The 138,861-nt window shown below is 47.1% G+C and overlaps 15 protein-coding genes across 19 annotated transcripts; 10 read left to right on the top strand and 5 right to left on the bottom strand.

Annotated features, from left to right (window-relative positions):
• Positions 1-16,167: 16,167 nt before the first annotated feature.
• Positions 16,168-17,272, bottom strand: LOC112885314 (beta-amylase 8-like). Its single transcript, XM_025950959.1, has 3 exons — positions 17,182-17,272; positions 16,716-16,919; positions 16,168-16,341 (listed from the first exon to the last, which is right to left on the bottom strand). The coding sequence occupies exons 1-3, from the start codon at positions 17,236-17,238 to the stop codon at positions 16,168-16,170; spliced, it is 435 nt and encodes a 144-aa protein (XP_025806744.1). The 5' UTR covers positions 17,239-17,272.
• Positions 17,273-30,184: 12,912 nt separating this feature from the next.
• LOC112886793 (1-deoxy-D-xylulose-5-phosphate synthase 1, chloroplastic) lies at positions 30,185-34,854 on the bottom strand. Its single transcript, XM_025952790.1, has 8 exons — positions 34,348-34,854; positions 33,927-34,229; positions 33,329-33,751; positions 31,884-32,157; positions 31,459-31,766; positions 31,065-31,346; positions 30,679-30,963; positions 30,185-30,556 (listed from the first exon to the last, which is right to left on the bottom strand). Exons 1-8 carry the CDS (start codon positions 34,468-34,470, stop codon positions 30,395-30,397), a joined length of 2,160 nt encoding a protein of 719 aa, XP_025808575.1. The 5' UTR covers positions 34,471-34,854; the 3' UTR covers positions 30,185-30,394.
• A 7,524-nt stretch (positions 34,855-42,378) lies between these two features.
• LOC112886055 lies at positions 42,379-45,932 on the bottom strand. The gene is made up of 2 exons (XM_025951808.1): positions 45,685-45,932; positions 42,379-44,519 (listed from the first exon to the last, which is right to left on the bottom strand). Exon 2 carries the CDS (start codon positions 44,489-44,491, stop codon positions 42,635-42,637), a length of 1,857 nt encoding a protein of 618 aa, XP_025807593.1. The 5' UTR covers positions 44,492-44,519; positions 45,685-45,932; the 3' UTR covers positions 42,379-42,634.
• A 1,221-nt stretch (positions 45,933-47,153) lies between these two features.
• LOC112887388 lies at positions 47,154-48,656 on the top strand. The gene is made up of 2 exons (XM_025953546.1): positions 47,154-48,321; positions 48,446-48,656. The coding sequence occupies exons 1-2, from the start codon at positions 47,361-47,363 to the stop codon at positions 48,490-48,492; spliced, it is 1,008 nt and encodes a 335-aa protein (XP_025809331.1). The 5' UTR covers positions 47,154-47,360; the 3' UTR covers positions 48,493-48,656.
• Positions 48,657-49,811: 1,155 nt separating this feature from the next.
• Positions 49,812-56,570, top strand: LOC112886291. 5 transcript variants are annotated; one of them, XM_025952152.1, is made up of 12 exons: positions 49,812-49,964; positions 52,100-52,279; positions 52,446-52,556; positions 52,674-53,006; positions 53,089-53,262; positions 53,332-53,619; positions 53,798-53,920; positions 54,465-54,662; positions 54,767-55,002; positions 55,154-55,358; positions 55,474-55,779; positions 56,103-56,570. In XM_025952152.1, exons 1-12 carry the CDS (start codon positions 49,833-49,835, stop codon positions 56,418-56,420), a joined length of 2,604 nt encoding a protein of 867 aa, XP_025807937.1. In that variant the 5' UTR covers positions 49,812-49,832; the 3' UTR covers positions 56,421-56,570. The 5 variants fall into 5 exon arrangements, with proteins under 5 accessions (XP_025807937.1, XP_025807935.1, XP_025807934.1 ...); XM_025952150.1 differs by lacking the exon at positions 49,812-49,964 and adding an exon at positions 51,410-51,665; XM_025952149.1 differs by lacking the exon at positions 49,812-49,964 and adding an exon at positions 51,410-51,662 and having other exon boundaries at positions 53,089-53,619.
• Positions 56,571-58,242: 1,672 nt separating this feature from the next.
• Positions 58,243-63,657, top strand: LOC112885978. Its single transcript, XM_025951700.1, has 8 exons — positions 58,243-58,484; positions 58,815-59,028; positions 59,587-60,398; positions 61,312-61,485; positions 61,581-61,697; positions 62,123-62,302; positions 62,616-62,662; positions 63,048-63,657. Exons 1-8 carry the CDS (start codon positions 58,434-58,436, stop codon positions 63,385-63,387), a joined length of 1,935 nt encoding a protein of 644 aa, XP_025807485.1. The 5' UTR covers positions 58,243-58,433; the 3' UTR covers positions 63,388-63,657.
• A 1,812-nt stretch (positions 63,658-65,469) lies between these two features.
• LOC112887479 (cysteine proteinase inhibitor 3-like) lies at positions 65,470-68,197 on the top strand. The gene is made up of 4 exons (XM_025953656.1): positions 65,470-65,770; positions 66,318-66,549; positions 66,657-66,760; positions 67,900-68,197. Exons 1-3 carry the CDS (start codon positions 65,585-65,587, stop codon positions 66,758-66,760), a joined length of 522 nt encoding a protein of 173 aa, XP_025809441.1. The 5' UTR covers positions 65,470-65,584; the 3' UTR covers positions 67,900-68,197.
• Positions 68,198-70,923: 2,726 nt separating this feature from the next.
• LOC112886834 (65-kDa microtubule-associated protein 5) lies at positions 70,924-76,368 on the top strand. The gene is made up of 11 exons (XM_025952838.1): positions 70,924-71,106; positions 71,727-71,930; positions 72,025-72,279; positions 72,359-72,574; positions 73,387-73,542; positions 73,640-73,799; positions 74,538-74,689; positions 74,804-74,891; positions 75,429-75,502; positions 75,585-75,659; positions 75,912-76,368. Exons 1-11 carry the CDS (start codon positions 71,038-71,040, stop codon positions 76,188-76,190), a joined length of 1,728 nt encoding a protein of 575 aa, XP_025808623.1. The 5' UTR covers positions 70,924-71,037; the 3' UTR covers positions 76,191-76,368.
• An 8,745-nt stretch (positions 76,369-85,113) lies between these two features.
• On the bottom strand, positions 85,114-88,149 carry LOC112886520 (WAT1-related protein At5g07050-like). Its single transcript, XM_025952440.1, has 6 exons — positions 86,671-88,149; positions 86,413-86,529; positions 86,026-86,281; positions 85,764-85,922; positions 85,518-85,669; positions 85,114-85,401 (listed from the first exon to the last, which is right to left on the bottom strand). The coding sequence occupies exons 1-6, from the start codon at positions 86,943-86,945 to the stop codon at positions 85,143-85,145; spliced, it is 1,218 nt and encodes a 405-aa protein (XP_025808225.1). The 5' UTR covers positions 86,946-88,149; the 3' UTR covers positions 85,114-85,142.
• Positions 88,150-104,641: 16,492 nt separating this feature from the next.
• On the top strand, positions 104,642-106,197 carry LOC112886580 (pentatricopeptide repeat-containing protein At4g14170-like). The gene has a single exon (XM_025952528.1). The coding sequence runs from the start codon at positions 104,757-104,759 to the stop codon at positions 105,969-105,971; it is 1,215 nt and encodes a 404-aa protein (XP_025808313.1). The 5' UTR covers positions 104,642-104,756; the 3' UTR covers positions 105,972-106,197.
• Positions 106,198-109,540: 3,343 nt separating this feature from the next.
• On the top strand, positions 109,541-111,081 carry LOC112886488 (probable carboxylesterase 15). The gene has a single exon (XM_025952398.1). It carries the CDS (start codon positions 109,808-109,810, stop codon positions 110,882-110,884), a length of 1,077 nt encoding a protein of 358 aa, XP_025808183.1. The 5' UTR covers positions 109,541-109,807; the 3' UTR covers positions 110,885-111,081.
• Positions 111,082-113,673: 2,592 nt separating this feature from the next.
• Positions 113,674-115,068, top strand: LOC112884098 (probable carboxylesterase 15). The gene has a single exon (XM_025949425.1). The coding sequence runs from the start codon at positions 113,694-113,696 to the stop codon at positions 114,873-114,875; it is 1,182 nt and encodes a 393-aa protein (XP_025805210.1). The 5' UTR covers positions 113,674-113,693; the 3' UTR covers positions 114,876-115,068.
• A 3,228-nt stretch (positions 115,069-118,296) lies between these two features.
• Positions 118,297-120,933, top strand: LOC112884064 (protein NRT1/ PTR FAMILY 3.1-like). Its single transcript, XM_025949379.1, has 3 exons — positions 118,297-118,588; positions 118,695-119,529; positions 119,817-120,933. The coding sequence occupies exons 1-3, from the start codon at positions 118,492-118,494 to the stop codon at positions 120,721-120,723; spliced, it is 1,839 nt and encodes a 612-aa protein (XP_025805164.1). The 5' UTR covers positions 118,297-118,491; the 3' UTR covers positions 120,724-120,933.
• Positions 120,934-129,544: 8,611 nt separating this feature from the next.
• LOC112887724 (protein NRT1/ PTR FAMILY 3.1-like) lies at positions 129,545-132,601 on the bottom strand. The gene is made up of 3 exons (XM_025953981.1): positions 132,347-132,601; positions 131,066-131,867; positions 129,545-130,685 (listed from the first exon to the last, which is right to left on the bottom strand). Exons 1-3 carry the CDS (start codon positions 132,444-132,446, stop codon positions 129,776-129,778), a joined length of 1,812 nt encoding a protein of 603 aa, XP_025809766.1. The 5' UTR covers positions 132,447-132,601; the 3' UTR covers positions 129,545-129,775.
• Positions 132,602-136,659: 4,058 nt separating this feature from the next.
• On the top strand, positions 136,660-138,463 carry LOC112887643. Its single transcript, XM_025953878.1, has 2 exons — positions 136,660-137,061; positions 137,152-138,463. The coding sequence occupies exons 1-2, from the start codon at positions 137,043-137,045 to the stop codon at positions 138,171-138,173; spliced, it is 1,041 nt and encodes a 346-aa protein (XP_025809663.1). The 5' UTR covers positions 136,660-137,042; the 3' UTR covers positions 138,174-138,463.
• Positions 138,464-138,861: the final 398 nt, after the last annotated feature.

The following is a 138,861-nucleotide window of genomic DNA, read 5'->3' as shown; positions in this document are numbered from 1 at the left end:
AGATGGGAAATATTTGGTATATTTCCACGTACTAATTGCATAGGAGAGACAACGTGATAGGCAGTTGGTCGCAATTGAATTAAGTCTGCAGCGTGTAAGACTGCATGACCCCAACATGAAGTTGAAAGGTTGCAATTTTGTAATAAGGGTCTTGCAATGAGTTTAATTCTCTTAATAAGAGATTCTGCTAAACCATTTTGTGTATGGACATATGGGACAGAGTGCTGAACTTGAATTCCTAAAGCCATACAATAATCGTTGAAAGCCTTTGAGGAAAATTCAGCGGCATTGTCCATTCGAATTGATTGTATTTGATGTTCAGGATTTTGTGCTCTAAGTATAATGACTTGAGTAATGATCTTTGCAAAAGTATGGTTATGTGTGGATAAAAGACACACATGAGACCATCTAGTAGATGCATCTATTAGAACCATGAAGTACCTGAAAGGTCCAGAAGTAGGTTGTATGGGGCCACATATGTCGCCTTGAATACGTTCAAGGAATTTGAGTGGCTCATTTTGAATTTTAACGTATGAAGGACGTAAAATTAATTTCCGTGCAGCACATGAAGTGCATATAAAATCTAATGATTTGGGAAGTTTAGCAGTATTTAACTCATGACCATTTGAATTGCTGATAATTTTTCTCATCATCCCTACACCGGGATGACCAAGGCGGTCATGCCAAGTTTTGAATGTGTCAACATTCTGAAAAATTACCTTGTATGCAACATGTGGTACGGGTTTAATATATGTGTAGTACAATCCGGACGGAAAAGAAGAAATTTGTTCAACAATTTGTTTGCCATATCCGTTATCTTTAGTAATGAGGAGGAATTCCTCATTATTGTCATCACCGGTTTCAATATGAAAACCATTTTGACTGATATCTCTATAACTTAGTAGCGTACGCTTTGAATCGGGATACAAAAGTGCATCCTCAATCGTAATATGGGTACCCATAGGGAGTACGATAGTGGCACGACCAGTGCCAACTATCGTTGCATCGCGTCCAGCGATTGTCAAAACATTTCCCTGTTTCTTTGTAAGAGTTTGGAAATATTTTGTTTCCCTAAGTATAGAATTTGTGGTTCCACTATCCACAAGGCATAATTCCTCGTCCATCGGATTGACTCCCGTAGAATATCTATATATAAATGAAGAATTTAATATGAAATCCTTTGATGATATATAGAATACACACCTTTATTGAATATCAAATGTATACAATACATTTATTTTATATCCAACCTATGAAAGTGATGACCTTATTTATTTACAACACTTTAAGATATAAATTGTGCTAAATATTACAAATACTAGTAAATAGGACATAAAGACTTTGGAATCTTTTGGAGATTGGGAGCCTATTCGAGGTCTCCAAATATGTCGTTGGAAGCGTATTCCACGATCATATTCTCTGTAGCAAGATCCTCGCCTCCTGGTATGGGGTTGCTGCTTGGTTCCTCGGGAACTTGTTGCGAACAACTAGCTTCTTCCCTGGTGGTGTCAGGTCGATAGTTGAAGTGAGCTTCATACTTCTGTCCTTGAGTAGCACGTCCACGACCCACGGACTTTAAGTAAAGATCAACAAGATGACTCGGTGTACGACATTTCTTTGTAATATGGCTGTAACAACCGCACTTTTGGCAGACAGGTTTGTCACTCCTGTGTTTGGAAATGTTCTTACCCTTGTTGGAAACATAATTTTGGAATTTCTTGTTGCTTTTGCGGTTTTTCTTACCTTTCTTGGAAATTTCTTGATGATGGTTCTTAGAAGATCCATTGTTAGATTTGGGTTTATTCTTAGAATAAGCATGTACTTCAGGCAATGGAGCTGACCCAACAGGGCGTTGATGATTATTCCAAACCATAAGTTCAGAATGTTTTTCGGCCTCAAGTAATGTATGTATAAGATCAGAATAAACCTGAAAATTCCTTTCACGGTATTGTTGTTGAAGAATCCTTTCAGAGGGAAGCATAGTGGATAGAGTTTTTTCTATCTTATCCGCATCTGAAGGTTCCTTCTCACAGAATTGCAACTTTGAGCAAATCCGATGAACAGCATGATTATAATCACTTACAGTTTTAAAGTCCTGTAAGCGAAGTTGGGTCCACTCATAATTTTCCGCAGGCAATAAGAGTGCCTTTTGTTGTTCATAGCGTTGCTTAAGAGACTTCCATAGATTTCGTGGATTTTCTTCCAATAAATATTCAGCCTTAAGATCAGGATGAATATGGCTCCTAATGATATATAGTGCCGTGTATACATGTTGATCATCAAGTGGTGCAACATCCTCTTGGAGTGGTAACACTGCTTGATAAAGTCCTCGGGATGCAAGACTAACTTTTATGTCCACAGCCCATGTTGGATAGTTGTGACCGTCTAGAGCTAGTAATTCAAACTCTTTGACAGCCATTGATCCTACACGAGTCAAACCATCGAAACATTTTAAGTTATTAAAATGTTGTGGTGTGTTGTAAGTTTGGGATGCAAAATAAAACAAGATATTAATGGTGTAAAATCTCACATGCATAATAAGAAAATGGAGGTAGTCACCGTAAAGGTGTAGACCTCAAAATGGACATAGTCTGTTGTTAACAGTAGATGCCAAATTGTTTATGCGAATTGTATAAACACGTCTAAAGGTAGTCATCAAGAGTGATGTAGACCTTAGCTAATTTGCAAACGAATTGGATACGCACTTTGAGGATAATCACTAAGTGTTTACTTAGTGTAGATCCCACAGTAGCAATTATAGTGCTACCTTGTGTATGGCCAATAGGAATGCAAATTAATGGTAGTTATTTTTTTTAGAAAAATGTAGACCAAATGTTCTAAGTGTTAATGTTGGGTACGCACTTTGAGGATTGGCACTAAGTATTTACTTAGTGTAAATCCTGCAGTAGCAATTGTGGTGCTACCTTGTGGAGTGGCCAACAAAACGATTATAGAACATGCGTGTTATACAATTGATTAATGAGAAAAATACACATAACTTGTTGCATCCATTATTTAAGCGCCTAGTGCTTTGAAATTGGAAAAGCGTAAAATTAAGGGTCTTAATTAAAATGATCGATTGCAAAATAAATAAATTAATAAATAAATATGCAAGATCATGGTCGCTAGGGATATTATCTATTGGATTTGTCATACATACCGGGACAAATACTTTGAATAATATCACAAATGGATATTTTACAATGATAAATTATCATAGGTACAAATACATTTAAAGTTAGCGACTAAACATAAGAGTAATATTTTACAGCACATAATTACTGTAGACTAACAGAGTCTTATGCGAATTATTGCTGAAATTAAATCAACTAAATAATAAATATAATAGGCCAGCCAGCCATGGGGATTGGAAAATGAATCCACGTTCATTAGCTTGGCCCATCAAGCGTGCACAGGACGAACAGCAGGAAGGGAGGTCCGAGCGTAGGCCATTGGGCCATCTTCACGGCCTATTAGAGGCATCTCTGGCAGGCAGCAGGGTTGCAACCCTACTCCACGCCACTGGACACCAGGAAACAGCCGCCGCCACTTGACCACCCCACCGCCGCTCACCACTATGCTGCCGCTGCGCTGGCGTGATTTAGTTGGAGGAGGACTCCCCCTCGTCGGGAGAGTAGAAGCCGTTGCTGTAGGCTCCCATGTTCAGCACCTCCGCGCTTGGGAGGTTGAGAACCGCCGGGTTCCAGGATCCCCTGTGGATGCCGGGGCGCCGGTCCACCGCTGCCACTTTGCGGCCAAGGAGGCGCCGGAGTGTCGGAGGGGTGGTCGCGGTGCCTTCCTCTAGGAGGGCCTGCGCCATCATTCGAGCAGCAGCCGCCGCGCGTGTACCAGGTGGAGGCGCTAAGGGGCCGATGCCTGGGGCGGCCACCATCTCGGCGTCCTCAGTCTTCACCGGCTGAGGAAAGGGCAGCGTCGCTGCCGGCGGATGAGCTGAGGGACCGGCCCTGTCGAGGAAGAAGTACGGGGAGATACCCGTCCTTGCCGCAGTGTTGAATGGGTCACGGATGCCAAGGCCGGGCACCACATCATCCTCTTCTTCTTCCTTCACGGCGTAAAGTGCGGGAGCGGCCTGGGTGGCAAGGAGCCATGGATCGAGCGTGTGCGGGATAGGCGTGAACTCCTTGCAGAAGTCACACCAGAAGCGCGGTGGTGGCGGAGGCAGTGCCGGCGACATTGGCTCCATGGGGACGGCAACCACTTCATCAACGGGCGGCGCCGGTGCTTCAACAATTGGGGGCGCCGGGGCTTCGACCGCTTGTGGCGCAACATTGCTTGGGCCAGCACCGTCCACGCCTCGGCGAGGAGACGGGGGCTGGCTCTGCAGACGCGGTGCGAGCGGAGAAGCCTGGCGGCCGTGACGAATTGGGCTCCAGCGGCGTCCTCGACGAGCATCCTGTCGGAGATTGCGAACAGCAGAAGCAAAGATGCGGCCACATCCACTTTCATTTACGGTGCTGCGGCGAACACGAGGCCCAAGGCGCCCGAAGACGGTGCGGCGCTGTCCATGGTGACGGATGGGGCGATGGCGCATTCCTCCGACGCGGCGAAGTGCAAAGAACAGTTGACGAACAACATGCGAAGGCAGATTGATGTTGATTCGCGTCATGGTTCTTACCGTGGGGTTCAGAGGCATGTGCCTCTACGTTGTTCTTGCGTCTTGTTCAGAAGAGCAAAGTGCTGATAACGTGTTAAGAGTGAATGCAAATGAACAAAGGTTTGGGAACAACCGTTGAATGATTTCATTGATCTTTGAATATATATATACAGGGAGAACCGGGAGGACGCGTCCCTTCACCAAAAGACGCGACCGTACACTGGAGAGTTGCGTCCGTACACGGAGGGACGCATCCCTACACCAACGGACACACCGTTGGGTTTACAAGGTTAACTGCTAATCAGTTATTGGTCTAATCTAATGGCTAGGATTAGCCCTAACCTATGATGAGATTATCTCTAATCATCTGATTTCTAACAGAGATGAAGGGAAACTGCCGGCTCCCACGTGCTGCCAGCGCGCAAGTGGTGCTACTTGCTCTATTGTAAAATATGGGTTGTTTTAATTTTTTAAAATTTATAAATTTTACTATGCATCTATACATATACTATATTTAAGTATATAGCAAATACTATAAATCTAAAAAAATAAAATAATATTTTAAAATGGAGGGTGCGCACGTATTTTAAGCTAATCTTAGCAAAGGCGTATAATTCGTATAGTTGGAAAGGATTCCTCTAACTTCTCTGCTACTAAAAAGAGGCTAAATAAGACCTTTTTTTTTCATCTTTCATCCGTCGTCCGCCCCCGCCCGTCATACGTCACTTTAGTTCAACGTCCTCCGTCTGATTGAATCATATGTCGCATCCCTGATTCCCGGCACCCGCAGCCCCTCCGATCCGCTCCGCCCCCGCAGCACGCCACAGCCCCCTCCTCCACCGCCCGTTCTGCCGCCTCTCCCGAAGACCCGGAGCCGAGATCCATGGCGGGGGCCTGCCTTCAGTCGCTTCCTGCGGCGCCCTTCTATCAATGCGCCCCATCTCTAGCCACCTTCAGCTCCTTGCGTCCATCCTTTCTTCTCGGTGACGATGGCGGCGCGCGTGTTGCCGGATAGCACGAGCAGCGGCGCCACAGGGGCACCGACGACGCCCTCAACGACGGAGGCGGCGGCGCGGGCCGCGGCATGATGCTCCATGTTGTCGGCGGCGGCGACGACGAGGCGGCCCCCGAGAGCCGGCTCCGGCGGTGGAACAGCGACGAGGAGTCCTCCATCAAAGAACCCACCTGATAGGCTCCCCGTCTTGCTGAAATCTCGCAATCCAAATGAATTCCTCGCCGATTTGCTTCCCTCACTCGCGGTTCTTGGCGGAAATAAAAAAAAGGTTGCATCTTGTTTGCTTGCTCTGCTTCGGATGCTTGTGGGGAGGGAGCAGAGGACGACCAATAATAGTGGTATGATTGAGAGAGCTTCTGCTGCTCCCGCCACCAATGCTTCCCCTTGCGCCGCGCCGCGTCCGCTGACGGCTGCGGCTGCGGAGGCTGCACCACCGCCGCCGCGTCCTCCCCGGCCGACGTCTCCAATGTGTTGAGCTGCGGCGTGTCCGCGGCCGCCACGCCCGGGAGGTCGACCTTGGCCAGCTCTAGGATGGCATTGTCGTCGCCGGTGAGGCCGGAGCCGGAGCCCATCTGAGCGCCGCCCGCGCCACTGCTCCCCAGCTTGTTGATGGCCGCCAGTTCGCTGAACAGCTTGTAGTTACCACCTCCCGCGGACGCGGCGGCGGCCGCGACCGCCGAGGCCGACAAGAAGAGCCTTGAGAAGGGCGAGCCGTGGGCTGCCTGGATTCGTGCGGCGACTGAGTCGGCCCCGGCGCCCACGCCGCCGCATGAGGAGGAGGAGGACGGCCCGGCGCGCTACATCCCCGTCAAGGTCTACTTCCTCTCCACCAGGTAAGAACACCGGCACGCCGCATCACGCCTACGCGCTCCTTAGGTGTTTGATGTTTTATCTGCAAGGAAACTTTCTGTGCAGCCGTGCTATTTGGATGGTTGCACGAGCCCGATCGGCGCAGGGAACTTAAATGTTGGGGTTTCATTTGATTTTTCCTCCTATCCGTGGCATCATTGATCTGAAGAGCATGCAAGCGGAACACATGAGTGATACTGTACCTCCATCAACCGGTACGCTCAACTATATTGCACTTTGGTACTCTGAATTCCCGCCTGAGATTATGGATAGTGATTGCAGCTTAGTATCACTTTGTTGGAGGGCCTGGTGAAATCTCGAATTAACTAATCTCAGGCACAATTGGTCAACCGTTAGATATGCTGTTGTGACATTGGCCTATTATGCAGAAATTGATTTCCTTGTGATTTTGGTTGATACTTATGCAGGAGATTGGAGTGAAGAAAACAGATTTTGCTATCGCTATGTGGTCGTTTTCCAATATGGTTCTGCTGTGCTTTTTAACATTGCTGATCATGAAGCTGAATATTATCTTGATATAATTAGAAAACATGCTTCAGGATGGCTTCCAGAGATGAGAAAAGATGGTATGTCCATGTAATTCGCTTCCTTTTCATATATGTATGCTTCCTTTCGATTGTTTGGTTGTAGGAAGTTGCTAAAGTATAATTTGCCACTCAGCAGGTGTTTTTCTTAACGCTTCAAAAATGCATAGTGTGGATTCATGGAGCTAAATTGGGACTGGTATGACGTGATCTGGGTTGTTCAGGGAAAAGAAAGATGGAGATGAGCAAGAGAAGGAAGGCCAGGGTTGTCTGTTAATGGTTAGTAGACCAGCGATTGCTTATCCTGACTGTGTGCTTATCCTGAGGCTCATTCTGCTAATCTAGCTCATTCATCATCTTAAACCATTTAGCCTACTTATATAAGTAATAAGTTTGCTTTGGAGTTTCTATTTTCTACTATTTGTAATGGGGGGGGGTGCGCAGGTGGATATTGTGAGTTTGTGACGGTGACACAAGAGCGTAATTTGATCTAGGAAAATTGTATTTTTTTTCTTCTGCTTTTATTAGCTGCTGGCTGTTGTTTGATTAGTTACTTGGTGAGGATGCAAGCACAATGTTATTCTAGCAATTACATGATTATTTTGCAGACAACAGTATGCTATATTGTTTCTAATGCTTAGTTTTGATGTTGGTTGCAGAAAAAATGTTTACCACAGGGTTATAACGGCTGTCAGTTCCAAAGAGTAGTCAAAACTTTCATGATTCAGGGTGTTGACTTCTTGAAGGTTTGTCTCATTCACCAAGCAACCAGTATGAGCTTTTCTTTTTATATTTGTTCTGGCATTTCTTCCTTGACCCTGATAAGTGCTAGCAAGCAGTGTTCCTTTTCTTTTGTTATTCTTGTGCCTGAAAATTGAACATGGCATTTAATCTGGCTGACATGACACGTCCAGAAGAAAACCATAATGGACCATCAAGAGCAGCTCATGTATTTCTTCAACATGGAATTGTGGATGCATTACCTTAGGCAGCCTCTGGCTCACTCACAAAGCACCTGCACTTGGATGGCTTCTTGCACTCAGTTAAGTTTGGCAGTACCCTGCTATAGCCACCAACAAGGAGTCTATCTTTTCAATTATTGTTGTCTCTGAACATGGATAATTTAATAGCTATGTCATGCCTTGGTGTGATACTCACCACCTATAATTGCTCTATCAGGTTATGCAAATAGACCATCAAAGAGACGATCCTGGTTACTGGGGCCATGGATTATGTTGCTGGAATGGCGAACTGCATTCACAACTTTTGATATCATAGATGAAGAGCCAACCTTCAACAAAGAGTTTACATCTTCTGTTGCTACCTCAAGGTAGTAGGCCACTGACTGTCGAACTAAACATATTGGATAGACACGCTTTTGGCAGTATAATGTGATATTCTTTTGCTATAAAAATAGTACCGGGAGCTAGGACACAATGTTTAACATCTTGGATTCCTTTTCCATTTTCTTTAACATGAAGAGAAAATTTATTTGTTAATATTGAAGGAGCCATATTATTGTTTTTGCTCTAACTATGCATCATTTCTAGAATCTAAATGTTTAAGCAGTTGAGAATTCCAGTCTTCAGGTTAGTTGGATGGCAAATGTGATATGCTGATGGTGAGACTGACATATGGTGAGAGGATGCATGCGAAAGGAGGATGATGACATTGCGTGCTCCTCTATTGCATTGAAGATTTTATATACCAACCCGTAGCAACATTAGCTATGCTTCCTGAAACGTAATTTACATTGTCTATTGAATTAAAATGCTATTAATTTATAATTTGTATTGCCCGTAGCAACGCACGGGCACGAATCTAGTGAATCCCTTTACATTTAGATCACCGTGGCGTGGACGTAGGCCCATGTGTTAGTGAGCACGGCTAAAGTCAAGGAAGCTCCGTCCTGTATAGTTGGTTGGGATGTCTCCTCCGACCACCCCTCACTTCTATGTTTTTTAAGCAGACTAGTTCGTTGGGTTTATGTGGGCCGAATTCTACTTGCACCTCTTCTTTTTTAACGTGTCCTGACGTTTTTGTTTATATTTATTTATTTGGTCGAGTTAGGTACATCATCCTAATAGTATGTTTAATTAGGCTAGCTTTTCTCCTCCTTTTATGATCTGTTCTGTATAATATTTTTGTTTAGTCCATTCCTACTTTTTATCCGCTAATATAATCTTTGAGGATTTATACCACATGTATAGAATCGAGACAAAAAGAAGTGACAAGATACATGCGAGTATAACAATCAGACTACTTATAGGAATGCACGGCCAACCGTTTGAACCAAAGACTTCCCCTGACTTGGTGCCCATTGAGGCGTGGGTCCGAATAGGCAATGGCTCCGACTGGACCGGTCCAGGTCGAAAGATGGCCTAGGGCCCGTTTAGATGCAGGCCAAATTCCAACTCTATCTAACATTTGGAAGTTGCAATCTAAACGGCCCGTTGGTGCAAATATTTTGGCCCAGCCCAATGATTGGTAGGCCTGCGCGCTCGACCGATAAGCCCCTCGCGACCGCGCCCCTCAGTCCCCGGCCGTATCCTCTCGCAGCACTCGCAAACCCTAGCGTCGCTTCCCCCCGCTCGCTCTCCCCCGGGCGCCTCTCGCTTCCCCCGCCGCCGTCCTCTCCGCCGCCGTCCTCTCCGCCGGCTCGCTTCCCCCGCCGCCGTCCTCTCCCCCGGCTCGCTTCCCCCGCCGCCGTCCTCCTCGCCGCCGCCTCGTCCGTCCAGATCTATCGTCCTTGACCCGCCGTCCTCTCCGCCGCCGCCTCGTCCGTCCAGATCCATCTCCGCCGGCTCGCTTCCCCCGCCGCCGTCCTCTCCCCGGCTCGCTTCCCCCGCCGCCGTCCTTTCCCCCGGCTCGCTTCCCCCGCCGCCGTCCTCTCCCCCGGCTCGCTTCCCCCGCCGCCGTCCTTTCCCCCGGCTCGCTTCCCCCGCCGCCGTCCTCTCCCCCCGACTCGCTTCCCCCGCCGCCGTCCTCTCCCCCCGGCTCGCTTCCCCCGCCGCCGTCCTCTCCGCCGCCGCCTCGTCCGTCCAGATCTGCCGTCCCTGACCCCCTCGGTGGCGATGGAAGGGTACCCCCATGACCACACCCAACATGACGACATCGACGCCGCCGGTTTCGGTAACTACTCCGGCTACCCCAACGACGACAGCTTCGTCAACATCTCCTCCGCTGACGAGACAAGAGACTTCTTGTCGCAGCCGGCGGCATACACGCCGATGCTCGGCGTTCCGTCGTCCAGCCCACCCTCTGCTAGCCAGCTGAGGGTGGATTCGCTCGACCTCAACGCCAGCCAATCCTGGGCAGGCATGGAGGCTTACCAGCGCATCTTGCAGACCGGAGCTGAAGAAGGCGGCAGTGGCAGTATGGAGGCGCACTCGGGGCGCGTGCCCTCACGCAGCGGCAGGGGTTCCCTGGGCCTGCGTCCCCCTCGCGCCGGTGGAGTTGGTGGTGCCGGCCGCGTCCCTCATCGTCAGCGTGGATCCACATCCGGCGACGGTGGCTCTTCCAGGGGCCGTGGCGCACGTCGCCGGCTCGAACAGGCCGCCCCCGACGACAGCATGCCTCCTCCCCAAGTGCCGGTATGGAATTACAGATGCAGTCATCTCAATTAGATGCAATTTTAATTAGATGCTTGCAGTGTTCACATACCTACAATTAGATGGTGCACTCTACAATCACAGGCTTGATTTTGTCACTGGTGATCGATTTATGGTCAAAGCATCGGCTCAGTGTCCCCTGGCCACGGCCACAATTTTAAGGACAGTACATGATAGGAAACGAATCATAATTTGTTTTTGCAGTATGTCTGTAATTCTCATATTCCATATGAAGGCTATAGATTTTTCATATTCCATATGAAGCTAGTATGAGGCATGACTACACCTCTGCATAGGAAACCAATGAAACTGAATTGGAGGAGGCACATAGGGAATCATCTCTTGACAGTGACTTATCTTTTTTTTTCTAACTTGAGGAGCATCACTGCTTTTGTCCCCCCCCCTTTGAACTGATTAGATCTCTGCGCCATTGGAAATGCCTAGGCTTCAAGCCTTAGAACTGAAAAGTTGGAGCCTCTGCCTCTGAATTTTTACTGTACAAGCAGCTGTAAGCTGCATCTAGGCACAAACCCTTAGACACTGTGAGATGCTTGTATTACACAATTAGGTGATTCTCTTCTCTTTTTTTCATACAAATAGCCACTATATTCATGGAAGCACACGACACAGTAACAAACAAACATAGGAAGTTGCAACTAGGACCAAGGATACTACTGCCTATTTGTGTCATTCCCTTATTTTGACCTTTGTCTTTCAAGTTCTCTTGGCAAAGTGTTATGGCATCTTTGTTCTGTAAAGAGTTGCATTTGATATAATTGGAATTCTGTAACGAGTATAATAATTCTGTTTATGTGCCACTGAGGTTGTTCAATATTTCAGAACAAGCTTGACAGGGCTCAATGGAGTGATTACCACACTCAGGTCTTTTGTCAGCTGTATTGTGACCAGATTGACTTGGGCTACTGCAACAGAGGTCAGATGTCTAAGTGGGGTTGGCGAAATCTCACAGAGGAATACTTCAAACGGACAAAGCTGGTACATGACAACGTAACCTTTGGCAACAAGCTCCGAGCACTGAAGAAGGAATGGAGAGCCATACGTGATCTCCAGATCAAGGAAACCGGATTGGGCCGTTCCTCTGATGGTTCTGTCAATGCTTCCGAACAATGGTGGCAAGAGAACAGCCAGGTGCACCATCTTCGGATGTGAACAGAACTCCTAAATTAGCTTTGCAAGTGTTGTGTCTATAACTCTATTCGTTTGCTTTTGTTGCAGGACCAGCAGAAGGAGCTGAAGCATGGCCTGCCTGCCTACCTCCTAGAAATGGACAAGATGTTCCAAGGGTGTGTGTCACAGGAGAAACTTCATATGTTCCTGGCCGCCGCAAAGGCCCACAGACCATTAGCAGTGACGAAGATGAAGTTGGCGGCGACAGCACACCACAGAGCACTCCACGCACTAGTGGCAGCAAGAGGAGCTCCAGCAGCCTTAGCACTCGCAGCACCGGCAGCAGCCCAATCAAGAAGTCCAGGAGCCCAGCAGTGCGTGCAATGCAGTCCAACATGAGGGAGCTCAACGTCATTCTGGAGAACAGGACTGCATCACAGAACCAGATTTGGGCGGAGAGGCAGAAAAGAGAGGAACAACTTGAGGAACAGAGGAGAGACAGGAGGAAGCGAGTGAGGGAGATGGCTAGGCAGCTGGGGATAGCTGCAGATAGCCGCCTTTGGGTTGGAGTTCTCAAGTTAGTCCGTTCTGATGAGGACATGGAGTCTTTTGAGGAAGCAGATGAAGAAGGAAGAAAATGCATCCTTGCACACCTTTCTGGGGTCGGCAACTAGAACCTCTAATCCATGCATGCACCTGTGTGTGGTTGTGTGTGTGTTGAACTCTGTGATGTTCTTAACTTTATTGTGTACGCTTGTATTGTGCTACTTTGATGTGTTGTGCTACTTTATTGTGCTGTTGCTTGTTGATGAATATTTAAGTTATGTGGGTCCCTGTATGTGCGCTGTGTGCATGTGACAGTAGGTTACATAAGGGAAGGTTCTGCTGCATCATTCGTTTTCTATATGTGATTGTGTACTGATTAGAGCTTTTTCTCTTTGTTTCATGTGTGCAGGAAGCTGACGAAGCATCAGCAAAGGTGGATGCTGATGCTCGTAGGAAGCAGCAGTGGGAGGAGGACTTTTTTGGCATGCTGGCAGAGGAGGATGGGGAGGACATTGCACTGATATATGGTATGTACTCTCAGTATGCCCTCCATTTGGACAAGTTCTACAATAGGGCAGAACATAGAGTGCCCAAGATGAGTGGGTTGGAGTGGGTAGAAGACAAACTAGCCAATAAAACCTCATGCTACAGCTTATTTAGAATGAGTAATACTATGTTCTATAGTTTGCATACTCTGTTAGCAAATGAGTATGGCCTGAAGGACACTGCAAAATCGACCTCTATTGAGGCTTTAGGGATGTTCCTCTGGATTGTAGGAGCTCCACAATTAGCTAGGCAAGCTGAGGACAGATTTGAGAGATCACTAGGCACAGTACACGCAATGTTCTATAGAGTGTTGGAGTGTGTGCTTAAGCTTGCGGACGATATCATTAGACCTCGGGACCCACAATTCAGCACGCCGCATCCTAGGGTGCTTAACCCAAGGTTCAACCCTGAATTCAAGGACTGCATAGGAGCTATAGATGGCAGCCACATGCCTTGTGTAGTGCCAGCTGATAAATTTGTACAGCACTTATGTCGCAAGGGCGTGACGACACAGAATGTCATGGCTGTTTGTGACTTTGACATGTTCTTCACATTTGTCCTTGCGGGATGGCCGGGATCTGTTCATGACATGAGAGTGTTTGATGATGCCATGACTACGTACAAGGATCAATTTCCTCACCCACCTGAAGGTAGAGTCTTAGGTGCTACTACATTTGGCATTTCTAATTCAAGTACTTAACACTTACAGGTACTTGCTGCTGTAGGGAAGTTCTATCTGGTGGACTCCGGGTACCCCAACCGTCCAGGTTACCTGGCTCCATACAAGGGAACCATGTACCATATTCAAGACTTCCAAAACGTCGCAGAACCACGAGGTAAAAAGGAGACTTTCAATTATGCCCATTCATCTCTTAGAAATGTCATTGAAAGGGCATTTGGTGTACTGAAAATGAAGTGGCGCATATTGATGCTAATCCCTAGCTATCCTCCCGCAACGCAAACGAAGATTATTGTTGCTTGTATGGCTTTGCATAATTTCATAAGATTGAGTGGGCTGGACGATAATGACTTTGGGCTGGTAGATCAACATGTGCATTATGTGCCGCCAGACGCCTCTATTGAGCAGACCGAAGCTGTTGATGCCCCAGATTTTGAAGATGTTGCACAGATGAATGCATTTCATGATTATATTGCTGACCACCTGTACAATAGAGCCTGAGGACTTGTACTTGCATTACTTTCCAGAGGAACTTGTAATAATCTAGCTTGCGCCGGCCTGTAGGACTTGTACTTTAGATTTTTTTGTTCACAGACTATAATAATGCTACATCTTTCGGATATTTGTTGGTTGTATCATATTTTTGCACAGAAGTTGCATGCGGTTTGAGCTATGGTACAGTTTTATTAACTTGTAATACTGTCTGTTCAGAGGATTAGGAAAAAATCTTTGCTACTGAGTACTGTTGCATTTGATTAGGAAATATGCAAATGGAAGCAATGTGTGCAGCTGCATCCTTTCCTTTCCATTGTGGACATAGGGGCATTCTGGTCTTTCTTAGGCTAATTCAAAGAGTTGGAATTTTGTGTTGCAAAGTTGGAATTCCAACTTTTTCTAACCCTGTGTTGTACTTGCAAGTTGGGTTAGAAAAAGTTGGAATCTAAACAAGGCCCTACGCAAGGAATCACGCTCCCAAGTAAATCCGATCTTGCTGGAAGCCTACCTAAACGGAGCGTCACGGGGCGACCAAGTCCGTCCTTGGTCGAGAATGGGCCTGTGTAAAGGGACAACAAGGACTCCGCCGAACTCAAGACCATTAAGGTCGGGGATCGAGGTCGTGTGCACGCATCTGGCCACCCAGGTCTTGTTTAGATCACTTCAAAGTTCCAACTTTTTACACTCTCTCTCCATCACATCAATTTTGGGACACATGCATGGAGCAGTAAATGTATGTAAAAAAATAACTAATTGCACAGTTTAATTGTACATCACGAGACGAATCTTTTAAGCCTAGTTAGAACATGATTAGATAAAATTTGTCAAATACAAACGAAAACGCTACAGTAGCAAAAAATTTCAAAAGTTATACAAATTTGCGATCTAAACAGGCCCCCAGCCGCCGGGAGCCCGGGAACGATTTTTCAAACACCGTACCACTAGCAGGCCTGCGCTCCTCCGAGCAGGCAAAGGGATGTGACGTGCCATGGCCTAGCCCTGCACTAGGGATAGGTATGAGCCGAGGTGTCGTAGCACATGCCCGCTCGTTATCTCAAAACACGAAACTTGGGTTCAAACCTGGCAAAACTATTGGGCCATGTTGCCTCGTTTGCTCGGCCGTCCGATCTAGAATCTAGCGACTAGATCGTGTAAGAACTGAAGGGTCGCCGCCGGCCTCGCGATCGTGCGATTCAGCGACGCTTCCGCTTCAGCTTCCAGACTACTCCCGGTTACCTATGGCTCAAGCGTATATAACCTGCAGAGGCCTCCAAACACAACACGATCTGCACAAATCCCTTCAGCCCAAGCGAGATTATCAATCCCTCTACAGCCACGCCTCTCCCTGAGGTATCTTCCTGGATCATCGACATTGCCTGAGAGTGACACAAACTATCCTCGTTCCCAGCAAACCTAGAGACAGATCAACCCGGCCACATCGTTCTGCCCTATCTGTTTTTATCGTTGGCTCCAAGGTACAGATTCTTCCCCTCCTATACAACATCCCCCATCTTTTTCAACCTTCCTGATGGCACAAAAGGCTAGCCCTTATATGATCCTCTTCATAAAAGGTCAACTCCGCATATAAACAGATTGTATCTTCCAATAATTTTGTTCCCTTACGGTCATGCAAGCTAAATGCAGGTCAATTAAATTTAGAATGGGACAAGATAATTGCTTGTAGACTTTGTTACATGCTACTTCTTCAGGTCCAAGCATCTGGACTTCATTCTGCTTGTAGGATAATAAACTAAATGTCCTTTCGATAGAAGCATAGTTCTATTCCAGTTACATTCTATTGGCTACCTCTCCTGCATCTCTCTTAAAAACTGATGTGGTGTTAGAATCAATGCTATACCACTACAGGAAAATAGGGCAAATACCGACGAAAATAGGCCGACGAAATAAAGTCGACGAAAATAGGAGCTTTTTCGTCGGCTGCCGACGAAAATAATCATATTTTCGTCGGCCAATTTGGCCGACGAATATATGGACGTATTTTCGTCGGCCTAGGTGGCCGACGAAAAAAATATCGCTATTTTCGTCGGCTTTAATGGCCGACGAAAATAAATGGGTCCTGCTTAAAAAAAAACAGCTGCATGTATTCTCATTCTCAATCCTACTGCTCTCTAAAATAATCAGATACATTCTTTGTCAATCCCCCAGGAAAGGCATTCTGTGTTTCTTCTCCCTTCGCAATCCGTGAAAAATATATCCTGGTTCTCTTTTGCAATTTCCATGATCCAGTTTGGGAGAGAGATTAACACATCACCAGATCCAGTCTCTCCAGATCCATGAAATGACAACACAACCTAAAGATGTTTGTCAAAGAACACTCATTAGCCAATGTAAACAGGTCTCCAAAAAGGAGAAGTGGGAAAGTTTACAGAACTTTCTTTTGGAAGGATGTAAAGTATTTTGCTGCATTCGATGGTTGATAGAAAATACATCATATAAACTAGAGGTCCATTCCTTTTATGTCATAGACATTAGAAGTCTATGAATCAAAGCCCCTTAAGTTTCTATAATTTGTTTAGAATTTGTCCTCCTATAGGAGTTGGGACATCAAGCACAGACTGAAATAATACAACTAATCATCTTTAACATATTGTGTCCAGAATTCCATATCAATGCCTTATAAATCAGTACTAATAATGCACGGTAAATTTAGACAGGAATTCCTAACCTGAACTTTCAGCTTGAACTCTTTAATTATACCAAAAAGGTCCCTGTACCCAGACCACTCATATTTGCGAGGAATCCAGGCTTCCACGATCCCACACCAACAGTAAACAATGACCCCATCCACGTTCAAAGACTTCAGATGCCTTAGTTCAGTACGTACACCCTCTGGGTCTACCAATTGACAGTGGCTATTGATAATGCCCATCTGCAGGAAACAGTAAAAGCAAGAACTTGGTGCTGGGTCACAACTCTGGAAGTATTGAGAACATTCTGACAGAAATAATCCTGATGCTAGCTTCTCAGTTCTCATGATTTATTTTAAAAGCATATAAGCTTAACAAGGATGGAATTACGTATAACATGTCAAATAAAGGCAAGATTGCTTAAAGATAGATAATAAATGAACAAATTGACACCACCAGGTTATCATATCAGACAGCAAATCAAGAAGTTTGCTGGGAACTTACAGGCAGAGAAGCATAAACTGGTATATATGGAGTTTTTGTGTAATCACCTGCCAACATTGCCGATGATCTCAGTAACTGCTAGAGATTCAACACTCAGAGAAACATTGTCAGTCTAGCATAGTCTCTAAAAATGGTAAGGTACTACTGAAATCGTCAACGACGAGACTAGAACACTATTGCAAGCTGGAACTAATGGCCATGGCAGTGGTTGATAAATGAAAGGAACACATAGACCACAAGTCATTACAAAGAACAATACAATAGGCCCTGAGTTCCTATCAGCAGGATGAAGTGCAGAATTATGTTATCAATTTATGTCAAATCAAACATTGTTTCCTTGAGAGATGTACATGAGCTTGCTTGAGCAACACAAAAGAGAGGTAGAGCATGATGGGCATATTGCAGTAATAACAAGTATTTTGTGGCAGCATATCAGCATAATGGGCTTATTCCAACACAAGATGAAGCTCACCTGACGAGGTCCGCATCGAAGGCCGAGGCGGCGGCGGGCGTGCCCCAGTGCTCGGCGGCGACGCGGGTGAGGCGGTCCCGCTGGATGTCGAGGAGCGTGATGGAGGCGCCGCCGGTGGATGCGGGGACCTTGTCGGGCGCCGCGGTCGTGGCGGGGGCGGCGTCCGCGGGGAGAGGGTACTCCGCCGCGCGGGGGTGCCAGAACTCGTAGACGCTGGTGCCAAAGACCTTCGGCATGGCTGAGGCAGCTCCCGGGGCTCACGAGGTTTAAGGTTTGGGCGGGATTCGCGGGGTTTAGGGTTCGGGTGCGGCCGTGGGAGCGGGAGTGGGACGCGGCGGCGGGGGGGGGGGGGGGGGGGAGGGGGGCGCGGGGCGGCGGCGGGCCCGGGGGCGGCGGCAGGGGGGCGCGCGCCAGAGGCGGCAGCGGCCGTGCGGGGGCGAGGCGGCGGCGGGGGCGGCGGCGGGGGGCCGCGAGGGGCGGCGGCGGGGGGGCGAGGGGGGGCCGCGCGGGCGCGAGGCGGCGGCGGCAGGGGCCGAGGGGCGGCCGCGCGGGCGCGAGGCGGCGGCGGCGGGGGCCGCGGGTCGGCCGCGAGGGGCGGGGGGGGCGCCCGAGGCGGCGGCGGCGGCGGCGGCGGGGGCCGCGGGTCGGCCGCGCGGGGCGCCGGGGGCGGGGGCGGGGGGCTCAGGCGCGGGGGAGAGAACACGCAGGTGTGGGCCGGGCCTTGCGATCGAACGGCGCTTTTAGGGTTTTCTATTTTCGTCGGTCCAGTTGGCCGACGAAAATACATGTATTTTCGTCGGCCTAGGACTGGCCGACGAAAATAGTACTTTTATTTCGTCGGTCAGGGTCTAGCCGACGAAAATATGGACCATTTTTCGTTGGCCTTTGACTGGCCGACGAAAATAAGTTCTAATTTCGTCGGTCTGTGTTGGCCGATGAAATAAACTATTTATTTTCGTCGGCTTGATTTTAGCCGACGAAATTACATCTTGCCGATGAAATTGAGCTGTTTTGGTGTAGTGTACCAGCTACATTATGAAACGGCAAAGAGTTTAATATTAACTTGAGATATCAGTAATGTATGGCTATACACTTGCACATAAAAGAACTGGACATGGGAATTGGTCCTTGTCTTAAGCTTATTATGCAATCATTTTTAAATTGAGCACATAGAACCACAGATACGGAAAAAAGTAAAAGTAACTGTACTTGACCTTGTCTTAAGTAAATTTTCTTAAAAGATATGGTCTTAAGTAAATTTGTTATCTTCCAACACTAATTTTTCTTATCCAGAACTGGTGTATCAACAGTTCTAGATATTGACAACACAATGCTTGCATCTCAAAACACAAAACCCGGGCTCAAATTGAGCAAAACTATTGGGTCATTGTATATCTGAAACTAGCAACATTTAAGAACTGAGCTGTTTTTTCTTTGACCTTGGAATAAATTATATTGGTTTGGTCTCCATGCACCTAGTACTTCTAGGCTGAAACTTGCATGCAAAGAAAGAGATAGAGAGAAAGAGAGGTAAAAAAGCAACAGAATATAATTAGTGAATGAGCTCATGCTCGAAATTCTCGAAGTACTGATTTAAAGGCTCATGCTCCATTATTTACTGCATAATTAAAGACTTTGAATGACTTGGTGACTGCAATCCTAACCATTTGTTTTGAAATTGATTCTATTACTGCATCCAGAGCATAGCTGTTGCTATTCTCCAATGCAAAGAGCCTATATTTGTACAATGCAATTTGTATATAATTACTGAATTTCATTCCGTGAAATTAGACTCACATGTCACTGATACATTGTTTTTTTTTTGCAGTTCCCAAATATCAAATATCAACAAGTTCACCAGACACAAAGGGAAAAAAGAAAAATAAACATAATAACTCAATTCCTTTTTAATACTTATATCAAGTACATACATCTAGTATTCAAATTCAGACTTCATCTGAAACTGTTGTATCAACAGTTCTAGAAAATGACAGCACAATGCTGCATTATATTTCTGAAACTGGGAATATTTAAGAACTGAGCTGTCTTTTCTATGTGCTTGGAAGATATTTACGTTCCACATGCCCTTTCTGAAATGATAAAGTTAATTTTGAATGACTTGGTGACTGCAGTCCTAAACCATTGACTAAACATATGTTATGATTCAATCTGTTGGTGCATCCATCAACGTTATTATTCAGTCTCCTATATGTTATTTCACTCTACATACATATTAACTGAACATCCACAAAATTTTGTAAAAAAAGAACATATTCAGTACCGTTACAAATCACTTGCATAGTTGTTGCTACTCTTCAATGCTCAAGGCCTATATTTGGAGAATGCAATTTTTATATAATTACTGGATTTCATACCATCTTGCAAAACTGCGTGATTAGGGAACAGTTCTTTCTCGACACTTCCTAGCAAACCAAATTCTAATATTACCATTACCATCGCCACATATGTATCTGGCCCTACGGTATTCACACTGGCTTAGCAAAGGCCCTAAGCGCGGCAACGCCGCGCGTTGATTCTAGTTGCTATCTGAAAGGTGGCCAGTTCAGACATGGTCAAGTGAACCTGGTCAAAGACTAGGCAACAAGGAGGTAGACCCTAGGAGGGAGACGGGTAGCTAGGGCCCCATTAAATCTTTTCCTCCTGCTCCTCTCCCTTTTGCATTGTCTCATATCCCCCTTTGAATGTATAAAAAGGAAGGCAGGACTCTCTTTCTAGTTCTCTCACAACCCTAGATGCCCAAGCGCATAGTTTAGTAGCTTTCATCTTCAACCTCTTGCTTCACCCTTGTTAGTAACCCCTACTGCGAACTTTGAGCACTTGAGTTTGGTAACACGAACCGGAACACCATCTGACGTAGGGCGACCTTGCTCGAACTAGTTTAAATTCTAAGTCTTCGAGTGCTAAGCCATATGAGCAAACAGTAACGCAATTTTATTAATCGGCACTATGAAACGTCGACATATAATATTTCTCTGATATTCTATGATATTGGTTGCATATCCATAATATTTTGTTTTAGGCGTATAAATTTTTCCTTAATTATGTATGATTTTTTCACCTCTTGGTTGTACATCCATTGTATTTTGTTTCAGGTCCATGAATATTTGTTCCACGAGTACCCATGATTTGTTCAATTTATATAACTTTTTTCTCTACTAACTGAAGCTATCACATATTTTTTTCTAGGTGCATGAATTTTGTTTGTAAAATACTTATTATTTGTTCCAGGGATACAATTATTTTTTCAATTCTTATACAAGTTATATTTTTCATGTCCAAACTATGATTGACTCAAGTCACAAGTCACATAATTTTTCACAAAATATACGCAAAGTGCGGTGCGTATGATTTGAACTCGGAACCTCTTACCTCGCGTGTATCTTCTTTGCGATCTCACCTGCATAGTGGATTTGATTGTAAGAGAGATGATTTCCTTTCAAATTCACCCGTGGAGTACCCTTCAGGTGGTAACACCAACCGGTACTAAAGCCTATATGACCTTCCATCCACCACAAACGTACCGGTGGAAATTGAACCTGGTACTAAATTAAAGCTCGTATTAGTATCGGATCCAATTCTCACCGGTATATTTGTGGTGGATGAAAGATATTTCCTCTAGTAGTGGTGAGCTTATCGACATGAATCGAAGAACTTGGGAGAGGAGCACATGACTTTGGTGTTATCTGTAGAAGTTGGTGAATACACTATAGATGATATGTAAAAAATGATTGAAAAAATATTGTTAATAACTTTGATACAAGTAGTTTTAGATGTCATGTGAGGTATGTGATCAATTATTCTGCATGTCATGCATTTGGTATCTATGATAGTTGTATGTTATGTGTTTATTGTGATTATTCTACCTATGATGAAAGACTATCCGGGGAATATGTTATGGTGTATGTGTACACAGTCAGGTTGCAACAAGCAACGAATACATGGTGCAATACCATTTGTACAACCGATTGTGCCACAACCCAACTATTCGCATTGGCACAACCCAACTATTCGCATTGGTACCCTCTTTTTTTCTAAAACAACCGACTATACAAAAGCTTCTGTATAGTAAGATCTTGTTAGGAACAGATTGTACACAGATGCTTAGGCTTTTCTAGCATATTCAAGGTTAAGCTTGAAATGAATAGATGGTCTGAAGTGACACAATTCGTTTTCATCTCTGCTATTTACTGTTTTCTAATTCATTTTGGCTCTAATGTTCTAGACCATGTGAACACATTGGTTGACAACTAGTTGCAAGCTAAGGAAAATCTATTTTTCTAAAATTGAGTAGGGCATCTCCCTGTTTAAGAAAAAAAGATAAAAGCAATCTTAATTTCCATAACACAAACTTCAATCACAACAAACAATTATTCCACGTCTAATCCATCATAAGAGTAGATGGAATTTGGAACTTATTAAAGTGCACACAACTATTCTTGGTGTTGTCAATAGATACATATATAATTAGAGGATGTGCCCATTAAGGCTAGACACAATGGTGGGACTTTGCTCTCATGGAGCCAACGAACCAAGGGTTGGTTGGAAAGGGCCCAGGAATAGCATGAGAACGAGAATATGTGTGACGAACTCCCCACCAGTGCTTAGATGCTTATAGTGGAAATCACCTCCGCAACGAACCGCAGTGTAGTAAAGAAACTCTGACCACACCGCTGCGATGAGGTCCCAGCGGACAGTTCCATCGTTGATGCTGATGAGCTCCTGGGCCACCTCACGTGCGCGAGGCAGCACGGGAGTATAAAGAGCTTCCTCAACGCTGATCTGTTGGAGTTTCTGCAACGGGTCGTCAGCAGGACTATCTTTGCCAGCAGATGGTTCTTCTTCATCCTTTGGCGTCTGGACCTCGGAGTCTTGGATTTCCTCTTTCTTATCCGCTTCAAAAATCACTTTGATAGCTTCCTTCTCACCAAAATTAGTAACCTGTTCACGACGATGCAACAATATGTCTCTAATCTCGAGATGAAACCTGTCATGTATAAGCTGGGAGTTGCTTGTAAGCATGACGTGACACTTGAAGATAAGGTACATGACATAATTTGACAGTTCTCTGCTCATCTCCTTTCGCTTCGTCACAGCGGAACTAGTGCCGCAGTTGTCTTCCAGGTGGTAGCACATATCTGTTGCGACGTGCCAAATGAGCACGCTTGTTGGGAAATCGACGCTGCTCCTGGTGCTCCTGTATAGTGCGGAATCTGGATGATCTTGATGGCGCTTTTGAAGGGCTAGCTGGCCGCGGGAGCTGGTACAGTTCCATTCTTTTGCTATTCCGAAGCATAACAGATTGTCAAGGATGAACTCCTTGTGATCCTCAGTGATGGGTATGCGAGTTATATCAAGAAAGCGGTCACCCAATAAGCGACTACCGATCCATCGCCGTATGGATGCCATGCGTGCAGAACGGCGAGTATCTTGTGCGACATACCTCTTGATCATGCTGTATTGCGCTAGCTCTTCGCACCATTGCTTTCGGGTCAATGTTGATGAAATGTAGTTGGCTACGAGCAATATCCTGGTTGGAAGATTATTGAATCTCATCACGTAGGAAAAGATGAAGATGGTGGCGGAGGACACATCTAGGACTATCGCTCCTAGGAGCAATACGTAGGTCACGGTGATGTCAGTTGTGCTGGTATGGAGCCGGTCCCCCTTTTCGGCGGCCATGAAGAGCACCAGGGCTACCGGGGTTGAAACATAATGGAACAGTGGGTATAACAGGAGGAGGATGCCTTGACAACTCTTTAGAGTCCAATAGATGTATGGGCGTGTAGGAGTAGGCCATCTGAATATACGAGAGGCTCTCCTATAATTGTTGCAGAGCAATTCTCGAAGTGGGTGTTTGGTGTAGAGGTATTGGTAGCAGTATACCAGACGTGCTCCCACGTACTCATAGGCCTTGCAGCGGTTTGGGTTGGACTTGAACTTCTGATGGAGGAGGTCTGGTAGATGGTCTGCAGCTAAGATGCAATCAACCTCATTGAGGGGGACATCCACTGACGAGATGTCAACGGGAGTGGCAAGCCTGTTTGTACCTCGGTACACCTTGCGGCCAGCTCCTATGTTACCTGTCAACATCACATCTAGTATTTGGCTCATGTCTCCCTTGGGATCGACCGTCACCGGATAGCAGACGTCACCAATAAACTGTCTGCCATGCACCATCTCTAGCGTCCCAAGGCTCATCGACAGGCTATGCAGGGTGCTCGACCTCAGCCTGGCGGGGTTCGCAAAGTAAAGGCACCAGGTGCGCTCGGCGTACTTGAAGAACCCGGAGAGGAACATGATCACCATGGCAGCCCTGAGCCGGCGGTCCGGCCAAGATGCCTTGGCCACGACGTACCCGGCGACAGCTACCTGGGTGACCACATTCAGCAGGTGGCGTGTCCACAGCTCGTTGTCCTGCTTGGAGAAAGCGGTTATGGTGTCCTGCCCGCCTAGGTGGACGAGCACGAATGGTGCCCAGAAGTACATGAGCTGGTGCCGTGGCGTGCTCGCGTGGACCGCGAGGTGGCCAAGCACGAAGATGGCCACAACATCGGCGGTCATGTAGGCCAGCCACAGGACGGTGCGCAGGACGTGCGATGTGTTGCGCCTCCGCATGCCCGCTGCGAGGAAGAGGACAACTTGCAGGAAGAGGCTTATGAGTATCAGGCAGTGGATCTCCCACGCGTTCCAGAGCTCTTCGACAGCAGGCGCCAAGCTGATGAGTTCACCATGTAAGCACATGCATATATAAGATCTCCAAGCATGCATGTAACACAAATTAAATCTACACAGGTGTCCAGTATGAACTTATGGTACATGCTCAAAGTGTAACAAATTTTCATTATGAGTTCACAAATGTCAATTGGAAGCCCCTCGACTCCCAAGCTAAAAAAAGTGGCAGCAGGACCTCACCCACCTTTGTTTTATAGTGGACTGGTGTGATATAAAAATTTGAATGCAATATAATTCTAGTTGGAAGAAATACGTACTATTATGGAATAGGCACAGTGTAATGCCGTTTGTTAAAAAATTATAAGAAATGTTATACACTAGCATACGCTCGAGTTCCCCTTCATCCATGAAACACTTGTCTATGCTTCTTTTTTGAGTAAAATGTACGGGATCCGTAAACTAGTTGATCCGTTCTGTTTAGGTCCATAAACTTTGAAAGTGCACTTTTAGGTACACCATCTATTTAAGTGGTCACCAGCGGTCCAAAACGCCTCTAACCCCGCTGACCATCTACGTGGACCGCCACATCGGATCTAACGTGGACTGGCCCTGTTGTGACGACTGGGTAATATTTGCAGACACTGATGCACTTGATTCGTGAGCCATGGCATGGATCTGGGGTCAAAGGCCAAGCGCAGAGGGTGGGAAGAAGAGAGGATGGGAAAACTCGGGAGAACAGAGCAAGGAAGAACTCGGAATCGTTGACTTAAGTCGCGATAAAAGAATGAAGCCAGACCAAAATACTGTAGCAGTCAAGGGTTTATTTACAATTTTGTTGGCTCAGCTAGAAGCTCACGCAACAGGGCCAGTCCATGTTGGATCCGACATGGCGGTCCAAGTAGACGGTCAGCGGGGATCAGAGGTGTTTTGGACCGCTGGTGACTCACTTAAATAGATCGTAAATCTAAAAATGCACTTTCCAAGATCTAAATAGAACAGGTCAACTACAGGTCAACTAGATTATGGACCCCAGTGCATTTTACTTTTTTTTTAAGCAACAATGTCTATGGTGGCCATGTGGTAAAGGTCTTAGAAGGTTTCTAAGTCAGACTTAAAAATGGAAGGACTAAGGCTCTATTTGGATCCTCCAGCTAATAGTTAGCTAGCTAATGGATTAGCTAATGCTGTTTCAGCTAATTGAAATAGTATTATCTCATTAACAGATTGAACCCAGCTAATCCCAGCTAAAAATATCACAAGACCATATTACCCCAAACCCTTCTATTGAATTGCATAATACAGGGTAGCATGGTCTATTCATGTAGCATGGTCTATTCATGTTAACAATTAGCAATTAGTTGGTGGATCCAAACATATCTAGCTAATGACTAGTTAGCTAATCTTTAGCTAGCTAAAGGAGACTTGTAAGAAATATGGCCCCATTAGATCATAATTGTGATTTTGATGATTGTGTGACAACAGCTAATCTTTAGCTAGCTAAAGGAGACTTGTAAGAAATATGCCCCATTAGATCATAATTGTGATTTTGATAATTGTGTGACAACAGCTAATCTTTAGCTAGCTAAACGAGTTTGTGAGCATTTGTAGGATTTTCAGGTCCCATGGATGAAGTCAATCAATATACAAGATGGTCCAAACCGCAGTCAAGATGCTCAAGTTGTAGTGAAAATGTAGAGATTTGAGGTGTCTAATTGACCGTGGCGATGATTTAGACAAGATGCAGCAGGAAATAGGCGACCGGTTTAACCGACGCCCCTAGTTTTGAATCGATCGGTGCATTAGTAGTTCAATTGGTGATCAAGTGTAGAAAACTAAGTAGCACTGGTTGAACCGACGCTATAAGGGAGGCATCGGTGCAATGAGGAGAAGGCATGGCGATTGCCAGAGGCACCGATTGAACTGATACCCTTGAGTCAAGTGTCGGTGCATTGGTAGTTTACTGATGCAAAAGCATTTGGAGGGTCTTCAGCACCGGTTGAACCGACGGTGCGTAGGTGCATGCGTTGGGTGCAATGACGCAAGCAAAAGCAGACTTGACAGACAGGAGAGCAACGGCTAGTATGCAAGTTCAGAGTGACCGGTTAAGCCGACGGCTGTGACTGATTTAACCGACGATTTAGGCTTTTTGGCAGAAAAGCAAGCAACAATTAGAAGTAGATCTCTAGCCTATATAATACCTCACCTCGGGTTATTTGATGTTGCTGGAGTTCGTGAGAAGCTATAAAAACTGTGCTGAAGTTCTTCGAGCCAATCAAAGAGTTCATTGATCAAATCCTTAGGTTTAGCACAAGCTTCGTGAGGTGTAGTGCTAGGCTAGCTCTAGAGAGAGTGTGAGAGCAAGGTGGTGTGACCTTGTGATGGTTCTTGAGTGAACCTCAAGCTTGTATCTCGGTGTGCCGGTCCTTTGGAGTCTTGGTGGCTCGCCAGCAAGTTATCGACCCTCCCGCTTGGTGTGGAGCGGCGATGAAGGCTTTATGCGGGGTATGAGGAGACCCCTTTCTTCGTGGGAAGCTCCATAGTGAAGGCAGCATCAAGATGACCGAGAGATTTGGTGTGAGCCTCAGTGGCCAGGCCTTTGTGGCAAGTCAAGAAGAGTTCCGGAAAAAATTTGGTGACCAAGAAGCAATACTCTTTGTGAGTGCTTCAACAACGTGGACTAGGGGTGGCCTAGTGTCTACCGATACCACGGGATAAATTTTCGTATCGAGAGTTTGCCTCCCCTCATCCCCTTCATTTAAACTTCCGCATTTCATACTTGCAACTTGTGTGCCTTTATATTCTTAGTGTAGTATCTTGTTAGAATTGGCTATATGTTGCAAAACTTATTTTGGGATGAGGATTTCACACTAGATGAACCTTAGTTGCATATCTAGATAGCATATTCTAAATTATATTTTGTGCAAACTAGTTTGAGCTATAGGTTAAGATTTTAGAATTGCCTAATTTACCCCCTCCCCCTCTTAGGCTACGAGCACCGATTCCTTACAAGATTATTTATTATCAATTAGCTAGCTAATCATTAATTGGGGAGGATCCAAACATGATCTAAAAATTTATATATTTATGAGCTAAAAATAGGCTGGCTCCGCTCAAAATTAAAAATAGGCTAACTGAATCGCATTGTGAAAAGACATTAGAGGCATGTCATATCTATTCACATGATTATGTACCATTAAACCAATATACTTCTCGTACTAATTAAATATATAGAAGGAAATTGATTGAGCGCATGTCAATTAATTAATGGACCTGGCTAGAGGGAGAGGGCTCTCCCGATAACCATATGACGAGAGCCCTCTGTCCCCATCGGTTCCTAGGTTGCATGTGAGCACATACATATCAATTTCAATCTAAAAAGTTTAATAATTCTATAACCATACCACCAAACAAAATTCAATTATGCTACTATGTTCATTTTAACAAGAGTTTCAAACAAGATCTCACTTGAGTATGTTTTGATTAAAGTGGTGAAGTTATTTTTCAAACACAAAACTTACTTCCTCTACTATACTAATTAGTCACAAGCTAATTCATATTATGTATATTATTGACAAATTACTTCCTGTCACGAGCCACAAAGTTAGTTTTCGTATGTACTACAATATTATTTTTTCTTAACTTTCACCACAAATTACTTTTCTTAATAAAGGCATGGATGAAAAAATGTTACTTTCTATAACATTAGTGCACTACATAGTTACTTTTTTCATAACATGGAGTACAAAATTACTTTCTTAACGACTGTAAATTTAGCTTTACGGTAAATATGACAACCTTTTCTTTTTTGGAAATATGGTGGGATCATAGTTCTATTTTAAGAAAGTTTGAGGGCTCTCCTTTAAGACTAAATGGAGAGGCCTCTCCATTAATTATAAAAAAAATGAAGATGTACCAAAAAAGTAATACGGCAACTCAGCAGCCTCGTAATATGCTGTAGTATATATGCATAAACAAGACGGAATGAAGCAAAGCTATCCACTTGTTACCTTTGTTTTTCCATCAAAATGCCCCTCCCAGCTTCCCCTCCTTTCATCTTTATTGGCCTCATTTCAGTTAGTGGGATACGCAAGCACAACACATACGGCGCTGTAGCTCGTAGTGCAGTCCTATTTATGCTCGTGACGGAGTAGTGCATACATCTCAAGTAGTGGATCGATGCGTTGCTTCGATAGAGAGAAAGAGTTCACGCATGAAGGCATGTAAAAGCTCTTGCTTGGATAGAGAGCAAGCCGGAGAGACGCAAGTAGCTAGCACTGCAGATCTCACTTCTGGTTTGTTTGATTCTCTAGCTTGCCCGTCGTTGCATCATGAGCAACAATTTTTAATAAAAAGTTTTAAAAATTTGAGAGGGGCACGACGATCCGTTTCCCCAACATCTGGATTAGCACATGCAAATCGAACAGCTTACTGCTCTTGCAAAGTTACGGGCAAAATCAAGCATCAGAGATGTCTGTTGGATATAATTAATACGCATTGCTTGATGCATGTGCAGATCCCCAGAGGCCAGCACATGTGTACATGCACTCCGATTTAATTTGAAGGAACGGATCGCGAATTGTTACTTTATGCTTCATTCATTGGCTGCTCGTCCTTGCGCGCAAGTGCAGGCAGCAAAGGCCGCAACGGGCATCGCCAGTTACGTACTTGCAAACTCAGAGAGAGAATCTGATCTTCTTCTTCTTCTTCTTTTTCTTTCTTGACGGAGAAGGTATTCCTAGGTGAGCACTGGCAGCAAAGGCAATGAACACAGACAACAAAGCTAGATCTAGGACCACAGTATGCAGCAGATGCCATGCTCTGAAGATCAGGAAAGAATGTTAACCTATGCCTAACGCCTGCATGGGGCCAAAATGGATTGGGTGTACAATTATTTGCATCCGCGGTTTTAATGATCTGAATATGAAATGAGAAGTACGGGAAAGTAAAAGTAGATAGATACAAGGATTAGAAAACAAGATGGCGAAGTTAAAAAAGGTGCTCCGGGGCCTTCGCATCCCTCATCATGGAGGAGCTTGACGACCCTGATGGAAACTGGAGTAAATCGAGGCTAGCTCTTACAGAAAGTCTATGAGAACTGTCCACCATTGACCAGTTTGGCTTAACCAGAACTACTGATGTTATTAGTTTGGTTAAGCCGGTTTAGCTTGATTAATCTAGGTTGTTCCTGAGACAGAGGGTGGCGAGTGTCCTATTCTACCGATGATACCAATTGTTCCTTCGATTTCTCACTCCTTCCACGAATTCCTTAGATTTTTCATTCCTCTGGTTGATTTCTCAATCCTTCCATTTTAAAAATATAAAATACAGTGGATGGTGTGGTATCAAGATGGATACACAACATCCGGGTTCTACAGTATCTCCAGCAACTTCGCAATGAATCTTTCCCAATAACCATCTAAAATGGGATATCTCAATGATTCTTTTATGATTATTGGGAGAGTTGATTTTGCAGTTCCCCAATAATCTCATCACAAGCCAACTACCGTACTGAGAGAGTTTCAACTCTCCTATTTAGGGAGAGTTGGGATGGATTATTGGTTTGTTCTAATAATTATTGAAAAAAGGAAAAGATAAAGGGAATGCACCCCATATGGTAGTTGGGCTGGGGAATAAGGATCCGCCGGAGATGCTGCAACCCCACCCCCAACACACACAAAAAGAAATGGCTGTTTTTCGGATGCTCGTTCAGAAGCATTGGCAATGTGTTTTGTGGTTATTTTAGTAATTATGTTAGCCGTACGTAGTGCTAAAAAAGCTGCTCATCTTTTGGCTAGGGAGACAGAGTGCGAATGTTGTGGATGCTGTAAACGTTGAGTGTTTGTGTTAATGAATGAGCCGGCCTTCATCTTAAAAAAAATCATTGTCGCAAGAACATACCTGTACTTTAATATATCAGAATAAACAGTAAAAACTGTCATCGTTGACTCGTTCCCCGCGGCGTTTTCATCCAAAGCAGACTAATCTCCCTGCTGACATCTAACACCCAAATGTACAAAGCATCTCTATAGGCCGGAATCGCCGCAAATCCTATGCGTTCGGCACTGCCATGATGGCCAGGGCCTCCCTGTTCTGCCCCAGCACGTTGAACACCGTCGCGGCGATGTGCGACGGCGTCAGCCCGGCCTCGGCCAGCTGATCGGCCGGCGACCCGTGGTCGATGTACCTGTCCGGAAGCACCAGCGGCCGCCACTGCACAAACACGAAGGCAAATTCATCGTCGTCGGTCAGCCAATTTGTTTCTGAATTTTGCAATGGAAAAACTTGATGAGGCATCTTGTATTCTTGTCCGTTTTAAAAGGTCTGCAACTTGCCTTGAGTTTGCCGTCCAGAAGGCCGTCCAGGGCCATGAACTGGGCGACGTGCGAGCCGAACCCTCCGATGGAGCCTTCCTCCACGGTGATGAGCACCTCGTGGGACTTGGCGAGGCTCCTGATCAGGGCGTGGTCCAGCGGCTTGCAGAACCTGGCGTCGGCGACGGTCACCTTGAGGCCGTGGCGCTCCACCAGGCCCGCCGCGGCCAGGCAGTACTGCACCGCCGACCCGTACCCCAGCAGCGCCACCCGGTCGCCCTCACGCAGGATCCTGCCCTTGCCGACCTGCGAATTGATCGCGTCGCGCATCGATCGGATCAGTAAAAGGGGGCCATGGTTTCCTTTTCCCCCGATTGCAATCAGCAGGAGAGGCCATGGAGGTTTACCTCGAGAGGAGTGCCTTTGTAGTTGGGCGGCAACGGGACACCAATGCCGTTGCCTCTCGGGTACCGGAAGCAGGAGGGGCGGTCGTCGATGGCCGCGGCGGTGGCGACCATGTGGCAGAGCTCGGCCTCGTCGGACGGGGCCATGACGACCATGTTGGGCAGGCACGCCATGTACGTGACGTCGAACGCGCCGCAGTGGGTCGGCCCGTCCGCGCCGACCAGCCCGGCCCTGTCCATTGCGAACCTCACCGGGAGCTTCTGGAGGTCGACGTCGTGCACCACCTGCGCCGCCACATCGCCGGCCGGCAGCGGCGTCAGTGTCACAGTGACCGCACACGCAGAAGAAGAAATAAATAAACGATGCGAAGAACGGGGCACCGCCGCCGGCGCGCACCTGGTCGTAGCCGCGCTGCAGGAAGGACGAGTAGATGGCGCAGAACGGCTTGAGGCCCTCGCAGGCGAGGCCGGCCGCGAACGTGACGGCGTGCTGCTCGGCGATCCCGACGTCGAAGCAGCGGTTGGGGAAGCGGCGGAGGAAGTAGTTAAGCCCCGTGCCGCCGCCCATGGCGGCGTGGATGGCGACGATCTTGCTGTCCTGCTCGGCCTCGGCGATGAGCGCCTCGGCGAAGTAGTTGGTGTAGGACAGCGTCTTGGCCGGCGACTTGAACTGCTTCCCCGTCGCCGGGTCGAACTTGGCGACGCCTGGATGCGCGTGCATCGAACAACAGCAAAATCACACACAGTTCCGGCAATGCACGATCTGCTAGCCAGTAGGAAGCAAGCTTGAAGCAAACGAACGCCGGCGCGGTCGTCACTCACCGTGATACTTGTCGGCGGCGCGCTCGGCGTAGGGGTAGCCGCGCCCCTTCTCGGTGATGACGTGGATGAGGACGGGGCCGGTGGTCTTGGTGCTCTTGACGTCGTTGAGGATGGAGACGAGGTCGTCGATGTTGTGGCCGTCGACGGGGCCGATGTAGTAGAGGCCGAGCTCCTCGAAGAGCGTGGAGCCGGGGCCGCTGATCATGCCGCGGGCGTACTCGTCCACCTTCGCCGCCAGCTCGTGCACCGACCCGCCGATCTGCTTGGTCACGCCCTGAAACACGAACGAAATGGCTGGTCAAAGTCACTCAGAGAGCTGAAGACCTGGGCCGCCGTTTTCCTTTGTATTTACCACAATCTTTCTAGGCCCAACAACAATGGGCCTGTTACAGCATAGCCCGTGAAATTTCTAAGACCAATCCCAAGAAAAAAAATCATTTTTACCTCCCTGAACTTTATGATAAATCCGCGTTTCCTCTCTAAACAATAAAACCGTCCGTGTGAACTTCTCGAACTCGCGATACCATACATATGACCTCCTTGGCTAAAATTTTAGCCTGTTTGGATCAAAGGATTTTCAAACAGACCCATTGTGAGTAGGCCAAAATATGGCATACCAAATTTATTTGCCAGAATGCGGGTAAGAATAGCAATTGGGTGGGTGCAAAAATGTGATAGTCAAAATTTTAGCTATCAATTAGTTTGATACCAAAATATAAATACCACAAGAGGAGGTTGGCACAAACAGTCAAAATATGGGCAAGCTGAACCTTGCCGATTTGCCAATAAATTTAAGCATGCTAATTTTTTAGAGCTCAACCAAATGAATGTCAAACTCTACGAACTTGCCCATATTTTGTAGAGCACATTTTTAAACCCAACCAACTTAACTCAAAATTTGAGTATTCTGAGCCGAGGATAAACTATGGGACTATTGCTGGAGTCTTAAAGGTTCAGAACCAGCAGGACTCTATCTATGAGGTTGGACTAAAAAAACGCATCAACTTGTTGAGATCCATCCATCCATCCTCGAGCAGCTTTTGTTTATGCAGACTGCCTATAGTGGGCACTACTCGAAGCTACAGATTGTTGCATCCTCGCCATCTCCGGTGGACACATCCATCCCGTGCATGGCGCCCAGAAGAAGATCGCAGCGCGCCACGCTGCAGCTGACGCGGCTTATTTTGGCACGTCTAGCGCAAGCGTCCAGAAGATGTACGCAATACTGACACGTCTGCTGTCGACCTGCCTAATGACAAGCTTCCTACCATTTCCCAAGCGAGTTTTTAAAATTTGAAAAAAAACAAAGAGTTTATCTTTTTTTTGAAAGACAAAAAAAAAGGTTTTATCCTTTCAGACGTCGATTGCCGGGAGACTTGGGATCCCAGCCTTGTTTAATGCGCGCGGGGGCTGCCACGTTGGAGGCTCAGTTTGTGGGGGCGTACCTTGGCCACCTCCCGGAGCTCCCTGAGCGGGCGGCTGGACTGCAGCTTGCTGAGGGCGCTGCTGAGCGCGCCGACGGGCGGCACGGGCCCGTCGAGCGTGGCCGTGGGCAGGGAGACCTGCTTGTTGTCGTTGAGGATGACGATCATGTCGGAGTCGAGGTAGCCGGCGTTGTTCATGGCCTCGTACGCCTGCCCCGCCGTCATGGCGCCGTCGCCGATCACCGCCACCACGTTGTTCTTGCCGCCCTTGAGGTCCCGCCCCACCGCCATGCCCAGCGCCGCCGAGATGGTGGTGGAGCTGTGGCCCGTGCCGAAGCAGTCGTACTCGCTCTCGGCGCGCTTCGTGAACCCCGCCAGCCCGTTGGTCTGCCGCATCGTCGGCATCTTGTCGCGCCGCCCCGTCAGGATCTTGTGCGGGTACGACTGCAATGCATGCACCCCACATTAATAAACAAATTAATTAAGATTAAACCCCCGGATATAGTTAGATGCATTAGATGGCCCGGCCGCGAGCTGCCTGCCCCCGGCACGCCCACATGGAGCGCACGTTGCGGGCCGGAGCGAGCCGTGCCATGGCCCATGGCGCCATGGCGCGTACCTGGTGGCCGACGTCCCAGAGGATGCGGTCCTGCGGCGCGTTGAAGACGTAGTGCAGCGCGACGGTGAGCTCCACGACGCCGAGGCTGGACCCGAGGTGGCCGCCGGTCTTGGAGACGTGGAAGATGACGTCGGAGCGGAGCTCGTCGGCGAGCTGCCGCAGCTCCTTCGCCGACAGGTTCTTCATGTGCACCGGGTAGTTGATGGTGTCCAGCAGCGGCGTCGGCGGCCGCTGCGAGTAGTACTCCGCCTCGCGCTCGCGCTCCGACAGCGACGCTGACACGCACGTCGACCTCCGCCGAGCCTGCACGCACGCGCGCACCACTGTTAACCATCGAATTTAAACAGCAGCTGAGCTGCAGCACGCAATTAACAAGCCAGTAACAATTAAGCTTGCGCAGAGCAGAGCAGAGGATGCTCACCTTCACAGTAGGCCTGGCCTGAAGCTGCTTGTGGACATGGAGCTCCGCCGCCGGAGCGAAATGGGAGTCCTGAGCCGGCACGCCGAGGAATCCTCTCGGAACAGAGAACGTCGACAGCGCCATTGCTCCCCCTCCTCCTCCTCCTCCTCCTGCTGCTGCTCAAGATCGCAGCAGCTTCTCCCAATGGCGGCGAACCAAGTGCTCGATTTCCTCAAGAACCGACCCAAAACGCTAGTGCCGAGCTTGAGCTGCAAGCTAACGGTGGCAGCAGCAGTGTGCGGAGTAGCGAAAGGACGGCGGGGGATTCGGTCGGGGAGTGGCCGGAGGGGGAGAGTGAGGAGACAGCGCGGGGAGGAGGTTCGTCCTATAGTAGTAGTAGTGCGCTGCGGCCGGCGGGAGAGGTGATGGGGTGATGCGGCGGGATGGAGATAGGGGAGGGGAGGGCGGCGAGTGTGACTGTGTGGGTGACCACGGAGGTGGGGAAGGCCATGGCCGGGCGCGTGTGGCTGGAATTCATTCGCCTGTGCCCCAAGTGCTCGCTTTTTCCCCCTCCTCCGCGCCGTGCCCCGGCGCGCATCGAGCCACCGGCGGGAGCGAGAGCAACGGGCGCCCTACCAATCTCGCACCCCATTGGGCCAGCTCGACGGAGTATCACGAGAGGATAACGTGGGATATGATAAAATCGTAGAAATAGCAAATTAGGCCCCTGCTTGGACGGGAGGGAGGAACGTAGGAGGCGCATTCCTGTGAAGCCGCCTTCTATCCCATCGTTTGGACGGGATGGGAGGAATCAGCCAGGAAGTGTCCAGATCAAATCAAAGGAGAAAAAACATGTGTACTTTTGGACGAAACGAAACATCCATCGATAGCTCTTGCAAGATTTTTTTTTGTATTTTTTAGCCTATTGCAATTTGCGAGATTTTTCTTTTTTCAGTAACCACCTTGGCAATGGCATCACGGTGTTACAGTACTCTGCGTAGGCCACTGCCAGCGTTGCCGGAGCTATCTCTTCCATGCCGCGCACGGCGCACCACGTCACGCCCGCCGGCCAGACTGCTCCACCTCGCCCCGCCGGCCGCTGCTAGAGCAGGACGCCAAGACCGCATCTCGCCCCTAGCAGCTAGCTAGCAGGCGGATGCCCAGCTGGAGGGCACCTACCGCGTAAGCTCGCTGTACGTGGCCGCAGCTCAACCCAGGATGTGGAGGAACGAAGGCGACGTGGACTACAAGGATTTGGGAAGATAGAAACAAGTTTGGCGTATCGATCGGTGGTCAGATGCACTCGTGAACTCGGAGGTTTCTTGGGTTGAACACCGAAACAGAAGGTGAAAAGTTTCAGATGAGACCAAACCGTAGAGAAAAGATTTGAGCATTTGTTCACTAGCGCGTCGGTCATCAAATTTATATTTGGTCCATAACTGCTTTTCTTCTGATATGTTAGTGCCTTTTGAAAGGAAAATAAAATGATTAATCACTTGAGTCTATTACTAATTTGTGTATCCGTACACTATCCGTCTTGGAGTATTCATGTGTTCTAAACACTCGCCATCACGCGATTGGCGTATCTCCGACGGTTAGATCTCTTATAGTGTAATTTGTCCATCCGAAGTTGAGTTCTGCATATGTTGTCTATTCAAAATTTATCCCCCACTCGAGAAAAATGATACAATTTGCTAAAACACATTGATCACCTACAAAATTGTAAAGAAGGACCACATGTTGTTTTGTAGTAAAAGGAAGGCCCACGATTGTTTTCCCCTTTTTAATTTTTGTCTTCACTGGACCCAAATATTCCAAATACAACAAAAACACCCCTATTGGAAATCACCATCGTCGGGGTGCTCTGGTGGACTGCTTGTCCAACGTTACATTCTTTGACATCTCCAGCACGATTAATGATGACGACTACATCATCTGCCTATTTACAACACTACGGATGCTATAGTATCCTCTACTATGTCCATCTCACCACCACTGCCCATCTCTGCTTCCATCAATGCGCAACCCACGTGTTACATGTTCTTCATCCTCTTGTTTCTTTTAGGTTTTATACATATACATCAAGGTGCGTACCTATTTGTAAACTCCATTGTAATGCCGGCTCCTACTGCCACATGGCATTCTTCCACGACTCTAATGATGATGCCAAGTGCCATGGATGCCATCACCTTCATCTCCATGGCTCCATCTTTACAGCAGCATGCCCTGCTCTACGGCATCCACCTCGCTAACATTGTTGGAAATCCAACACAGCACAAAAATCACATCTTTCTCTTTTGTACCATGATGTTACCATGTTGCGTTGCAGGCTTGTAGCCTCCACTACGCTATCTTGTACCCTCACCTCCGTTGCCAGCTAGGGTCTTTCAACTCAGGAGTCTGTTTGCTTACACTAAATCAACAAAAATAATTTTCCAGCATTTTTATTTGTGACGATCTATATTTTTATTAGAATTCCTATCATGAATAAAGTTAACATTAAGTCATACTACTCAAACAACATTAAGGGAGACAAGCGTTAAAAATTCATAGATGAATTTAAGGCCCGCAGCTGATTAAACTTGTTTATATTTTCTCTCTCTAATGCGTTCATATTCTAAAGTTGTACTCATATAGAAACTTTCTTATCTTTGTCCAGTTATGGTGGTACCTTATATACCAAATATTCTCCACCCTTGTGTTGGTGTGTGTTTGAATGAAGCCTTAGCTTGAGCTACATGTTTGTCATAAAAATAGATATGATCATAGCTTCTTGCATAGATGTACATTAGGTGTGAATGGTGATAAGTGACAAACATGTATATCTTGAGTTAGTTTTTCTACAGTAGCAATGGGAAAAGTGAGTATTTTGAGGCATACTCCCTCCGTCCCATGAAGAGTGCAATCCTGCGTTTGAAAAAGATCTCATAAAGTGCAATCCTAGGAATTGGATCTCAACTACCTGCCTAATTAAGTGGTCAGATTTGATTTGCATGCCAAAACTAACTGTATGTGGCCTACAAATGAGGGTGCGAGTCTTTCTACACCACCGTTAAACCGTCTGAAAAAGGCTACAATTGCACTCTTTATAGGACGGAGGGAGTATATATGTAGAAGTACTTTAGGATTTCCTATAATGACAGATGTAGTATTTAGATGCGTGTTTAAAGATACTTTAGATTATTTTTAATAATAATTGGGTGGATAATTTGGATGCAAATTTTGAGGTTTATTCTAGATTATTTTTCATAATGATAGGTGGCGTTACTTTATTTTATTTTTAATAATGATGGAGATGGGTAATTTAGATGCAAATTTTAGGGGTTGCTTTAGATTATTTCAGAGGGTTGCTTTAGGGGGGGTTAGTTTATGGTTCGTTTTCATAAAGGCAGATGTGTGTAATTTAAATATAGATTTAGGGGTATTTTAGAGTGTTTTATTAAAGACAAAGTGTATTTTTTTCCTGAAATATAATAGATCCCATAGCTATTGTTGCTAATGACGACTACAGATGCTTGAACGTTTTATGATTATGAAGATTTTAGGATTGTCGTCATTTCTAGTGTGTCTCATCAATATTAATAAATAATATAGGAACATGAACATTTCACTTATAATAGAAAATGAAACAATTTAAAATGTTGAACTTGTGCATCCTTCAGAACATAGAAAGTTGAATTCATAGGAACAGAAAAGTTGGAGGTATGTGCTCTACGGTTTGCAGGAAATCGGTATAGGTTTTTTTTTTTGAGAGAGAGAGATGCATTGGAGACAGCCAAAAAAAACATCACGTTGGAGCTCGTTCTTGTTTCCGAATAGAATCGAAGCATAGGAGTGCAATTGTTAGGAACTTTGACATCCCCGGTTCTTTACTCCAAAGGACCTCTATAAGAAAAATGTAAGGATAAGAGTCCTTCAAAATTCCTATAAAAGCTCTTCAATCTCAAAGGAGGCCTTACGTTTTGTTGGTCATTAACTCATTACTCCCTGCAAAAGAAAATATTAATTATCAATGTAACTTTTGTGGGGGGGGGGGGGGGGGAGAACACTGAGCAGCTAATTTTCACGCATGAAAAGGGCCACATCATCCAAGTTCTCAGTATCCATGCTTGACCAGGGCGCTTGGCAGCCGCATCACTAAAACGGTCGGAATTGCACATGACCATCATCCCATCCAAGCATCCGTCACCAGTCGATCATTCAATACCGAGTAGTACATAATTAAAGACGTATTGCATCCACGCCGTCGACGTAGTATCAAGAAGAAGCCTGGCAGGACAAAAGGTGCGTGCGCTCCAGGGCAGCCTGCACTCCAGCTGCGCCGCGCCGCGCGCGTCGGCCGGACGGCGACCGGTGGGGTGATCGACGGTGTGACTGAGCGCGCGGCGGGCAACCTCGGCCGTGGACCCGTGGTGCCGCGTGGGCGCGTGGCGACGTGGGCGGGCGGGTGCCTGTCGAGGTCGCGGCCACTGACGCGCGCGCGCGCGCAGGTGTCGCGACGGGATCGGGCGGTGCCCCCCGCACGTCCCTGGACTGTAGGTCGTCGGCAGGTCGTGCCGCGCCACTCCGGCGCCGGTGCGCCGGCCCGCGCGCACTGCCTCGCGAGTGCGACGGGACGGCCGGCCGGTCGGTCGAGTGCGGGGTGGGAGTGCGCGTCATCCCGGGCTGCGGTGGTGACCGGCCGTGTGTGTGGGCCGTGGCCGATGCCAAGCGCGTTCGGCTCAGCCAACTTGTCGTGGGCAGCGAGCGTTCGAGGCACTAGCTAGACTGCTAGAGCGCACGGCTCGTTGGCTCGGTCCAAGTGTTGTGAAGAGATCATTTCTGGGGTTTGGGGGATCTCCTCTTAGGCTCGGATTTTTTTTTCCACTTTCAGTGGAGCATCTGTGCCCCCGATCGGCAAGCGTACCGAGCACCAGAATCGAGAGGTTGGGTGTACATGCCCCTTCGTTCACCCACGCGCGCCTGAAAATGCTCGTAGCTAGCAGCTAGGCTTTCACCTCAGCGCCGAGCACCCACAGATACACACGACCGTGCATCCGTCCACTTGTAAAAAAAATGGATCTTTGAAAGTACATCGCCGAGAAGGTATATGTCCGGCCGCGTCGTGTGCCTCGTGTTCTGCCAAAAGAGAGAGAGAGAGCGTAGATCTCATGAAACCATTCTCGAGTCCTTAACAACTTTGCCTTATTGTTACTACACCTCCCTTCTACTAAAATATACTCCCTCCATCTCACGAGAAGTGCAATCCCGTGTTTCAAAAAAAATTCCACAAAACGTGCAATTTTAGAAATTGAATCTCAACTACCTATCTAATTAAGTGGTCAGATTTAATTTGCATATCAAACTAACCGCATGTGGCAAACAAATAAACGTATGAGAGTCTTTTCATGTCACCACTACTGTGTCTGGAAAAAGCTAGAATTACACTCTTTATGGGACGGATGGAGGAGCAAAAAGTGTGTTTTTCATCCTTCAAGTATTGCAAAAGTCTGACATTCATTCTTCATATTTCATCTGGTACAAATTACCCCTTAACTAACTAAATCGGCGTATCTATCGTCTGCAGATTAGTTTAATAATAGTTTAGTGTCATATAATATTAGTTTAGGTTATATAATTATCTTACTAATAATTATTTAGCCACGTCTAATGTTCAGCCGATCACTGTAATAATTCGGTATGAATCGGTTTCGTTAATTTCTCCAATAAGATTTTTATGGAGTACCCAATTTAGAGGATTTACTGAATTTTTTGTAGGCTTTATATCTTCAACGCAGTATATAGGGATTAGTCAGATGATTGTGGGCATAAACCACCATTAGATATAAACCACCATTAGATGACACTAAATTATTGTTAAACTAAGATAGGATGATAAATGCACCGGTTTAGATAGTAAAAGGGTTGTTGTGCGCTAAATGAATGTCACACTTTTGTAATACTTAAGAGATGAAAAGAACAATTTTTTACTAAAATATAATGGGTTCTGACTATGCACAATTGCACCTCCCGCGTCGTGTGCCGAACTGGAGAAGCGCCTATTAGCGTATCCGGCTTCGATCCCCGGCAGACCCAACAATCCCGGTGAGAAGATATGGCGGGAGAACATCAGAAACAACTTCCCCGCTTCACGTGGACAGGTTGACCATGCCGCCGGAACGGAGAGCAGCAGGCGAACAACGCGGTCGAACTCGAATAACCTGAACGGGACATCGACATGCATGCACCGCGTCAGAATATTTGGCGCCCCCAGCCGCGTCGTCCTACTTCAACTCCGAATCGATGCACGCCGGACGGCGACGCGAAAGGCCGCGCGCCGCCGCGCCGGCACCCGCGCGCGTGCCTGCCCGCCGAACCCGCCGCCCCTGTGATTCCGTGAAGAGCATGGTCTGGCCCGACGCGGGGGGCGCTACTAGAAAAATGGGCCATGATTGGCGCCCTCGCCGCGAGAGCCGGGCCAGATGCACTCCGCCTGACCACGGTGCGCACATGCGCCGCTCCCCGGCAGCGGATCGCATCCGCTTCGGCGAGTAGCGAAAGGAATCGCCCGCCCGGCGCCGCAAGTGGCGCGGCGCCCGCCAACTTGACCGGGAGGTGAAGGGAATGCGGCGGCGGTCTCCGGCCGCGGCGGCAGGTTGGCAGAACGGGCGGAATGTTTGGCCACGCGGTTTATTCTCAGGCAGTCAGTAGACTCGTCGTACTCAAATGGCCAGATTTATGAAGCATCAGCGACCACTGACGAAATTTTAGCATGCCGACGCACAGGGATCGCATACCGGCATCATCGACAAAACCCTGCGGCATGTAGCAACACCCGTCGATATAGCTACAGCCAAAAAATTCTCGAGCTGTTGGCTGGAACATATTCTTACAAGATTATATTTGAGCATCGAACAAAGACCACTGCGATACAAACTGAACCTTGATAGCAAGTGCAGGGCAGAGAGATTTCACGAAGGCGGCACAAGCTTCAACCGGAGTGAAAAATCAACAATCTTGGAACGAAACCTACCGGTTAGCAACAAATGGGCCTTTTGCGCAAAAAGAAAAAGAAACAAAATAGAGAGTCCCTCGCAAGCTTATAGCGTATAGGCCAAGACAATACGAAATGTATCATGTATCACAACACAAGGTACACCAAAAACAAAGAAACAGCCCACCACACAATCATATAAGGAAATAATAAGGTACTTCAAGCTCATCCGATCGACACTTTAAGAGCAGCAGCACCATTCCGTATTGTCGGAAAGACAAGCAGGCATGCAAAATGATGACAAATTCCACTAGCAAAAGAAGGGCAGCAGCACCGCCATTCATCCGTATTGTTGCAGAAAGACAAGCAGGTATGCACAAAGATGACATCCTCAACTAGTAAAAGACAATGAATCTACATCTACTTTAGTCATCAAAAGGCACCATTTCAATTATAAAAAAGACATATTAGTTGCACTAATAACACCATAGTCAATGAAAGGGATGTTGGGTATGCTAATTACACCAGTAATTCCCGAGGGTCATACTAGAATTCAGCAATGAATAAGATGTTTGTGGTGTCTTCACAGATCTACTAAGTCTAAATGAGGATGCCATGTTAGGCTCCATAGTTTCAAACACTAAGAGGTTGCAACTAATTTAGTAAGCTCTGCTTTCTTAAGGAAGTTTCTCACACCACAGGCGCAAGAAAATTGACAGACCCAAAAGATTAAAGAGAAACTCATACAATCAAATAACTTTGAATATCCACATGACGAAGCAAAGAACTGCCTAGACCTCATGGGCCTAAAATGGCATTTCGGAAAGTACACTCCAGGTGACTAAAACACAGGTTATGCTACATAATGCTAGCATAAATCTAGATATATTATTTGAACCTCATCTCCCCATCCTTCTGGAAAACAGAAGAATTGCATATGCTAGTTTCAATGAAAATCCTTGGCACAAGTAGAAAGGAAAAAAATAGCGTCTTCTTTAGAATGAGCCCAGTAAGAGGCCGTGCTTGAATCCAGAATGGTTATGGGCTAATGAGCCAAACTGTGATGGTGAACCACTAAGTGACTATACACATATAAAATACAGGGAACTGCATTTCAGCCAAGACAGATCCAATTCTCCCCCTTAATTTTTCATGCACAATGGTTTCGCAGGAAAATGACTTATCTGGGCCAACAGTCAAGATACACAAGCATGGTTCGATACACAAAGTAAAACTTTTCCATCCAACTGCAACTGAGGACCAAAACAAGAAAGAAACAAATGACAACTTTTACTTTTTTTATTCAATGGCCTCTTACCTACAGGGTAGGGGGAACTAGGAAGATCCTCCCCTGCAGAACGAAGGCCACTCATATGGACGAGGTGATGGAGCAGGATCCATTGGATGGTTACTGTCATGCAACCCAGCGATGCCTGCACCACTGAGGTTCCCAGCTGACCTTCCGGATCTGCCGCCCATGAACATGGTTGACCATGTGTCCGACAGCCGCTCGCTCTTTGCTGCTGGGTTCAACAACGTTGTGTCGACGCTCCAGTCTACTGAGGTGTAGTCATAAGGTGCTAGCCCATTGGTTCTCCAATCAGAATGAGACAATGTAGAGGAGGATTCAGATGAGTTCCACCCTCTAAATGCCCCAAGTGATGACGCCACAGAACGAGAGGATGATGTACCTCCAGAACTCCAGGTGCCACCCCAACCATTGGCAGCCAGCTCTATAGGATTGGAAACGAAACTTTGTTGATGGTTTGCATGTCCAAATGGCCTGGCAGAACTAATATTGTCCAAACTCATATTCCTTAGTCCATGCCCCAAGCCACCATTCAATATCATATCAACACCTGATGCACCATTTAAGTACCACTCCCTTGAAGATGGTTCTGATGCAAACATACTATGGCTGGTGGATGGTAGGCTCTGTTTGGAACCTGCGGATTGAGGACGCTGCATTACAACTACTGACTCTCGCAAGCTTCCATTGGGCATCGCACTTTTCACCTCATTGCCTCCTGCCACATGCCGCATGTCTGACTTCAGTTGCGGTACTGCAACAGGCAAAGGAGATGATGCCACATAAGGAACTGATGGAACTGAGTTGGCACTAAGGCGCCTCTTCTCAGGTTGGACAAATTGTTGGCGGACCAACTCTGGCTTAATTGGTGCAGCCAGTGGCTGAAAGCCTTTCATTGCAGGTTCCTTTGGACCACTACCATTCATCAGAAGCTTATAGTTTAAGTCTTTCTCCTCTCTCCTCATTTGCTGAACTCCTACTGAAGAAAATCCATTTGTTTGAGGCCTTGCAGGGTTCTGCACAAGTACGACCTGCTGCTTGTTAGGCAAGCCACTTGAATCGCCAGAACCTTCAGGCTTAGATGGTGCTGCAGTCGATTCTTGCTTATGTGTCTTCAAGACCTCCTCAGCCTTTTCTAGATCACCCTCACAGGAAACAACTGCCCTTTCAACCTCTTGCTTTGTACACTTATATTTTGCCTCCAAGCTCACAATTTTTGCAAGCTCGTCAGCTATATCAATCTTCAAGTTGACCCCAGACTGTTGATCAGCTGCAAGTTGTTGCTTAGTTTCCTCACTGCCATCAAAGTTGCAGAGCCAGGTAACAGACTCCTCAACGCAACCCTCATTCTGTATAAGGGCCATCGTTGCTTGATCTGCTGAGAAACCCATCGCGACAAGCTTCTGCGCGAGTGCCTCCAACTTTCTAGACATAAGGTATCCCTTGCAACGCTCATGTAATTCCTGGGCACGCCTCTCCTTCTGCCGTTGATGCTTCTTCTCATTCTTCTGTCTGATCTTCTCACGTTTATCAATATCGCATCCTGGAACAGAGTCCACTCGAGACGCAGTACTGGTTGCTTTCTCCTTTGGATCTTCTGACTCACCAGAACAGCTACCATTGTTGGAGGCACAATCGAAGTCCCCTGTACCATGGGAGCTACGAGAATGCTCATCTATTTCATCTGTATTCCTGAATTTATCAATACCTTGGCTACCCAAAAAAGATGCTGATGGTTCCAGAACATGAAACTTTCCAGAGAGGTTGTTGTAAGAACTTGCAAGTGTACCATTCCCCATTGGCTTTCCAGCAACCTTAGGTTGCTCTTTTGTAACTTTTGCAGCTGATCTGTCTTTCGACTTCGACTTGGATGCAGACGGCATTTTAGACAAGTAATTACACTGCTTTTACCTGCAATCAAATTTAAAGAAAAATGAGCACTCTAAGAAAATATATGCACAGTACTGATCTTCCTCTTGGCAGATGAGGAAAGTTCAACCATAACAAAAAAAGAATATCAATATCTCCAAGTTACAAATTAACTGCAATTGATAAGTATCGAAGCGTGTACGTCTGAGTGTCTGACCAAATATAAGAATGTCAAACAGCGATGCCAACTCAAACAGCCGTTAAATAAGGAAACAATAGTGATGCAACGTTATCTATTGCAACTAGCAATAAAGAGGCCTGATGACCTGATAATACATGAATGTCGTTTTGCTCGCTAGACGACAACTAGCCCAAATCTCCCACGCCAAAAAGCAACTCAAAATCAGACACATTTTGGCTCCACTTCCATTCGGATGCAACCTCCATTGACTACTGATGTTCGATTTCAGTTGTTTTTCATCTCGAAAAGAAAAGCATGCTTGATTCCATCTCCCATGTTCAATAATCAAGCAACAGAAAACAACCTTGCGCCCATAACAACAAAACGATAAAGCGTTGCAGAATCTGAGAACTCCAACTCATAGGATTGGCTCCGAGTATATTCGCTTACGTTCCCTTTTTTTGTCGGATTATCGAATCAAAACAGGAATCTTGCAAGTAACCATAACCAGAATTTTGGAGAATTTTGGCTGCATGAGCATTCAGCATCTACTAGCCTCCGGAAAAACAGTGCTTGCATTCCTCATCTCCTGAATTGTAAGACCTAATCATCAGCCAGAAGATAGCAAAGCAAAATTTCTGTTCTCGCGAAACCCTACAGCACAATCGCCCAGCAATCCAGCCAAGCAACCCCCTCGCCCCCATCGAATTCACCAGAAATTCTCCACGTGCAGCGCTGCTCCATGCCCATGAACGCGTGGGGCCGCCCGCCACAGTCGCCCCCCGCCACGGAATCACGCGATCCCCTGGGCACCAGGCGGACCCGTCCCGCGTCGAAATTCCACGGGGCACGCGGCGCCCGCCCACGCTCCGACGGGCGGTGGCATTCCCGCGCGCCGGCGGATCAAACCGTGGGTGGCACCGGACGCCACGCCCGAACCGAATCGAACCAACGAGGGATCAGAGCGAGAGAGAGGGGAGGGAGAAAGAGGGAAGGGGGGAGGGGCGTGGGAGACGAGGAGCTTACCCGGCGGCGAGGGAGAGGCGTAGGGTTTTGGCCTGCGGGCGGCGGGGATCAGGGGGGGCGGCGAGGGATTGGGGACGGGGGGCGAGCGAGAGCCTTCTAGGGTTTGGTTGGTTGACGCGGGTGCGGTGGGGTGGGGAGGAAATGGAGACGAAGCGAGACGGGACGAGGCGAGCGAGCGAGACAGCGGGCGAGCGAGGGGAGGGGGCGCCGAGGCAAAGCAGAGCAGCAGGCGCAACCGACGAGCGATCGGGTGGGCTTCGGGTTGGCCTCTGGCCTGCGGGTCGCGCTGGTCTATTGCGTTCCGCGTGTGGTGGGGGTGGGACGGCGCGTTCGTGCGCAGGCGTGGATCGGGTGGGGGCGCCACCGCGACCGCGCGAGATCCTCACGCCTCACGGCACGGCACAGGGGCAGAGCTGGGAAATTGGGTTGCATTACAGGCCTGACTTCGAGAATTTGGTAGGGAGGATGCCGGTCAAGCGGTCAAGCCTGCTAAAAAGATGGGCCTGACATGGGAACCATCCTGCACGATGAAAGTGGCCCATGGCCCAACAAATCAAAAGATACAGGCCATTTCGTGGTCCAGTTACTCCACTAAGTGTTACTGGCCCAGGTGCATTCTTTTTCTCATTCTGTCTGTTTCTTCTCTCTTCTTCCTTTTTCTTCAGCAGCTCAGCAGGTATCGCATGGATCAGCGCATAAGCAGGTTTTTCCTTCTTCCTTTTTCTAGCTTTTTTTGTGTTGTTTTTGGTCTTCACGGTCAAATAATTATAATACGGATTTACTTTTCTGCTTTGTCAGTTTGATCATATTTTTTAAAAAAATCGTGGCGAGTGAACTATTTCAACTTCTTCTATGGTCCATTCTAGATTGCCTTAAAAATGAGAATCCATTATTCTCATAGAACAGTTCAAAATCTGTAATATTTCATAATGTTTTTGTTAGTTATCCAGCAGTGACAAAACAACGTTATATTATTTGTACTCCTTTGGCATATTTTTAGTTGTTCCTGGACCAAAATGGATATACTCTTTTTGTCTCATAATATAGTTATTTCTAGAGTTTTTCAAACAGATTAAGGATAGAGTTACCTTTTTTTTAGTTACCATGCACTAATCAAGAGAAGAAACTGCATACCATAATTAATTTGCACGCAAGGAGGGGTATTTTAGACCTTTCAAAAAACCCCACTTGGAAATTTAAAAATAGTTATATTACAGGATAAAATTTGAATACTATAAATTTAGAAAGTAGCTATATTTTGAAACGGAAGGAGTATGCGGAGAATGATGCACGCTTGTCCTCGCGGGTGATGCCTATACTTAGTATAACCTCCATGAATACGTATGTGAATCAACGCCGGTAATTTGTATTACTCGCAGTTGCCGAACTCACACTTGTGTTCAAAGTTCAAACGAGATGGAAAAAGAAAGAACCGGAAAGCATCCGGGGTGAAGAGTGTGGAATTAAAATCAAAAGAAAGCTAAAGCAAAAGCGCCGGAAAAAGAAAAGCAAATGATGCCTCCCGACTCTTCTTCAAGAGAAAGCAAGGAATCGATCTGTGCTGCATCGTCGCGGTTCATGCCATTGCCAATATCCTCTTCCCCCAGCACGGGGTGTTCTTTCAGCTGTCGGCACCCTCTAGTCTCACCTGCATTGCGCGCGCGCGCAGCGCAAAAATGGCACCGCCGCGTTCGTGCCAGCTGGCCGCCTTGCTCGTCCTATGCGCGTGCACCGTGGCGCCGCCCGCTCCGGCCGCCGGCGCCAGCGTCCCGATCACGACGTGCCGGTCCTTCTGCGGCAACATCACGGTGGACTACCCGTTCGCGCTGCACCCCGGGTGCGGCCACGCGGGGCTCCGCGACCTGCTCTTCTGCATCAACGGCGCGCTGATGCTGCACCTCCCCTCGGGCTCCTACCGCGTCCTCGACGTCGACTACGCCTACCGGGGGCTCACCCTGCACGACCCGGCCATGTCCGACTGCCGCGCGCTCGACCGCACCCCGGGGGGCCGGGGCAACGGCTTCGTGCTCGAGCCGTGGCGGGAGCCGTACCTGTCGCCGGACCCGGACAACGTGTTCCTCCTCCTGGGCTGCCGCGCCACCTCGCCGCTCTTCCAGGGCTTCCCCGACCGGCACCTCCCGTGCCGGAACGTGTCCGGGATGGGCTGCGGGGACTTCCTCGCCTGCCCCGCGTGGGACGACTACTACGCCGGCGGGCGGCGGCCCCCGGGCGACGACGCCGCGTACGGCGACGCCGTGGGCACCGGCGCCCCGCCCGAGTGCTGCGCGGTTCCCTGGGCCGCCATCCGGGCGGTGAACGTGTCCCGGCTGGAGTGCGAGGGGTACAGCAGCGCGTACAGCCTCGCGCCCGTGCGCGCGGCGGGCGGCGCTGCCGGCTGGGCGTACGGGATCCGGGCGTCGTGGTCGCTCCCCGAGTCCAACCGCGGGTTCTGCGGCGCGTGCCGCGCCACGGGCGGGGCGTGCGGCCACGACATGGAGAGCCACGCCGACCTGTGCCTCTGCGGGGACTGGAACTCCACCTCCAACTGCGACTCCTCGGCCGACGCGGCGCCCTCGGGCGCCGCCGCCCGTTCCCCGGATGCCGTCGCCGCGGTTCGCTGGGCCGTCCTCGCCTCAGGTACGGTAAAAAGGAAAAAAAAAGATCGTCGGCATGCTTGGATCGGATCAGTTCACTAGCACGTTGCTTCCTTTTCTTTCATTTTCCGGCACTGAGGTTGTTTGCCTGCTCACTTCTGGTGCAGGATTGACATCACTGTGGTGGCACGCCTTGAGATCAAACTTGTTGTAGATTGTGGCTTCCCGTTTCGATCGACGACGGCTGATGTAGTGTTTTTGCTGGTATATAGTCAATAGTTGCTTCAAACAAGTGGTGCGTGCTGCGTAGAGTACTGTAGTAGTGTCCTTGATTGTGCTCCATAACTTTCACCGGATGATTTTCATTTTCAAGCATTATTCCTAGAGCCTCCACGACTACTCGTATTTTTGAGGCAGAGGATCAAGATCTATCTCTATCTCTCTCAGTTATCTTCTTCCTTAACCGCAACGGTGCGTTTGGCAATTGATGGGAAAGTACATGGGGATTATAGGTGGGAGTTGGAATTAAGAGGAGAAGTTCTACTTAGGTTCGTGGGTTAGGGAGTGGTAAATTGTATCACAAGTCAAGATGAACAATTGTGATGCATCGATCTCCCACTTAGAGTAGTGCAGTTTCCATCCAAATTACCACCCCTCCTCGATCCTCGGTGGGAGTTTTTCTTTAGATTAGCCAGTACAATTCAGATACTCACAACGCATGCACACTCATCCCTAAAAACGTACGTGCGCTTGTGCTCGAGCGAGTGCTAGGATTCTCCTTCCTAGTTCATTTGGCAATATAATACCGTGCATGGCACATAAGAATTGAGTGGTAGGATTGCGCGCAAAGTCTCGCCTAAAACTAAGACGAGACTAGATATACACCCGATCGAATGACTTAATTATGAACGGAGTTGGCTGTATACAGATACAATCCGCCGTCCCGAATCGGAGCTGAGAATTTCCGTCGTCATCAGGCAGGCCTCTTATACTAACAAAACATTTTATTCCACACTGGTGGAGCGTGCACAGGACGCAGATAATGCATTTGGCAACCCGGCCCGGCACAGACGTATACGCGGAACTAAATTCTTGCCTTTTTCTGGGCGTGTTAACCAGGCCACGGAATTAATCCCCTGCTCTCTCTAGCTAACGATCGCCCACATAATTTAATCACTACCACCAGCCAATCCTTCCCATCCCATGCATGTGTGGGCAGGGAATCAGAACAGCACGCCGGCGGTTGCGTTGTTGTGTTTGTTGACCCCACCGTCACCGTGCCCATGCCCCGCCAGTGCACCAAGTGCATGGCACACCCACCAGGGGCATCGATCCTGGGCCGCCGGCCAAGCATTTCCATTTTTAACTCGCGCGCATCCATCCACGTCGTCTCCTCGACCTCGGCTCCTCCTATGGCAGTCCTACTATTTAGCAGTACACGTTGCTCGTCTCCCTTCCCTCCCCGTACTACGGGAACGGCCAGTCAAAGCAAAGCTTCCAGCGTTCCAGTTCGCAATGATGATGGTGACGGCGGTGGTGCCGATCCTGCTCCTGATGGTGGCGGCAGCGGCGGGCGGGGCCGGGGCTCGGCCGCGGCGCATCCTCGTGGACACGGACGTCGACACGGACGACATCTTCGCCATCCTCTACCTGCTCAAGCAGGACCGCTCCGAGTTCGACCTCAAGGTATGTATATATGCACGCGCGTTGTAGCTAGCTCTTTCCCATCCCCCGCCGGTAGAGGCCGGACACAGAATATATCGGCCGGCGAGCTCCCGTCGTTGATCGTGCTCGCGCCATTGACATGGTCGAGTGGAGCGCTTCCGTTCGTGGCTCCCGCTCCCGCGAGCATGCACGTTCTCCCTCCGCGCCCGGCCGTCGTCACTCCGGCCGGCCGTCTGCATGGTGATGGCCGGACGTGGACGGCAATAGAGCGGACGACGGGCCAAGGAAGGTGCGCGGTTCCGGTCGCCGCCGCGCGCTTTTTGTCCCGGAGCGCTGCGCTTCCCGATCGAGGCGGATAACACCGGGCGCTTCTTGTGCGTTGTGAAGAAAAAGCCTCTGTACTTGGGAATAGGCTACGGTCTCTTGTAGTAAGTGGGTGATGGAATCGGAATGATTAGGTCGCATCGAGTGCCCGGGATGACGATGAAGTCAAGAAAGCATGTTCTCTTCAGCTATTTGGTGGAGTACCCATGTACTAGCTAGTACAAGTCTGGCGAAGTGGCGAGAATACTTAGATTTTCTCTTGGGCTGAACCTTCTTCTTCTCCCGGAAAATAGGTGAACAGCAGGTACAAAATACTAACCTGAACGCAAGGGTGTCGGGTTCAGCAAAAACTGAACGCTGGTCTGTTGAACAGACAGGAACGTTTGACCCTTGGAAATCGATAGTAGTGACAGTCATTGCCAAGTTACGAGACTGAATCGAGTAAGGGACTGAACTCACACCCGAAGCTAAGTTTATAGAGCTAGATTTGTATTTTCAGAGTAAAGGATCTCAATGACACCTAAGGCTGCGTTTAGGGAGCTAAATCTGCAATTTCAATGTATAGGATCTAAATAACACAACCAAACAAGTTTAAGAATCGACCATACATTTTACTCTAATAATAAAGCATGCTTCGGATTATAATAAGATTATACTCCCTCAGCTAGACTTTTATAGTCCAATAAGCTGCATCCCTCAGCTTACAGATTATGCTCACGTCACGATATTCTTTGTCCACGATATTGGGCTCTACTCCTCCATATTTATTCCCGTTATATTCTTGATGACATTGAACATATGCATCTGTTGCCTCTGACGCTCATTAGAAAACTACTCCTTTCGGTGGAAAAAAGCACTATGCAAACCCACAGTTTTCAGAATCAGAGCTCAGCTAGATTTCTAGAGAACCACCCTGGTGATAGATTTCTAGAGCCTTAACAGTACGGCTCTAGAACCAAAGCTCAGCTAAGCTAAAACACATGTCAACATTTTTAGAATCTTTTAAGCCTTGATGACTAATCCATTTCCAAACCTGTCCTTGTTTACTCGTGGATGGGCCCAAAGAAGCCCAAAATACCTGCCTCGGGCCACGCCGTAGCCAGCCTCTCGGGGTCGCCGTCGCGGGGGCCGGCGCCGCCAGTGTGCTTCACGTCACTCGTCACGCTGGCACGGTGCTGTCGCTCGAGATGATGCCCCGATGGCCGGTTCTCCTCCCGGCCGTTGGGAATCTGTGACATGGGCGGACGGTGGGAATTGCGATGGCGTGCGCGCCTACGTGCTCCCGCCGCCGCCTCTTGCCATGCAGTTTCTTTCGCTCTCGGTCGATGAGCATCTCGACGCCAACCAGCTAGCTGCTTGGCGATGATCTTTAGAAGCTGGAGCGTCTTAGCAATGGTGGTCTGTTCTCGCCTTCTTGGTAGTATCGTATTGTCAATTCGTTGAGCGCTCAGAAAGTGCTCGGCGAAATGCCGGAGCGAGTTGTTCCGTGTGTCCTCTGCGATTATTTGCCTGACTCGTGCCTCAAATACTTAACTAAATCATCTTCCATCAATCTATCCTAGTACAATTCTGCTACTTGTCTGAACTTTTCTGTATTAGGATATAAGCATTTTTCTCCCAAAACAATACAGTATGGTACTTTGGTCTGAACGGAAGATGTTACATGATTGCAATTGCTAAGAAATGAAACCAAATATGTCTAATTTTATCAAAATTTGGCGAATTATATAGAGCGTTGGATTCTGAGCTCAGTTGAAATGCATTGTTTCTTCTGTTCTATTATCCTAATTTAGAGTATAGAAATTCATTTGTTAGTGTTTCACTTGATACAGGCTATCACTATCAGTGCAAATGCTTGGTCTGATGCTGGCCATGCTGTTAACCATCTGTATGATCTACTCTACATGATGGGGCGAGATGACATAGCAGTTGGTGTCGGAGGGGATGGTGGTATATCAGATAATGGTAGGATTTATCCCAATGTTGGTGGTTATTTCGCAATAATTGAGCAGGTAAAGTAGACTATGCTCTCTAAACATTACTTTCTTTTTTTTTCTCTTTCCTCTGAAACTTGGCTCCCTTGCAATTCTCCTTGCCACCCATTCGCACAGAATACTAGATCGCCATTTTGCCACGGGCTCCAATTCTTCAGTAGTTTTATATGACTGAATTTTCCAGGAAATGTCAACAGTGGGGGGTTGTCGGTATCGACAAACGATTCCGCAAGGGAGAAATGGCCGGTTGGATGTCAACACAAACTATGGAATCAGACGAGCATTTCTTCCTCAGGTACATAACTCAGAGAAAGGTTCATTCATGATCACCAAATTTTGTTGTGGGTTAGTTTAGAAAGCACAGACCATAAAGCATTATGATTTTTCTACTACTTTTTGGTTCTTGAATCAGGGCAACCGGAGATACTTCCCTCTTCAACAACCAACTACACAGCAGATGATGATTGACACCATATCTGCTGCGCCGACGACCGTCCTCCTAATGGGAACTCACTCGAACTTTGCACTTTTCCTCATGAGCAACCCACATCTGAAAAAAAATGTGGAGCACATTTACATAATGGGTGGCGGTGTGCGATCACACAATCCCACTGGCTGCTGCTCCAAGAGCAGCATCTCGTGTGTGCCTCAACAATGTGAAGATCACGGTAACATGTTTACGGCTTACAACAAAGATCCATATGCTGAGTTCAACATATTTGGGGATCCTTTTGGTGCATATCAGGTGACTTGCCTGCACAGTTTTTTTTCTCTCCCCGTAATCATATTTTAGCTTCTGAAGCTTATCTTTTCATTTGATTTGACAGGTCTTTCATTCTGGTATTCCTATCACCCTCGTGCCTCTTGATGCAACCAACACGATACCAATCACTGAGAACTTCTTTAAGGAATTTGAGCAAAAGCAGAACACTTATGAGGCGAAGTACTGCTTCCAGTCTCTGAAGATTGCTCGGGATACTTGGTTCAATCAATTCTACACAGTAAGCAAGCTATTTCTGGATACATTGATTGTTTGTTTGTTTAGCTCCATTCCTTTTAGATGGTTGCAGAGTTACTTTATGTGGGATTCGTTCATGACTGGCGTGGCACTCTCCATTATGCGCAATGGCGAGAGACCAAATGGTGAGAATGATTTTGCTGAGATGGAAGTGATGAACATAACTGTTGTGACATCTAATGAACCATATGGTGTTCATGATGGATCAAATCCATTCTTCGATGGCCATGTGAGGCCAAAGTTTAACTTACTGGAGGGTGGTGTACATAGTGGTCATGTTCTGACTGGACTCGATGATCCATTTTGTGTTATGAAGGGGAGTATTAAAGGGAAATGCCAGGTAGGTAACTTTAGAATTGGAAATATGTTACATAAACATCATAACCCATTACTGATATATCAATAACTACAAATTTGAGGTTAATTAAGATTTAAGGGCTGTTCCTATATCCATTTATAATCATGTAGACTTGGGAGTCATGATGATAGATAACATGATGGGCCTGAATATTTACCAGGATGGCTACACAAAAGAAGTGCAAGGTCTTGACTCGGTTGCTGCGCTTGTTGCCGTTAAAGCAAAACCTAATAGAAACGCTGACAGCCCTCTTGATAGAGAGTTTTTCAACAACTTCCTTGAGGTATTTGTTTCTCAAGTACTGGTTTAATTTTGTTTAAAGAATCTGCATTTTTCACGCTCATGTATGCCATTTTAAGTTGTTATTACCTGTTTAGATATTGCAGCATGTCTAAAAAATTGGAAGATTATTGAGAAAAACCTATGACTCATGTCATGGACCTGGTTCTGTACGTGATAAATCTGTTGCTCTTGATGCATGCTTAAGATGACTGAGGAGAAGTCTTGCATTTGCATTCATGTATACACCTAAACATCATAAGTTCTATGGTTATTGAAGCCACATTGACCAACTCTGAAAGGAGTTAGGGGATGTAAGGTTTATTTTAATCTGATTAAAGATATTGTTGTGCAAAGTTGAGATTTGAAAGTTCTCAGGATCACCAAAAGATGCTCAGTTTAAGATGATCTGATGAGCAAAGCAGATGATGTATTTGTAGGCAAAGTGATATTGGCGATAAGAAGAATGGAGCAAAATCAGATTCCTTGCAGCCAGCACATGTCTGTTTTTCTGTTTCTAAGAAGCCCTTTCTCATAATCTCATGCAGGTCCTGAATCATCCTGCACACTCTGGCCGCTTCAACTTGACCAACCAGTTCCCTCACTACAAAGAGATTATGTACAAACCTGATTTCAGACATCGGATTAGAGGAATGCCTGTCATATTCGACATGGACATGAGTCCAGGTGATTTTATTGCTCTCATGTGCATCCTGAAAGCAAATATAGAAGTAATTGACCTCAAGGTCAGAATCATGTCTCCTTATCTTTCTTTCTGATAAATTCATGAAAGAACTTAAAGCAAAATAATATAGCTAAAGTTTTTATAAGTGTGTGCTTTGATATACAGGGGATACTGGTAAGTGGCAATGGCTGGTCAAATCCTGCAACAATAGATGTTATCTATGATGTTCTTCATATGATGGGCCGCGATGACATTCCAGTAGGACTTGGTAGTATCACTGCATTAGGGGCCCCTGAGCTTGGCTGTGAATACGTCAAGGTCATACCACATGGTTCTGGGGGTGGTCTTGACACTGATACACTTTTTGGACTAGCCCGGATGTTGCCCAGAGCACCAAGAAGGTAAAAATGAATGGCTTCAATGTCATCTGTCACAGATATGTGGATATTATAGACTGATTTGTATGCATAGATGCACAGGTGTATATGACCATGTAAAGAACGATGGGGATGTAGAAAATGAAATATCTTATCTCTATCTCTTTTTAAACAGGTACACAGCAGAAAATTCAATGAAATATGGCGCTCCAAGGGACACTGCTCACCCTGAGCTCAGGCAACCTTTGGCGTTCGAAGTTTGGCAACAAGTTACAGCAGAGCTTGGACCAACGGACAAGATAACCATCCTGACAAATGGTCCTCTCACAAACATCGCTAACATCATTCTATCCGACACAAAAGCAAAATCAATTATTGAGGTTAGTATAAGCTAGTTTCGAAAGCTTGTGAGCTATATTATTAGAGCTTTCTAGTGATATTGTTTGAAGAATAAGTTGCAAGTTTTTTATGGGCTTCATTTTTCATTGCGCACAGAAAATTTATATAGTTGGCACTCATTTGGTTGATGGAGAAGGAGAAGAAGGCAATCTATTTACTGTGCCGTCAAATAAGTTTGCTGAGTTCAATTTCTTTCTTGACCCTAAAGCTGCCAAGACAGTTGTAGAATCCAGGTTAGACATCACTGTCATTCCTCTGAGGGCTCAACGCCAGGTGTCTTCTTTTGGTAAAGTTCTAAGATCACTAATTGCTGCTGAGAAGACTCCTGAATCATCATTCGTGTACCGGCTGCTGCTGTTGATGCAGAAGCTGCAAAAGAAACACCAGTCATACAGTCACATTGTAAGTTGTCTTTACAGTTCTGTTCTTCTTACTGACATACGAGTAGTGCACAAGAAATATCAGTCAACAACTTGAAATAGTATTGTCATGCATATGGTGGCTAATTCACAGGAAAAATTACCGATTATTTCGTCTAGCATGCATAACAAAGCATTCAGCATCCTCCATTCATCCTTAAAAATTGTCGCATCCTCCATCATTATTCAGTACCAATGAAGTATCTATATCTGCCAAGCCTTTTATTTGATCAGTGCGTAATTAAATCACAGGCTTGATATTAACAACCTTTGTGTTGTCTCCTTTTCTTTCTCTGCAAATTGCAGGATATGTTCCTTGGGGAGCTCCTTGGCTCGATGTTCTTGGTTCAGCAGTCACATCTAAATTGCTCGATCACTGAAAAGGCCATCAATGTTGGCTCCGGTCATGTGAGCATGCATGGCCAAACTATCCTTGACGAGACAAACGGAAAGCTGGTGAAGGTATTAGATCGTCTTGATTCAGACGCTTACTACACAGAGCTTGCGAAGCTGCTCGCTACCAAGCAGCAGTCAGCTCTTGTTGGCAGTTTTGATGAGCAGAAAAGAGTGTGGAGCAAAGCGAGCTATAAGAAAGGACGTGACGATCCTGGGTTCGTTAAATAGCATAGCGTATGGAAATGAGCAGCTCTTGTATTTTTTGTTTTCTTTTTCAAAATGCCAGTTGATAGTGCTGTGCTGAATTTGTACCGCCTGGGACGAACCTGGGTTTCACTTTGGTCCATCTTGTTAATGGTGGGTGTTTCAGGGTCAAAACTCGAGCCCCGAAATTCCAAAACAGAAAAGATCACTACAAGAGGAGCAGCGTAACAAAACTTGTTAATTTCAAAGCATCTGTGCAATACATTAAGTTTTCACTAATAATTGGTGATCAGGTGTTTCAGTCTTCTGATCAGACATAGTATAGGATGATCACTAGATTGTGGACCAACGCTGATGAGGTATTTCACTCTTGCTGGTTTATTTGGAATATGTGCTATTGTGGCGTGTTTGGATGGTGCCTACTCCTATGTTGGTGTCGGCACAACCGTACCAGAATATACTGCTATCTCCTTCTCGAGTTCATCGTTTGACGAATTAAAAAAAAGATTCGGACTGGAACAGCTCGCACTCTGCAAGCTACAGTGCGCGACATGCAAGTTGCAGCGCTGCTGCGGCGGACGGGCTTACAGGCCACAGCTATGGAAGACCGTCCATCCTATTTCCATTATTATTATAAGATAATAATGCTACTTCCTTCGTGTCTAAGAAAGGATGTATCTCCCATCAAAAAAGAAAGAAAGAAAGGATGTATCCAGACGTCCAGTGTCCAGCTGATGTTGTACATCCTTAATGACTAAGAATTAATAAATGATACCCCTCTTTCTCCTATGCAGACGCCTCGTCGTCTTCCGTTCCTGTTGAGTTATTCAACACTTTGCTCTACTGAGAATTTCATAGGATCCTTTTTTGTTTGTTTGTTTGTTTTGAAATATATGTGCCAGTTTGGCAATCAGAAACTGCAGTAAACTCGTACAACCGAGTTTGAAGATGAATGTCCAACGGAGCGAATTCCAAGTGACTGCAGGCTTATTTTACGAGATAGAATTGCAAGGTCGGCCCACGCTGCAGCGCCATCATATTTCAACGCTATTTGGACTTATGATAATGGGAACGGGACGAGCAAAAGTATCACACAAATTTTTTCACAACTAAAAGAATCTAATACACTAACTCTAAAACGTGACTCCTCGTGCTCGAGGAGAAGCGCACATGACCGTGTGATATCAGAGATGACATGAAAATATAACGTAGGATTAGCATTCTGGGTTAGAATTTAGATTTTGGAGAACACACTTTCTCTGAACCTAAGTGTACTTCTAGTGGTTAGCCAATGATGGGTGGCGTTGTACGAGTAAAGTGGCGAGGCAGGATGTTATGGAAGTGGGATTGGAAGGGTAGGTTGTGTTCTAAATGATGGACAACGAGCTAACGAGGATGTGAACTTCACCAATGGAGGAGCTAGAAGAGGTAGTGTGGCGGGTTTGAAGAATAAAGTTATCGTAGGGTTGCCGTTGCGAAGGAAGATAAAAAAGGACCGCGCTATCTATATGTGCGCTTTTCGTCCTATGTAAGAATGACATATTTTGCACCACAAGAACCATGGAATCAAATCAAGGGCAACAAGATAGAAAAAAGTAATCTTTATTTTATTATTTGTTTTTTTAGGGAAAAAAATCGTGCTCAAAGAGATAGATGTCGTAATTCGCGCAACATGAAGCAAGCCAAGTACCCCTGCCCCCCCTCACCCCCCCCCAACACACACACAAAGAAAAAAGAAAAAAACAACACACAACAATGGTGAAGGTACTAGTAATTTTAGGATTTTATAAAAAATTCTCGATTTCGAAATGCCGGGGGGGCTAAACGGAAAAAGGGCTGGGACGGGCCTTTCCTGGTAAAAGCCGTCCTCCCCCTGCGGTCTCGGCCACCTCCTCGCCTTCCTGCTTCACTTCGCCCCTCACGCAATCAGCGGGGAACCCCAAACCCTAATCCCTCCCCTCCGCGCCGCCGGAGCCAGACGTCTGGGAGATCGGTCCTCGGGGTTCTACATCGATCTCTGGAATTTTGGATTCCCAGATGGGCGATCACAAGGAGGTCTTCCGCTCCCTGCAAGAACTGTTCCCTAAGGTGCGTACGATCGGTTTTCGTTCGTGTCTCGCGTGCATCCTATTGAGATTCCGTGTGTAAGAGGATGAAAAAGAAGGATTTTTTTCGTGAATTTTTTTTATTACTGAGGCAATTGTAGCTGATGGTAAATTCCAGTGGGATTAGGAGCTGCTTATTGCGGTGAGGTTTGATTCGGTTTCAGTGGACGTGGAGAAATTGCACATGATTATTCGATTATTAGTTCGAATTTAGGGGTGTTATCAGGGTTCATGGGCGAGCTGGATTGCTAGGTTTGTGTCATTTGTGGCTGTTTACGGATGGGCAAATTTGTCTGATACCTTTTATGTGCAGGTTGATCATCGTATACTGAAGGCTATCGCCATTGAGCACCGTAAAGATGTTGATTCAGCGGTGGTTGCGGTCCTTGATGAAGTCATGCCGTCCATGACCAGTTCGGCTGGAGCTTTGTCCGCTCATCATGAAGTCTCGCCATCTATGGCTGATTCTGGTCGGAATTTGTTTGCTAATCACAGCACGCATGAAGTGGGAAGTTCATCATCTGCTGGTGAGTCTGAATACCAAAGTTTAGTCAATTTGTACTTAGTGTTAAAGGTATTCCCTTGTTTTTTTTTCCCCATTTTTAATTCATATCTTGTATTTGTTCTGCAAAATAGATGTGTTGAATATGTAGCTGATAGCTGCATAGTTTTCTGCATTGATAATATTCCCCCCTTATCTTTTTTTTGGGTTCTTATGAGCTTGATGATATGGCTAAAAGATCCCAAAACATGTATAAAATTGTCATTTTGGCTCACCGCTCACTTACTAGTTCTGTAAACTAGTTCGCTGCCGCTGTTAGTTTATAGTATTTACGTAAGGCTGTTGAGATTGTGCTTTCTTACGCGTTGGTAAAGTTTTATCTTGGACCAGTCCATTGAACTCAAGTTTTTTTGTTTTGTTTTGTTTTTTTTTTTGAGGAGAAGTTTGGTGAAGTTTAGAGCTGTTCTGTACATAGTCCTTTTTTGTTATTCTTTGAATCAAGCATATTTTGTTTTGGATACTGTTGCTGTATACCACCTTTCTCATTCTTGAAGTTACACTAATGAGTTTGCTCACAAATTAGGACATGATATACGTGTTGATGAGGTTGATAAAAGTGTTCACTCTGCACAAGACACTTCTACGGAGATCACAACTGGCGCACAGGAAAACATAGACAGTGAACTACATGTGGGGAGACTTGCATCAAGCCATGGAATGAGCGAGAAACTAAATCTGTGTTCTGATACTATCCCAAATGGTAATCAACACGATTTTGTTCCCAACCTTGATGTGGTATCTTCAAATACCGGTCCAGATAGAAAGTTGGCTGACTCAGATAACGAAGTTGGATATGGTGGATTATCAAGTGAATGCTTTTCTCAACTACCGATGGGTGAAAACTGTGCTTACAACACAAGTATTAAAGCTCTACATCTCCATGATCAAGATTCCAGTAACATTCCGGTTGGGGATCACTTTCCCCAGAACAATCCATCAAAGTTCTTTAGTGGTTATGAGGACATAAATTTTGATGATGATTTGTTCTTTTCGGACCTTTTGGCTTTTGGTTCTAATGACTTATCTTCTGGAATTCTGAGTACTGAAAAAGATTCTTATACACCTGTGCTGGATGTTCCCAATCCAGATGAAGAAGGATCCTCTGCTGGGACTTCTGGAGTTACAGAACAGAGGAATGCCAGCAATGTTGGCACTGGCTGTAAGCAGCCATCACAGGATATAGTTGAGAATGATGACATTCTCTTGTCTCCTAAAACAGATATGCTTCCTGATCTTAATTTGAATCACTTTGCTTCTACGGCTTCAACTCATTCAAGCCATTCTGTTAGTATTGAGTCTCTTGAAGATTCTATTGCTGATGCCAGAAGCAATAAGGTAATGTAATTTAAACTCTCTGTGCACTGGTCTTTTCATACATCATAGCTATTATCTTTTCACATGTATATTCTTTACCATGTGCTTGGCTTGTAGTATCACCTGTGGATAATGTATATCATTTGTTTGTAGTCACTGGCAGCTTCCTCTTCCTCTTTTCTCTTCTTTTTTTATTGCTATTTGGTCTTCCATGGAAAATAGAGTTACTATTTTGGACTAAATTAAGCTCATTAAAGCAAACCTAAGCTATTTTGTTTAATTTTCATGGTTATTTATGAAAAATATTTGATGGAATATGTCATATGCTCAATTTTTTGATGAAACATGTCACTGCTCAATTTTCGATGAAACATGTCACATGCTCAATTTTGATAAGTGAAAGAATTTTACAAACACCATATTTACTAGCTGGGATTATTTTGGTTGATCACAAGTACACAAAACACACTAAGCATGGTCTTTTTCTATGTAGAAAAGGAAAGTGTAGATTTGTATTCATATGCACTAGGTTTAGTATATAATTGTATCATCTATCAATGTAGGTTGAGTTTAATCATATTGGGTCGTGGTTAACGCATTAGGTATATTGACCAGTCCAACTGATGAGGTAACTTTGAGCTGGCAGGCTCCTTGTGTATTGGATAAAATTTTCTGAAGAAAAAGAACTGCCGATTAGTTCCTCAAAATTTCTGTGCAAGAAGCTTAATAAACCATATGCCATATTTATTCTTTCACCTTCTGTTGCTTTCTGATACATTCTCAAGTTTTAAACACCACTTTCTGATACATTCTAAAGTTTAAATATTGAGTTTGTTAAGGGTAAGGTAAAATGTACAATGTTCTATTCTAATGGTTCATTGTCATGTTGTTGTTGATGTTGGTGGTTTATTCTTGGGCTTTTGATATAATGCAGAATGGTCTGTTACCTTCTCTGGAGTTGGTTACAAAAATGATAGAGGATGTAGAACTTCTTGAAGAAAAGGCTAAAGTAGCCAAGCATGAGTCATCTGTTGCTGGTACAGGCATTCTGACAAAAGTTGAGGAACTCAAAGAAATGCTAACTCATGCAAAAGAAGCAAATGATATGGTCTTTCCCTTTGACATAATATTTCATTTCATAAAACCTCTTGATTTGTCAAGGCTCATGGCACAAGGATATCTGACAATTTTTTCTATCTACAGCATGCTGGTGAGGTTTTTGGTGAGAAATCTATTTTAACCACAGAGGCACGTGAGCTTCAATCACGACTTCAGAGGCTTTCAGATGAGAGGAATAAGTATCTGGTGATAATTGAAGAGGTAAATTGTTTCTTTGACATTAGCATTATGTAGGAGTTGGCACATACCTGCATAAACTAAATAAAAGTCAAAATGTGATTCTTTTTTACAAAATTTGTAAAGTGTGATGTTGAAGGCAGGCCTCATAGTTTACAGTTGGCATGTTATTCTTCAATGCTGGAAGACTTTTTTTTAGGAAGTTTTCTACTCTGGTAGAGTTTTGTACCAAAACATGGAAAGATTTGGTCCCTTCAGTTACAGTTTCCTTATTCGTGCAGAATTTGATTCTTTTCATTATTTAATCTGACTTGATTAAATAATTTGACAAAACGATTGTTGTTAAAACCTAACATTATTTGTCAGTTATAGTGGCCATGTAATTGCATAATAAATTACTTAAAGTCTGAATTGATGATAAATTTGATATTAAAATTTGATGTGTACAGATACACCAAACCCTTGATGAAAGATTGGTTGCCGCACAACAAGAAATTGCAGCAGCTGAGAAAGAAAAGATTGAAAAAGAGGCTGCTGCTCATGCACTACTTGATGAACAAGAAAAGATGATGAATTCTATTGTCGAAGAATCGAGAAAGTTGCAAAAGGAAGCAGAGGATAACTTGAAGGTAGTATCTGCTTCCTTCATAATCTGGTTTTGATAATTTTATTTAGATGTTATTTCCTTTTCTACAAACATGCTGCACCTGTGCATAATAGATATTGAATATCTGCTCTATATCAATAAAATGTTGTATGGATGATATACTCCAGACTCCTGAGGAGTTTAGGCACATCACATATTTGTCTGTTGGCGCATTTTGTCTCTTAGTCACATAGTTATAAATTGTCCAGAACAAAATACTATATTTTTACAACAAACAATATCAGGAACTAAGCTAAAATTATTTGCTCATGTTTAATTAAATTGTTTGATGACAGTTGAAGGAATTCTTGGTTGAGAGGGGCCGAATTGTTGATATGCTGCAGTAAGTATTCATTTCATCTTAGCTACTCAAGCACTATTAAGCTGTTTAATACTAGTTCTGTTTGAACTTTGAACCGTTTTATCTTTTGTATCTTCAAAGATGCTCACAAACATACCGACTACACATTATGATGGATCTCTTTTATAATAGTTGTCCAGATAAATAGTAATTGAAACATCAAGACAATTCTCTTATAACATTATTTTATTATTTTAGTGTAATGTCTACAACATGTCAAGTCATGTTTTGTCTGCACTGTACATTAATGTTCCACCCCGCCTGCTCGAATTTGTAGCAATGGTAGTAGAATATTCTAAGTGTTTATGAGCTTTAAACCTGCAACCAACCCTGTGATTCATCATTCATGTCCTTGTCCTCATTGCAGAGGTGAGATGTCTGTGATCTGTGAGGACGTCTCGCTACTCAAGCGAGTGGTGAACGAGCGCCTATCGTTCAGCAAATTGCAGCGTTCGACGATGTCAAGCCTCTCATCTTCATTGCATTCTTCTCTTCACAAGAGCTGGAGTTCCTCGGATAGAACTACTGAAGCAGCCGCGTCTCTAGATAAGCACATCGTCGCTGAAGCTGCAATTCCAGTGGCCAACAAAGATCTGGATGACAACGTGAGCACTGTGGAAGTATCAGATGGAAATGACACTGCCGATAAAGGCATTTGCAAGCGAGCGAATTCCAACGAGGACGGCGATGGCTGGGAGATTTGCTGAAGATGTTCAAGAAGTAGCAGGTTGCCAGAGTATCTCGAGGGATAGAATAACAATAATGATGTATGGACGTTATATTCACTACAGTACTTAATTTAGTCGCTTTCATATGAATCGAGGAACTATCGTGGAGTAGCATCTGGACTTTGGTGAGCCAGTGAGGCCAACGGCTTACCGCTGCAGTATGCGAGATGAGTCCAACTGCTGCTGGGCCTTATTGTATATATATAAAAATGAAGGCTTTAGCCGAAAAAGATGTCTCGAAGTGCGATATGTTTGACCCCTCCGTTTTAAATTATTTATTAGTTGTTTTAGCTTTTTTTAGATTTACAGACTTTACTATGTACTTAAATAAAAGATATAATATATGCAGATGTATATGCATAGTAAAAATTATGAATGAATAAAAGTTAAAATGACTAATAAGAGGGCTGGGGCTGTTTGGATCTCCGGACTAAATTTTAGTCCTCGGCACATCGGATGTTTGGATACCAATTTGGAATATTAAAATATAGATTAATTACAAAGCTAATTTCATAAATGGAGGCTAATTCGCGAGATGAATCCACTAAATCTAATTAGTCTAAGATTTGATAATGTTGTGCTACAGTAAATATGTGCTAATGATGAGTTCATTAGGCTTAATAGATTCATTTTGTGAATTAATCTCTATTTATACAATTAGTTTTATAGTTAGTTCATATTTAGTCCCCTAGTTGGTATCCAAACATTCGGTATGATCCGGACTAAAAATTAGTCACCGGATCCAAACAGCCCCTAATTTGGAACGGAGGGAGTTTCCAAGAGCATCCTAAGCAATTTTTCAATAAATCTTTCTCAACAACTAGCTAATGAGGATATCCTAATATCTATTTCATTATTATTGGGGAGCTACTTTTACACACCCTATAAATTCATCCTAATCCAACTAAGGTCCAAAAATCTAGATTATGGTCAGAGATTATAAAAGCTGGATACTTAAAAATCTGGAGTAATGATCCAATACTCCCAGATTATATAAATATAAGATAGTATTATTTGCTATTAGCAGGGTAGAACCGGCTTATGAGATTATAGGAATCTAGAGAGTTAGATTTTTAGAATTTGTGTTGGGATCAGCACAATTTTTTCTTTTCTGTTTTTCAAAATCTCTAACCAATCAGAACACCCCTTCTATTCAGATTGAATTAGGACGGATTGTTAGCTCATCCTAATAATTAGTGGAAAAGGTGTGTATCTGCTGGAACACAATTTTTTCACCAACTTCCAATATAGTAGTTGGGTTGAGAAATGAGGATTATATAGAGATGCTCTAAGGATGTGTTTGGTTTATGAAATAGGATGGGCCCTTATAAGATGAAGACACTTGATGGTTTTTGGGTTTAGGCAATAATTGGGATGGAGTTATCTTCGAAGGGAATGCATTTACTCCGCTAATATGTGATTTCCTCAAGCCAAACAAAAAAAGAAGAATTAGGGTGATGCATATCCATTCCTGTCAACCAAACGTGAGGCGGGACAATCCTATTTAGAAAACAGTAGCACGACCATCCTTCGTATATTTTCATAAAACAAGCATATACTAATTGCTTAGATATCATGATGTTAACATATTCATCTCGATTACAGGGATATCATCCCTGTCTGAATAATATGTTTATTTAGTGTCTGCATAGGAGGCTCTATACATCCCTAGCGTGACGTAAATATGTCAAATAAATTTGTAAAAATAAAATATTATTACGAGGGGGCGTTCTTAGTTAACTGGAAGCTTCGGGTGTGCCAGAAGGGGACCACGGGTTGAACTGAGGTGGACGACGCAGTGCCGTGACGCGGTGGCGCCGCCGGAGACGAAAGAGCGAGCAGACACGCTTGGGCAGTTGGGCTCGGCCCATAGCCCGGAAGAGGACAAACCGGCCTCCGCGTCGGGGCTCCCTGTCCCCACCCCGCCGCCCGATCCCGAAGCGCTGACGGCTCCGATCGGATCACGCGTCGCTGTCGCCTCCACGCCAACCTGGCCCCACCACCACCACACCCGGCTCGGGCTCGCTTTCCCCACCCTCCCAAGCGAAGCGAGAGCACGAGCACGGGCAGCCGGGCAGAGGATAGCAGCAGCAGCAGCAGCAGCAGCCAAGCACCACACGCCGACGCGGACCAGACCTACCGGCTGGTGGTAGGTTAGCGAGGCAGCTAGCTTACGATGGCGCCGCGCCGCGCCGCCCTCTTCGCCGCCGTGCTCCTCCTGGCCTCCGCCGCGGCGGTCTCCGGGTTCCACCTCGGCGGGGACGAGAGCGGGCTCGTGCGGGGCGTGCTCGCCGCGCTCCGCGAGCGGGCCGAGGCCGAGGACGCCGCGCGCTTCGCCGTCGCCCACCACAACAAGAACCAGGTGCGCCTCCCCGCGCTCCCCCGGTGTCGACACCGATTCTGTGAACTCTTTATGCACGACGAGACGAGTGAATTGCATTGACTTAAGAGGTGACATACTGACATCACCAGATTAGGTCAACGAACGTCCTCTCTCGAGAGGGGGGAGAAGTTAGTTCCATGAATTCGCGAACGGGCTTCAATTATATTGCAGCAACTTGCTGGAGTTCCTAAACTTGGTCCCCGACTCCCCGTTGAGGGCATGGTTTACTAGATTTACTAGAACCAAGTTTCGAGATCTAATAGCTGAATTCTCTAGTTCGTTGAATTGTGTGCGGAAACATATGATGAGCCACATATGCAATGCCTAGGAATTTGGTCCTTGTTTCATGTTATTCCAAGGAGAAATTGAACTTTTAGATTTTTTCTCAATTGGTCTATATACTGGGACATGACTCGAAAAGTTAGCAGTGTTTTCCTCATATTAGTAGGATGATTACTCCATGGATGCACACCACGTTGGGTTTCTTCTGAGTTCTATTTAATGTTCGGAGAATTTTCTTGTGCAGGGTGCTGCTTTGGAGTTTACACGGGTGCTGAAATCGAAGCGGCAGGTGGTGACAGGAACCCTGCATGACCTGGTATTGGAGGCTGCTGATGCTGGAAAAAAGAGTCTGTACAGAGCAAAGGTTTGGGTGAAGCCATGGGAAGATTTCAAGTCAGTTGTCGAGTTTCGCCTTGTTGGAGACTCTGAGGTCGAATCCGAGCCTTCTGTTGCTTCAGATGGTAGCTCTGGTCAAGGTATTGTTGGTCCTGAGTGTTTGGATAATATATTCGTTCATAGTTATCCAATGTAATCTACCAGGATAAAAATGTTGCCTGCTTATACATGGTTTTACATTTTTCAGCTATTGCCAAGGTCTCTCTTGAAGCAGACATCGTACAAGAAGAGGCTCGCCTGCACACCGTTGAGAATGAAGGGCTTTCCAGCGACTTCGCATTGTCCTCTTAGGTATGATGCCCCCTCCTTTCATCTTCCTGGGCTAAAAACTCTCTTGCTGTTTGGTTAACTGACCTATGACCAAATGTGTCAATTACTTGTCAGTGCATGCTAATGACTATTATGGTGATATTGTTTGGTCCTGCACAGTTCTTTTAGTTACCTGTATATTTCTTCATCGATACACGATACAAACTAAACAATGGCTTTATAGTTGTTTTTAGTGCTGATGTGAGATCTTACTTTTGGCATCTAGAAGATTAGTTTCCACTGGGCGCTTACTGTTAGTTGAATATTGTGGTGGTTTAGTTACTTCTTTTTTTATGAACATCCAAAAATGAGGCCTTGAGGGTTTTATGTGTTGTAAAATGGTCAGTCTTCATGTGACACTGGTGCGTTGATGGTTCATCAAGGCCTTGTGTGCTATTAGTGGACAACCTGCTGTTTAGTTATGTTATTAGCAAGAGTTTGTATGCCTAAGCAGTTCAAAGATCTCTACGATACCTAAAGATGCATGTTAAGTACACACCAATGCGAGACAATCCTCAACACATTATTTGCATCATGAGGTGCCATAGGCATATATCTTGTTCCATTAGCTTCCATCTGCAACTTTGGAGTCTGGAACATAGCCATATCTCGTTCTCTCTCTATATAATTCACAATGTTTGCATACATTTCATTAGCTCAGGAGTCCAGGTCGTAATCAAATCGTTTTCAAGAGCCAGTTAATATCCAATGAACAATATATATGTATCCTTAGATGTGGTGTGCTGTGATTGCATAAATCCTTAGAAAGAGCTTTTGTTTCGAGCACCAACTGAACTCTGCATTTCTGTTTTGTTTATTTGAACTTTTTGATATGTACTTGGTGCTGGTTACAATTTGCAATAGTAGGTAACTGCCATGTTTGATGTATTACCGGGTTGCTTTAAAAAATATTCCAGGTGAAGGAAATCATGAGCACCGTATTTGGATTTCTTGTGCTATAATTAGTGCCATACAAATTGGCATGGCTAAGAAAAATCATCCTTTGTACTTTACCGGTTTGCTTAGATATCCATTTTGTTTATGTTCCCACGTCCATACTCCTCTAAGCATTCTTTTTACACAAGGTGACTGATATGTTTTGACCCATCTCTCAATTTCAGACATACTTGGTGTGACTAGAATTCCAGGAGGTGGATGGAAGGTGTGAAGGTAGTAGCTGAAGTCCAAGGTATCTATAGATAGTAGGTCGCTGTCAAGCTGAAATGCTTTGACTCTTCTACCGGAATATGTATATTTCGTTCGGAACGTGGGAACATAGATCTGTATATTTCAGTTTTCACGCTGCCCATTTCCATGTCTGTACAGAAGGTGGGCAGTTCTTCTGTCTGTATTATGGCAGTAGTTCTTCAGCTGCATAAATGTTAGGCAAAATCGTCGTCTGGTTTTCAACTATTACAAGTCAATTCCAAAGTAATAGGACAAGGGAGGAGCCCAAAGAAATGCTTGGCGATGGCGATAAAAAAAGAGGTGGCCACTGGATTGCTGTATGGAACGCTATTCAGGAACTAGGCGCCAGGCGCCGCTCTCCAAGCGGTTCTTGGGGTGGGATGGTGCCTAGCACCTGTTTTTTCTGCCCATCGGATTCGGATGAAGAGTAACGGCCCAACCTTCAGCCAGCAACCTCTGGCCACGACGAGTCGTCTTCTGAGAGCTCCGCCACGGGTAGGGTCTCGCCAGAGCATCGCGCAACAGCTTCATTGCCATCGTCAGTTGTCATCTTGTCCTTGCCCAGGTGGCCTCGGCTTATGCCATTGTCGCTCTTGCCTTGATACCTTTGATTGAGGAAGAGTCGAAGATCGCGTCCGTAGCTCGCGAGAGTTGGGCAGGCCAATGAAAAATGAAAAATCAGTTGCTGGACTGCTCAAAAACACCCAAATGCTCCATTAGCTTATCTCTTTTTTTTTTCTTTAAAAACATATGGAATAACCTGGACACAAATACACAATCGAAGTCGAACGTGATACCTAATAACATGGATAATCTAGGAAGTGATACCAATAATATGTATAATCTAACTCGGAAAAAAAGGTATAATCTAGCAAAAATGTATGGGTATTTCAAATATCATGTGAGATAAAAACAGATAGTTTAGATGCTCATTCCCATCCTATGGCCTTTTGATCCTCTCTTTTGTTGTCGTGTGTCGACTATGACCTTTGCCTTAGGATCTTTTTAACAAAATTCTCATTAACTAAAACTATCGGCGAACTGAGATAGCAACATATCCATTTGGTCCAAGGCTCCAACTTAGTACTCACTTTTCTACAATGAATTATTTTTTTTCATACGGAATTACCGTTGATGACAAGGTGCATATATATTTTGAGTCCCAATCTAAATAGTTGTCTCTTTGTAGATGTTTATTATGGAAGAAAAAGGTTCAGTTTACTTCTCTAAACTCCCAAGTATGGTCAAGGTCTGAATAACCCTCTAAAGTATTTTTTTTCAACTTATCCCTGCAACTATATGAATTGGTCCACTCTACTCTTAATAAGATTTGTCATTTTTGTTTTATATTATGAGTTTTTCATCATTAATTTTCATACACTTTTGTATCCTACTTTGTCGGTACATACAGACAGGGGTACCTCCTGCTAGGGTGTCCAGGCCCTTAAGAACTTACAAATGCATAATCTCCCCCTTACCTTCTGGGGGACGTGGCATGCGACCAGGGCCTGACAGCTGGGACCATGGTCTCTGGACCCTCCCCGAGTTGCCCTGGGTCAGGGGTCTCCGTGTCCCCAGGAAGGTTGGAAGAGCCCTCGGGTAGCTCCTATGGACCCAACCTCCTTAGGGAGGTCCGGGGGCGCCACGTGTGATGGTCCGTCCATCATAGGCCAGCCCGCTCTGACCAGCCTTGGGGGCCCGGACCCCCCCTTCCCCCGGGAAGAGGTCCGGCGCTGCCATGTGCCGTCCTGCCGGGGGAACGGGGCTGGCCCTGCCGCGCGCCTGCGGCTGGAGGCCCCTTGCGGGTCACCTCTCCACCTACCAGCATTTAATGCGGTAGCTGGGCCGGGCGCGCCCAAGTCAAAAGGAGCAGCCTGCCACTGACACACGGGGCAGGTTGGCTGACACCATGGTAAGACCGCCTGTTTCCAAGGTGGCGCGTCGTATCACCGTGCGCAGTGCGCGGACTGTGTACGGTCCCGTCACGGCGCTGCGTGCGTGAGGATGGCCTGTAATGGGCGAGCCAAGGCATGCACTGCGACAATGCGTGCACAACAGGTCAGTGCTGTTTCACCGCTTGACAGGAGGTTACATCCCAACAGTGACAGCACGGCTTCACTGTTGGGCAACGCTGACACCGGACACTGTGCAAGACAAGGCTGTGCACGGCCGTATCCAAGTTGTGGATACGCACATCAACCTCCCGATTGTGAGGACTACGGAGAGGAGCTGGAGATGAAGATCTCCATATCTCTCATAGAACAAGCTCCTGTTGGCCAGACCCAAATGTCGGGATCCCGCTCAGTGTAAGCACTCCCCTTGGACTATAAAAGGGAGAGTGCACTCGTTAGAAGGGGGGGCCAGACACACGAACTCAAGCCCAGGTTAAGTTCTTCCCAGGGTCACACAATCAATACAACTCCCAAGTGGACGTAGAGTGTTACGCTCCGGCGGCCCGAACCACTCTAAATTCCTTGCGTCCTTCCTGTGTTCATCCGCACACCGATCGAGCACTTCTAAGTCTCCTCCAAACCCATCCTTGACTAGGATTAGGCGGGTGCTTTCCGCCACCCGGCTGGAGAATTCCTCCGACATACTTATTATTCGATTTTTAGCATGGTGCTGGTCAAAGGTCTGAATAACCCTCTAACGTATTTGTTGTGTTTGAAAAAAAATAGAACTACCATATTTTTAGCATGGTGATGGTGACTCATGTGTTTCGAAACATCTGTACGGCTTGAACGGCGGAAGCCTAGCCGTAGGCCCGTAGGCCGTAGCCTAGGACTAGGAGCACCTTCTGTTTGCAATAACGGCCCAGCAAAACTGCCGAGAACAGCGCGTCCGTTTTCAAACCTTTTCAAATCCCTCCCCTCGCCGGCTGGCAGCCAATAATAGCGTTCCTTCCATCCTCCTCCAGTTCTCTTCCACCGCCGCTCCGCTTCTTCCCCGCTCCCGCTCTTCCCCTTTCAAATCAAATCCCCTCCCCCGCCGCCCTTCTCTATAAACCCTAGCCGAGGCGAGGGAGCGCGCACCCCACTCCCCGATACGTTCCCCCGCGTCGCCGCCGCCTAATGGCGACCCCGCTGCCGCCGCAGCCGCCGAGGCGCGTCTCCTGCGGCTCTCTTCTCCAGGAACTGCAGGTTCGATCCCGCGACTCAGGTTTTCTGCGAGACTACGGTTGTTTGGTCTGGGCGTACGGGTTCAGTGGATATTGGGTTTCGCGTTGGTAGCCGGCGACTGTGGCCGCGGTGGTTCTTGGTGGAGTAGGGGGCTCGTGCCTTCGGGGTTGGTAGGAAATGGGCGTTCAAGCGTGTGGATCCTGGGGATCGGGCTCCGAATATTGCGCTTTCGTGGTTCCCGTTGTTGATTTCGTAACGACGCAGTGGAATTGGCAGTGGATTTTGTGTTTCTTTCACGCTTCTTGGACGTAGTCCGGGGATTTGGGGCGTACGGCCGTTGCGTTTCTTGGTTTTGAATTTTGCCATGATTGTTGGTTCTAGGGACAATGTTGCCGACCGCCGGAAATTCTCTGTTTCCTGGTGCCTTCGGTACCAATTCTGGCGTGGTTTGTCATTTGCCGTTCTGATCATGGCCATTCGTCGTCCCACCATTGTCTCTTTTGCGTGCATCCTTGTTTCCAAACCCACTGGGGGAATGCATTCACGTTCTCTCTTTCTTTCTGCTTTCCTTTGGATGGGTCTCTCTCTCTACACCCGGTTCACCGTTGCATACGATACTAAATATCAAAAATTTCAATCAGGAATTATGGGGAGAAATTGGTCAGGATGAAATGGAAAGGGATAGGATGATACTGCAGCTGGAGGAGGATTGTCTCAACGTATACAGGAAAAAAGTGGATCAAACTAGGAGGCAGAAGGCTGACCTGCTTCAAGCGCTGTCCGTTGGTGAAGCTGATATAGATAAAATCCTTTCTGCTCTTGGAGAGCGTGAATCCTTTCCCAGGGTAAGTTTTTCTGTCATCAATCAGTTTCCGTGGTTTTTTTAGTTGTAGGAATGCAATTTTCAAGCTGATGTCAAGAAAATCATTATCTATTCAGTCAGAGAAGCTTGGGGGCACATTAATGGAACAACTTGCGAAAATAGAGCCAGTGCTGAGAGATTTGAGACAGAGGAGAGATGAGCGAGTGAATGAGTTCAGGGCTGTTCTGTTGCAGATAGTTCGTCTACAATCAGAAATTTCAGGAACCATTGATCATGGGGACCCCACTGCTCCTGTGGTAGATGAGAATGATCTATCCTTAAAGAGATTAGGGGAATTGAGGTTGCAGCTCAACGAGCTTCAGACAGAAAAGGTTGTGCATCAGCTCTAAAATCTCATTTCCCATATTGCTTACGGTGTCATTCTTAAATTGACTGTTTTTAATACTTCAGAATCTCAGGCTGCAAAAGATCGACATCCAGATCAACTGTGTTAATGAAATGTGCAGCATATTGTCTCTTGATCTTAAGAAGGCATTGTATGACGTTCATCCCAGTTATGCTGAGTTGGGAAGAAGCAAACCTGTGAGTATTAGCAATAGCACACTCGAGAGGCTTGCAGGAAAAGTTCATGCATTAAATCATGAAAAGAAACAAAGACTTAGGAAGGTATGTATATCTGTACAAGATAGTTTATTTGTTGAAACAGATATCAGCATGTATCACTGAATTGTGTTGAACCAGTCTTTTCCATGTTTTCCTGACTTCATTTTTTTTAACGAACTACTGGGCAGTTAATGTGAGCTTAAAGAGATGAAATTTGATGAAACTGTTTTGCGAGAATACCATGATATTTTCTTAATTACATCAAATATGTAACATGACATATTTCCTCGTCCCTGCATTCTATATTTAAGTTATCTTGACTTTTCATGGTGACTAATTCATGATTTTGATCACTTCTTTAAAATAAAGTATGCAATTAAAATATTTGAAAACTTTTTAAGGTACATTTCTAGGTAAATTTATCAGCACTGTTTTAGCGTTTTCAATATTGCAAGTCTCATTATATTGGACTAATGTCTAGTGATTGAGGGACTAATATTTTTTATTCAGAGGATGATTGACTTGCAATCCTCATGGATTTGTAAAATACTTGTATTTTGTAACTTGCATTCCTCACAGATTTTCATAAAATACTTTGTATTTTGTGTTGATTTTTCTGTTATCTTTTCTACTTTAATCCTACTTGCAATCCTCACAGCTTGTTTTCTGACATTTCCATACTAAAAATGTTTATTTCCTTGTGGTTCATGACTTAAGTAACCTATCGCTATGTTTCTTTGATTATCATCCTGTATGTACTTCAAAAATTTTGGTTACCCCTAAAAAAAAGTTTTCTTTGGGTACTATATTTCTTATGTTCTATATTTGCATTGTGCTCAGTATACCACATCATTGAACTTCGCACTCTATTGCAGCTCCAAGATCTTGGCAGCACACTCATTGAGTTATGGAACCTCATGGACACACCAGTTGATGAACAAAGATGTTTTGACCATGTTACTTCTCTTATTAAAGTTTCACCTAATACAGCGATGCCCGAAGGATGCCTTGCACATGACCTTATTGAGAAGGTTATCATTTACTGTCCCTTCCCTTTTAATTCTCATTGATGCTAATCCTTAAACTTATGCCGGTTCTTATGTAGAATCATGTTATCCTCTGATATAGGTCGAGATTGAGGTTAAGAGGCTGACTCATTTGAAAGCCAGCAAAATGAAAGAACTAGTCTTCAAGAAAATGACTGAGCTTGAAGAAATCTATAGAAGTGTTCATATGGATATTGATAGTGATTCTGAGCGGCGAATCCTCAATGATCTAATTGATTCCGGTTTACTTCTTTCTTGTGCTTTCATACTGAAATGGTCGTTAAACTTAATATAAATACCCATCTCTTTCTTTTCCTTCATTTAGCTTTTCTTTCATTCATTTTTTTTATGTGTCATGTGTATCCAACTTAAATTTTAATATCTTTCCCATCAAAAACATGTTCATGGCTTTGTGCAGTTGCATTATAATTTGATTCTTGTCTTCTCAATTACACCTTTTGAAATTAACATGTAAGCAGGTAACTAATTTCTTAGCTTAGTTATCATTGCTCATATTTACCGTATTACCTTATTTCCCTGTTTGAGGGCCATGACTAATTTGCTACCATGATTCTGCAACTAGAACATGTATGCTGTAATTTCCACTCTGTTGTTCAACGGAATAGAAGAATTGAAAACATTTATAATCGATGAAAGACATTAGCCCTTTTTTGTTCCCCTTGTCTAGTTCTTCCTTCATATTTAATGTCCATGTCCATGACCATGACTACATTTTGCTTTTGATGACCATTTTTTAATAAATTTAATTCTACATCGTTTTATTGTTGTTACTTGACTCTCTGGTTGCCAGCTTTACTGAATTAAGAGAACTTAATCTATGAGATTTTGCTTTTCCCTATCCTAGACTGAAATGTTTGAACAAATGTTGATAATATGGTCCTGAGTTTATTCCAGGATGGTTTCTTGCAGCCATTTGATTGATTCCATAATTTATGAATATGGAAAACTTTGATCTGTAGGTAGAGCAGATCTCTCGGAGTTGTTGGCAGGAATGGATGATCGAATTGTGGAGGCAAAAGAACATGCTCTAAGCAGAAAAGACATATTAGAAAAGGTGGAGAAGTGGAAATCAACATCTGAAGAGGAGATTTGGCTTGATGAATATGAAAGGGTTTGTTATTTGTTTTTTCTTCAAAGAGTTCATTTATTTGTCTTAAGTTGAAATATTGCAGTGCTAAATCTGTCATGTAGTAATAGTTGTGTACAACCTATATATCCATTCCAGGATCAGAACCGCTACAATGCTGGTCGAGGAGCTCACATAAATCTCAAGCGTGCGGAGAAAGCTAGGGTATTGGTCAGCAAAATTCCATGTAAGCTGTATACTTATTTGTACTTCTACATATCTTTGAACTGTCGAGCACCCCGTATTATATGTGTACATTATACCAGAAGGCTGTGGTACCCCTACATTATTACCATTTCAGGTTGTGTGGGTAATAGGTTAAGCAAATTCGTGATAATAGTCCTTGGATTAAAGATTTTATAATAGAACCATATGCATGCCTAGGAAATTGGAAAGATCAGTTAAAAAAATCAGTTAATTTTATCTTGATCCTTTACTTCAAGAATCTTCTGGTTGACTTGTTGTCTATTTGCCGCCTCCCTACTGTTCTCACAAAAATAAAAATATAGTTCAGTCATGTGATTTCTTTTGGAAACATGTGGTACATGCTCCTTCACATCTTCTCCTGTTTAAGTCAAATTTACAGTATAATTTGGTAATCATTCATAACAGTGCAAGTTTATTACCTTCCATTTTTGCATTTGTTTCCTGCAACTCTTTGTTCTTCTAATACATATAGTCTATAAAATTTCAATGTCAACCTAAGTTTTATCTCATTCTACAGCTCTTCTGGAGAATTTGACTGCTAAAATTAAAGTGTGGGAGAAAGAGAAGGGTATTCCATTTATGTTTGATAAGGCAAGTTCAATTAAATAAGAAGGCTTGTTTGCGCCAAACTGGCAACATCATTGTGCTTAAGATTTCATATATTTATTTACAGGTGAGGCTGTTGGATAATTTAGAAGAGTACACCTCTTCAAGACAGCAAAAAGAAGAGGGAAAGCGTCATTCAAGGGTTAGTTTTTACTATATATGCCATCTATTTGAGGAATTCTTGGTCATTTCAAGCATGCTGTGTTTTTGTAGTTTACTTTGTTAGCCTGTTTTATTTAGATGCTTGTGATGAATGGTAATTTGGCACAATAATTTTAAATTCAAACTATCCTCTGATCACCGATCATTATACCACAATGTCACTCTATGTAACATGTGTAGTTATTCCTGCTGCAAATCTCAAGTCTAACTGGGTAGTGGTCACTATTTTCAGGAACTGAAGAAGCTGCAGGAACAGTTTGCAGCAGAGCAAGGTGCCAAGTTTGGAATAAAGCCAAGCCCTATCCGTCCTCTTCCTGCAAGGAAGCCTCTTGGCCAGAGCTCTAATGTCAATATTGTTGTTGGAACTCCAACAAGCCGCCGTGTTTCTACACCGATGTCTCGGAAGGGAGGGCTGTCATCTGGAAAGGTGAAGGAAGCTGCGAAGACAACTGTGGCACCAGCAAACTATGTTGCAATTCCGAAGGATTGCTCAAACAATTCTTCCCTCTGAGCATAGTCACCACCTATAAGTTGGAGCTAGTCTAATCGTTGCTTGATTTCTCATTTTATCGACCTATATAGGTTAGCTTCTTGCTAATGCCTAAAAGTTGCTTACCCCAATGCCTGATGCTCACTTTCAGACTAAGTTTCTATTCTCCATAATATAATTTTTTCTCCTCCTTTGAACAGTTGCAAATTCTGGTACTGTTTAGTCGCATAATTGTTACGGGTGCATTCCTGCCTCTTTATAAATATCCTCAAGTTTTGCAAGTTTATCCATACTCCATTAGTGTTGCTGGTCTGTCTCTGTACAAGAAAACACGCAGGTCTGCTTGGATTGTCTTCAAAGTTTTGGAATATTTTCTACTATATTCAGGGCGTATCTATGTTGCGTCATTCATGGGTACCTCCGTAGCCAAGCTTCTCGTGGTGGACCGGTTAGAGTGCAACTCGGGTAGTTGTTAAAACTTCTGTCATTACTGGGGTTCGAAGCATGGCACTTCTTAGAACAAAGCCTGTGAGAGTCTCCTGCTGTAATCAGTTTCCCCCTTTTGTGTTCATTTTAAAATAATTTCTAAACAGAAACTATGTAACTGCTAATAACTGCCCATTAGAAAATTTGGCTAATTGTTTTGTCTGATCTCTGAAGCAAAGTGGACTGGAGGCTTGCCATATCATGTCAGTCTTCCTTCGTACTGTTTGCAAACACATCGTCCTCCAATAGCTGCCCATGCTCTGTAGTCACTAGCGAGTAGTCATTACCATTAGTGTCATGCAGGTTATCTCATTGAACCACACTAGATACCAGTGTTGCCTGCCTGGTCATTCCATTGATCCTGATTCCAAAGGCAGTTTTGGTGCTGCTTGCCCCCTTGCTCTGATGTTGCTAATCCAACGGGTAAAGTCAGTGAATCTCCAGCAAAAGAATTCAGTGACATCAGCCCCTCAGGATTTTATTCCAAAATAAGATTTAGACAGTCGACATTCAAGTTGAAGTTGCAAGTGTTCCTCTAGTGAGAACCCTAATGAGATGCAACCTCGGATTAGAAAATAGTATTCCACACTAGCTACTAGCTCTGATGCAGATTGGGTTTGCCACTTTAGCCATCTTTGTGATTGTGATATCCTTGTTGGCTAACACAAATAATATTTGGAGTATTGCAAAGCATGTGCAATGATCTGGAGGCTCAACTTTGGTGCTGCAGAAATTACTACCCTTGCAAAACGACGCGGCTGAACTACACCACTAGCTGTTGTAAAGATAACAATGATGTAAATTGTTCATCAATTACGTTACTGAAAGTACTTTACAAGAAAGTTATTTCAAATGCAGTGAAAGTTACTGAATCATTAAAGTGTTTTTATGGTAGACGGTGTTACTTGCCAAGTTAAAAATTGGGTATCTGTTAAACATCACAGCATTCTTTGATTTTAAAAACAAAAAAGTATCAAGGATTCCATCGTGTCCTTGTTAGCAACATTTTTCTTTCAATTCCTGGTTGAATGCATACTTGGTCATCTATGGAACTATTCTTTATTGGCTCGGGACTCTCATGATGTATGGATAATCATGGAACCAAAAGCTTGGCACTTCTAAAGCCACTTTAGTACTCTAATCGAACACCGAGCCACAATTTCTGATTAGGGTACTCAGCCTGCCAAAAAAAAAGAAAGAAAAAAGAGAAGAGGTTGATTTAAATTAACATGAATCGAACACATGCAATTTGGGGTAGCATTCAACAACAAGTTTATGCACTTCGGCATATTGCCGGCTGCATGATGTGACACATCCTGCTAATATAATGCCCATGCTGCATTATTTCTGGTTCGGAACAAGGAATCTTAAGAAGATTATTGCTCGGCATACGGCTCTCAATATTGATGCTTTATCATCCTGTTTTTAGCACTCTGCTGAGGTTATCAAGTAGCGGAAATCACATGAGTTTTGGAGAATGTATGGCAAAATTAGGAGAATACAACCTGAGTGCGAATTCACTATTCGTGTGAGTGGTTTGCTTTTATGGTTGCATTGCTTCTCCCGCTTCTCTGTTATTCCCAAGATGTTGATAGATGCTTAGTGGAAGCACTTTGTTTCCCCCCACTGTCTGATCGGGGGATAAGTGCTGGACTGGACTCTGTGCTCGTCTACTCCTGAAGCAAGCATCTTGCATACTCAACTGCTCCTGTTTTGCACTTCCATAACTGAAAGAAAGGACCAGTACACGCCAAGAAACAGAAAAGATGTAGAGTTGCAGAACGAAACGTATCTGAAAGAAAGGACCAGTGTCACCTTTGTTGAGTTGTTCCTTCCGCAGTCATGTGACAGCATTTGCTCCGTACAAGGGGTTTTACGATTTGTCAGTTTTCACACAGCTCCTCAGCTGAAGATTGGTATCTCTATGATTGTGTGCAAGGAACATGGTCTTATTGGACTATAATTGTGATTTTAGTGATTGTGTGATAATATAGTCAATGGTACTAATTTGTAGGGCTTCTAGGTTCCATGGAGGAGTCCAATTTATATACAAGGTAGTCCAAATTGCTGTTAAGATGTCCAAATTTTAGTGAAAATGTAGAGATCAAGTGAACAAGAAGTCAGTTGTACCGGTTGAACCGAAGGTGCATGAAGGGAGGCATCGGTGAAATGTGAAGAAAATATGGAGATCAAGTGAAGAAATGTCAGAGACATCGGTTGAACCGATGCTACGGTACAGAGCGTCAGTGCAATGGTCATTTAGTTTGCCTGAGAGTGTTTGTGCTAGGATTAGCTCTAGAGAGAGTGAGAGAGCAAGGCGTTGCTGCCTTGTGTGCTGGTTCTTGAGTGAACCACAAGTTGTATCTTGGTGTGCTGGCCCCTTGTAGTCTTAGGTGGCTCGCCGGCAAGTCTTCAACCCTCCGGCTTGGTGTGGAGCAGCGATGATGGCTTTGTGCGGGGCACGTGGAGACCCTCTTCCTTCGTGGAGACGGCATCAAGGTGACCGGAAACTTGACGAGAGTCTTGGTGGCTAAGCCTTAGTGGCGAGTCAAGAAGAGTCCCGAAAGAAATTTGGTGATCGGGAAGCAATACTCTTGAGTGCAACAACGTAGACTAGAGGTGGTCTTGTGCCTACCGATACCACAGGATAAATTTTCGTGTCGAGAGTTTGCTTCGCCTCGTCTCCTTCCTTTAGGCTTCCGTATTTCTTATTGTAATCTTGTGTGCCTTTAAGATTGCCTCGTATTTTGTTAGGATTGACCATCGATTGCAAAACTCTTTGGAATGAGATTTTCACACTAGTTAAACTATAGTTTCATATATCTAAATAATATAATATATTTTAGTTTATATTTTGTACTAACTAGTTCCAGCCATAGGTTAAGATTCTAAAATTATCTTATTTATTCTCTCCCTCTCTTAGACTACGAGCACCAATTTCTTTTGAATCTCAAATGGTGGACCTCAGATAAGTTATGCTGCTTCATGATAAGAACCATTAATCATGACGACACACATCACTGTGCGCAACGACATCGCGGAATGTGTTCCGACTTCCAAGCGGAGTAGCAAGTGCAGAGTCCAATAACTTGCTACTAGGTGGCCTGCTGCTTGTCAAGTATGATTATGTGTATGGCTCATGCAGCGGCACATCTGCTAGTTGATATTCCCTGAAGCAATGGAATGGAAGCCAGAGAAGAAACCTACGAGAGCTTATCTGTAACGTCCCAGGTTTTTTTCTGAAATGTTAATTTTGCAAAAATCGTGAATTTTAAAAACTTTTCATGCAAGTGCTTTTAGTTAGGACCAAATATAAGGATAATCTTTTTCTACCCCAAATCCCTAGAAAATTAAACCGAAATCAAACTTAATCTCTTTCTACCCCAAACTCCTAGAAAATTAAACCGAAATCAAACTAAGGACGACATTGTTAATGTGTAATATTGGAGTCATTTGGATTTATTTGCAATCTACCTTGTTTGAAATTGTTGTTGGATCTTACTTGAATTGCTTCCAATTTGTTTGATTCAATTGAGTGGAATTCAAATTTGAATGGACCATTCAAATTCAAATTCAAAAGCTAACTATCCTAAGCCTTCTTGGGCCAATAACCCGAAACCGGCCCAGCAGAGGCAGCCCAGCCCAGCGCTATCTTTTCTTTCCCCACGAGCTCAGCCCACATAAGCACAGCCCACGTGAGCACGGCCCAGCTCGCCAGCCGCATTGCCGCTCCCCTTTACCTCTCACCTGGGCAGCTGACAAGCAGGGCCTGCTTGTCATCTTTCCCTTACACCTCCAGCCGCGCCTCCCGCGACGCTCCCGCTTCCGCTCAGCGACAAGGCAGCGAAACCGCCGCGCCCTTCGCTTACGTCACCCCCGCGCCCGCGCCTTGCCTGTCCTCGCTCCGCGACACAGGAGCGAAACTGCTGCGCCTCCCGTGTCGGCCACTGAACCCCGCACTGCGAATCCTAGCCCGCGCCACGCCGTGCGATGGCACCACGCGTCTCCACGCCGCGGCCCGTCCCATCGCTGCCCTCGATGTTTGGGCCCGTGCCGCGAACCCTAGCTCGGCCTCTATAAGAACCCCACGACCGCTGTCGAGAAACCCTAGCCATCTCGGGGTTTTCCTCTCCCACCGCCGCCGCGACCGGGAGGGAGAAAGGAGAAGAGGGGAAGCACGGGGAGAACGACGTCGCCGCTGTCGCAGGCGCGTCTTCACCGAGCAAGCACCCCGATCGACAACATCGACGACCCCGCGCTGCCCGACACTGCTCCACCTCGTCACAGCCTCGCCTCTGCGCCACCCCGAGCTCCGTCTTCCCCGGCCTCAACCGGTGAGCTTCGCCACCGCTTCCCATCTCCCTTGTGCTGCCGTCGCCGCCGATGAGCCTTCCTTAGTACATCTCTAGGACCCCTCAGCCCCTATCCCAGCCTTCGTGCCGCTCTTGTTGCAGGAGCCCGTCGTGCCGCCGTACTCCCTCCCACCACTGTCGCACCTCACCGCCGCATCATGCCGCGGGCCCGGAACGGCGGTACCCCGCGCACGACACGGCCACGCCGCGGTCCCTGGATGCCAGGACTCGCGCGCGTGCGTGCACACTCGAGCCATCAACCAAGCCCGAGCCTTGGCTTTGACCCGCCGCCGTGACCGCCTCGCCAGCGTCGAGCCACGACCCTGGAAGACCAGGACACCATGCACACACACATACTCGCACCCAGCACTGACTCGTGCCGAGCCTTCCCACCGGCCACCTTTTCGCCACGCCGTCGCCGCCGTCGCTGTCATGCCGCGGCCACGGTGACCGCGCACACCCCCACGGCATCGCGGCCTGGCACACGCGGGCGCCTCTACGGCATTTCGCCGAGCACCTCGCGTGCCTCTGCACGCACACACTCTCTGCACACACTCAAACACACGCACACCCATATGCCGCACCGGATCCAGGCGCTGCCACACCGGATCCAACTGAGACCGACGCGTGGGGCCGCTCAGTCAGCAGGAAGAGGAGAAGGAGGGGAGGAGCCGCACAGCCCAACTCGATCCACGGCGCTACTGGGCCCGAAGATGCGCCACCTGCGACGAAGCAGAAGCTCAAGCCAGCGGATAAACCTCAAGCTGGGCCGCCTAGCCGTAGCCGAGCCAGCCCCTTTTCCTTTCTCCTTTTCCCTTTTTACCCAACCTGACCTGTGGACCCCACCTGTCAGCCTCGAGGTGAGACTGACCAGTGGGTCCCACTGACCCGCTGACCCCGTTGACCGGTCAGTGTTGACCGGTCAACGCTGACGTCAGCAGGGCCCACAGCTGACGTCAGCCGGTACTGACCCCCTGCTGACGTCAATACATGCCACGTGGCATGCTCTGGTGCTGCCATACGTCACTATTGAGTGTTTTCTTTTCCAAAATTCTTTTATTTGTTTTAGAAATAGGTTTTCTCTTAGAAAATTCATAATAAATCAACCAGACCTCCAAAAATTATGAAACCAGTTCCATAATTATTCTAAAATCATGAACTACCCCGTTAGAGTAGGTTTTGTGGTGATTTGGGTCTTATTTGGCATCTTTTGTGCACTTTTGCATTTTGGTTCTTGCCCTTACTCGTATTTACGAATAGGACCCAGCTACCAGGAGCTGATCGACGGCCAGAACCACCCAGAAGCCCACGAGGACTTAGAAGAACCGCCAGGTTCATGCCCATCTACGATCTGAATACCTATTAGATATTGCTCGCTAGATATGTTACTACTTCAAAGATGTGTTACTATGAAATGAATCTGCATAGCCTATTTATTTATCTGAATTCCTTGCTATCCCATACACTTGAACATTATATGAGATGCCTTGTTATGCTTTGCATGTGTATGTGTGAGAATGAGTGAATAGTCTTGGCATGAGTGGAGATACATTTTTCTGGACTTGGTGAATAGGGCTTTTTAGCCGGGAGCGGGCAAACTTCACTCGATCGTGGATCGAGGGCTTGGGGTGTGTATCTTAGCACACTTTACGGAGTACCTGTGACGGGTACAACTTTTTGGATACTTGGTTGAGGTATTGGGAACACCCGTAATGGGTGCAGTTGCGGACCATTGCGGTGGAGACGCTTATGATAAAGATACTCGCTTCGCCAATTGAGGACCGGGTGAGAGTAATTATGATTAGTGGAACTATGTTAAGCGTGCACACCACTTACCCATTATGAGGGTGGGCCCGGTCCAGGGCTAGCAAGTACGGTACCAAGCCGGTAGGAGGATCGAGTATCGGTGCAGGGGAAGGAGGTGCTAGCCTCATGTTCCCCGAGACGCAAGGGAGGCTTCACAGTCCCGGGGGGACCTCTTGCGGGAGTTTGCGGCCGAGACCTGGGAAAGCCGGATGGTGCCGTGGCTCCTAGTCCTATTTTAGTATACCGGTGTCTCGTCGCTCAGTCGACTGATCCCCGGCTAGCTTCGATTCGAGTGGGTTCAGGTGTACAACCCCTGCAGGGTGAAAACTATACATATAGCAGCGTCCTCGGTCATGGACAACCCTACTCTTCTGTTGCTCTTATTAGTTAGTGATACTCATAATTTCTACCTCTCTCTAGAGATGACTTCCTGTCTGGGGCAGTTGAGATGCGAGGAGAGAGAGTCCTCGCATCGACTTGGTGGTTTTGGAAGGTGTGTGTTGGACCGGGAGTCCGAAATGCCGGAAAGACCCGAGTTCGGAGCTTGGAAGAAGTTACATATATTGTTGTGCGTGCATAGGAAACCCCAGCTTAATCCCTTGAACTTTTATTATATTTTTAGTATAGTCCACTTTAAAGCTTGCATTCGTATGGTGACGTGAACCTATCCCATATCTTGGGGATAGCCTGGTACGATGCAGGATCCGATCCAGAGTTTGACCCCAACGATGACGGTTGGTACGATTGAAGCCCATGCTACGTTCGAGTTAGTTGTGGAAGAGATTCTAGAAGATGAAGGACGGCCAGAAGTCTAGCTACCGCTATTCGTTTTCTGCTTGTTCGATCTAGCCAAGAGAAGAAATTTGTAATGAATCCCGTACTGCATATCTTATGAATTTATATAATAATTAAACCCATAATTGACCTTATGCGAAGTATGGCTATGAATTATGATTGGAATGAGTAGTTCTGTGTTTGGTAGCGCTTGATCCAGGGACTATCACAACGGGGAGTCGGATTCTCGATTTGGGAATCCAGTTCGTTTTATTATTGAATTCGCGTATCGATCGATAGATCCGATCCAGTGCCCAGGATTTAGAATGAGATATTTTTCTTGGGGAGGGCAATCAAATTCAGGTACTGTTCTTGTTCCTGGCCCTGGGGCTTTATGCAACCAACTTGCCCACTGCACTGGTGCAGTTGGAGTGGAGATGGGACCTCAGGTCTCTGGAATCCTCTTATATTTCAGTTAAAGAGATGCATGCTGGTTTAGGGCTCAACACTGAATCTTTCAAGTGCTTGCAATGTAGGACTGCTTTCGGGGAATTATTCCCTCAACTCCCATCACTACCCAATGCTGATTCTTTGATTTGATACTACATAATGGTGATTCGTTGAGGTTATCCTTGCTAATTAAGACATGGTTCTTCACTATCTAAAAGAAAGTTCAGACATGGTTCTTGGAATCAGTATGTATCTCATGGATGTTGCCTAGTACACCAATAGGATATACATATACACATGTTAGTGGAATCATTTCTTTTCAAGATGCAATGGGAAACGATATTCTTTAATACTACTAATAACTATGTGGCTATGTGCCAATGGCCGCATCAAGATGCTACATAGTGAAACCGCACATTGATCGCGTTTCCGTAACATAAAAAAATGTAAAGGATGTTGTGGAGAAATAAACAACGCTGAAGCCTGAAAAAAGATTTGCCTTTTTAGGTCCACTGAGTTCTTGCTCTTTCAGGGTTCCAGGAATGCTGCCTGCCCACACCCAATCATATGACCTGTCTCAGAGACCAGGATTTCTGACCTTGGATAGAAGAAACGGTAGCTAACTAAAAAGCATGTAGGACACAAATCTAAGTGATCAAGCACTTCCCCTATTTCTCCTAGAAAAAAACAATGATGAAATGATCAAACACCTAGTTGAACTTTGATTGGAAGCTGAGGCACAATGCTGCAAATGTAATCACTGATTGAAGGTTTATATGGTAGTACAAGACATGTATGCAGGGGATGTTTATCACTGACAGCATCTGCTTAGCAGGAGGGGTTACAAAACTCTCCTCATGACATCCTCCTCAGCTTCCATCTTGATCACTGCTTCACTAGCCACTACTACACTACCACAGTACTACCGCCACCACTGCTTACAGCATCAGATCACCCCACACTAGAATACGATGGGGCACAACGCACAAAGGCTACGGCCAAAAGGGGTAAAATGACACGAGAAACGCTGATCGATTGATCGGCGCTTTTTTTTTTGGAGGGGGGGGGGGGGGGGGTGGCGGCGGCGGCGGGGGCGGGTTGTGGCTTAAGCCTCGTCCTTGCCCTGCATCCGGGCCTCCTCTGCGGGGACCGTGACGGCGACCGCCGCCCGCTTGGCGTTGGCCTGGGCCTTCTCCAGCTGCACCTCGTCCAGCTCGACGATGTCCACGATCCTCCCGTTGCCGTCGACGCCCTTGATCGCCACGGGGATCTCCATGGCCTCGGCCTCCTTCTCCAGGTTCTCCTTGTGCTTCCCCCACAGCACCGAGTACAGGCCGGCGACGATCAGCACGGACCCGAGGATCCTGGAAACCAGAAACGACAAGGGCCATGAATTACTGCTTGTAGGGTACTCTACCAGTGGATGCATGGATGTTGGATGAGCTCTCTCGATCATGGAGCCATGGCGGGCAGCGCCTACCCTCCTAGGTAGATGTTCTCGGCGAGGATGAAGGAGCCCATGATGGCGACGATGATCATCATGAGGGGGCTGAAGGCCGAGGCGAAGACCGGGCCCCGGCTCTTGATCACCAGCCCTTGCACGTAGTAGGCAATGCTAGACGTCACTATGCCCTGCACGGATCAACACATGCGGAGGATATTCCTTGGTCAGCGTCATGCCATTTTTGCTCGCGGAGAGCAGAGCAAGGTATGGTAGGAGACTGACAGCGTAGGCGGCGGCGAGGAGGTTCATGTCGAAGCCGATCCTCCAAACGGAGGTGCTGCGCTCCATGACGAAGGTGACGACGATGGCCTGCAGGGTGCCCACGAAGCAGATGAGGGTGGTCAGCGACAGCGGCGCGTCGTACCTCTTGAGCGTCGCGGCCTGCGTGCAACAGGTTGGCAAACAAAAAGTTAGGACGAGTCGAAGAAGCTCCAAGGCTCCTGGAGCTAGCTAGTTTATGGAGCGTCCATGCATGGCTGCCGACCTGGAGGACGAAGAGGGAGGCCCATGCGAGGGTGGCGATGATGAGGAAGATGGAGCCCGTGAGCCAGTCCTTGTCGGCGGCGGCGGCCGCGGCGGCGCCGGCCGGGTGCGGGCCGTGGAGGTGCACGTGCTTGGTCCAGACCATCTCGACGACGCGGCCCTTGTAGAGCGTCATGAGCATGGCGCCGGCCACCGTCACAAGCGTGCCCACCACCTTGGCCACGCACCTCGCCTTCTTTAGGTTCACCTTTTCCATCCTGATCGATGTTCATCATTCAGTTGTTTGATTAGTTTGCTGTTTGACAATGCCACAATTGTGTTGTCTCTCTAGCCTCATGGTTGTTCGATCGTGTTGATTCTTGCCCGTCGTCAGTGCGAAGATGCATACCTGAAGAGCACGGCCATGATGAAGGTCATGGCGGGGAGCATGTTGCTCATGGCGCAGGAGAAGGTGGGCGAGGTGAACTTGAGCCCCGCGTAGTAGAAGTTCTGGTCGATCACCGGCCTACACGACACGAGCGCATGCATGCTCATCAGTCACGACGACGCCAGAAAACAGAGCTTGAAGAAGGAAGCAGGGCCTTCCATGCCAGAGCTCAGAACAGAGAACCCTCTGCGCTAGCTGCAGCAGCCAGCAGCTACCCACCCGAGCAGCGCGAGGACGAAGATCTGGAGGAAGACCCATGGCGTCATCCTAGGGCGAACCTTGCGCTCGAGCGCGAGCGCGAAGGGCGCGATGGAGAGCGTGGCGAAGGCGTGGCGGTAGACGACGAGCACATAGTGGCTCATGCCGCGGTTGAGCGACACCTTGGTGATGACGTTCATGCCGGCGTACCCGAACTGCAGCGACACCATCGCCACGTACGGCTTGCACCGCTGCATCAGCGACGACTCGCCGCCGCCTCCAATAACGGGCGCCATTGATGCCGGAGTCGTCGGAGCACGTGCACGGCTCGTGTAGTCGTGTGTACTGGGCTGATGGGCTGGCAATGGTTTTAGCGGCAAGCTCCGCCGGCGGCCGGAGAGGGGTGTGCTCGCTCGCTCGATCGCTCGGCGCCTGAGGAGGGAGTGGGCAGGCGCTCCGGCGGCTATTTATAGGCGCTCGGCGGCAGCTGGTTGGTTGAAGGTGGGGGCCGGCGCTGACGTCGCGCCGGCCGGCGGGATCCGGGTGCATGGGTGCTCCGCTGCTGCTGCAAAGGCGAAAGGCGCAGTGATGCCATTGCCACACCCACACTGGCCGGGGCCTGGCAGTGCTGGCACTGTTCAGGAAGACAGGAACAGTGAAGGCCATTGGTCGTGTGCCATTGTATGTCATCCGGTGTGTTTTTCTAGCTAACCGTTGTTACAGCTAGCAAATCCAGCGACCTGCCTCGGAAGAAGTCTGATCTGCTCGATCTGACAGTAACTCTGACTGGCATTCTACGGTTCAGTCGATGCTGCAACAAAACATTGCTGAATCTTCCTCAGTCCTTGGAGCGGATGCAGCAAACCAGAACCGGCCGTCATCCATGCTCTGTTTTTTTACACGAGGAATCATGGCCCAACTGCAAACGCGGCGCCCAATCACACTTGGCCGCTGCAAGCATTCGACAGATCCGGACGGGATGTGGATGAGCATGCCGGCGTGGCGGCCAATAGGGAGGCGTCGGGAGTGGAGGGCGACGCGGAGCGGGACGACCCCCCGGGCTGCCGGCTCCGGTGCGGCGTGACGTACGCCGGCGGCCGCGGCCCACCACCACCGCGCGGCGAGGCGCGGGGCTCTGCTCGCGTGTCGACGCGGCGTTGGCTGCATGAGGCCGTGACGCCGCTGCGCGCGATCCTCCCCACCCAGGCCGGCTACTTGTCAACGCCCGCGCTCGCCGGCTCGCGAGGCGCGACGCGACGGCGGCGTCTGCCAAAGTTGAAGCGCCAACTTGCAGGGATCTGGTGGTGACGCCGAAAGTTCCATCCGTGAGCCTCGCAGATCCCCGGCCGCGCGCCCGGGAAATTCCTCCGCACGCACTCGTGCAGCATCGTGCTACTCCCGGGTCATCACTTCCGGGGAATCATCGACGACGCCGTGGCCTGCCCATCATCTGATTCCTCGTGGAATTCACCGGCGATGCATGGGTGCGTGGATCGTATCACGCATATTTTTTATGTTGCAAAAGGAAAACATCGATGTTGCGAACAAAGTTTGTGCATGTTGCTGCTATCTATGAATGTTGGATGAAATATGATGCCATGTTGTGGTGGGAATTTTCCATCCCCGAATTAGATGATAGTCATTTTTATACATATTGTTTTTAATGTTGCAAGCAGTGATTTTCGATGTTGCATTAGTTAACTTTTAGTGTTGCACCGGAGCGTCCGATGAAAAATCTACCATCAAACGGTCAGGCGCTAGTAGCTCTATAATTCTTTATGGTTATTGGGAGAGTTACTTTTGCAGTTCCCCAATAATCCATCCCAAGCCAACTACCATATTGGAAGAGCTTCAACTCCCCCTCTATTTGGGGAGAGTTTGGGTGGATTATTGGTTTGTCCCAATAATTATTCGCAAAAGGGAAAGGTAAAGAGGATCTGCTAGAGTATAAATTTTACAAAAACTCTCCCAATACGCTAGTTGGATTGGGAAATGGGGGATCCGCTGGAGATGCTCTCAGAGCATACGCCTCTCAGACAAGGTTGAGAGTGGTTGGCCTCTTTTTTTTAGGGGCAAGAGTGTTTGGCCTCCTTTGGGTATGGTGGGATGCACGCAGTAAAGCGAATTCTGGAGAAAAAATGCTTGTAATGGAGGAGATTGTGTATAGAGCCCAGTCCATAAACCTTGATACTTCCACGAATAGGCAAGAGAAAGTCTTCAAACCACCCACAGAGAAGTTACATTGGTGTCCACCAAAATCTGATTTCCTTACGATCAATTTTGATGGTGCTTTTCATATAAGTGCAAAAGCGGAGCTTGGGGTTTCATCGTCAGGGATCAGGAAAGATCGGTAGTACTGTCGAGGGTAGGGAAATTGGAAAAGATACATGATGCTCTTTGTGCAGAAGCCCAAGCCTGCAGCTATCACAGTTGGACCGGAAAATGCGACCAGAGGGGGGTGAATGGGAGCAACTCAAAATAATTTCGCACGGAAGCAAACAGATCAAACTCCCAAATTTCAAGAACTTTAGCAAATTAGATCCAAACGCGAGGAAACTCGAAACATAGGTTCACAAGATCACTAGAAAGCTATTCCCAAAATATTATGCAAGGAAATTAAGTATAAAATGCGGATCAAGAAAACCTAGATTGAAACCGACGATAAACCTAACGAAGAACAAATAAGCACGATGCAATGAAACGAAGAACAATACTTAGTGATAAAATTTTAAACCAAGTACTTGTTCTTACAAAATTGCATCTAGCCTCCGCCCGATCGTCCTCCCTCTCTTGATTAGAGAGATCAACAAAAATCCCTCACTAGGAATTAAACCCTAGGCTAGACTGGAGAGAGGAGTGCACGCAAGAAGAGCTTCAGGGAGGCAGCTACTGTAGCAAGGGACTGTTCACGGCGGCTACTGTAGCAAACGCCCCAAAAACCCTAAAAAACTTCACCTCAATCCTAGGTGCCACATATTTATAACCCATAGGGTGGCACTACCTAAATTACAAATTTGCCATTACGTAAATCAAATTAACGTAATCGGCGCGTATCTCGCAATATCATCCTCCACGGCAAACAATCTCGATGTCCGCGATCCTTCCATCTAGCACCATGGTGTCCCGTGATCTCGCCGCACGACGATCCGGAATCTTCTCGCGATCGACAATTGTCCCCATCTTCGGCCACGTCCGCCGCAACGAATGTCCGGGATCTTGGTTTTGTGGCTTAACCAAGAAACCGTCCACCAACGCTCTCTCGCTGTGTCGTCAGGTACATTAGACATACACTGCACGATCTCAAATCCCTCGAACGCAAGTCTTGATCCACCCTTCACCGCTCTCAGTCCATCGGCGTGGCATCATATCTTCATTCTTCACACGTCGCCGCATGTTCAGTCTCCACCTATCACCTGCAACGACACCAACTAAGAGAAACGTCACACGCACACTGTGTTGTTCAATCACTCATCACAAGGTCCTAGCCCCACGGGCATCTCAACAGTAGCAACAGATCACGGCATGATGCGAGTTCAGCTTGAATCAGACTCCAAGATGTTGGTTAAGGCCTTCAATTTGACCGATTATGATCAGTCTCCGGGAGGTGTTTTATTTAGAGAAGCTAAATTTGTAATCTCCACACAATTTGCTTGTGTTGAGGTGAATTATGTTCCACGCTCTTGTAATGGTCGTGCGCATGCTAGCTTGCATATGGATAGATCACCTCCTAGAGTTTGTAAAGACTTGTAAAAACTTTGATGGTTCATGATATCGGTGAATCATCTATGATATAATAAAGATGCAAGTTTTTGCTTAAAAAGAAGAGCATACGCCTCCTTCCTGACTTTCCATCTCGTAACTTTTGTTTTCCACAACTTTAATTTCTATTTTGCAACTCTTGGGAACTGGTTCCAAAACTTTTTCACTAGACCTTTCAGAATGTTTGTACTGGTTTGAGCATACGCCTCGATATAATGTTAGTACAAAGCTTGTCTTCATCTGAACTTGTGTGAAAAAAATTATGAATTCCAAAGATTGGTTTAAGATCATTTTCATTATCGTTGTTTCATATTATGGATCGACCGGTCTGGGGCGGTGACAATATATAGATTGTTGGTTTTAAAATTTTATGTCTTGTCACTGTTCGTTCGCGTGAAAAACCAGCTGATAAGTTATCAGTGCCGGTTTGTTAGAACTTGAAGATAAATAAAATATAAAAAGGTACTTCCTCCATCCGTGAAAAGTGTAATCCCGTGTTTAAAAACTATTCTACAAAGAGTACAATTCTAAAAATTAGATCTCAACCACCTGCCTAATTAAGTGGTTAGATTTATTTTGTATGCCAAAACTAACTTCTTATGGCAAACAAATGAGGGCATAAGAGTCTTTTCACGTCACCACTAATCTGTCTGGTAAAAACTAGAATTGCACTCTTCGTGGGACAGAGCGAGTAGTGTATATGTTTTCTGTAGTAATGACTTGTGTTGGCAATAGTTAGCCAAGAATATAATTTGTCCGATATGGACTTCACCTCAAGAACATGACTTCCTAGTTAAAATATTTGAACATTCCACTTTGGAGGTTTAACTTTCTATTGTAGTTTTGGAGTTGGACCTAGCAATTTTCTTAAAAATGTACACTAACTTTCTGTTGAAGTCAGTGTGCAGAGCAGCAAGGAATACCTACCGGGGTAGCAACACTTGGTGGTGACGACGACCGTAGTGATGAATTAGTGATAGATGAAGATAGGTAGCGGTCAGGCAGCACACATTTGTTGCAGTAGTTGTGCTATTTTGCTTCCTGGGCTGGAACAATTCGCCTTGACATAAGCTATGCTAGCTTTTTGGTTGTCCCTTGCTCTCCCACAAGAGGCACGGTTGCTTTACCAAAGGTTTTGGAGGGCAACTGACACTATCAAATTGTCCTGGAAAACATAGGCTCTGGAGCATGATTAGGCTGAGAAAGTAGAGGACAAGGCATCGCGGGCTATGTAGCAGCGGCCACGACTGTTTCCACCAAATCTTTGCTCCGATGACATAGTCGTTGCCAACATTGTCGAGGAGAAAAGGCTTGGGCTTTGCAAGTCGATCTATACTTTTGAGATAAAAAGGGTCGACAATGTCAGATCTTTGTTTTGTTAGGAACATAACAATTTAAAAGCAATATAGTCTATAAAAAGAGTGAGCTAGTAGAGGAGTCCTATATCTTTCCAGCTTACATTTGATGTTGAGGTAGATCGTGATAATATGATTTGTAGAGCCATATACGATACGTAGATGTTGTGATAACTAGAATATTTGGCGCGCTTCACGTGTGCCATCATTTCAACAATCAAAAAGTATTAGATAGTTAAATTTACGCAGGTCAATGAAAGGCAACAATCGCTTGTTCTATCTATTTCAAATGATAGATGCATATCACATGAAAAATCTATCACGAAATCATAGTATATGCCAACAAAAACATCATCAATAATAGAGTTCTATCCATTAGGAGTTCTGTTCGGCATCTCAATCATCAAACACCCGATGAATAAACTATCTATCATCAAATACCCATTGCCGAATACATGATGGGCATATATCTAGACACCAAGCAGCAGTTAACTGAGTCCCTCGAGGTTCATGACGCCGACGTGCTGGGAGCAGCACGGTCTTCCGACCCTCGACCATCTGATCGATGTTGTCGTTGGCCACTGCCGCCGCCACCCACCACGGTCTTGATGGCACCCTCGAGAAGTAGAACAACGGGATGATGGGTGGTGCTAGCTGTAGCAGTGACGGATGGCACAATGACCTCTTTCTCAACGTGGCGCCCTCCATTGCCTATGGCGAATCCGAGCAGCGGTAGACATTTGAGTGATGGGAAAGTGTAGAGAGAGGGTAGCTGGGCAAGAGGAAGAAAGGAGAAGGCGATGGACAGGAAGAGATAAGGTGGGGCCTACCACATGCCTCCTGACATGCAGGCCAGCATCTACAGACTTGCCCTTCCCGCTGGACTTCTATTCTCAAGGTGCGCGATCGGTTGCTATACTATTGCAGAGCACGTGTCCCACCACTGCTGCATGCACAGCTCATATACAACAGGAACAGATAGTGTTTAAAAAGTAAATATTGCTTGAAAATAAATAAAAATATTCAGTGGAAAAAATATTCCGAATGTATTCCATAACAAAAGGTGGTCCAAAAATTAAAAAAATTCCAGAACAAGATATAATATTTTAGAAAAAAATTATTTTTCGAATAAATAAAAATGTTTAAGTGATGGGAAAGAGCAGAGAGAGAGCAGCCGGGCGAGAGGAACGAAGGAAAAAGCAATGGACGGGAATGCCTCCTGACATGCGAGCCAGTAGCTGCAGCCTTGCCCTTTCCGCCGGACTTCTATTCTCACCCTCGCGATCGGTTGCTATACTATCAGAGAGCACGTCTCCCGCTACCGCTGCATGCATAGCTTATATACTGCACGAACAGATAGTGTTTAAAAGATAAATAAGAAATAGATAGTATTGTTTGAAGATAAATAAAAATGTTCAACAGAAAAAATATTCCGAATGCATTTCATAAAAAAATTGTTGATCTGAAAATAAAAAATATTCCAGAACAAGATTTAATATTTCAGAAAAAAATTATTTTGGAATAAATAAAATTGTTTTAGCAAAAATATCATCTAAATATAGTCAAGTATGGTCTAATTTTGAAGGTCTCAACGTAAGAAATGCGACAGTGCAATCGAAATTTAATTTGGATAACTGGTTTGTGAAATAAAACAATTTCTTTTCTTTGAATATATGCCTTGCACGGAAATCGAGGCGGGGTGAGCTAAATCCCCTCCCCTCCATTCCATTCGCTGCGCTCTTTGCTCCGTCTCGCGTGCTCTCACTCCAGGGGCGATGTGGTGAGCAGCGGAGGTCGCGACGAGACCGGAAAACGCGGAGAGAGCAGCAAACAGGGCATCTTTTTAGGGCCTGTTTAGATCATTTTGCAAAAACGCAAAATTTTACTGTTGCAAAGGAATCTTATCAATTTGAAGTACTAAATAAAATTTATTTATAAAACTTTTTGCATGGATGGGTTGTAAATCGCGAGACGAATCTAATGAGCCTACTTAATCCATGTTTTGCAACAGTGATGCTACAGTAACCATCCGCTAATTATTGCTTAATCATGGATTAATTAGCATCATTAGATTCGTCTCGTGATTTACAACCCATCCATGCAAAAAGTTTTGCAAATAGACTTCATTTAGTACTTCAAATTGTTAAGATTCCTTTGCAACAGTAAAATTTTGCGTTTTTGCAAAATGATCTAAACAGGCCCTTAATCAATATACGCTATATGACTATGGTTAGCAAAGCCTCCATAACTGATCAATATACGCTATATAACTATGGATAGCAAAGCCTCCATAACTGTTGGTGAAAATCGATCCGACAATGATTTCTCGTGCGCAATACTCTGATTTGGAAGATCTGTTTAGTTCCAGTACAGATCCTGAATCTTAAAGTTCTTAGCGTGACAGTCAGTTTGATTCTACAACTGACAAGATAGATAAGAAAGCGGATAGGCCGACGGTCCGATGTAGCAATATCAGCCGATGTCGATAAGGTTTTAAATAATCGGCTATATCTCTCACGTGGCTATATCTCTGATATAGTTCTTGATAGATAAATAATGATACGAACCAATCGGCCGATATTGATACAGAATATTAAATCTATGCTCGATGTTTAAAGTATACATTGCTGGAGAATCTGATGCAAAAATAACTTATCGGCTACTTCCCCGATAAAAGCTATAGGCTAGCACTCTAATGAGGATGGAGCGATTCCGAACATCTACCTTATCGTAAAAGAACCACCAAGCCAATAATAATTAATCTACTCTCATCACCAATCGGATCGAACCTAACCGAGACAGCGTTAGCAGCAAGGAGATAAATTAAAGGCTACAAGCCAATGAATCTCTAGTTACGACCAGATAGGCATAATAAAAGCTTAAATAAGGCCAAGGCAAGGAACTATCGGCTAATTAGAATTAATCTGATGCTTTTATCAATGAAATTATTGCACTTAAGCAACATATTCAACGATATAAGCCGATAGATCTAAGCAAGATCAAATAAATCTGATTCTATCAGATCTAGCAAGAGGTCGAACGATGCAACCTTACAAGATTTGATAGAAATCGATAACGGGTAGGCAAATATATCAACTGAATCAGAGCAATCCAAGACATCGAAGCGATGCAGCCTTGAACAACGCCAATATAGCCGATACAATTGCTGGGGCCGACAGAACTTAGGGCTTACCCCTTCGTAGGAGATTGAAGCGATGCAGCCCCGTGTTAGGTGCGAAGTTCCGCTAGTGATGAAACCTCGGAAAAGAGTTTGGCGATGCGTCAAAAATTATGTAATAATCCCGGGTGTACGTATTCATACCCATGGGTAGATACTGGTCCTTGTTGGACGCGACGTAAACTTCTCTAAAGATAAAAAGTAACTGACTATGTCTAGCTAATAGATAAATTTAAACTGTGATATCGTGGTCTTCACGATTCCTTCTTTAACTCGATTTCTTTTGGATGAACTTACATTGGCTTGTTTATTTTTTTTCCTTGATTGGATTCCGTAAGAACCTTACCAAATTTTAATGTTAAAAATAACATAAATTAGATTTTCGAAACAGTTACTAATTTGATGCTCCTTTTGACACCTTCGCATTAATCATGAAGAGACTTAGTACTAGAAATAGATATAGATCCTTGAAATTCTGAACAAAATGAAATATTTAGCTATCAATTTGGTACACTCTAATCGTTATTGACAATAATAATTAAGCATTTCCAGTAATCTGTACCTAAAGTACCTACCTTTGCCATTATAAAAACAAAATAAATAAACTGATAAATCTGCATATAAATATGAAAATCTCATTGATTTATCTACATTATCCACCTCTACAATTGCCCCTTAAATATGCATCTAATTAATTTACTCACGTATGCCGTTACTAAAAATAAACTATAATAGCCCCTTAAATCTAAATTACCACATGCTTTTATAATAAATACCATAAAGTACCACTTATATGATTCTAAATTACCTACTCCCGCCATAATTAATATAAAAAACTTACTCAAAGTACACATAAAATGTTGTGTGCCATCATACAGATCAAATATGCATGCATTCATGAGCGATAAGTTTATATTTATAGTTTAGCAATCACGGGGAAAAACACTTAATGAGCTACAAAAACTGACAATGCATTTAAAATTATAATAATAACCCATGATAATAAGTTATGTTATTAGTTCATATTTTTGATAAATTTATACATGTTGATTGAGACATTATAACATATCTGTATAAGTTCTCATTTTTATAACAAAGGTGCACTCCAGCACTCGTAATTCTTCAACAGAAAATTTAACATTTTGAGCATTGTGTGTTGGAAATTCTCTTTATATCATTTTATTAACTAAGACTAAGAGTGCAGTCTAACCTAGAATCACTAAAATAGCTAACTATTCCTTTCAATATTTTTCATAATGAATCTAGGACCTAGACATTATTTGTCAAAGTATCATGATGTATTAAAAATATACTATTTTGAATATAAAGAGCTATATTATGAAAATATTTTTCATAATGAATCTAGTAACATCGACTTTATGTCGTTAGTATGTATAATTTTTGCTCGTGCATTGCTACGGGTAATATAAATTTATCCGGACCTACATGAGACTATCAACTTTATGCTTTTTTACTCCATGTACGGACTGTGCCGAGACTGCGTGAGGTATTGATTGTACGGGTTCCAATTGAGATTTCAATTTGTCCGGGTTCCAATTAGGATTCCGATTAATTTGTCCGGGTTTCAGTTTAGAATTCTGATTGATGGACCAAGGAATCATTGCTTGATTTAGAAATAGTAGAGATTGATAATCAAAGTAAAAAAATATAAGTTTGTCATAGAGTAAACCTAAATTTGAAACCAGAGCTAGGAAAAAAAAGGCAACTACCTTATTAATAGGGGAAAAGAAAGGTACCATGTGCATATTTGCTTAGGCTTTGTGCATATTTGCTTAGCCTTTTCCCCCATGCTAGTAGTCTGTTCACGCGCTTCCGCCAAACATGTTCCATTCCGGAGGATACTGCTGCCGCTGATGATGCGATCCAAAGCAGGGAAGCGGCAATTATTCCTGGAACCCCTTTGGTGCCCTCCTAGTGGATGGCAGCATGGCATGAATCTACACGTCCCCGCGGCACTAACCAGGAGCCCAGCCCAGGACCCCGGAACAACCGCATCGGCATCGGCATGCGTCGGCGTCACCACAGCACAGGGTGCCAGCAGAGAGCCCGTGCCGCGTCACTTGCCACAGCGTCTCAGCAGCTGTCCAAGGTACAGGGAGCTCGACGGAAACACAGATGGGATCCTGGACTCCTGGTCCTGACCATTACATTCAACTCGAGATCAGAGACGAGGTGGTTGCCACTATGCGACTGGTTCGTTTCTTTCGCGGATTGGCTCGAGATCGAAGGCAAGATGCTTTGCTTGGTTGTGCAAGTGAGAGAACTGCGGCGATCAAAGTCTGAATGTCTGATGCTGTTTGTATCCCTTTTGATCGAGAGGCTGCTTGCTCAGCTAGCAGTTCCTCTCGTGCCGTAATTACTGGCATCTGCCTTCTTTGCAACAACAGTTCGTCCTGCCGCCTGTCTCTGTAATTCCTCGATACCTCTCCTTCAGATGCTGGGGAGAAGTCAGCAGGCAGGCAGGCTCGTAGTCTCTGCATCCAATGAACATGTGCACTTGTATAGTTGGAGGGCTGCTTACTCGTGCCCGAATCTGCTATTTGCTTGCCTGCGTATACGTACTACTAGTAGTTGATCCGAGACTGACCGCATATATTCAGCAGCAACATGCGTGCCGCGATCTTGGAGGCCAAAATGAATTGTAGAAGAACAAATCAAGGAGCAGTTAATGTTGTGCAGCGAAACTTACAGTAACAACTGATTCAGTAACTAGTCATAGGTTTCTTAGGTGATTACCCTCCGTAGTTCTGACTTCTGAGCACCAGCCTTACTTTCACTACTACAGATTACATCTTTACAAACACACTTTCACCGCCGGTTCAAAACAAACAGCCAGTGATGCCATGTCGCCACCGATTCCAAAGTTGATAGCTGTAGTGGCTGTTGGAACCGGCGGTGATAGGCTGGACCGGCATCACCGCCGGTTCGTAAACACGAACTGGCGGTGATGGTGGTTTGTGTTACGGCCCGGCAGTGATACCCTCACCACTCATTATTAATTATTTCCCTCCACTTCTCCAATTCTCTTTCAAATCCCAAGTTATATCCTTCTCTCTGCTACGCGGCTCCTCTTCCGCGTCTCCCCCGCAGCTCTTTCCCTCTCCTCCCCTACTGCTTCCTTCCGCCGCTCCTCTCCCACGACTCCCTGCCAAGCAGCGCGGGGCGCGCGGATCCGCCGCGGCGCCACCTCCCTCCGCTGCACTCCCTCGCCGGCGGTCCCTCCCCTTCCCTCTCTGCCACGCCTCCCCGCCGAGCGGCGTGGGGCGCGCGGATCCGCCGCGGCGCCACCTCCCTCCCCTGCCCACCCTCGCCGGCGGTCCCTCCCTCCCCTCTCTGCCACGCATCCCCGCCGAGTGGCGTGGGGCGCCCGGATCCGCTACGACGTGGGGCGCCCGGATCCGCTACGATGTGGGGCAACTGTGTGAGCAGGACGATGGGGCGTGTGGATCTGCAGCGGCACCGGGCAAGTGGCGGGAGGGGCCGTGGAGCCTCCCCTCCCTGCGGGGAGCAGGGAAGCGGCACGGAGCCGCGGCAAGCAGCGGGCGGGTGGCGGCGCGGAACCGAGCCTCCCCTCCCCACGGTGAGCGGTACGACGAGCAAGGAAGCGGCGCGGTGAGCAGCGCGGAGGCGCAGCCAGTAGGGCGGCAGCGTGAAGCTGCTGCGAGCGGGGCGGAGCAGGGGCGCTACAGCGTGTTTTATTAATTTTGTGGCAAGGGTATCACCGCCGGGTCTAGAACCGGCGGTGATGGCCCAAGTTATCACTGTCGATCTTGATCCAACGGATCTCGGAACCGGCAGTTATGATAATTTTGACCCGTCGGTGATGGGTCTGTGTGTCTGAAGTCTGAACCCAACAAAAACATAGTTATCCTTCAAAAGTCTTCTTTTGGAAAGACTCCTTTTGACCGTCCCAGACGGGATGAGCTATGACTAATAATTCTATGTCATTATTGATGATCTGGACGTGCCTTTGGTGCACAACTGCACACACAATGGCTGCCCACGCTCCAATTCACCAATTGGTAGTTCCTTTAGAACTACAAAAAGAACGGAACAGTGTTCAGTGCAGAAGACGCACGTTAAAGGATGACATTGGCTCTCCAAACATATCCATCAGTTTAGCAACATCTTCAGCTAAGTTTTACTAGTAGTATGCAAGACAGTTTGGAGTGTATTTCATTTTCTGTGTGGAAAGGAATGAATGACCTAGAAAAAAAATGAAGATTTATTACTCTGATGCGTTGTCGACTAAGGTGAACAGTTGACAAGATAGCACGTAACTTACTCAGGAAAGAATACCGCGTTAAAGCAAACGAAAATTGACAAAAGCGCTACCTGATGGACTTACTACGGAGCAGCTATCTCAGAGAAAAAGGAATGGAAAAGAGAAGCAGAAAAGAGGACAGTGCACTGTTATCTTCAGTAATCACATACCATATTGACACATCTTTGTAAAATTTTGCAAATGGGACAGAAGACATCACACATCAGAGAGAAACAAAGATTCGTTCTCATAGTGTTGTTCTTTGTCACCATTCCTACCGGTACCACTAGCATCCGCTTCGCGATCAATAGCCACTAATAAGGTGATAATTTGTCGATATCGATCTCGAAGCTGTTTCTTTCATTTCAAAACACTTATGAAATCTCACACCCTCCCATCATGTCTTCCCTCAAATATACTGATGTACACTTCTTTGGGAGAATAGGCCTCTACCTCCTGCAAAAGGTGTGCCCTAGTGTTCCCTCACCTTCCTGGCATTGCAAGAAAAAAGTTCATTAGTAACAAGCGACGATAGTCATTGGTAACGGACATGACCAATGTTACCTTTATTGTATTACTAATGATTCATCATCAGTAACGGGTATAACCCGTTACCAATGACAGTCATCCCCGCTTGAGTAGCCTTCTTTACCTCCAAGAGATACGTTTTGTGCCCCCACAAACACGATTTTTGCCTCCTCTAAGATTCGAACTAGGACTTCTTAGTTCGCGCTAGCCTCCCCTAACTACTACACCACACATTCACTTGTGGTTGAAAGAGAGATGCAATACTTTTATATTAATAGTTTTGAATCTTTTTGAATTTCTATAGGTCACCCTTAAGTCCGATTAGTTTGTTTTTTATGATTATCACTTATGTGCTCCTAGTTCAAGGAAAAATATCATAAAATAATAGAAAAAAAATTATGTGCACCATATTGGTAACAGGCATCAAACACTCGTTACCAATATGCACCACCAATGTAGTCACATTGGTAATGGGCATCGTTAACGTCCCTTGCCATGTGTATCACATTAAACGGGCATCAAACATCGGTTACTGATGTGAACAGGCGGAACTTATTAGTAACGGGTTTAAATAATAGCCGCTACTTTAACTCTTCTTGCAACGGATATCAAACGCCAGTTACCGATACCACGTTATCTAAAACGCGTTTTCAGGTAGTGTGGGCTTCAGTTCAGTTCGTTGCACACGTTCCATTTCAGCACCACGAACCGCCATGAACCTACACAAGCTACTGGCATTTATCATGCTCTTAGCTAGTTAGCTTGTATGCACTACGCGCACATCGCGAGGACATGATGATTGAACTATGCAAACCGAATCCTCGCCCTCATCTGCCTCCACCAACGTTTGCTTCGCTCGCTCTCTCCGTCGTCCTTGACGCGCGCACACACTGATGGACGGGTGGATCGTCTCCTTTGCGTCTGCCTGCCTGCTTTCCGGTGCCGCTGTTCGAGCTTAGAAACACGAGCGCATTTTTCTTTTTGCGGCGCCTTTGTTTAACTTTGTGCTGAGTCTCCTAAATTAAAAAAAAAGTTTGTGCTAAAGGATGTCGTCGTGGGCGTCTTGATCGCTCGCTCATGAAGGTAGGCATCAAAGCTAGCAAGACAGGCAATATTCAGATCCCTGGTCAGAGATTCATCTTTCTCCTGGATCTTTATGCCCAATCAAGCGCCCACTCAAACTCCAACTCTCATGGTGCTCTCCCTTTTGTCTGAACTCTAAACTAACACCATGAACAGGCGCAGAGACAGGAGCTGAAAGGAAACAAAACTATATTTTCGACCTGCACTTGGTGGCTCCCATAGTCCCATCTACCCATTTGCTGCACTCGCATTCTGAATTCTTCTGAATATCAATCGCATCTCTTCTTGTTTATTGAACGAGCAGGTCTTCTGTTACAACGCCCTATGAGCTAACCTACATTGTCTGTCGTCCAAAGAAACATCTGTACAAAGAAGAGGTTGCTTTATTTTTCAGTGGAGCTTGCTTGCTTCGATCACCAACAGTCCCACACCACGGTGGTCCATGGATCTGCAGGTGACAGTCCAACACTAGCCAGGCCGATACGACAAGCCTAGCAAAGGAAAAGCGGTAGCCCATCAGACAAAAGCAGGGCTGGCGTCGAAAGGGCCCATTGCATTGCCTCCTTTGATTCCATTTGGGATTACCTACTCTACTAGCACTATATATCTTTATTTCCTTGTCATTAAAAAGACTCGTGAATGACCTTGACTGAAAAAAATTTAGTCTTTTATTGTCTGTGCCTTATACAAAGTGCACACAGTGGCATCGATCAACTGAAGTGTATCTTTTTTTTTTGCAATATTTTCTTTTTGAAACTTATCAGCTGAAAAGTATCACCAGCAAATCTGCAAAAGATGAGTCCATACTCCATACTGCCCTGCATCCTCATTATATCATACTGGAACTGCATTACATCTAAATCTGAAAGCATGTAACTGCTAGGGTGCCTATCTCATACTCTTATTGAACTAAAATGCAGGTCATTAGTTTTCTATCTACAGTTTTTATTTTTTTAAGAAGCAAACAGGTACCAAAAACCAGCTTCAAAAGCCATAAACTGAATACTCTGAATCTTCTGAGTTTCGTGATCGTAACAGATGGCCTCCATCAGAAGAAACGTCATGCACGCTCTTTTTACCAGTATGTTATGGTTATCTGCTAGTTCATCTCTCCAGGAAAAGACTTCACAGCGACAGTCGGGGAAAGAACGGTGGTTCAGTCTGCAAGCTCAACGACAAGAAACACGACAAACAACACGGCCAAATAAAGCCACTCCGTCCATCGGTCGCCAACCCTGGACGCAGAAATTAAGCATGCAATTATAAGGAGACCTTTCCCAAAAGATCGAACGCTGCGGAGAAAGAAAAGCACTAATAATTCGAGGATGGAAACAGGTAGACGCATGCATTGCATCCAGCTTTGTGTTTTCCTCTTCCTAGGATAACGCAGAGTTCAGGATCGATCATGCCGAGAGCCGACGACGCCGGCCGATCACGCAGAGTTCAGGGTCGTTGCAAAGGCGGCCCCGTGTGTCACGTTGGACGAACGGGAGAGCAGGAGCAGCACGAACGGCATGGCGGACGCGGTGGTGACGCCGGCGAAGGCGAAGCGGCACCCGGCCGGCGGGCCGCTGGACAGGGACGGCTCGTCGCGGAGCGGCTTCTTATCCTGGCATGTGACTGTGAGTGATGCTGCCATTAAAGTGAGCTCGCGCTTTGCTTCTGCCGGATGGACTCCGAGTGAATCTAGACGCCCTTTGTGCAAAAGCTTGCAGCTTGCAGGCGTAGAAGGTGACGGTGCAGGTCAGGATGGCGACGCTGGGGTACACTTGTAACTTGTTTGACGCGACGGACGAACTCGCCGCATTCCGTGGACCTGTGTTGTTTGCGGCTTTGTACACGATTTTAGGGCCCGTTTGGAAAGCGTCGGATTCTAAGAATTCAAAATCCAGAATCCGGAGCAGCTTCCAAACAGCCCAGATTTTGCTGTAGATTTTAGAAGTAGAATTCCAGGATTCTCAGAATCCTGGAAGCTGCGGGCAGCTACAGGATAGCGAAAGTACCATTTTACCAATGATTGTTCCGAAAAATTACGCAAATGTGCCACCGCCGATGCCCCCATCGAACTCTCCGTCTGACACTCCAACCCCCACACATAATTTTCCCCTTCCCTCCACTTCGATCTGCCCTGTCCGCCTCCTCCCCAGTCAAGATCTCCCCTCTTGCGGCCGGCCCAGCGCCGCTCCTCCCCGCCCGCGGCGAAGGAGGCACTCCCAGCTGCCCCTCCCCACCCGCGGCAAAGGAGGCGCGGGCGGTCGCTCCTTCCCGCCGCTGGCGAACGGCCAGGCAGGCGCTCACAGCCATCCCCTTGAACGGCCACAGGAGGGTTCGTCCCCACCCAAGCACCGCTCTCTACGCCCTTCCCCGCCGAGGCGCCTTCTTACGCCCGTCCTTGCCAAGGCGCCCATCCCTGCCCCACTTTGTGGTGGTAAAAGGGATGGCTGTGAAAAAATTAATAAGGGCATAAAAGGGATGCAGGAATCAAATAACTATGAAATCAGCAGAATCTAGTATCCAAACAGCACAATCAAGATTTTATGCAGAATCCAGATTTTCAAAATATATATAGAATCCTAAATTTTTAAAATCCAGAATCCAATCCAAACGGGACCTTACGCGCGCCACTTCTCCGAAAACCCAGAAGACAAAATGGGCGGCCCAGCTTGTTTCAAAAAAAAAATAGGCGGCCCAGCAAATCTAGCCCAACTCGGTTTGTGCTCGGTTCGGGGCTAGAGAATCAGACCCAACACACATATTTTATTATTTTATTATTCGAAAAAGTTATTTTTATTTCACTAAACTTTGGGACACGCTGCGTTTTCTTCCTAGATAATAAAACCATCTGCCTAGACTCTTCGGACTCGCGATACCGGATACATGATCTCCCTAACTCATGACTAGTATCTCTCAGTGTTTTTTCTCCTTTTCTTTTATGTTTATTTTGGCTGAATCTTTAGTAAACCACAAAAAATCATAAAATGGAAAATTCAATTTTGTTGGACTCCATATGAGTAGATCTATGCAGTGAATATATAGTACGATATAATTTAGTAAAAAAATTATTATACTTTTAGATATATATTTTTCTGTAATTAATTCATAGGTACAGTTGCATGGTCCAATTATGGTGAAATTTTTGTAGTGGTCTAATCATTATATGCTTGAGCTACAGTAAAACTTTTATGCTGATTGGATCATGTATGCTTGAGCAACTGAAGAGTTCCTGATATAGTTTGGAATTTAAATGCTCAAACATACATGATCTAATAAGCTTGAAATTTTTATTACAACTCAAGTATATAATGATTCCACCATAAAAATTTCACCATAATGAACTACAAAACTGTAGCTATGAATTAATTATAGAAAAATATATATCTAAAAGTATAATAAATCTTTTTTACTACCATATGTTCATTGTATAGATCTACTCATGTCGAGTCAAAAAAATTAGAATTTTTATTTTATAATTTTTTATTTACTATAATTTTTAAAGATTCAACTAAAATAAATATAAAAGAAAAGGAGAAAACTACTCAGAGAAACCAGTCAGGGAGATATGTGTCCAGTATGGCAAGTTCGAAGAGTCTAAACGGACGGTTCTATTATCCAGGAAGGAAAGGCACGCTGGTCCTAAGTTCACGGGGTAAAAAGAAGGAGTTTTCCCTTTATTACTATGCTCAAACTGTGGCCCGCTTCCGTTAATGGGCTGAAATGTTTAACAAAAATTCTGGCGCCTCCATAATATGTGCATGCTTAGATAGAGATGATGACAGGGCTTGAGAGAGGAGGAGTTGGTACGAGCCCAAAACTCTGGCCTCCGATCAACCAGCAACACACCCGTCCCCACGGCCCACTTCCTTGTCGGCACGCGGCAGTCGGCGGCGAGACGGCGTCGCCAGCCGCCTCGGAGCGCAGCATGCCTCCCTCCCCGGCCACCACGCTTGCCTCCTGCAACGCCCTCCTCGCGTCGCTCGCGCGCTCCGGCCGCCCCGGGGAGGCGCTCCGCACGTTCCGCGATATGCTCGCGCGGGGCGTCCCGCCGGACCACTTCACCCTGCCCCCGGTGCTCCGCTCCTGCGCGCTTACCGGCGCCGCGGGATTCGCGGCCTCATCCCACGCGCTCGCCGTCAAGCTCGGCGCGCAGGGCAACCTCTTCATGGCGTCCGCGCTGGTGCTCTGCTACGCGGGCCTGTCGAACCTCGCGGACGCGCGGAGGCTGTTCGACGGAATGCGCGAGCGGGACGCCGTCCTGTGGACGTCCATGCTGTCCGCGTACGCTCAGCGAGGAGAGCCCGACGCGGCGCTGCGGTTCTTTGGTGGCATGGTGGCCGCGGGGATGGAGCTGGACGCGGTGGTCATGGTCAGCCTGCTGCTCGCGTGCGGGCAGCTCGGGTGGCGCCGTCATGGGAGGAGTGTGCACGCCTCCTGCGTACGGAGGTTCCTAGGGATGCCTCTGTCGCTTGGGAACGCGCTTGTGGACATGTATGTCAAGTGCGGGGACTTCGCGTTCGCTGAAAGGGTGTTTGCTGGGATGCCTAGGCGGGATGTTATCTCGTGGAGTGCACTGATCCTTGGTCATGGTTTGAATGGGCGTTCTGATGTTGCATTGGGTCTTTTCGATAGAATGGCAACTGAAGGAATCCAACCAAATTCGGTAACCTTTCTTGGGGCATTGTCAGCTTGTGCACATTCAGGAATGGTGGACAAAGCATACTCTATCTTCGAGGGGATGAAACGGTGGGGCATTGAGCCTGAACTGAAGCATTACTCTTGTATGGCTGACACGCTTGGTAGAGCAGGGAGTGTTATTGAGGCTGTGAAGTTGATAGAGGAAATGCCTTTTGAGCCTGACGAGGCAATGCTTGGAGGTGTACTAGCAGCCTGCCGAGTGCATGGAGAAATGGAGGCTGCTGAACGGGTTTCAAAGAGATTGATGGACATGTCTCCTGGAAAGAGTGGCTACTATATGAGCTTGGCAAACATATATTCAGATGTAGGAAGGTATAGTGATGCAGAGAGAATAAGAGGCTTCATGAAAGAAGTTAAAGTCAACAAGCTTCCTGGATATAGTTCAGTTGAATTGGATGTTGATAGATTTTGTATAAAGATCAACGGAGTTAGAAGTACTTGAAGCAGATTCTACTCTCTGGTACCCTGCCCACAAATGAATAGAGGTGCTTATCGGACACTAAGAGTGAATGAGATGTATCGGCAACACAGCATGAGCGCATGATAGTTATAGGCTTCATAATGTTGTCAGTTACTGTGTTGTGCTGTCGAAATGTAAGAAAGCCACTTCTTGAGCTGATATGGACGACTTGATAAAAATAAAACATGATGATCATAATCTGAAATCATGCAATTTTCTCAATCTCTTTGAGGAAGGAAGAAAGAGACAGTCCACTATGTGTGGCTGGGGGGTTGAAACAGCTTTTGAAACTGACACATCATGATACCCAAGTTTGTTGACACATGAGGAGAAATGTTTGGTTAAGGTTGGTCTGGTAGTCACAAGAAGTGGATGGCAATATGGTGGTGGGTTTATTTGCTAATAATTTCTTCTCCATTACCAGTGTTCCTTGTTCTATAGAACAGGTGATGGGAAAATGATACGCTAAAGTGGGCTGTACTGACGATTTTAGTCTTGATGCAGTGCTAATGGACATTGTGCTGGGTTGCCGGTGTATAAAGTTGTTGCAGTGATTCTGAAAACTGTACAGTTCCCTGAGACAATTATTGCTTGAACAGAGAAGTAACTACGACTCAGGCTCATAGTGTGTTAAGATCGCTCATAGTGTGTTCAGATCTCTACATGAACTTTTGAGCAAATGGTATGGAACTGAACCAGACTATGTGTACATAATCGGTGCATTGACATAAATTAGACCCTTTTGTTTGACCACCTAGAAATGGGTTCTTGTCTTCGATTTATTCATATTGAGTAGAAATGGGAGTGATACTTCAGTTCTAGAAATTTTGATGCTAATGCTGGTATGATAACTATATGATTTACTGAGGAACTCCTTGCATAAATGGATACATGCTCATTTTGACTCTCCCAGCCTAACAGGGGGATATGATGATATTATACTACTCTATATAATTCACCTTCAAATGCATATAATATGTAAAGGAATAAGTTATTCCATATGCAAATAGCTTGTCAATCGCTGTCCTTGGAGGCTGAGACAAATAGACTATTAGCATGACTTCGATCTTCCATCTGATTTTTTACCCTCAATAACAGACACTCATAAGTCATAACTGCAAACTCAGTCCACCTTTCCAACCATCCAACTTCCTTGTTTTTTCTGAGAAAGTTTTGGTCAACAGAAGAGTGTTTTTTCTGACTGTTCACAATTACTTAAATATTCTCAAAGGATAGGACTCTCATTTCTTCTCATGAAATTGCATAAGCAATGCAGACAAACAGAATTTAGCTTTCTAAATGCCACTATGAAATGGCTGGAAAAGCCAGGGAATATACACTGAGAACTGTCAAGTCATCGCTTTCAAGTCTATTCCAGTCTTGAATTTTGCCCTAGATAGTAATTGCTAGACTAAATCAAATAAAGTTGATAACTGAAGTTATGGTTGCAAGCTGTCTTATGGATGGCACTGGACTGTTAGCTGAGGATTCCCTTTCACAGACTGTAGAGCCATTAGATTCTGCAGGCACCGGGATCGTCGAGGAACTACAAAAAGATGATGGAAAAGATGCCTGAAGTCATGAACCCCATGGTGAGGCATTGGCACGAGAACCGCCTCTGTGCCAGAGTAGTTTGAGAGTGACATAAATCGGGGTCGAAGGTACTGTTCCTCGATCCGGAAACGTCGACCCCGTCCTGAGAACACGGGGTCATTTTCATCCTCACCTTGTAAAATCCTCTCATAAGGACGGTACCCCGTTTCTTGACCCCATTGATCCGGAAACTTTGTGACTACTTTGAGTTGTACGTTGAGTTGTCAGCACTCATCACAGCCAAGAGTTTTGGTCTCATGCACAACTCACGCTAGAGCATAAGCTTGTCAAATTCACGTTGTTGAGGGAAATGGCCCAGCGTATATAGAGATGATATTGTATCCACTAAGGGCTTGGGGAACGTTTGCCACACTCTCCCTCTTCTATATAAATATAAAGTACCCAATTTATTATGAGAAGGGGGCTTTTTGGGCTCTCATCACTTTGCTTCTGTCATTTTGGATTTTCCTCGCTTCCTCTCTTCTTCTGTTTGGTGGAGTAAAATCCCCAACACACGCACCAAGCCAAACATGTCTTTGTTTTGCTTTCCTTCTCTTCCATTCTGAACGATGGTGCTGTAATTATCCCATCTTACTGTTGTTCCAGTAACTCAGAGCACATAATTTTTTGGTTGCTTTCCTTGTGCTACATTTGTGAAGTATATTGTCCACCATTCACACAAATCTTACTATCTGATAATAAACTAGCTCAAATACAGTAGTAGACTTGACTAACACTGGTTTAATTTAAAAATATAATTTGTTTGAACATGCAGCAGACTAATGTGTCATTAAGAAAGATGTAATGTGATTGGAGCAGGTGGTTTGCTAACTTGGACCAAAGACAAGTGGGAGCTAGGGGACGCGTGAATTTGGTGACAGCAAGCTTTGTTTTGTGTTTTCTACAATACATAGTTAAGATCATGTTGCGCTATCAACAATTGTACAATAGCACCATTGAAAATTTCCAGTGATATCAAATCAATCTTTACTCCGAATATTTATGTACAGGGAATACGTCTGGTACTTCGTTTATTTTTACTCCTACAAAGAGTATTCAGACCTTGGTTATGGAAGCATGAGAGTGTGCAGTCCCTTGCTACAAATACCATTTTAGTTGAGTAGATCAGAGGTTGGAGGTTAGTTTACTCAAATAGGAACCAATGTCAAAATGAAATAATTCTGATCTTCTCAAAGATGGTCGCTGTGTACTCCTAGCGTACTATATACATCACAGCTTCTTTAAAGCCTGATATAGTGGCATGAGGTGGAGTACTGAAGTGTATTCTTCACCGTCTTTCTTTGACAAATACTGGCAAGGTTTAGTCGATTTGATTGGAGCAGCTGGCTTGCAAAACTTGGATCAAAGACAAGTGGGAGCTATGTGCTATTAGATGACGACGAGCTATGTTTTGGGTCATCCGGAAAACAAATAAGGTCATGTTGCATTACCAAATACCAAAATATCCAAAAATGGGACCATTGAATATGTCCACTGTTATTCACTCCACAGATTTATGTACGGGGAATAATTTGGTGGCAGAGGCACGATAGTGTGTAACTTGGCCAGGTCAAATCATGTTTGATATTTCGTAACTAAAATAGGCTTATCTTCTTCTTCTTCTCCTCCTCCTCCTCCTCCTCCTCAATGACTTGAAAATTAAAATTGATGCGTCGTTAGGTCTGATGTCCATTTTAATCACCAATGCAAACCTTTGGAAGAAATGAAAAGAAAATACCATGACAAATGTTGATAACGTTAGTACAGAAATGAAAAGGACTGTCAGTACTCAGGTCCACGCTCGCTCGGTCAGGAACCTTCACATTTGAAACGATGACTCCCAACATGTTTCTGGTTCTGGGTTCACATTTGAAACGATGCCTCCCCACATGTTTCTGAGTAGCGCCAAGAGGACCGACTCCTAGAGAGTCAACCATGGTTCTGAGCTTCTGATCACTCCACGCCGTGCCTGCCCGAATTATGACCTCCAGATCAGCGGCCACAAGGGCACAAGGCCACACACCACCAAGCTCTAGCTCCTGCGCCCCCTGCCTCGCCTCGCCGCTTGCCTTTAAAGCCCAGCCGCTCGCCCGCCTCCCGCGTCCCACCGTGCAACCCCAACCATCTCCACCGCTCGCGTCGTGTCCCACCTCGTACAACGCCGCGCGCGCACCTGCCCGGCCGCGTGCCCCAGTGGAGAGCGCACCACCTGTGCGGCAAGAGCGATGGCCACTGCCCCTCTCGCCGAGTCGCAGCCGCCGCAGGGGGGGGCGGCGTGCGGCCGCAAGGTGGTGGACGAGGTGTCCGGCTGGCTGCGCGTGCTGGACGACGGCAGCGTCGACCGCACGTGGACCGGCCCGCCCGAGGCCCTCCCGCTGATGCAGCCCGTGGCGCCGTACGCCGAGCCCCGCGACGGGCACACGCTCCACGACCTGCCCGGGGAGCCCAACCTGCGCGTGTACCTCCCCGAGGTGGCGGGGGGCGAGGGCGTCGGGCGCCTGCCCGTCATCGTGCACCTCCACGGCGGCGGGTTCTGCGTCTCCCACCCGTCCTGGCTCATGTACCACCACTTCTACTCGCGCCTGGCGTGCGCCGTCCCCGCCGCCGTCGTCTCCGTCGAGCTCCCGCTCGCGCCCGAGCGCCGCCTGCCCGCGCACGTCGACACGGGCGTCGCCGCGCTCCGCCGGCTCCGCTCCATCGCGCTGGCCGAGGACGGCGGCGCGCTCGACGACCCGGCGGCCAAGCTCCTCCGTGAGGCCGCCGACGTCTCCCGGGTGTTCCTCATCGGGGACAGCTCCGGCGCCAACCTCGTCCACTTCGTCGCCGCGCGCGTGGGCCAGGACGGCGCGGGCAGCTGGGCGCCCCTCCGCGTCGCCGGCGGCATCCCGATCCACCCGGGGTTCGTGCGCGCGGCGAGGAGCCGGTCGGAGCTGGAGGTGAGGTCGGACTCCGTGTTCTTCACGCTGGACATGCTGGACAAGTTCAACGCCATGGCGCTGCCGGTCGGCGCCACCAAGGAGCACCCGTTCACGTGCCCCATGGGGCCGCATGCGCCGGCCCTCGACTCCGTGCCGCTCCCGCCGATGCTGGTGGCCGTCGGCGAGAACGACCTCGTCCGCGACAGGAACCTCGAGTATTGCGACGCGCTGCGCGCCGCCGGCAAGGATGTGGAGGTGCTGCTCAGCCGCGGCATGAGCCACGCATTCTACCTCAACAAGTTCGCCGTCGACATGGACCCCGCCACAGGGGAGCGGACCCAGGAGCTGATCAACGCCATCACGAGCTTCGTCGCCCGCAACTGAACACTGAAGCGCAAGAATATGTACCTAGCATGTGTTGCTGCTGCTTCGTTGTGTTTGTGCTTGTGGATGTGCGCAATCGAGGTCAACGTCTCCCCTGTACCAGTAACATTTGGCTTGAGTTTGAGCCAGCTCATGCATTTTTATTGATGTCAAAAGTTCAAATAAGCAACCATATGTTCGACCAGAGGTCAATCTTCGACCATCCTTTTTTGAAAATTTTTAACAGCGCAATTTCCTTTTTGGCTTCAGCGTCTCTCATGTGCCCTATTTCTGATGCCGTCCAGGGGCCGTCTATTTCTAGCTCGCGCAAGCTCATGCGGAGCTATCGTAGAAGACCGCCTCGTCCTCCACCACTGCTGCAGTGCCACCCGTTCATCACCGCCGCCTTCTTCCTCGCCCCACCGCCGGCCACTGCCCACCGGTTATCCGACCCTGCCAGGTCGGCGGAGCTCTCACGCCTCCTCACCTCCGCCGCCGGCCGAACCGTCACCACCGCCGGGCCGCCGCCCCCACCGACCTCCTTCTCTAGGGCAGGTGGCCATTGAAAGCTCCAGCAACCCAAAACCCTAACCCCGCCGCCGGTGAGGTGCCAGCGGCCGCTCCACCCTCTCCTCCTCCCCTAGCTCGCCGGCGGTCGCTCCACCCTCCCCTGACTCAGGGAGGAAGATGAACAGGGCTAGGGCGCGGCTTCTGCGATGATTTGCGCACGCGACAAATAAATTCCCTACCCCAACAAACAAAATGGCATGCCTTATTTATGTACTACTAATACCAAGCTTGTCTAAACAAAAAATATGTAGCAAATTTATATAAAAGTGATGTAATAAGCATATATAATAAATTATACATACACATATATAACAACTTTATGTAACGAATATTTTATAAACAAATTTAAATAAAAAATTGCAAAAAATTGAAACAAACAAGTTTTAATACAAATAATTCTGAAACTCTAGGAAAAATTGGAAGAGAAAATTTTAGTGATAAATAGTGGAAACAAAAATTAATTGTTTGTTTCAATGAAAAATGGACAAGAAAAATTCTGATAACCAAAGATTTCGAACAAAACATTCTGTAACAAAGAATCTATACAAAAAATTTGGAAACAAAATTTCAGGGAAAAAATCAAGGAAACAAGAAATGGAACAAAGTAAATTACACAAGATATTTAAGAACATAAGTTCAAGGCAAAAGTTAGAACACAAATGTAAGGGAAATTACTTTTTTGGAAGTCTATGCAATAAAAAAGTGGATGAAAAATTATGTACATCACTTTTGCATAAAATTCAAATAAAAAAATGAAAAAACATGGCCAGCTGCACCGCTGCCATTGAGGTTGAGGGAACCGCACACTAGCGTACTGTCATGCATGGAGCCTAGCCGAAGAGGCCGCCATTGCGTGCCCAGCCCCATTCCCGCATGCTCCCCAGCTACTTACGGCATGGTTGCTTTCGATCCTTTTGGCGCTGCTACATCTAGAGAGAAGAGGAAGAAGGGGAAAATGAAGGGGAGATGAAGGATAAAATTGGAGTCGGAGAAGCGATAAATGAACATGCATAAAAAGGAATGGACAGTGTGCGGGCAGCTGTCATGGTGTCCACTCATGTGGCAGGGAGAAGATCGATTGGATGATTATCATCATCTCCGATTCTTCGAATGCCAAACTTGCCTACCAAATTTAAAAATCTGTACCATTTAACAAGTCGAGAACTAGGTTGATACTATTTTGGTGTTCAAACTATTCACTCTTAATAGCTAGTTCATACTTTCAGTTTTGCCAAGCAATAACGGTGACCAGCACCAACAAAATGGTGAACTAAACAGACACATTCAGTTCATATTCGAGTCTACACCATTATTCAGGGGTATACTCTAAACATAGCTCTTAAAAATAGAAAAATATAAGTAAATCAAAATAATGAGTGAGTATATTTCAGTTGCAAATAAATAACTATAATACACCCTCCTTTTATTTTGATTCAAAGAAAAATCAAATCCCATATGTTTTGAACAATAATTCGTGAAATAATATTCGTGCTTAACAAACAAAAGTAATGGAAAACATATTTGTATTTTACGTATTGTTTCATGCAATATGGATTCGAAGACTTTCTTGAAATTCTAATACGTCCTGTAAAATGAAATGGATGAAATCTACTTCATGTAGTTCACCCATTCCCGTGCTGGATTTTAGCGCATGTGCGATGCGCTCGCTGCCGTCTGCACTCTGCGCTTGACCGACTTAACCTGGTCCAGTAGCCAGATGACACGCTCAATTATTCCCCAATTAGCGAGTCTTCCTTTTTTTGGAAAAGCATAGCGAGTCTTCCTCTTTGCCAGGAAATAGCTTATTCCTTGACCCGGCTGACCCGAGCCGAGACTATCTAGCTACCAACTAAAGCTTCCCTCTAGTCCGAGCCCCAGTTCATACTCGAAATCAGAGGCAATTGCGTCCCCATGTGCTCCGAAGTTGCAGCAAGAGGACCAGTGATCACTCCCGGCGGCGAGTCAGAGCTCCGTGTCACCAAGAGCAGGCTCGGTCTGGTTCCCTCCCTTCACACAGGTCCACGCGGCACACGATTTTCCTAGCCTTTACTGGCCTCCGTCGTCTCGCGGCTCGGCCGCTAGCTCCGCCGTCGCGATCGGGAGATCTGCTCGGAATCGACCTGCCGATCGCCGTGAAGCTTCCGTTCGTCATCAGGTCGGGCTCGGGACACGCAAGTCGCCCGCAACCACCAGTCTCTCCGGTCTCCCGCGAGCACGCGCGCTGCCTTTAAAGCCCCTGCTCCCGGCGTCGCTCTGTGCAATGCAAACCTGTCATCTCCACCGCGACAGCGTCGCCTCGTTCTCACACAACGCCCCGGCGCACTCGGCCTGCCCCTCGGTGCACGCCGCACCACCTGCAGCAGCAGCAGCGATGGCCCCTCCCGATGTCGAGCAGCAGCAGCAGCAGGCGCGGGCGGCGGCGGGCGGCCGCAAGGTGGTGGACGAGGTGTCCGGCTGGCTGCGCGTGCTGGACGACGGCAGCGTCGACCGCACGTGGACCGGCCCGCCGGAGGCGCTCCCGCTGATGCAGCCCGTGGCGCCGTACGCCGAGCCCCGCGACGGGCACACGCTGCACGACCTCCCCGGGGAGCCCAACCTGCGCGTGTACCTCCCCGAGGTGGCGGCGGGGGGCGAGGGCGGCGCGCGCCTGCCCGTCATCCTGCAGCTCCACGGCGGCGGCTTCTGCATCTCCCACCCCTCATGGCTCATGTACCACCATTTCTACGCGCGCCTCGCGTGCGCCGTCCCCGCCGTGGTGGTCGCCGTCGAGCTCCCGCTCGCGCCAGAGCAGCGCCTGCCCGCGCACATCGACACGGGCGTCGCCGCGCTCCGCCGGCTCCGCTCGATCGCGCTGTCCGAGGACGGCGGCGGCCCGGCGGCCGCGCTCCTCCGCGGGGCCGCCGACGTGTCCCGGGTGTTCCTCATCGGGGACAGCTCCGGCGGCAACCTCGTCCACCTCGTGGCCGCCCAGGCGGGGCAGGGCGACGCTAGCCAGTGGGCGCCCCTCCGCGTGGCCGGCGGCATCCCGATCCACCCGGGGTTCGTGCGCGCGGCGCGGAGCCGGTCGGAGCTGGAGACGAAGGCGGCCTCGGTGTTCTTCACGCTGGACATGCTGGACAAGTTCCTGGCGTACGCGCTGCCGGAGGGCGCGACCAAGGACCACCCGTTCACGTGCCCCATGGGCCCGCTGGCGCCGCCGCTGGCGTCCGTGCCGCTGCCGCCGATGCTGGTGTCCGTGGCCGAGGACGACCTTATCCGCGACACCAACCTCGAGTACTGCGACGCGCTGCGCGCCGCCGGCAAGGAGGTGGAGGTGCTGGTCAACCGCGGCATGAGCCACTCCTTCTACCTCAACAAGTACGCCGTCGACATGGACCCCGCCACCGGGGAGCGGGCGCGGGAGCTCATCGACGCCATCAAGAGCTTCATCTCCCGCCACTGAAAAGTGCAAGGACAGGGGGCTATGTCCCCGCACGTGCCGGAATTGATCATCTAGTTGTGAAGTTCTTTTCATCCCGCATCTCAGGTCGACCTAGCACGTGTTAGTGTTCCGCCCAGACACACGTGGTGTTGCTTTCATTTGGCTTGACTTTGTCCCTACTATAAATAAATATTCGTATCCGTCAATCAGTCCACTTCAATGTTTGTATGCGGTTCGTCGGGGAAAAAAAGTTTGTACGCGAGGCATACGAAGATCAGGGCTGGACGAAATGCTCGTAATTCATTAGCTCGCTCGGCTCGCACGTTCCTCGGCTCGGTTTGGCACAATACAATTTACTAACGAGCCGAGTTGTACTTTATGCTTAGGTGCTGTTTGGATCCAAGGGCAAATGGGAAAACGACAAATGGTAAAATTTTTGCTCCTGTCACATCAGATGTTTGGACGCTAATTAAAAGTATTAAATATAGTTTAATTAAAAAACTAATTACATAGTTGAGGACTAAATGACGAGACGAATCTATTAAGCCTAATTAATCCATAATTAGCAAAATTACGGTAGCATTTGCCCTTTTGCACTTTGGGGTGTTTGGATCCAAAAGTGCAAAAAAATGTAAAAGAGCAAAAATTTTGCACTTTCTTTTTCTCTTTCTATTGGATCCGAACAGGCTCTTATTATGCTTATTAGAGCAAGCGAGTTCGAGCCAGCTCGCAGGCTCAACGAGCTACGCGTCGCAGCAGGTGACCAGCCCAAACATAGCCCAATAAGCCCTGCGGCCCATTTACGGACTGAACGCCCACTTGAGCGGTTCAGTCCTGGGCGTTCCGATTCCCGTCACCCCTCGTACCCTCCCTCCAGTTTGCGCTCCCGCCGCCTGGCCGCCGGGGCACCAGGCACCGATGCTGGGTACGGTCGCTGCCTCGCCGCCCCTGCAGCCTCCCTCGTGGTCGTTCTCCTCCGTCCTCCCAGTCTCCCGGCTCCCATCGCCTTCCTCAAGTCGCGCCGCCTCCCTTCCTTTCCCATGCGGGCGCACGACTGCCACGCCCTCCGCGTCGGGAACAAGCGCCGCTGCCTCTCCCGATGTGCAAGCACTTGAATCTGCGATCTACATGTACATCTATTTTTATTTCTTTTTTCCTTCTCTTGTTTTTTTTTTTGCTGTGGATAGCTGGGACTTGGACTTGCGTTGGCATTTTTCTTAGATTTGGAGATTAGACAACTATTGGGATTTTGATTCTGGCAAAATCATTGTTGTTTAGTTTGATTATTGCTGTATAATCTATACTGGTTCCAATATGCAAACGAATGGATTTGCTTCTTGCTAAGATTGTTGCTGATGCCCTGATTTCTTGCGTGAGAATGCTGCAGTGAAAAGAACAGATGTGTAGCTAAACAAGCTAAACGAGCTGGCTCGAGCATGACGGCGGCGTGGAGCACCATGTCGCCGCTCGATGTCAAGTCTAAATCGGTTGGATATGTGCGGCAAGAAATACGGAAGAAGAAGGAAAGGGATTCACTCAGTTCGGGAGGAAGAAGAAGATAGAGGTGTGACAGACTTAAAACTCACCCTATTGAATACAGGTGAACATACCCAAGATACTTCATTCAACCAAACACGGTCGCGTACGTATGGACCAGACTCCCCCAATTCAGGCAACCAAACACGAACACATTGCAATATGAAGCCAGGCTTGAACTAGCCAGGCTTAAAATTCTAGCCAGGCTAGACTTAGTCGAACAACCAAATACACCCTCAACTGCAATCGATAGGACTATAGCAACAAGATTTCGGCACCGCGTGTGAGTGGCACGCCGGAACAGACGAGCGCATGGGGGCGCGATCCATGCATGCTCTCACTCGGCGCATGGGCCGCACGGCCGCCACGCATGGTGCTAGGACCCTTCTGGGCTCTGGCCCGCTCCGGAGGAGCAAGAACCTCGCGAGCCCAGCCACGGCCGAAAGCAAGCTGTCGAGCTGACCGACTTTGTGGTCGTGGCCGCCGGGCCTCAGTTTGCATAGAGTCCACATAGACCTCGGGCCTCGCCAAGCGTGGCGCGACAACGAAGCCCTCTTCCTGGCTGGAGCCGGACCGAACCGTTGCACCGTGTGGAAACGCCGCCAGACGAGCAAATTACTTTTTGTACAAATTACTCGCAGAAAATGTCTTCAGAGTCTTGCTAGGCTCGCAGAGCTCAGGTCCAGCTTCCAAGAATTAATGGAAAGCGTTGAAGAAAGACTCATCTGCTGAGCATCGAGTGTGGTTGCTAGGCCTGTCTGCTCGTCGTCATGCTTCTGCATCAGTCATTGCTGTCGTGCTGCGATGATTAGCATCTTCTTTTTAATCTTTTGTGTTCCGTCGTCCTGACAGCGTCAGTAATGTCGGCACTCGTGGAACTCCAAGCGCTGCCCTTCTAATCAGTGTGTTCCTGCTGCTTAGATTGGACGCGAGCAACTAAAGTTACCGTTCTTTCCTTTTCGCGGAATCAGGTTGAGTCCAAGGCGACAGAACGGCAGATCTTTCCAAAGCAACGCTTATTCCGCCGGTTTGTTGTATCGGCATCAGGCTGAAGAGCGATGAAGAAGAGTTATCTTCCATCTTGTACGAAATCGACAAAAGGTCCTATTGGTGCCTCAAAACTGTCGTTTCAATGATTAGTTCACAGCCTTGATGCGACCTGCAGAACCAGCGGTCATTGAAGCTGCCTGCACGGAACTTATCCAACGTGCTCGTCCTTCCCGGTGGTTTGATCGCTGCCTGTCAGCTCACTTGTGTTGTTAGTTCAGAACAGTGGTTGTGCTTGCACCTTGTGCCTGCCCCTTCCAAGCCTTTTCCGCGTCTGGTCTGTTTACGGCGATCTGGTATCCCCAGCCTGCGCTTCAGCTTCGGAAAGAATGGCACGAGAAGGTTGCATTGCTACCGCTGGCCGGAGGGGATCTCTGTCCGGTCTCGGCTTGAGGTTCCTGTGGACCCCCAAGAGCTGCCGATCCATCGCATCTTGCACTTGGTAGTGTTCAGTAGGCGTGCGTAGAGATGGTACCACAGGCGACACGCGTGCGTTGTTGTGCTGTACTGCGTCTGGATCACACAGGCTTAGCTGGTGGAGGGAGCGCTGAAGGCCTGAAGCTGAACATACAACACCGGGCCGGAGGTCCTGCACCACCAGCCTGCCAGCCTTCCCGGCGAGTCCGTGACACGGCGCCCCACTCCGCGCAGATGCAAACGGCAGCTAGCGGCCGCGGGTCCCCATCCGGCCGGCGTGTCCGGGTACAGTCGGCTCAGTTTTTTCCCGGCACGGTTGATGGCGCCGTCGCGTTTCGGTGCGGCGCCGCCGGCCGGATTTACCCTCTTCTTCTGGCATTCACTGCCCCGACAGGCGGGGAGGGGGAGGTGCTTCCGGGTGGTGGGGCCCTGTGCCATGGCTATAACCTGTAAACACCTAAACGAGCATTTACTACCGCACTTCTACTTAATATATAGCAGGCTGGTGTGTCCATGAACATGTGGTTCCATACTTCCTACATGGCCCATTGTTGTCACATGGCCTGCTCTGCTTGAGCACCGCACACCTCACTTAGCGAGCGTGGCAAGGAGCGAGCTCCCTGCCTGCAGCACGGCCATGGCGTCCACGGCGGTGGGTGGGAACGGAGGAGATAGAGATGGGGAGCACAAGAAGAGGAAGAAGGGAGGCTTTAAGACCATGCCGTTCATACTCGGTGAGTAGGCCAGCATGTAACATCTGCCGCCTGAGGATTCTGAGCAACGATCGTGCAGTTCTTGGCGCGTCGTCGATGGTCTAATGGCTTCTCGCCGTCGTCGCAGGGAACGACGTCTGCGATCGGTTCGCCACAGCCGGCTTCGGCGCCAACCTGATCACGTACCTCACGCAGCAGCTGCACCTGCCGCTCGTGGACGCCTCCAACCTGCTCACCAACTTCGGCGGCACCTCCAGCCTCACGCCCATCCTCGGCGCGCTCGCCGCCGACTCCTTCGCCGGCCGCTTCTGGACCATCATCGCCGGCTCCGTCTTCTACCAGCTCGGCATGCTCGGCCTCGTCGTGTCCGCGCTCCTCCCTTCGCTGCGCCCGCCGCCGTGCCCCGCGCCCCCGGGCGGCCCCGCGTGCCGGCGCGCCTCCGGGTGGCAGCTCGGTGTGCTGTACCTCTCCCTGCTGTGCACATCCCTCGGCTCCGGCGGGCTCCGGCCCTGCGTCGTGGCCTTCGGCACCGACCAGTTCGACCAGGAGCCGCCGGAGGAGCATCAGAAGCAGCAGGAGAAGCAGGGCACCAGCGGCGCCGAGGCAGTGGCGGAGCGGAAGCGGCGCTACTTCAACCTCTACTTCTTCACCATGGGGGTCGCCGCGCTACTGGCGGTCACGGTGGTGGTGTACATCCAGGACAACGTGGGGTGGGGGTGGGGGTTCGGGATCCCGGCCGTCGCCATGCTCGTCTCCATCGTGGTGTTCGTGGTCGGGTACCCGCTGTACGTCCGGCTCAAGCCCGGGGGCAGCCCGTTCACGCGGCTCGCGCAGGTCGCCGCCGCTGCGTTCAGGAAGCGGAACGTCGCCGCGCCGGAGGACGCCGGCATGCTGTACCAGGACAAGGAGCTCGACGCGCTCATCTCCACCAACGGCAGGCTGCTGCACACCGACCAGCTCGCGTGAGTCCGTTTCTTTGATGGATTTGTCGTGCTCCGTATGTTTCGACGTGTTCCCTGCATCTCTTCGGCATAGCGTCCACCTGCGTGCCTGCACGGTACTAGACGTGTTGGAAACTCTTTTGGTGGTTGCATTATCACTGTACAAAAAAGAGAGTACACCAGCAAATTCAAAGATTTTTTTTTCATTTTTGAGTACTCTAACTTCGCTATGATCACCGCTCAGTACCAGTTTTCTTTCTGGAAGCTGTCACGCAGTCATCAATAACTGTTCCTACGTGTGAATTCAGGTTCTTGGACAGGGCAGCGATAGTGACGCCGGGCGACATCTCCACCTCCGGGCAGCCGGACCTATGGCGCCTGTCGACGGTGCACCGCGTGGAGGAGCTCAAGTCCATCGTCCGCATGCTGCCCATCTGGTCGGCCGGCATCCTGCTCGCCACCGCCGGCTCGCACAACGGCTCCTTCACCATCATGCAGGCGCGCACCATGGACCGCCGCGTCACCCGGCGCTTTGAGATCCCGCCGGCGACCATGTCCATCTTCGGGACCGCGGCCATGCTCGTCAGCCTGGCGCTCTACGACCGCGCGTTCGTGCCCCTGGCGCGCCGCGTCACGGGCCTGCCGTCCGGGATCACCTACTTCCAGCGCATGGGCGTCGGGCTGGCTATCTCCATCCTCGGCGTTGCCTCGGCCGCGCTCGTGGAGACCAAGCGTCGCGACGCCGCGGTCCGGCACGGGCTCCTGGACGACCCGGCCGCCGCCGTCCCGCTCAGCGTGTTCTGGCTGGTGCCGCAGTTCGCCATCCACGGCGTCGCCGGCGCCTTCTCGTCGGTGGGGCACATGGAGTTCCTGTACGACCAGGCGCCCGAGAGCATGCGCAGCACCGCCGCGGCGCTCTTCTGGCTGGCCAGCTCCATCGGGCACTACCTGGGCACGGTGCTCGTCACGGCGGTGCAGCGCGCCACGCGGGGCCGCGGGGAGTGGCTCCAGGACAACATCAACCGGGGCAGGATCGACAGCTACTACTGGCTCGTCACCTGCCTCATGGTGCTCAACCTCGGCTACTACATCGTCTGCTTCCATTTCTACACCATGAAGCCGCTGGAGGTGGCGGATGAACACGGCGACCATGACAAGGAGTGTGAGCTCTCCTCTATCAATAAAAATGGCGCCGGTGCCGGAGGTTTGGTGTGACGTTGATTTGCGGTCAACTAATTGGGGTGGATATATAGTTGTTAATTATGATTAGACAGCTGCTTGGTCAAAGGATTATACAAGTTGTAAAGGAAATGGTGCTGAGATCCAAGTGTGGTAATCTCAGGTGTTGATCATCAGCGAAAAACAGCCATGTTAATCAAGTAATTATTGTGGCCATCACGCATGACATCAGGCCATGTGTAACGAGACATCTATCCAAACATCAGCAGCAACAGAAAAAGGCTTCTTCTAGAGATCTACTAATATCATTCGATTTTTTAAAAAAAGAGGTTTAAAAAATTAAATTAGGAAAAAGGGGTGCCGGTTCGGAAATATTTGAAAAATGGGTGCCTTCCGCCCGATCAACGGGCGAGAGGCGTGGGGCTGGAGACCTCCCGCCCATCCAACGGGCGGGCGATCAAAAATATTTCCCAGGCCTCTCCCGAGGGTCTCTTCGCGAATAAGAAACTTTTCTTATTCGCGAAGAGGCCCCTGAGGCGGCATCCCGCCCGTCCAACGGGCGGGAGGTCCCCCGAGGGGCATCCTGCCCTCCCAACGGGCAGGACGTCCCCCCCCCCCCCCCACTATTTAAGCCCACACCCACCCCCAAATTCTCATATTATTCAGCAAAAATCCAGAAAAAAAGAAAGGGAGGAGAGTAAGAGAGGAGAGGAAGCGGCGAAGCCCTGTTCACACGTCGGTTTGGAGGTATATTCTCGTTCTAGTCGTATAATTATCAATTGTTTTTAGGAATATTTGTTAGGGTAGTTATATTTTGAATAATTTTTCAGTATTTTTAATAGCTTTTAGAAATATTTGTTACGGTAGTTCTATTTTAAATAGTTTTTAGATATATTTCTTAGAGTAGTTATATTTTGAATAGTTTTTAGTAATTTCAATAGTTTTTAGATATATTTCTTAGGGTGGTTATATTTTGAATAGTTTTCAGTATTTTCAATAGATTTTAGAAATATTTGTTAGGGTAGTTCTATTTTAAATAGTTTTTAGTATTTTTAATAGTTTTTAGATATATTTCTTAGGGTAGTTATATTTTGAATAGTTTTCAGTATTTTCAATAGATTTTAGAAATATTTATTAGGGTAGTTCTATTTTAAATAGTTTTTAGTATTTTTAATAGTTTTTAGATATATTTCTTAGGGTAGTTATATTTTGAATAGTTTTTAGTATTTTCAATTGTTCATAATTATATGTCTTAGGGTAGTTATATTTTTCTTGCAGATATGGCGCAGACACCGGAGCTCCTTGACACGAACACCGATGAACGGCACAGGTCATACCTGACAGCGGTGGAGGGGCAGCAGCTTCACGAGTTGCGCCCTCGTGTAGCAAAGGTGTTGTTGCACTTGGACGACCGCTGGCTTGACAGGTGATACTTTGTATTTTTTTACGGAATGAATGTATAGCTTGTACGACAGTTGTAACCACAATGCAAAATATACAGGTTACGTGCGGCTGGTTTGCTGCCACTCGCACGTATGCTTCAGGCCGGCGACGGCCAAGACGGTGGCGCCAAGAAGCGGATGCAGCTGGACCGCTCTCTACTTGCGGCGTTGGCGGACAGGTGGCGTCTGGAGACGCACATGTTCCACTTGCCGTGCGGGGAGATGGCCCCCATGTTGCAGGACGTGTCGTACCTGCTCGGACTTCCCATTGCAGGTTAAGCTGTTGGCCTGATTGCCGTGCCATCTACCTAGAGGGCGGAGCTTCAGGAGCGGTTTGCTCCAGTGAACCCGCCACATTTTGTGGACGTACCTGACGCGCCCGACCCCGCCAAGGGTTGGGTAATACAATATAGGGTACGTACAATTATTTTTAATTAATTTAATTGAATCATACGTGACTACCTCTAAGCATTGAAGAAATATATTTCAGGCTCAGGATCTCCATCCTCTGGCTGGGCAGTAAGAGGTGTCGCGCTGCCTGGAGGCATATCTGTTGTGGTTGTTCGGCTGGACTCTTTTCTGCAACTCTAGCGGCAATTATGTGGATAAGGTTCTCATCCAGTAGGCGCGCGCGATTGCTGATGCAGAGCCGGGCCAGGTATCTGGGTGGAGCTGGGGATCGGCAGTGCTTGCTGCCACGTACCGAGGCCTTTACCAGGCCTGTTTCAAGACGGAGAGGACCGCCGTCATCACAGGCTTTCCACTTCTGCTGCAGCTATGGTCGTACGAGCGATTCGCCATAGCACGCCCCCTAATCAGCGAGGAGCCTTATCCGCCCGAGATTTATGGGATGTGGCATGAGGATAGCCCCACGATGGGTTCGCTTTGGACCGATCGACGGGTAAGTTCTTTAATTTACTATTGTACGTTTCTGTATATGCAAAGTACAGACACAGTTGAGTAATTTTGCAGATGAGCTGGGCACATCGGCAGGTCCGAAAAGCATACCCGCAGTTCGTGTCCGAATTTGATCGGATGCGGCCACAGGATGTCATCTGGACCCCATACACCGCTGCGGCTGTCCAGACACGTGCGCCGCACGGGTTGTCCTCCCTCTGCACGCGTGACGAGGCGTACTGGCTCACAAAGGCGAACCTAGTGTTCGATATTGTCGTGGAGCCGTACTGCGTCGAGCAAGTGATGAGGCAGTTCGGGCGACAACAGCACTTTCCTCTCCTACCTTGAGCGTTCCAGGCCATGCCGTGCAACGTACATGAGTAAGTTTGTGATAACTCATTTTGTATTAATTATATAATAGTTATTATAAAATAATGTTGTCTTTCAAATGTTTGCAACAGATATTCGCGCAGGGGATATCATGCCAACGAGGTCAACTGGGTTGTCAAGCTGCAGGAGTAAGTAGGAGGGTGGCTAGACGCACCTGACGATGTGTGGGACGAGCCGCAGCCACACAAGGAGGCGTCTTACGACGCATACCTCTACTAGTACCTCACTCGCACGCGTCCGTACGTCACTCTTTCACGTATTGATGACGCGGAGCATCAGCACCAACCGACCATCTCGGACACGTATCCCTCGTACCGTGATCAGGCGTAGCATGGCGCGGTATGTCTTTCGCAACTTGAATTATTAAATTTTTTTATAAAAGATCGATAACAATATTACTCTGCTTCCCATTACGTATGCAGATCGATCTGATCAACTGCGCGGAGGTCGAAGCTACATCTCAGATCACGATGCTTGAACGTGGAGTACGTGTACCGGACGCACAGTACAAAGACAGCTTTCGTGAGATTCAAGACAACTTGACGCGAGCGTTACGTGCACTGACTTGTCGCGGCAGAGACGACATGGGGGCCTCCAATTCATCTCATGCGTCCGCCCACGTGTACACAACTGGCCCGTTGTCCTCTGCTGCACCGCACGCAGCGTCCAGCGGTACTGCCGCCAGTTCTAGCTGTAAGTCGTTTATAATTGCCATTTCGATCAACTTTGATTTACACGACTAATTTCATTTGTTTTTATAGTCATGCACTCGATGGCAATGGGACCTCCTCCTGGAAGAATGGAACCTCAAACGTTTGGCGCCTATGCTCCAGGAACGTCTCTCCCGTCAGGTTCGACGCCAGCTGCTCCGTACTCTCAGGGCTATACTCAGTATGCATGGTCGATGGGAGCTTCTGCACACGGAGGTCTATTCGGTGTGCCGGACTGGGACGACTGGGAGGGTTGCTCCATCACTTGGTCGGAGTTGGTGGGCGGCGGCGCCAGGCCTGACATCATTGGTCCCTCCCAAATGTATGACGCTCCAAGTGCACAGCCCCAGGATGACCCGTTCACGCCAGCACCTCCTCCGCCTCGTCATCACCGTGCTCCAGATGCATTCACATACTCGGAGGGCCACATACGCCGACGGCCTAGGACTAGAGGGGGGGAGGATGAAGAGAGCGCGAGGTCCGGGACAGGCGGGGTAGATACTCCTGATTCGGTGGGCTCTATATATTTAAACTATTTTTGTATGATACTATTTTATTTTTAATAGGTTGATGTATCGTATTATCGTAATATTTGGATTCTATGTTGCAAAATGTTATCGTTTAACCATCTTCATACGAGTTTTAGATACAGTAATCTTCTTCGTAAAATTGAATTAAAATTTAATATGTAAACAAAAGAGTATGGCGAATAAATCTTGTATTTGAAAAAAGTATAAATTTAAAATAGTATGTAAAACAAGAATTCAAACAGAAAATAAGAAAAAAAAAAAAGAAAATAGGAACTTCCCGCCCAACGGGCGGGCGGGACGCCTCAGCATATCCCGCCTGACGGACGGGCGGGATGCCTCAGGGGCCTCTTCGCGAATAAGAAACTTTTTTTATTCGCGAAGAGACCCTCGGGAGGGGCCTGGGAAAAATTTTCAGACATCCCGCCCATCCAACGGGCAGGTTGTTGCCGGCCCCACGCCTCCCGCCCGTTGATCGGGCAGGAGGCACCTATTTTTTGAAAAATTTTAAAACGGTACCCTTTTTGAAATTAAATTTTTTTATCCCTTTTTTTAAGAAAAACTCAATATCATTCAGTTGTTAAAGCCCACACGTGTAAGTGAAGTCCTTGGGCCCAAATAAGCCCACAGCACAGTGAATGTTGTCCTCGCTTAGGCCTGCCTATTATTTCTCGTAGTAAATTAGAGCTGCTTGGTTTGCTACCAATTTTTGCCATGCCAAAATCAAAGCATTCTAATAAAATTTAGCTATCAATTGATTCAGGCCTAAAAATTGGTCAATTTCACTAAAATCATGGCAAGTTACTAAAAATTTCTTAAATATTACAAGATAAAAAAGTATTGGTGGGCACTAAACCAAATGAATACCTAAATTTTTTGCCAACAATTTCCCATGCTCTTATTTTGGCAAGACAAGATATTGGCATGCCTAGATTTTGGCATGGCAAAAAATTGGTAGCAAACCAATCAAGCTCTTAGTTCCTTAGCCAGAAAAAGTTGCTCCTAGTTTCTTGGTCTGTTTTTGATTGAACTTGCTTACTTGGCCTCAAAACTAATTTTGTTTAGGTCCTTGGCCCTATCGTCCATTCCGTCTGGAGCTGCCGTGAGCCGGTCCATAGAGAGCGTGCAAACAGATCAAAATATTCCTCACGTTTCTCTTTCCCTGTATCCAAACGCGATTTCAATCCCGTGGGAATTTGGGCGCCAGCTACTGCACAGGCCACGGGCGACGGCGATGATCGTCTCCGATGAGATCCTGCCGGCACCTGTGCCGGCGCCGAATCCACCGTATCCACAGCAGAGCTGTGCGGCCTGGCTGGTGTCAGTGCTGGCCGCCGGCCGCGCCATCCAGGTCGCCGCAGGCGTGGTGCCAAGGTCGGCACCCCGACCGGCCGCACCAGAGATCCTCCTACCCTGCCTGAATCCCCCCTACCCGATGCGCGTGCTACACAGCCGTTGATTCCTGATGGTCGGGCCGCGACACGCCGGCAAAGCCGCGCCCCTGCTGCGGCCGTGCCCGGGTCGTTGCCCGGCCTGCCCATACTGCCCGGCTGCCCAGCACCTCCTCCCTTCCCTCGCGCCTATAAAAGGCCGAGATCGGTCCCTGCTCGCGCCCGAACGGCCGCCGCTCACCATTGCCGAGCTCGCCGCCGAAGCTCGCGCCGAGCCCCCTCCTCCGGCCTTCGGCCGCCCCAACCACTAGCTAGCTTGCCCTGCACTTCCTGAAGCCCCTCGGCTTCACCTCGCCGCCACTCCCCCACCGGAACCCCACCACCGCTGTATGCCACCGCCGCCGAGCTTCGGCTCACGCCGACGAGCCCCTTCCGGCCGCCCCTGACCCTAGCCAAGCCCCTTCCCAGGTAGCTCGTGTCCCCTTCATACTCCCCCACCTCTGTCCCCTCCCCGGATTCCAGCAACAAACCACCCAGCTCCGGCGAAGGGCTACATTGCGAGCACTGAAATACTTTTAGGATCCTTTATGCAAAATCTGAGGGCCTCTCTGTAAGGTTTAGTTTCAAATCTTGAAACTAAAACAGATAACCTAGACATCTCTTGTACGTGTGCACCTTTTTCATGCATGACCTGAACCTATCTCATCATGTTTCATCCTTTGATTCAAAATCATTGTGTATGTGTGCACTTCGATTGTAATTGTGGATTTATATGCAATTCAAATGGTCAGTTGTGATGTCATGTGCAAATCTATATGAAAATAATAATTTTATGCTTCAAAATAAAATTATAACTTATTCTGGTAGATTAATGATAATACGCAACCTAAAATGCTTGTAGGTCTGTACACTGCTTCTGCATTCCATTTAGCGCCAGGGGTAAAAACGTTATTTCACATTGCTATTAACACCATTAGCCCTTCAAACTAACGGAAGGGCTAATAACCCAAACAAATTTTGTTTTGAGGCCAAGGAAGCGAGTTCAATCGAAAAAGGCCTAAAAGCTAAGACAATTTTTTTACCAAGAAACTAATTTAATCTATTCCTTGCCGCTCGCCGGCCCCACCGAGGCGCCGACCGCCGCCCACTGGCTCCAAGGATCCAAGTGACCATGCCGCCGGCAGTCACTGAAGCCCTCGCCGGCAGGGTCCCAGTGCCCCTAAAATCTTACTCGAAGCAGGTGCCACTCTCCAAGACATTTCCCACGAGTGATTAGTGACAAATATCAGTTATAGTGTGCTTCCCTTATTAGCAATCCTCAATTCTCGACATAAAAACATTTACTGCTTGTGGTACTGGGACAGAACACAAGGCATAAAGTGCCTTCCTTGTAACAAAGAAAACAGAACTGGGATGGTTAAGACTGGAAGAATGGAACAAGATCTATCGAGAACTTCACACCATACACATTCATATATTATACTTGATACAAGGTCACGCTTCTGCGGATTTGATCCACACCATGGTCGATTAATAAGCTTCACGACCTTATTGCATCCTCACTTAAGTCCCTAACTTGAGAGTTAGTTTGTTAAAACTCAAACCAAGAAATTGTTTGAAACTTGCTGAGTGTTCCCTGAACTCCTCTGTAGTCATCATCAGTAATTGCTTTGCTCTGTTGTGTTGCATTTCTTCAAGCTAGTTTTGTCAAACTATCCTTTTATGACTTTTCTTGGTCATTCAGATTCTACATTTGATTTCAGTTGTGCAATATGGGTAGGAAAATTATGGGTTACAATGATCATGAATAGGCATGCAAGTTATATATATTTTGGGTTATTGGGTCGACCAAAAAGTTGATAAAATTAACTAGAATGGCATTCTGCGTAAATAATTTGGAAGAAGAAATGAACTAGAATAGCATGCCATTGTAATTAATTAGTTGATCCAAAAAATATTATTAGGTATCCACTTGCATCCTTAATCATTAAGTAAATCCTTTATAGGTTGTACTTTTTATTGCGTCATGGGTTGGTGCTTGCAGATTGTGGTCACATAATTCTATGCACTACACAGATCATGACCATCCTACATTCCTACCAACTGGTCGAAAGGTGGCTGACGAATAACACAATTTCAAGGGTAAAAGAAAGAGCTTAAGATTTGGTGGTTGTGTTCATCTACACATGTTATGATGTTACTAAATATTATGTCAGAGCAGAACCAGAAGATCTCTGGAATATCTTGCAGTTCAACAAGTTACCTATCATATCAAAGATGACGTGGATGCTACCAAAACGAAGAAGAATCCAATATTTTCTGCTACAGAATGTGCATGTCAAAAATAGCTTTGGATGACTTGCCTTTTGTTGCTTCTTTTGTATCAGTGGCTATAAGTTCTTATTTGTGGTTGTGGTTGCTTTGAACTTTTGACTGACCTAGTAAACTTTTGTTGAGCTTCCTTTTGAAATAGGCAGAGTTTCGAAATTTGGCACCTGAAATTTCCTAATTTGCTACAGGATTCTAACCCACTTTTGGTTTTGAGTGATATATGCCGCCGATCATGCAAGATTCAATGCCCTGGTTAACTTCTCTCGCATCCCCTTCCTATTATTTTCTTGTTCACCATATAGTTGATTTCTGCTGTTGTCAAGGGCATCTTCATCGACAATGTCGTCTTGCTGCTAGGAGCCATCCCAAGCACTATGTTTCTACTGGAATCTTACATTTGATGCTTCAAAGTTCTCGGAAGGAATTTCAACATTTAGGGTTGATATTCTTCAGGTTGTAGTTTGGAAAAGTTCACAATTTTGAATTATTTTAGGAAAAATTGGGGAACGGGAGGTGGTTTTACTGGGATGTGATAGTAGTGTCTGATATCTGACAAAGCAAGAAATTGATGGACACATGTGGAAATGCCACTTGGTGTCGTAAGTATGTTCTTTAGGCAATGTTCTCGGTAATGTCCGTGAAAAATTGATGGTTATTACGATATATATGTCCATATGATAAATGAAGCACTGCATAGTATGATGTTCTTTTTGTATCCATGCATTAGGATGGACTTTGTAATCCTTATTATTGTACTCTCTCTCTCTCTCTCTATGTTCTTAGATATATGATATTTGAACTAATTTGCTTGTCCTAAATGTCACATATTTAAGAACAGAGAGAGTATCTCGCTCTAGCTCTAATGATCCAATCTCACGTATGCTATTACGTGTAAATGATCCAATAACCATAAAAAATAGCACGCCAGGACACATGGGTTGTCGTCCGTGCCAAGTTCACCTTATCATGGTTCCGAGTGATTTGTCAGTTGTCGCCACCAATTTCTGCTATGGAACAAGAGTCTTTTCATCATTTTTTTTAAAGAAAATAAGACATTCTTTGCGGCACTTTGGTTGAGGTGGCCGTAACCTGTAGATCTTGTGCTGGCTCGTGATAGTATCTGCGAGCTCCACTCATAAAAGTGAACGGTGATCCAGACACAATACATGTACTATACTAGTATAATTCAATGGCCTCGATTCTCTTGGCTGCATGATCACGATCATGATCGTCACACTTGCTTGCTGTATCTTCCTGTGACACTATGTTCACAATGGAAGTCACAGTTCTAGATCCAAGACACTAATCCCTTTATACCTTGTAATGCTTGTGCATGTGCGGGTGATTAACTAGTTATTAACAACATCCAGTCTACTTAGTTGTCCTATAATCCTCCTTAATTACACCATCCCATTGGCGCCGCCGCCGCCATTTTTCTGTAGGGAGGAGAGCTCACACTCCTTGTCACGGTCGTCGTGTTCACCCGCCACCTCCAGCGGCTTCATGGTGTAGAAATGGAAGCAGACGAGGAAGTAGCCGAAGTTGAGCACCATGATGCAGGTGACGAGCCAGTAGTAGTTGTCGATCCTGCCCCTGTTGATGTTGTCCTGGAGCCACTCGCCGCGGCCGCGCGTGGCGCGCTGCACCGCCGTGACGAGCACCGTGCCCATGTAGTTGCCGATGGAGCCGGCGAGCCAGAAGAGCGCGACGGCGCTGCTGCGCATGCTCTCGGGCGCCTGGTCGTACAGGAACTCCATGTGCGCCACCGACGAGAAGCCGTCGCCGATGCCGTGGACGGCGAACTGCGGCACCAGCCAGAATACGCTGAGCGGGACGACCGCGGCCGGGTCGTCCAGGAGACCGTGCCGGGCCGCGGCGTCGCGGCGCTTGGTCTCCACGAGCGCGGCCGAGGCGACGCTGAGGATGGAGATGGCCAGCCCGACGCCCATGCGCTGGAAGTAGGTGATCCCGGACGGCAGGCCTGTGACGCGGCGCGCCAGGGGCACGAAGACCCGGTCGTAGAACGCCAGGGTCACGAGCATGGCCGCGGTCGAGAAGATGGACAGCGTCGCCGGCGGGAACTGGAAGTGGGGCCCCATGTGGCGGTCCATGGTACGCGCCTGCATGATGGTGAAGGTGTAGTTGTGCGAGCCGGCGGTGGCGAGCATGATGCCGGCGGACCAGATGGGCAGCAGGCGGACGATGGACTTGAGCTCCTCCACGCGGTGCACCGTCGACAGCCGCCACAGGTTCGGCTGCCCGGAGGCGGCGATGTCGCCCGGCGTCACTATCGCTGCCCGGTCGAAGAATCTTAATTCACAGAAGCGGAACAGTCAAGAAACAATACCTCAGTGATTCTCATCTCAACATCTACTATGTTAATGCAAGTGTGATTGTGTGATCGTGACATGTTTTAAAAAATCATACTGAGCAGTGAGTATAGTGAAGAATCTAGAGTAGAAAGAAATGTGAAAAGCAGGCAATTTTAAAGCCGTGCACTGCATTCCCTTTTCTGAACTGATAATGTAACCACCACAAAAAGTAGCCGAGAGGTCGATCACCATTCAGGCACGCAGGCATCAGCTTAAAACACATCACGTGCACGCTATCTTGCAGCCCAATTATGGGTGACGAGTGCACATCAAAAACATACGCGCGGAGCACGGCAGATCAGAGGAGTGGAGGCTTACGTGAGCTGGTTGGTGTGCAGCAGCCTGCCGTTGGTGGAGATGAGCGCGTCGAGCTCCTTGTCCTGGTACAGCATGCCGGGGTCCTCCGGCACGGCGACGTCCCGCTTCTTGAACGCGGCGGCGACGACCTGCGCGAGCCGCGTGAACGGGCTGCCGTCGGGCTTGAGCAGCACGTAGATGGGGTACCCGACCAGGAACACCACGATGGAGACGAGCATGCCGATGGCCGGGATCCCGAAGCCCCAGCCCCAGCCCACGTTCTCCTGGATGTACACCACCACCGTGAGCGCCAGCAACACGGCGAACCCCATGGTGAAGAAGTAGAGGTTGAAGTAGCGCCGCTTCCGCTCCGCCGCCGCCTTGGCAGCCTCGGCGCCGTCCTGCTGCTCGTGCTCGAACTGGTCGGCGCCGAACGCCACGACACTGGGGCGGATCCCGCCGGAGCCGAGGGACGTGCAGAGGAGGGAGAGGTACAGCACGGCGAGCTGCCACCCGGAGGCGCGCTGGCACGGGGTGGCCGGCGGGGAGCACGGCGGCGGGCGCAGCGTAGGGAGGAGCGCGGACACGACGAGGCCGACCATGCCGACCTGGTAGATCGCGGAGCCGGCGATGATGGTCCAGAAGCGGCCGGCGAAGGAGTCAGCGGCGAGCGCGCCCAGGATGGGCGTCAGCGCGGACGTGCCGCCGAAGTTGGTCAGCGTGTTGGACGCCTCCACCAGCGGCAGGTGCAGCTGCTGCGTCAGGTACGTGATCAGGTTGGCGCTGAAGCCGGCCATGGCGAACCGGTCGCAGACCTCGCTCGCTGCAATGGGCAAGCCATGAATAATGAGACCATCAGAAAAAATCACCAAGCCAAGAACTAACTAATCCGTCACAACGTCAAGATTGGTCTTTATTTCTTGGTTCACCAACCCATTTCTCATCAAATTTAGCATCCTTAAGCCAATGTTTAAGGCATGAAGTAGAACTGGACGAGGACAAAAAAAAAATGAACACAGCGTCCATTCCAGTACAAGAAAATTGAAAACGAATAAAGAAACAAACAAGAAAAACATACTGGCACCGGCGAGGCCCTGTGTCTAGAGAATTCCAAGAACACGACCGGACGCTGTACGCCTTCGTGCAACAAAATCATATTAAATTGTGAGCCCTGCTAAGCAGAGCTTGTAATCTTCGCTAGACATGTACAGCTATCTTTGGACTGAATCACCGACCCAAAATGTAAATAAACATCCGTTTATCTTGGTTCATTTCGTTCTGAACCAATTGTGCAGAACTCACCTAGTATGAGCGGCATGGTCCTGAAGCCTCCCTTCTTCTTCCTCCTACCCTGCTCATCTCCATCCGCATTCCTATCCGCTGCTGGCGCTGTGGTCGCCATGGCAGGCAAGCTCTGCACAGAGCTGGCCAGAGAACTCGCTCGTTACCGTGGCGAGTGAGAGTGAGCGCGGCGTTGGTGGTTTTGAAGCAGCGCAGGCCCTGCGATGGACTGTGACCTTCACATGCCCCCTACATGTGATGCGAGGACGATGGTGCCACGCACTATATATAGACACGCGGAGGCAGCAGGAGACAAACGTCTCGGCGGCGCCCAAGGGGCGAGGGAGACGATGCAATTTTTCTCCCTTTTTTTTTCTTCTTTTTCCAGGAACTAAGTGCACGGTCCGTTGGGTGAGATTTACATTTGAGCCGAGAGGATCACCGTAGGAAATAAATCAACTTTGTGGCCCGGTCAGTGTTTGCGCACCCAGCTAGCTAGGCCATTTCTTATCATTTTAAGTGATGATGGGGCGATGCTTCCATTGCTAGGGGCTAATCGTCACTATCTTACAATTACTTATTCCAGTAACAAATAATAATTGTTATTTTGACTTACGTGCATAGCACGTTAAACTTTGCATGTCAACATCTCTTTTAACATTTCAAACTTATTTTTGAGAATGATACAAAGAGTTTATTAACTTTGATATATGCTGCATACATTGCATACTATCAATCAATGTGGTTAGATCGACTACTGTCTCCTTGACCATATCACTATCTAAAATAATAACTATTTGTGTATAGAGGGAGTACTAAAAAATTAGAGACTCCCTTAGAAGAATATTAGAAATTCTAAAAAGAAACAAATTACACACTAGACTGTCAAATTCTAACCATCATACATAATAAGTACTATTACTAATGCTAATCCTCTTTTAGTGTCTACACTAGTTATTAGATGAGACATGCTAAAAGAGAGAGGGAGGGACCCCAGATATTCTCAAGGGAGAAAGCACGTTTTATTACCATTTCGTAAAATGCCGGCCAGCAGCCGTGGATTCTAATAATCACTGGCACTATATGGCCATGGTATCTTATCCATCTATTGTTACTATTTACTAAAATGCCGGCCAGCTTGTTTTATTGCTATTTTCTACATTTGGAATTGTAAAAAAGTTAAACCAAAGTATCTTTAATACATGCTTCTAGATTAACCACCTCCGTCGATAGAAGAACAATTAACCTAAAATACCTCTGTCACCTACTTCTTGTTTCCAACCCTGACATATTAACCCAAAGAACTACAAAGACTTCTAAATTACTTGCATGTACCATTATTAAAAGCTAAACTAGAAAACTTTTAAATACTTGCTTCTAAATGATCCACATAAAGCATCATAACAAAAATAACTTAAAATGACACCGTCTAACATTGTTCTATATGCTTTTTACTTAAACACTGATTTGGTTTCCCTACTCGTTTGTGTGGTGTAGGGCAGAGACCAAACCAAAAATAGAAGAATTTTTTATGGGTCACTGAGTGGTACCGATTTGTACTTCTTGATACCTCCCAAAGACCGTGAAAATCAGCAAGATTGAAAGGAAATAGACCGTGGGTGGCAACATGTATATGGAGAATATCATGAATTTGAAGAAAAACCAAGTAAAGAAACTTCGCAAAACATTCAGAATCAGTAGAGAAATATAGTAACAAACACATGGTCAATATATGCATATCAACCTCATTTAAATCTTAAGTAATAGGCATTTCAAGAGTTATTTTTCATGTATTCTTTAAAAAAGCATTACAACATATACATTCTGATTCAAACTTGGATGGATAGGTTCCACTACAAAGTAACCTAACAAACTAACAGTACTGTGCTCAATTCTTGTGTTCGGGTAGCAGTTAACATTAGAAGTTTGGAGTGAGCTATACATAGTAGTGCACAATGTTCCATATAGGGAGATATGGTCGCCTTCGTGATACTTTCTGCATGGGTCGAGGAGAGTGTAGCTAGGTGAGATTTTGGCCTAGCTAGACAGAAATTAAAGCGGACTTTTGGCTAGAGTGCTCCATTGCTATCTTTTTGGCCGGGTTCTTTAAGCGGATTCTATCGTGCTAGTTGATTGAATCGAATTAGAAACAGAGCTTCCAGAATGCTTTTCCTTTTTCCAAACCATCTTTGATGAAGTTGTGGACCATACTAAGGTTCTGCCATGTCTCTGCTCTTCCCGCGGTCACGTTTATTGTTTACCTGTAACATCGTAAAGCAAAAAAATAGGTCAGAAAATCAGCATCGAGCCAGGAGCCCAGGACAAGCCAATCGAGCTCGGCCGGCCCTGGCCTGAGCATATAGTCACTCATCATGCTGGGTTCCAAGCTCCCTACTATCTTCCATGTAGTCATCAGGGAGGCCAGCGCCGGCCCGAATGGAGCTCCCTCGCTAGGTGCAAGCTACGCGTACGCCCTCCTCCAGCCCGTCCATGTCGTCCGTTCCGTCTCCACGTCGGCCGGAAGCCGACGGGCGACGGCGCCTGGCCGTTCCCATTTCCGGGCGTGGCTGAGCTGAGCCGCCCGAAAGGGCCTCCCGTCCTTGAGGGTCTCGTCGCGGGGACGAAGGCTAGAAGCGCGTTACAGTGACCGGCACCGAACCGGAACGCATCCATCAGCCGCACCGGGGAAACGAAGCCAATTGGCCGTCGCACCGGTGGGGATGCGCGGCCGCGACGTTGCCATCTGCGTGGAGGCAGTGCCACGGGGAGGAGGGTGGTCGTGCTCGGGTTTGGGCAGCTGGCTAGTCTAGGCTCGGGTCTATGAACTGTGAACCGGACACAAGCTCATGGGCTCATCGCTATGGTGCCATCTCTATGCCCAGCCACTTGATGGAGTGTTAAATTCGATCGGGTCTATGTTCTCGAGAGGACGAAGAAGACTGGACATTGGAGCGAACCTGCAAACGCAATCAGTCATGACTCGTGATCGAGGACTGAAATCTTCAAACCGGAAGCATTGCAAGGTGCCGAGTGCCGACCCTGGCACTACTGTCCTCTCACTGCAATGCCAACTTTCCTGTCAATTTTTAGTGCAGTTCAACTGCCGCGTGTCGTTCCTATTTCGTTGATACGCTGCGCCTCTGAAACAAAAACTCGAACATGACGGTCCGTCAGTTCTCACCAGTCCACATAAATCTCATGCAGGACTAAGCGAAACACTGCTTCGCATACAGTAACCTGAATGATAGACGATGGCTCTGCTCCTCACGCAACAGATCATGACTAGTCACCGAGATTCCAGCTTGAGTTTGAGGGTCCAAAAAGTCGTTCTCAGTTTGATTCAGAAAAGAAGGCATCGCTGTCACATTTGAATCCGATGCTGAATCACGCTTTCGCCCGCGAAATACACCAATACCATGACAGGGAATCTAGTCAACAAGAGAACATCTGTGCACTCCGAACGAGAAGAGCGGCGTAAATATGCCGTCCTTTCTCTCGGCTCAACTGGATTCCCATTATTCATGTTTGTCCCCGTCCTGCTAATTTTGTAGATCATTACAAGGAACTAGGGATCTCGGTTACGAGGTACCAACGGCGGCGGGGCACTGTAAAAAGATATTTCCAAAGAATTCTGTGTGACTTCTTTTTTAGAATGAGAATTCTGTGTGACTAGCAACAGCAACCTGAAGATTGTTTATTGGCGCCTGCGCCGTATGGTTCTGCTGGCAAGCTCTATGGGTCCTTCAAAATAAAAGATTGGTAAGTTCGATTGAAGGTATCCACACTACACTCACGCCGATTGAAAGATAAGTTCTTGGATCACATGTGCCGACATCACTGATGCTGTCAGAACAGAATGAACGAGAGGGGAGTAGATGCTAATCATCGCAGTATGACAAGATTGACCAGCCCGGCATCACGAGCAAAAAAAAGATAAGGAGCAGTGGAGACCAGGGGCTCCGAATCTGATAGCAGCTCCGAAAATCTAATAGCTCCGAGACCCGTTGCCATGTCGAATCACTAGACGTCTGAACCTAGTTCCTATCAGGCATTCAGGCTTCTGTTCGCTCTGTACTGCGACTGCTTCTGCCTCGTTTCGCCATCACACTACGCTCGACTCGGGTGGTGCAATCACACACCGGTCGACAAATCAGTCTTTGTTGCGCAAGCAGCTTCGAGTTCATTCTCCCTGCCTACGTTTCATTCACACCAGGCATGCTAGTGGAGAGGAAGCTTTAAGACTGTACCAGTACCAGCCATCTGTTGGTCTCGAAAGCTGAAAGGCTTTCCTGTATTGGAAGCGAGCAGCGCACGCCTAGCGGTGCTGCGAACAATTTGGTTCGTGATTCTTCTCCAGTTCTCCCGTCTCCTGTCTGCCGATCCAGTCACAGATCCAATGAATTTTGTGTGGTGTCCATCGAGCTTAACCTGCAACAGGCTCTCACTCCCAGTCAGGTTTGGCTTGTTTACCCATACCGCATTGTGACTGTTTCAAGCCAAGCGGCCATTCTAGGTTAGGCAGGTCTGCCGCCGGTGTGTTATGGACGGTCGTCAGAGAACCCGACCTTTTGTCTTGTCCGGCCGTCCGGTCCTCCCACCAGGCATCCAAGGAGAAGACGATGATAGCGGATGGCCATGACTCATGTGGCGGCTATCTCAAAATCCGGTCCCGATTTAATGGTGTAACAAATCTTATCTTATATTTTTGCCTGTTATAATGAACCCAACCCAACATGGTATCTTCTTCTGGCAGCATTATACGATCCTGACATGAATTGTGGTGATCTGAGTACCACTAATCTAGCAATCATTCACCAATGATGCAGAGATGCGCGCCCGAAATTCCTGTCAAAGGCAGTCAGCCAGTGCGCGTCACGGCAGGTGCGCGACAGCGACAACGAATGAACGCCGATCCCGGCAGCAAGGCCGGCGCGCTGGTCCAGTCCAAGGCGTCCATTTCCTGTCATCCCGATCCGCCGGTCCCGGTCCTTCCCGTGCTCACAGGCTCCTCTCAATCCCAAATCAATCAATCATCAGAACCGGACGCGCGCCTACTTCGCTTTACAAGTGTATGCAGGGTGAGCGTCGATCGGTGCGCCGCCGGCCGGCGTGGTGCCTGGTGCGCGCTGGTGGCCTGGTCTCCGGCGGCGTGGTGCGCGCCGTCCCATCAGGATCCAGTATCCGGACACCCGGACCTTCCTGCTCGTTCGGGCCCGGCGCGGCCGCCGACGTGGCGGGTTCGGCCGCGCACGGGCTCGGTCGGCGTCTTGCCCCCGCCCGGTCCCGCGGTTCGCCTCGGCTGCGCTCCGGCCGCAGGCGCAGAGGAGACGGGTGGTTGGTTCCCGTGCGCTGCGCGGCGGTTGTCGAGCGGGGGCGAGATCGAGGCGGGGCGGTGCACGCTGGAATGCTCCCGCGGCGTGCGGCGCGCGCGCGGTTGCTCGTGCTCGTGCTCGTGCGCGCCGGCGGGGAGCAGGACAAAATTGGTGGCATCCCGCGTGACCTCATCATCGCGCGCGATCCGTGGCCGCGGGCAGGCGGGCGGGCCACGGCACCGGCAGCAACGGTGGCAATGTTTGGCTGTGCGGCCCGTGCGCCGGGCGCGGATCGCGTACGTCGGCGACTGGCCGGACGTGCCCGGCCACGCACGCGTTGCTGCGGCCTGCGGCGATACCTGTTGGTGGTGGTGCCGAGGTGCTGGGGAAGTGGGGCATGCCAAATCCTGTGCTACGTGGTTGGTGGGATGGGGGAGATGGGATGCCGAAAGGGCTTGCTTTCGAAAGGCACTTTGTTTGGAGATCAGAACCGTGCTCCACTTGGGGCTTTGCTGCTGGGCAACTGCATGCCTTGATGTGTGTGGCGCATGCCTGACGAGCACTGTAGCGGTTTCGGCACTTAGATGATATGTCATGTCTTTGTTTTTTTTGAAAGGATGATGTGTCATGTCAGTATTGTACAAACACGAAACACCTAGCTGCCGAGAATGTAGCACGATTTAGTTCCGTTCCCTAGTGTCGAATCGATAAGATGCCGTGTCATGCACCCATGGAACCGTGCAATTCCAGAAAAGGGAGGTTTATGGAATTATGGTTCAAGGTAACGCAATGTACTCCGTAGCTGCATTAGATAACACTAGAACTCTGGGCGTGGCGTTGCCACGCCATTGAGTTGGGCTAGTGTTTTTTGAAGATATAATTGTTAGGTCAGTATTTTTTTAAGATATAATTGTTTTTAAGATATAATTGTTAGGCCAGTGTTTTTTAAGATATAATTGTTAGACCGGTGTTTTTTTAAGATATAATTGTTAGTAGTCACTGATGGACATTGGCAGCAGGATATCATTATTAACATATAAAAGCTACTAAGGTTGATGATTGTGTGTTTCGTATTTGATACATAGTTCACAGACGACGTCTTAGTGCCATCGATCATACGTTTCATGAGGAAAACATATTAGCAGACATATTTGTACTCCATTTTCAAATGACCACATTCCATTCAAATGTAACAAAAATACATTCCATGTCCACATGTTCAGT

The sequence above is a fragment of the Panicum hallii genome, chromosome 3 (genome assembly GCF_002211085.1).
Source record: "Panicum hallii strain FIL2 chromosome 3, PHallii_v3.1, whole genome shotgun sequence".
Classification (NCBI taxonomy): Eukaryota; Viridiplantae; Streptophyta; class Magnoliopsida; order Poales; family Poaceae; genus Panicum; species Panicum hallii.
The sequence above is the reverse complement of the archived record's forward strand: the minus strand, read 5'-3'. Positions and strand labels throughout refer to the sequence as shown.

Excerpts from the sequence above, each read along its gene's own strand:
- LOC112885314 (XM_025950959.1), bottom strand. The coding sequence starts at position 17,238 with ATGTTGGCAGGTGATTACACAAAAACTCCATATATACCAGTTTATGCT. Across the intron at positions 16,920-17,181 it reads CAGTTTATGCTTCTCTGCCT|ATGGGCATTATCAATAGCCA; the intron begins GTAAGTTCCCAG and ends TGTTTCCTGCAG. Across the intron at positions 16,342-16,715 it reads AGTTCAAGCTGAAAGTTCAG|GTTGTGTTGTCATTTCATGG; the intron begins GTTAGGAATTCC and ends AAACATCTTTAG.
- LOC112886793 (XM_025952790.1), bottom strand. The coding sequence starts at position 34,470 with ATGGCGCTGTCGACGTTCTCTGTTCCGAGAGGATTCCTCGGCGTGCCG. Across the intron at positions 32,158-33,328 it reads AGCTCCGGGAGGTGGCCAAG|GGCGTGACCAAGCAGATCGG; the intron begins GTACGCCCCCAC and ends TTCGTGTTTCAG. Across the intron at positions 31,347-31,458 it reads TGCAGCGCGGCTACGACCAG|GTGGTGCACGACGTCGACCT; the intron begins GTGCGCGCCGGC and ends GTGGCGGCGCAG.
- LOC112886055 (XM_025951808.1), bottom strand. The coding sequence starts at position 44,491 with ATGCCGTCTGCATCCAAGTCGAAGTCGAAAGACAGATCAGCTGCAAAA.
- LOC112887388 (XM_025953546.1), top strand. The coding sequence starts at position 47,361 with ATGGCACCGCCGCGTTCGTGCCAGCTGGCCGCCTTGCTCGTCCTATGC. Across the intron at positions 48,322-48,445 it reads CTGGGCCGTCCTCGCCTCAG|GATTGACATCACTGTGGTGG; the intron begins GTACGGTAAAAA and ends CTTCTGGTGCAG.
- LOC112886291 (XM_025952152.1), top strand. The coding sequence starts at position 49,833 with ATGGTGGCGGCAGCGGCGGGCGGGGCCGGGGCTCGGCCGCGGCGCATC. Across the intron at positions 53,263-53,331 it reads GGTTCAATCAATTCTACACA|AGTTACTTTATGTGGGATTC; the intron begins GTAAGCAAGCTA and ends AGATGGTTGCAG. Across the intron at positions 53,620-53,797 it reads GTATTAAAGGGAAATGCCAG|GATGGCTACACAAAAGAAGT; the intron begins GTAGGTAACTTT and ends AATATTTACCAG.
- LOC112885978 (XM_025951700.1), top strand. The coding sequence starts at position 58,434 with ATGGGCGATCACAAGGAGGTCTTCCGCTCCCTGCAAGAACTGTTCCCT. Across the intron at positions 59,029-59,586 it reads GGGAAGTTCATCATCTGCTG|GACATGATATACGTGTTGAT; the intron begins GTGAGTCTGAAT and ends CTCACAAATTAG. Across the intron at positions 62,663-63,047 it reads CGAATTGTTGATATGCTGCA|AGGTGAGATGTCTGTGATCT; the intron begins GTAAGTATTCAT and ends TCCTCATTGCAG.
- LOC112887479 (XM_025953656.1), top strand. The coding sequence starts at position 65,585 with ATGGCGCCGCGCCGCGCCGCCCTCTTCGCCGCCGTGCTCCTCCTGGCC. Across the intron at positions 65,771-66,317 it reads CCCACCACAACAAGAACCAG|GGTGCTGCTTTGGAGTTTAC; the intron begins GTGCGCCTCCCC and ends TTTCTTGTGCAG. Across the intron at positions 66,550-66,656 it reads AGATGGTAGCTCTGGTCAAG|CTATTGCCAAGGTCTCTCTT; the intron begins GTATTGTTGGTC and ends TACATTTTTCAG.
- LOC112886834 (XM_025952838.1), top strand. The coding sequence starts at position 71,038 with ATGGCGACCCCGCTGCCGCCGCAGCCGCCGAGGCGCGTCTCCTGCGGC. Across the intron at positions 71,107-71,726 it reads CTCTTCTCCAGGAACTGCAG|GAATTATGGGGAGAAATTGG; the intron begins GTTCGATCCCGC and ends AATTTCAATCAG. Across the intron at positions 74,892-75,428 it reads ATTGGTCAGCAAAATTCCAT|CTCTTCTGGAGAATTTGACT; the intron begins GTAAGCTGTATA and ends CTCATTCTACAG.
- LOC112886520 (XM_025952440.1), bottom strand. The coding sequence starts at position 86,945 with ATGGCGCCCGTTATTGGAGGCGGCGGCGAGTCGTCGCTGATGCAGCGG. Across the intron at positions 85,670-85,763 it reads TCCTCGCCGCCGCCTACGCT|GGCATAGTGACGTCTAGCAT; the intron begins GTCAGTCTCCTA and ends TGATCCGTGCAG. Across the intron at positions 85,402-85,517 it reads GAGAACATCTACCTAGGAGG|GATCCTCGGGTCCGTGCTGA; the intron begins GTAGGCGCTGCC and ends TCTGGTTTCCAG.
- LOC112886580 (XM_025952528.1), top strand. The coding sequence starts at position 104,757 with ATGCCTCCCTCCCCGGCCACCACGCTTGCCTCCTGCAACGCCCTCCTC.
- LOC112886488 (XM_025952398.1), top strand. The coding sequence starts at position 109,808 with ATGGCCACTGCCCCTCTCGCCGAGTCGCAGCCGCCGCAGGGGGGGGCG.
- LOC112884098 (XM_025949425.1), top strand. The coding sequence starts at position 113,694 with ATGCAAACCTGTCATCTCCACCGCGACAGCGTCGCCTCGTTCTCACAC.
- LOC112884064 (XM_025949379.1), top strand. The coding sequence starts at position 118,492 with ATGGCGTCCACGGCGGTGGGTGGGAACGGAGGAGATAGAGATGGGGAG. Across the intron at positions 118,589-118,694 it reads GACCATGCCGTTCATACTCG|GGAACGACGTCTGCGATCGG; the intron begins GTGAGTAGGCCA and ends CCGTCGTCGCAG. Across the intron at positions 119,530-119,816 it reads CTGCACACCGACCAGCTCGC|GTTCTTGGACAGGGCAGCGA; the intron begins GTGAGTCCGTTT and ends GTGTGAATTCAG.
- LOC112887724 (XM_025953981.1), bottom strand. The coding sequence starts at position 132,446 with ATGGCGACCACAGCGCCAGCAGCGGATAGGAATGCGGATGGAGATGAG. Across the intron at positions 131,868-132,346 it reads GACCATGCCGCTCATACTAG|CGAGCGAGGTCTGCGACCGG; the intron begins GTGAGTTCTGCA and ends TGCCCATTGCAG. Across the intron at positions 130,686-131,065 it reads CTGCACACCAACCAGCTCAC|ATTCTTCGACCGGGCAGCGA; the intron begins GTAAGCCTCCAC and ends CTGTGAATTAAG.